The following is a 144,179-nucleotide window of genomic DNA, read 5'->3' as shown; positions in this document are numbered from 1 at the left end:
TTGCATTTTTAAAACCTTCAGTCTGTTAGACTTTGAAACAGCTCCCACTTACTATTGGATTTATCCCCCATCCCTAGCGGCCACTAACATTTTACTGATTGATCAGTGCTGAGTGTTTAATCATTTATGCAGTGCTCCGCGTGGTAATGCAAACTAAACACACGCATATGCAATAAATAATTAAAGATTAACTTTGATAGAACATTATAGTCCCACTCTGGAAAAGCATTTGTCAGCTGTGACACTCTTCTGCACAAGAGTTCAGCAGGTTTCACCAATCATGTTGACATATCTCTTCTCCATCTCTCCTCCTTTTCTATTCCTTATAAGTAAACAATGGTAGATGAGCTACATAAGACTACGTAATAGACCTGCACAACAATCAAAAGCAGGCTGGCCACGGAAGATTGCTCAGCATCACAGACACTTTCAGATTATGTGCTGGGCGAAACAAGTTTATGATCCTTGTCTCCTTCTCTTTCCGGAACTCCTATTACCTCCTCAATGTGATTTTGATTTAATGAGATTTACATTATCCCAGGGCTCTTGTTATGGGTCAAGATGAGGCCCTGATGTCCTGGTACTACCTGACCCATGATACACCTCATTATCATGGTCATCCACCAGTTACCGAACTACAGATCAGATAAGTCATTCGGTGATTGATTGCTTTGTGGTTAGCGCGAATGTGCTTTGGCCTGCTGATAGCTACTCTGTGTCACTGGTTAAGATGCACCTTTCTTTGAATCACTGTTATTACCAAGAGTTACATGTACTCAATCTCCATAAACTAAAAAGTCTCTTGATGAATGAATTTCAAGTGCAAGAATTCACTTTGACTGTTTGTACTATATGATATTGAAGTTATACCCATTCCCCTTGATGCTTTTATGACCTCAGTGTTCATTTGAGCAAATGAAACCGAGAGGTATTAATGGGGCCTTGGTTACGTGGAAAGAACTGAAAGAGCTCCATTGTGCTGCTGCCTAGAGAGTTGATGGTGGTTTTCATGGAAGCCCAGTGGTGTTCTCTGTTTTCTCTTTTGACCCATCTCACACTCTAATTAATATTGCATCTCTGTACAGAACACAGTTTACATACTTCAATATAAAAAACAATACTGTAAATTTTACAGCAAATTTGAACAGTAAACTGCTGCTCTGTTGCTATACATTACTCTATGGTAGTACACTGTGTGTTCTGGGAGATGCTGTAATTGTGGTTTTGTGCCTGCCAATACAACCCCCACCCCACCCCCACGCCAGATTTGTGTCCACTACATGTCATACGCAGCATAAACTAATATTTAACAAGAATGGTAGCATTTTTATAACCTTTTTCAATTTTTGGGATTATGATTTGACAAGTTCATTTTCCAAGTGTTACAGTTCTATTTGGGAGATAGCATCTTAAAGATATTTTTTTTGGAACCGACCCTGGACCCTAGAAGGGGGGGAAAGGAGAGTGAGAAGTATTTGTCCAATTACTGCCTCTGCCAAGCACCAAAAAATTGTCATCTTTTTTTAGGGGAGTCTTGCTTATTTGTTTCTCTTTCTAAGAAGAAGGATTCAGACCCACTGCAGTCAGTCCGTCCCTGTGGTCTTGATTTCACTCTTTCATGTGCTGCATGTTTTTGTGGTACTCCATCTCACAGACTGCTTTCACGGCGTGTGTTCTTCCTGTCACCCAACAAGCCTTTGCATCAAAGCAAACGAATAAAAACATGAGAAAAATCCATGCAAAAAGATTTCTTAAATATGCAAGTCAGTTTGAATTAGGATGACAATGCAGGAAAGAAATATGAAAACATGGCAGACAGATCTCAACAAAAGCAATGTAAATTGTAAGGATAGTCTTTTTTTTTAACTTTTTTTTTTGACTTCCTTTGATCCTAATTTGAATTTGAAATCTCCAATTCATTGAGCTGCAGTAAGCGTGCGTGGTACAACTCTTGGGTCAGTCTGCAAGGGTGAAGACTAGTGTGCACATTCTCCAAAATATCCAGTGCTTCTTTTTACCTATCCCGTTTACAAGCATCTCAACGGGAACATTTTCACTGCTACCCTTAGGTTCACTGGCAACTCTAAAGGGCCCCTTATCTATGCTGGGAGTCACTGAAGAGCAACAACAGTGAGATTACTCTACTCAGCTGACCCTTCTGGAACCGAATTCTGTCGTTGGAATACATTACTACATACATCATGGCTGGGATATTAGAATCCAAGCAATAGTATGCAGCATCGTAACCTGAACACTTGGGAAATGCTAATCATTTTAACTTTAATTGGAATTTGAATCATTTTAATTTGATTTTTAAACCTCTTCTCTTTCAATTTAGAACGGCAAAATCCCTGTACTATCCTAAATCTACACCATGACAAGGCTCGTGCACCAGCCTGGGAGGGTGAGGACTTATAAGTGTCCTTCAGGACATGTGGAATAAGGCATTGTTCCTTTTCATCAGAATGTAGCACATGTGGAGGCCCACTCAATTTCCCTGGGCTGAATTGTAACTATGCAGGGACCACATCAATGCTGGGAGTAGCTGAGGTGCAATGACCTTATCTGGTTGACCCTTCCAGAGCACAAGATCTGGGTTCTGTATTTATAGACCAGGGTTTTCTGTTAGTCAGTGATTACCGTTTTTTGCCCGGTAAAATTAATAAAAAAAAAAAGTTAAATTAAAAACTTGCCAGTCAGAATGTCTGGTAATAATGCTCATACAACGCATAGCTATAAAGAAGGCTATCCCTAAACAGGACACTGCAAACTGCAAAGACACATTGGACACGTTTGATTTCGAGTCGGCAGTAGAGCACTTTGTTGCAATGAGAAAAGGAGAAAGTAAAATGTTACCTCGTAGCCTATAGGCTACATTTGATGCCATGTAGGCTTAGCCCTTTTTTGAAACAGGCTACAGGTGTTACAGGTTACAAATGTTTTGTAATCGCCTACATTTTAGTGGCTAATGTTGAGGTTTTGATCAGTCGTTACCGTTCATTTTGCTTAATCGTTACTGTTCATAAAATAGTCAAACTGATTTGAGGTAGCTGTCATTTTTTCAGTGGGCTTTATGATCTTATATAAGTGTTCAGTCTACCAAAATCACCGTAAAAAGTAACTGTAGAGAAGCAGGTTCCTCTGCTATGGGTCCGTTGCTTCGGAGCTATGTTTGTGTAAGATAAAGGATATGTGTGTGTATCTGGGTTGGGGGATGGTACAACGGTTTATAGCACAATCTCCATTACGCAGCATTAGCTTAACCATTTTCTGTGTGTGTGTGCGTTTGTACATGTGTGTGCATGCCTGTGTGTGTCTGTGTGTGTGCACGTGTGATAAAAGCTTAGGCACAGCTTTCTTTAGGTACAGCTTCCTTTAACTTCCTTTTCCTTTAATCCTTTAATTACAGGAAGCAGGGCTTTCAATTTTCATTTCAGCCTTAACAACGATGAACACTCTCCTCTGTTGATGTTTTTGTGTATTTATTGTTCTTGCAGTTGTACCACTTGATATATGGCAATTTTTCATCCATTAAGACATTAAACCTTGAGAAATCTAAAAGAAAGATATTTTACAACATAGTACCAAAATTTATTTTGCTTTACTCCAAAATAGCAGTGGCAGTTAATTTCTACAAAACAAATGCAGATGTAATTCTGGAATAGCTAGACGAGATATACTGAGAGAAGGTGAAATATATTAAAGATACGATTCCCCTGACTCCAGTGAAGTTAGAGTGCTGCAGCAAAAGATCTTTGCTAAGATTCTGCAGTTCCTTGTGAAAAATTCAGCATATATTGACCTTTTTACTTCATAGAAACCATCTAATGGCAGAGCAGATGCATCCAGAGCAGTGAATCTAGTAAATGAGACTTCCATGTGCATAGTAAGTTGTCACACATTTTTAAAAGCAATACAAGAGATTAGCGGACCACTGCTGAGCTGGTTGGCCATTGTTTGGGTAATGAAAGAAAAAAAAAATCTCTAGGAATCTATGTACCCTTAAAAGGTTGTGCAATGACAATATTATAACATTTCTATGATTTTATTTGCAGACTCTCTTGAACAAAAGTCGTGTCTTGTATAGCTGTTGTAGCAAAGACAGCTTTTTAATAATTCAGTAGGTTGTTTGAAATTATGAGAACTGAGCATTCATACATACACACTATTTATGTGTGTGTGTATGTATGTATGTATGTACACTTTACAGTCTGATTTGTGAGCACTTAAGCATTAGATTTTGTCAGCAGACCATAATATTCAAATGGATATATAACAGGCCAGTTTCTGGCCAATGACATATTCAGTTGTTAAAACTACACATAAAACTAAACATCTAGACACCCTCTCACCTGCCACTTCTGTATTTGCACTTTTGCGACTGTTCCTCTGACTGAAGGGGGTGGGGGAGGGTGTGGTGGTGAGTTTGGGGGTGGGGGGTTGTCTTGGTTTGGTTAGGGGGCCTGAAGTGTGATGCAGCTGTGCTGGTCTACACAGACAGATTTACATGCCTCTCACATCTCTTGTGTCTATGCAGCAGCTTTAAGCCTGGGCTGTCCTCTCTGTCGTGCCAATGCGACTGAATAACACAGAAATAGCTTTTCTAAATAATTCAGCTTATCAAAATGTGCCCTATGTTTGACAGGTAAAGAAAGTAAAGCACACACACTGGATCAGATAGTCATTAACCCCGCAAGTGGAGATTTTTCCCAATACTTGCTTTGAGATTTATGTTCAACTGTGTTTGTTCTCCTAAGACACAGCTGGATTTTGATCCCTCTCTTGATTTTGTCTCTCTTCTTGAAGTATCCTATTTGAGATATAAAGCACCTTGATACCATATCCTCAAAGCTCTATACAACTGCTGTGCTGATGAGTGGTCAGGTGCTGAAACCATCATGCAGTAAAGAAATCCACTGCAGTTGCCTGGAAACTCTTCTCTTTTTTTTGCAATGAGCAAGCACAGGTTTTAGTCAGGTTTTAAAACCATCTCTTTGAAATTGAGAGTGTATTTTCTGTGAAGACAATGAAGACTCAACGATAACTGAGGCAAGAGTTCTTCAAATATAGGAAAAGCAAGAGCAAGAGTAGCCTCAAATATGTCTCTGTCTATCTATCTATCTATCTATCTATCTATCTATCTATCTATCTATCTATCTATCTATCTATCTATCTATCTATCTATCTATCTATCTATCTATTTCCTTAGTGTCCACGAGTTTAAAGTTTCTGCAAAAGAACTGAGCTAACTGAACTGAGAACTGATTTTTTTCCAATAATTTTAAGTGCATCCTAGGGGATCTTTTTTCTGTTGTTTGTCTTTTGCATGCTGCTAAGAATACAGTAATAATGAAAAGGAATAATAAAAAAAGCAGAGCTAGCACACTAGGTTCTTTTTCAGTTATGTGTAATTAAAAGTGAATAGGGTTACCTAATTTTCTACACAAAAATAAAAGAAGAAATTTCTTGTTATGAGCAAACTAAGGAGTTCATTAATAGCAGTGGACCTTCTTTAACCCCCCCATGTAATGTACATGAACTTGACATACCCCGGGGGAAGAATGATTCAAAGTAAACCAAGTTATACACTGCCACAAGCTGGCTTAATTCCATGTAAAGCTAATAGGAAGCAAGTTGTGGAGCCTTTGTTGATAAGAAGGAATTTCTCTCTGCAAAAAATTAAGATATACTGCAGGATTCTATTAATGTTTAATTAAACTTATTTCCTAACATGTGTCATATATCCTAGAAGAAGATGTACAGATCCAGAATACTTTATGAAAAAAAACTCATGTATTTCACAAAAAAGATATAAATTTCATGTTACTGTGTAATGGAAATGGGACAGATAGCGAAATGAGAGCATGAACAGTGCAGGCTGAGGTTCTAAACTGCTGATACCTTCATGTAAAAATAGAAAATTAAAAGCCCCCTGTGCCCATTTTTTGTACAGGCAAACAATATTATGGGATTCACGGATGCGTTGTGCATAGTTCTATGAGACACTGTGCCGTAGACCAACAGTGGTTGAGTTGAATCCTTATCTATTTAAACCTTTTGTATATGCTATGGCTATAGCACAGACCTGTGTATAGATCATGTGAGCAGCTCAAGGACACAATGAGTGAGGCCTATCAAGATTTATGACACTTATTTTCTCCATGTGACACTTTCCACTGAACAGTGACCTGTCACTACGTCAACACACCTCGACCTTTCCATGTGTGTTCATGGTTTCACTAACATTTCCCTTATCACATTAAGGATTAGCTGCCCAGTATATTTTGAACCCTGCTGTTTGCCTTTGCCTCTGATATTCAGTGACGCAGAGACACACTGCTGCGCTCCAGACAGACATGAGTGGCATGATAATTTGGAATGAATTTACATGGATTTTGTACAACTTTAGACATCATTTACTTAAACCTGGAGAAAAACGTTTTGGAAAAATGTTGATTTTGGTACTGGGATGCTTGAACGTATCTAGAAAACTCTAATGTTCAATAATTTAATTGCATTGCATTTGGTACCAAAGGATTGCCAAGGATTGTTCCACAAATAATTAACAATGTGCAGTTTAATTCAGCAGTTTTCACAGTTTTTAAATCTGTTTGATAAAATTCCTTTGAATTTTTTCTTTTCATCGCAAGTGAACTGCAGTCACAGTCATATCAAAATAAAAATAAGAAAGTAAAACTAAAAAGAAAAAAAAAGAAAAAAAAAACACAAAACAAAAAGTATTGCCTTAGGGCTTTAATTGCATTTCTGTCCAAAAATATCAATGTTTCATTTTCTGTGCTGTCAACAAGACAGCCGTACATTTAAAAAATTTTTTTTTTTTCTCTGGCTTTTGTCATTAAAACACTGTCAGTCGAACTGTGTCGCTGAGCTTTGGCCCGAGAGGCCCGGTATGGCAACAATAACTGGAAAACCAGGAACAGAGATTTCAGCCCAGTTCCAGCATATACTCTAGCTTTCATCAGTTTCAAGGTTAACACCTGTAAAAACCCGTCTAGTTTGAAAATGAGCCACAATATCATAAGGTAAGATGTGGTGATCCCATAAACATTAATTTTGTGGTATAATTTGTTTTAAATTACTGACTGATTAATTAATATCGCTATCCATTTAGTTATTGTATGTGCATTCCAAAAACAACAAACATAAATAATCGTCGTGGTTCTTTTTTTTCTAATGGTATTGAATGCAGTGGAAATACAAACTGCCACAAACTCCAGAGGCGGTTTTCACTGGTTAAACTTTTATTAGCTCTGAGGCCCACAGTCTTAGGTGCACACTGCATTAATTTTAACCTCTACTGAAAAATCTTACAGTAATTAATGGAGCATTTTACAGTCCCCCAGTCTTTAGAAACTTCCAGTTTGGCCCATAAGGCTCATTCATTCTCAAGTTTAACCCATTCAGCTCCAGTTTTTTTTCTACTTTACATCATCTTTGTATTCAGTAGTGTTGTATTTGCTTCATAGAAAGTTAGAGTAATGTTGCATACCTCTTTTTTTCTTTCTTTCTCAGATTGCCAGTGCTAAAACTGCTGACAATATCTAGACCATGACGACACCCTCAGGAGTAGATATAAACATTCAATTAATAATGAAAATGGAAAAAGCTGAAAAAAATGTGGTAGAATAGAAAAAAAGGAGGTTATTTATGGTTGCCTCAGTCAAGTCAAAACACAAGGAAAAGTTTTGTTGTCTTATGAAAACCCGAACTGTGATTATCAGAGTATATGAATTTACAGTGCAGTGTATTAATGCGTAAGCTTTGCCATTTTTGACCGTATGTTGGAAAATAGCTTCCACAAGGTAAATATCAACAACCAATTTTGCCCTTTTACTTGACAGGGAAATGCTTTGTGTGCCCTCTTAACTGTGTCCATGTGCCTGATTTCATGGTAGAAGATACACACTGGTCATGCCAAATAGCTCAGTGTTTTCAGTGTCTCTGGTGGAGAGGACCGGCCTCTTCCTCCTACAGTCGTCACAGTGAAGAGCATTCTAAGCCTCTGTAATTTCAGTTTACATTCTGCCTGATTATTATTACACACAGAACATGCACAACACTTTACCATTTCAACAATGATCAAAGGTTGCAAACACTGAGTGTTCATTTCCATTTCTTGACAAGTCTTTACATGCACTTACTTGATATGCCACTTATTATAATGATATAAACTTTGACAAAAATCTACATCATAACAAATAATTCTAAATGAATTAAAATTCAGTCTTGTTTTATGCCATAGTGGCATTTAAGAGTGAACATCTTCCAAATCCCTCAAAAAAGAGAACAGAAAATACAAACGCTCATCACTGGATTAATTACTCCACCTGAATCAACATTGACTTTCCTGGATTCAAATATGAATATTCTCTGTCTTTCATCTTATGTTTGCGTTTCCATTTTGTTCAAAGGTTAATTCGTGCATCTAATTTGTACGTAATTGTGTGCAATATTCTGCGTGTAGAGCCACACAAATGGTATCTTTAACACATCTATTTACAAGATGTAATACATTTATTAAGGTTTAGAAAAGTTTTGCATAAAGATGTGTGTCTTAAATTACAATTACAGCTAAAAAGTTCTGCTCTGTCTCCAACTGATAACATAGTTCTCATAGATTCTAATCCAGGTGAAAACAAACAAACAAATGCCCTAAGACGCTACATAGCATGCAGTAATGCAAGATGGAACATGAAGTATGTCAGTATGTGAGTCACAGGAGTTTTGGTCAAGAAAGTCAATTTTAGGCGATCTTCAATTGTAACTGATAACAAAAATGACATGGAAGATTAGCTGAAGTTAACTTTAGAGACGAGGTCCATTTTATTTTCCTGGATGAAAAAAGATTCAATTGCAACAGACAATTTGTAAGTTGCAAGCTTAAGTCAAGTTAAATAAATCTTTTTCTCTTTCTTTTTTGCTGAGCACCGTACAGATGCATTTCTGACTCCTGACAGAATACATTTCACTGATACCAACTCTTGAAAATGAGCAGAGCTACATATATTTTGTATCCCAACTAAAAAACAACATGAGGGCTAGGGGCTGGGGTTCACATATAGGTGCCATGTTCTTGGACAATAGTATTTCCTGTAAAACAATTACTCAGAGAACCACATATTTAATTTTAGTGTCATAATGTACTCTATGTTCTGCCCTTGCATCAGTCAGTATGTATGGTGTGGGTGGAATTTGAACTGTAAATCCCAGATGTAGGGTACACTGTTAGAGTGTGGACTGACCTAGTGTGATATTATATTGTATTTGTTATAGCACCTGACCCATATTGCTTGTGTTCTATGTCAGTTAGTTTATTATGGAGTACTTTGTATATCTTGACCTGTTACAAACAAAGTAAAAGCAATATCGGTTGTTTTTCTCTCTCGAAAAGTTGCTTGTTGTCAAGCTGTTCACTTGGGTGAAATATCTGCTATATAAAAAGAGCATTTTGGGCAGTGAGGTAGCACAATTCTGTGATTTGTATTCATGTCATTCTCTCTGAATTCATTACTGAATTCCTGTTCTCATAGTTTAACTCTATGGGCCAGATGTACTCTGCTTTTGCTGCTGCTGTAATGACACTTAATACTAAATTTTCTCTCCTCCAGTCTGCTGTTCCCAGTATTATAAGGTTTCTTTCAGTTTCTTCAAAAGTGCAGAAAACACAATTTCTGACAACAAAAAAACAGTCATCTATATTTTGCTACAAAGCCAGTGTAGAGGTACAACAATGTCATATTTGCAAACATTCAAATACTCATCTTACACATAGACACACACACACACACACACACACACACATGACCACACTGGGGGTAATATTACTTTTTGAACTGAGAGTGTAGCCAACAAATTGTTGGTGAAAGTGTAAAGTGAGCTGATGTACTAAAATGAATCCATCAGCTTCCTACTGTGTTTGTTTAATTATAGTTTCCATCGGTGTCATTTCCCTTTTCTATCTCAGTCTCTGTCTACATTTTATCTTAATCTGGTGTTTTCCATAATAGCTGATTATGATAATGAACCTCCCTTATAAAAGTGAAAAAATGATTGTTTTTGGCAAAGAACTTATGTTAAAAGAGACAGAGATGATTATTGGCAGAGGCAAAATAAGTCAATTTACAGATTAACAAAGCATCAATGCTCTAAAAAGTCAGTCTCTCCAGGCAAGGAAATTTGACTTCTTAGAAGTAGTCTCCCAAAGGGCAAACCAAAAGGACACCAAGCATTTTCAAATGGAATCTTGCAAAATGAGGATAAACACTGGTGATATTTTAAGCACCGCAGGATGCATTCAGATCGCTTTTATCAGTGTGGTATTTATCCACTCTCCCACATCATTTGTTAGAAAACAGGAATCAGGTTTCACATTACATGCTTTAATAGTTTATATCTATGACCAAATAACGTTATGATCTTTACTCAGGGAGCCGTATACTACCAATCATTGTTACAAAGGTATCTGATATCTATGATTCTAAATAACTTCAGTAACTTCGGCAATATTAATGCACAATTCCGACTTATGTCTCAGTCGAATGTGCTGGTACATTCTTTGTGTTGGAGAAGTCAAACTTATTTCAAGTCAAGTTCTCAGGTCAAAGTACTTTCTGAGCGCATTTTAAGATGATCTTGTCAGAATAAAAGGAACCACAGGCCTGGCATGCCTGTGAAGGGAGATGAAGAGCAGTTTGATGTGTCTGCTGATGTGGGACAGTGATTGATAATCTAAACCCCTGATACCTGATCCACTAGAATGGATTGTCTTGCCTTGGGATGAGAAAAGCAATTTATACTGCTTCTGTTGTGTTCAAAAGAACTCTCCAACTAAATTCCTCATCATTCTTGCATTGCTTGATACTAGACCCCTTTTGTACTTGGTAAACAGTCTTTTGTCCATGTTACAGCTAAGTGGCAAGAGTTGAGTTGTCACGTGTGATAGCTTGTATAGTTTGTGATAGTTTGTATAGGATGTCCAATTAAGGCAGTGAATTTTGCTTTTGAACAGAACAAAATTGCACATTGAATTATCTGCTCATGGCAAGCGAAGGAAGCCCACATCCTTAGCCAGTAGCTTCATTCTTCATTTGTGATCATGTCAGGTGTGTGTATGCGCGTGTGTGTGTGTGTGTGTGTGTGTGTGCGCGTGTGTTTGTGAGAAGAAACACTTATATGAATCACAATACATGTGTTGAGGCCTCTCTTAGGAGGGGTCTGCTGTACAACTCTCCCTCAAACCGTAGCCCTGTGTTCTGGCCAAAGGCTTGACCTTGAGGCTGCTAGGGTAAGACCAAGAATACTAATTGAAAATCATACACACACCAGTGGCTGCTTGGGGCTTTCCATTTGTTGGAGCATATCCAAAGCTGTAACAAAAAGGACACATAAGGAAAAGCTACATTTGTGACTGACACCAGGCAATCAATGGCACCCCTACGAACCTCTGGCATTTAATCTCATGCAAGATCTGTGTCAACAAGGGAAGCGTGGCCTTTAAGATCAATATCAACATTAACAACAAACATGGTCAGCATAAACACAAAGGCTTTTATTTTGCATCTGATCTGTGATTGCACACAGTTGGTCACAACCATTACATGAGGCTCTGACCCGAAGACTAGTCTGCATGAGATCAGAAGGGTCTTGCTAACACGTCGACATTCTCTACGCACAGTGGCCCAAGCAGCAGACAGAGCTCATGAAGCAGAGGATTGCTTGGACTGAGTGCTTGAAACTGCCCATCAGAGATTCATTAGAAGTGTTGAATGCAAATGCCCCCAAGAGAGGCTGTAGAAATGAGACAGATATACCTATGCTGACATACTTTATGTTTAATGTTCTTCTCTCTCCTTCTGTCCCCCTCTGGCTTTATCTCCCACTGTTTAAACATCTCTTTTTTCCCCTTTATCACACTATTAGTACTTTTCTCCTCTCTCTATGCTTTTTAAGAAAAGGCATCTTGCTGAAATGTTGGAATTAGTGAAGATAAGACCACTCTAAAATGAAAATGTTTCTTTTTAGTTTATCCAGGGTTGAAACTCACATTTTTCAGCTCTCTGCTTTTGAGCCCAGCATTTAGGCTTTTCTTGGTCTCCTTAAGAAACAATGTGAAAGTCTTATTACAAAATTTTTAATTTATAGTTTGCCTTCATATTAAATCATAACCTATCGTGATCCATTTTGCTCAATTTGTAGGCGTGCTTGGAGATTAATAATTTGGGGAGGGGGGGGAGAGACTTTTCGAAACATTATTTCTGAAGCAGTCAGCATTTTCAAACTGATTGTAAACATTTTTGAGTGCGACTTTATTGTTTCGGTCCCAGAGGTCAGGATTTCAGCAAAACTTTCCTCTTCAGTCAGATAGTAATAGCATGAAAACATTGAATAGACTGAGTTTGTATGCCGAAACTACCTCAGTACAACTTCTGAGAGGTAAATTTCTGCCAAACCATGGCTGGACTAACTGAAACAAAGTCTCATCCTACACAGAGTGAATGGAGTCGCCCTCTAGGAATCCTGTCTGTCCACAGGGATACTATCAAGGGAGACAATCTTGTGACTGTCAGATCTCATTTGTGTCTGCAGAGCTCTAACAATAAAAGACTGCGCCTTCACTTTTGCTCGCTTTAGAAGAGACACAGGCCATTCTCAATCCAGAGGATTGTCATTATTTTAAAAGAAATGTGTACATAGATTCAAATTCCAATAATGCAATATTATAAACTGACTAGATTATTAAAGGCAAATGAGAAATTATCCAGACTGTGAAATTACTACGAACTTTTAACATTGTTACTTTGCGCAAAGTTCACTGTTACATCAACATGAATTAGCAATTATTGCAGACTTTTGTTTTGGAAATTGAATAAACACGTTTACATATCTTTGAAATGTTTTGCTTTTTTTTTTCTTTTATTTATTTTTCCTTTTTTTTATTCATCACTAACTTTTATCTGTATTTCTTCTTTGCTCATGTTGAGGAAACGGTAGACTACTTTGCTGGTAAATTTCCATTTGAGCATCTCCTTGGTTTGCAATGGTCAGAGTTGTCACTTTAAGTGTACTTAGGGTTGGGGCTGTATTTACATGAGAAGTACTTTTGACTGGAAACTGCATTTACAGCTACACACTCATAGTACATGAATATTCTTCAGCATTAACACTGACTGATAGTGTAGATAAATGATAGCAAACAGGAAGATGTTCAGAGATACAGGATTAGCAATGAGCAAATGGTACATTTGGTGCAACAGAATTCCCTTTTCTATAATGTGCCAATCAGAGAGTGACTTGGGAAGCTACATTGCCTTAAACATACATTATGGTACCCGACATCAGCTGCTCGGTTGCGTCGGGATGAGAGAAGGTAGGAGTGCTGTTACTCAGGTTGTTTATCAGTTGAAAAGCCTTCACAGAGTGGAAAAAGGCTGGCTGATGAGGTTGGACCAGGACATCTGCCACGTCCCGTTACAAATAGTGGGAAACACACTAAAGGCCAAAGAGGCAATGCTATTCCCACTTAGAACTAGTCTCAGCTCTGCCTCTCAGTCTCGGCGCAAGAGAGCAGTCAGATCACTAAGGTGTGAGGGAAAGCAGACCCTCTCTCAGACTGGGTGGGCTATTGAAACAGACAGTCTGCAGGGGCTTTCTGTACATCTCGCCGAGCACAGCCATGCCTTTGGTGATGAGAAATTAATTCCCTCACCCTGGGAGCTAGAGTGCTTTCAAAAGGGGACAGAAACCCATCTCTCTACAAATAGTTGCTTTAGGGTGGTGCTTTTTCATCAGCAGAGATCTGATGATTTAAAAAGCAGTGTCAGTCAGGCTGCGGTCTCTATAACCACAAGCATATTATTTGCGCTTATGTGTTTTCTGCCTAATTCCTGTTTTTTATCCCCCTAAAAAAATGACCAGTTGGAGGCAGTTGATAAAAATGACTTGATAACTATCTGAATACTTTAAATCTCTCTCTCTCTCTCTCTCTCTCTCTCTCTCTCTCTTTCATACCAATTATAAATTACTTTTCATTAAACTATACCTGTAGATTTTGAATGTATAAGACATGGCAATATGTTACGTGCCACAGGCCTTGTCCCATTATATTACAGCTCCTCCTTTCTTAATCTTTGTTTTAACACAACATGAGAAAAACTGCATTGACTTACAGTGATGCTGTTTTTCACTGTTTAAGGAAACTCCTCAGTGGATTGAAGGTTTGACAGCCATATGAAACTCAAGTAAACATGTACTGTACATTTAGGTTTAACAAATAGAGGTGATGGTGGTGGTGGTTGGGGGGGGGGGGGGGGGGGGGGGGGCTAACAAGAACTACGTGGATAAAAATGATAAATAAATAATTGTGATACATACACGTTTTGATGTTTTTGAGTATCCAGTATCCACTCTTGGTGCGCTGATAAAACAAAAAGTTGAAGCTTCTGAGATGGATAGGAAACTTTGGCATAACTGAGCACAGCTGATTACTGCAATATGCTACCATGTAATCAGGACAGTTGCAGCAAAACAATTAAGTGTTGGAATTAACAAAGACTGATTTTTTAATTATATAGTGTTCAGAATATGCCAGAAACAAGATCACAATGCAGTTTGATTTTGTTGATTCAGTCTGTAAAAATTACAGCCTCTTAGAATTAGATAAAATTATAGCTTTGGCTAATTTTTCCATAATACATTTTCACACCAGCAATCCATATACCAGGTCTTTAGAGGCCTGTGTGTTAGCGCATTACTGAACCCAGCTGTTTCATTGCAGAGAATGACTTTCGCACTGATCGCAAATGTGCTGATACAACACATATTTCTCTACTGTCTGAAAAATAAAGCTTATTTTTGAGAAAGTAAATGTCTCAGTTTGAATAAATAGAACTCCAGAGTTGGTCAAGATGGGCACTAATGTTGGGCATGACTAAATGATTCAAAATATATTTTTTGGCAAGTTTAAAAAGCTGTCAAGTACCGAGCAGAAAGTAAAGTAATAGGGTAAACAACATCCTTAATTGAAACAGGACCTGGCTGCTTGTCAGAGCACATCAGAGACACGAGTGGAGTCTTTGGCACCGCCGGAGAGTGTAATCTATGATTTGCATGCATGTATCTACTCTCTGCTTTACCTGTCAAGCATGATCTAATCGAGATAACAGACAGGGGTTGGGTTTGCTTTCAAAAGACCTAGGAATTTGTAAAAGAAAGAAAAAAAAAATCAGCCAGAGGTATCCACACCAATCAAAAGCACTGGTGGAGCATACACTAAGCTTAAAGCACGTTCTAGCGTAGCTAACAATCAGACAACACTGTTGTACTTCACTGTGCATGTACAAAATGGTGAGCTGTGACACAGTTATTGATGAGTGTGTTGTCTGATCAATTTCTCTTTGAGGTCATGTATGCTTTTAGTAAGAAACTTCAGATATCTTGCAATATTTTAATGCAGGATTTTCCTTAATCCCTTAAATGTAAAATTTGTCATTCAGATATCAGCTGTAAGGACAGACCAAAGGATTATGAGTTATCTCCATGCTGTTTGAGATACAGACAGCTGAGGATATGACCAGAATGTGATAACGCTGTGTAATCCACAGCATTGTGTCAACACATTAACAAAAGAATCATTTAAAAAAAATTTGTAACAATTTCAGTAGCACATTTGATAATTTAGCTGATCTCATGTTTTCGTTTTGATTTCTGTTGGATATTAGAAGAAGTTGTTGGTTAGTCTATACACCTGTACTGGTGTGACTGAGGTTTTAAATAGAGCTAACACAAACAAACAACAAGTTTCAAATCAAGCATATGTATTTTACATGTGGAATTACACTAAGGAATTTATTTGCCAATACTTTGTAATGGGGTCTGTGTTTGACAGTGATGACTTTAAGAATATTTTAGTTAGACATCTCCTCCATACCCCCCAGCCAGGTTTGTCTCATGTTCAGATTTCCCAGGGCACTAGCTGACATATGGTGCTGCACATAACCTGATAATCAGTCACATTAATCACATTTTTAATACGACTCAGAGTTCAGAGAGAGGTTAAAATCTAAGCCTTAATGGAATTCTTATACGTGATTTAAATGCATTCCAATCAGACTTCTATAATTGCACAGTAATGCAGTTCACAACGTTATATGCATGCTGCATGCAAACATGTTCATTTAGATGAATCTCTGAGCCATACTGCTGTGGTGTTTCATGCACCTTAGATATTTGATGTTAGAGTATTGAGATCATGAGGGAATGGCAAAGCACTGTTGAGTTGAGTTTTGAAAAAAAAAGAAAGAAAAATTACCGCTTTTCTTGTGAGTGTTGCTGATGATGACAGTGCTATCTAGATTAGACAAATGCATGTTTTTTTTCACTACAATCCTGCAGAAAGAACCTGTACTGTAAGTGAATAGCTGGAGTTTCACCTCACACGAACCATGTGTGTCTGGATCCCAGCTACTGTAATTTCATCACAGGGGAACGAGTCATTAGTCATTATGACCAGAAAAAAAAAAATGAAACAAAACCACATCAGAGGGAAGTGACTTTAGTGTCATGCCAGTCATCGCTGCACTGGACCGTACAGTGCTGTGCATCCTCTCATTCCTCCCTCTGTGTTTCCCTATTGTAAAATCATGCTGTTTGGCATAAGAAACTGGCCTCTCCCTAAAGCAGACTTGGCGTGCAGATGCCAGGGAGAGTTTACATGGGGGAAATGTTGTGCTGGAGTCTTGGCTGGCATCCCTGGGCTCCTGAGCTCATTTCACAGGCAGTCTCTATGGAGATCAGAGCACACCTGACACAGCGTCAGTACTGGAATGGGAAGGGGAAAGAGGATACACCACACCTGGTTGTTTTCACAACTCCAGGTTTACATATAACAGTTCGTGCTATGAATCCTTTGTTTCAGGTACAGGTACACCTTTTATGAATAATAATAATAATAATAATAATAATAATAATAATAATAATAAAAACAAGTACAAGCCTTGACAAGAGAAGTAAGGAATTGCTGGATAACATTGGGAAAAAGAATTGATAGGCTGCTGCCCAAATCTCCTGAGGGTAATCCGACAATATTACACAACAAGTTATGGAATGTATTACACAATATGTTATGGTATGACTTACCATTAAGGGCAATGGCAGGACTGCAATGTTTTGTTTCTAATGTTAAAATATCTTAGTTCTCTGTCATGCGTAGTATATCCTCATCTTGGGGTTTGTTTCCATGCATTATGATTTTCTAAGTTGTTCTTACACTGACAGACCAGGTTAAAGCTAGGTACATCTTGCACTCATTGAGACACACACACGCACTCACACACACACACACACCTCCATACCTACTCACACCACACTCAGCTGCATTCAGTTTTTTTCCCTGTTTTCCTTTATGTCTACCCCCCTTCCTCTCTTCCCCGCTCCCTCTACTATGCTCTCTATCTCATTCGAACAGTACATTTAAATTATCCCATGTAAATGGAAAACATACAACTAATATGTGAACCCCTCTGGGCTATTATTTAGAGTCTTTATATCTTGTACCAGTGTACTGTTTGACAGGGGAATTAACAAAGAAAATAAGTTCTATTACTTTGCATGTTCTATTGTTTACTGAGTTATGTCTTATCTGTGCTGTACTTTAAACGTCTGAATGTGAGAACTAATGAAGATTTAACAAATTTATAGAAATTTTAAGGATTCAGTAAATGGTAATCTTTTGATCTCCAAAGGGATAATAAACTTCAAGCTAAATGAGGTTTGTGTTTTTTTGAAAGCTTCTTTTGTCCATCAGGTATTCAAAAATTCTGCAAACCACAGCAGTTTTTAAAAGTATGTAAGGTATCTGCTCTATTTTTCTCAGAGAGTAATGGCATACAAGCAAGTTTCACTTATTTTCACACATGTATTTCTAACTGAATGCTCCTCAGCTATCTGTTTATAATGCCAGTCCAGCTCTTAAGAGATTATGCTGGTCATATATTACTTTATCCTTCCGACACCAGCAGGTGATTTGTAGGGGGATGAAGGGGGATGCCACCACCCTTGTTAGCAAAATGACCAAAATGCATCCCCCTTGTTAATCTGCCATCCCCCTATATACTCTATAGAGTAGTGTCAGTGACCATTGTGCCATCCCCCCTGTTGGCCATTGGGCCATCACCCCTGTTAAAAAATAACAAATCACCCTATTGGTCATCATTATGCACAATTACAGTCAGTTTCTATAATAACTATAAGCAATTTAAACACGTTGAATGCCAAACGCAAGGCTTTGGAAGAAAGGCTCGGTTTTGAAAATCAGAAAGAAAATCACATCATGCTTGCAGATATTACATAAGCATATACTCATAAAAAATGGATGCTTTGCCATCACCATAAGTGCAGTGGACAGGGCTATGATGCATGTTGCAAAGTACTTACCCCTCTACTCTACTCTACTCAGTCTAAACTTTTACTCTCGAGGGAATGCTGACTTATAAAATATGATGTTATATTGTTTTCCGCCATGAAGCCACTCCTGTAGAGCTTAGTGTATTTTCATTTGACACTATAATTGAAATCCAATCCCTCCGACATGACATAGAGGTGCTAAATTCACTGATGGTCTCCTCACAGTCCTGTCACATAATGTCAGTTTCAATGATCATGTGCTTTCCACAGACAGCTGCTTATAGATTATGTCATGTAATAACTGATAAGTCCATGGCTTAGAGAAACTGTTAAGGACAACCTGAGAACATCCCGAAGTGTAAATACTGAGTGTAGATATCCACAAAGTCTCACAAAGAGACATGTTTGGCAAGTTGAAAGCTGATAAGATAAACAGGGAGACATCTTAATGATTCATAATGACTTAAAATCAGCATCAAGTGCACCTTCACATCCTCTCTGCGGAGGCACTCAAGCTTCTTAGACACAAATGCAAATATTGTCAAGAAACATTAGGATGTAATTACAAATATGGTGCTGGTAAAACACTTGCGAAGGTTTCTGTTGAAACCTATTTGCGCCAATGATCTGACCAGAAAAAAAAAAAGAATTTTCACTGATCTTCAGTTGATGTGGCACACACGGAGATATGAGCAGATACACTGCGATGTGATGAGATGCATAGTGGATGTGATACTTTGGTTACACTAATGGTTATGGCTGCCACACTGCTGCTTTAGAAATAACATTTATGCTTGATCCTGATGAAAAAAGTTATTTGTTTGCAATGTAGTCATTAAGTCTTATGAAATGAGCCATGTTGAAATACCCTTGTGTGGTGGCACCACACTACTTGTAATAAACCCATGAGTGACATGAAAGAAAAATCTAATAATGATCATTCTGATGGAGCAAATCGTATTGTCTTTAAAGCTTTTGCTACATGGAATGGTGAGATTTTATATTTCAGAAATGTTCCAATAAGAGAAATATGCATTTCTGCTAGTATGAGATGATATCTGTGTACAACAATTTTATTTAAATGCCACATTTGTTCGTTTCATTCAGCTGTTGTGTCTTGACACGACTTAAAGTCTTTTGAGCAATTGGAGGCAGAAACACACAAAGGCGCAGTAAGCGCTCTAGTTTTTTTTTTTGTTGGAGAAAATTGAGGCAATTTTGACAGAGCAAACAGAGCAAAAAAGCTGTTAGAGTCAAGAAAATGCAGGCTAATTCATGTCATGTCAGAGCAGACGGCATAGCAATAGCCATTGTTATATATAAGCTCATAAGAGACAACAATGGCTTTTCAACAGAGCAGAAACATCCAGGCAGCATTCTTGTGATTCTTCTCATCAGTTACATTAAAATGTTACATGCTGTAAGGTGCTTTGTAAGATATATAAAATTAGTTACATGACAAGTAATGCAATCATGTAGAAGATTCTGTATGATGTGGATTATGTTTAAAGAAAATAAAATACAGTTTAAATTTGATGGCATTGTGGGCATAAATAAGCTTGACTTTAGTCAGTTTATGACAGTTGAGAACCGGCTTAATGGCTTTTCTCACGTAAATAACAAAAAAGTCAATGCTGTCATAACAGCATAATGGGGAGAACAAAAGTGTTTCTGAGGGAAGAACCTGTTGCAATGACCATAATTTGTAAAATCAAGGATCCTGAGTGGGTGTTTGTGTGTGTGTGTGTGTGTGTGTGTGTGTGTGTGTGTGTGTGTGTGTGGATGTTTCTATGCAACTTCCATGCCATCTATCTCACAATTTCAGAATATATGTATATTTTGTCTGCCACAGGTGTGGCATTAAAAGCAGCAGTCATAAGCGGTTTAGGCTACATCAAAACTGAGCCCGACTACAAGAAAATAAATCTTATACTTCTTTCTTCCAAACATAAGAAAGAGAAAAAGATAATCATAGATGTCTAATTATGATGTTATGCATCACTGATTCTAATCAAGGACATCACTTGATGATGATGGCTGCCTGGGGCGTGATAATTTATCTTCATCTGCTTTATTATGGCAATATTCATCTTCATCACTAATGTTTGCTGAAAACATCATCCTAAGGGTTTCAGCGGAGGACAAAGGCACGTTTAAAATTTCACAGAATTGCACCCAGTTCATTCTTTAGGATTTTTGAATTCTCAAGGATTCATTAATTAAAACAAAATCTGTTGGTCTCCTTGGGAGGCTTAGTTACAAGACCAGAAAAACATTATTCACCACAACAGCGGGCTGGTATTATATACAGTAAACACAAAGGTGGAACAATTGCTTCTGTCCTTGATTACCTCAGACTCAGTTTTTGGCCTCCTCATCATTCAAGTCCCAGAATTTCTTGGCTCAAGCGACTATTGTACAGAAAATAAAGGTTTCTGAATTTTGTCTTTCAACAGAAGAAGCCATTGCTTTTTAGTGAATGCAAGAGGAGAGAAGTGAACTTAGTTTCTTAGAAAATAGTTTCTTAACTATGAAGAAACATACATCAGGACAACTAAGTGTCCCTCTATTTTTTGCTTTCGTTTTTTTTTTTTTTTTTAAATATGACCCCACAGTCAGCAATCAAAGTCTAATTAAATCAATACCATACCTCTGTAAAAAAAGCCATATGCGTGAAAGCTACAAAATAATGTTTAAAAGAGTGCCTGGCACTTGCACTTCAGCTTTAATCACAAGCCTCAAAAGAGAAGTGAATGAAAAATTAAAGCATTTGGAATTCAAAGTCTTATCCCAGGAATCTGTTAAGATCTCTCATTGGTTAGTTAAATCTTAAAAAAAAGAAATAAAGTCATTATACATGTACATTTCTCACTGAGGTTTTTTTTTTTTTTTTTAATTCCCTCAAGGCTCTTGTGGCAAGCACAGAGCGCAGTGGATTTCAGCAACACTGTTAATTTTGTCAAGTGCTTAAACAGCAATAACATGGTGTTCAGTAAGACAAAAGAACTATATTTAATACACTTAAATAAAATTTAATACACTCAAATAAGAGAATTTTCAAAAGCCTAAATCAAATTCAGTTTGACTACAGTAATTACAACAGTAGAACTGTAGACTACATTAACTTTCAATTTTAATTCAACAGTTATGATCTGCAAACAAATAGTTGAATGTCTGAGTTAGCAGCATTCCTATTTTGAAGGAACAGATGTTACTTGCATAGATTTCCTACAAAAGTTCAAATTATGATATATCAGTTTTTAGGCCATAGAGGAATCTCAGAACTGGAACACACTGAGATGAATGCTCTGCAATGGACTGGCGACCTGTCCAGAGTGTTTCCCCGCCTTTCGCCCAGTGAATGCTGGGATAGGCTCCAGCATCTCCCACGACCGTAATCAGGATAAGCAGCTTAGATGAGTGAGTGAATGAGTGAGTGAGTGAGTGAGTGAGTGAGATGAATCCTTCGAGAGTAACAAAGACACGAAAGAAACAGTGATACCGAATAAAAGAAGTGCTGACCAATTCTGCAGCTTGGTCCTCCGAATTGGCTTTTGAGATACAAAAACTATAATATTATGTGGAACTATTGATTTTGAAAATATGCTTTAGAATGTACCTTTTTTCAAGATTTTAGTTATATGTTCAACCTTGATGATTTATGTCAGAAGTTTCACTTATTTTTTTACTCTTCATCACCCTCGCATTGATGAAAAAAGAATAAATATGATGGTGTTGTCAGTGTTTTGATAACTTTCCCTCTCTCCATTTGTACCTCCTCTTCCTCCCTGGGAACTTTAGATAAAACAAATACAAATAAGTCAAATAAGTTTATAACTGAGTGTGGAAGCAAAGTACCGTCTCTCTCCGTAATGTGTCAAACAATCGCTCCTCAGAGCTTTAGCGAGTGCTCTCTTATGGTATCTGTAATTACTAGAGAACCAGTCAAGAATCAAGATCAATCAAGTAACTTCCTGACACTTTTCTCCACAAGTCGTGTATCATCAGACTCTGTTTTATCTTGTAGTCTTGATTCAACTCCATCTGCCAATCCATAAACACAGTTTCTCATGAGATCCTATTATAGAGAATTTATTATTCCCTGCAAAATTTGAATGAGTAATTGAAACAAACTTTAAGGTGAGGATGCAAAGATTCAAAGGAACTAACCCAACTCTTCTGAATCATTTGTAAACCAAGTCTCCCTGTTCATTCATAAAAAAATGATGTATAGCTTTAAGATGAAAAAGCCTGGAGAAATCAGTGACCATTTTGTTTCTGATCAGAAATCAGAGAGGGTCAGGGGAGACAGGGGCGAGAGGGGGCTAACTCATAAACCAGAGTCATTCAAGGCCATTCAAACTTGTGAACTGTACATTGATTTCCCATATGTGAAGCACTCTCTGTTGGCTGCAGGAATATGTTTGTTCTCTGTGACATGAAACAATGCCATTCTGTCAGATGAATTTTTCATGCACAATTCTTGTAGTCTATTTTAATAGAATGCTGTTTTGTGAAATCGTGGTGTACTCAGTTATCCTTTGTATATCTTATGTGCTTATTAAATGACCCAGTATTTATCTTATCATATGAATGCATGTGTCACTCTGTTCCACTGAAAATGGTGACATATTTAGTCAAGTGACCAAGAAGAAGTTGGCTGGTTAGATGAAATTCAGAAAAAGTGGTATTGCCTCCAATTTCCATTAACAAATACAAAGATGGATATGGAATTAATACATGCAAAACGTGTTGCCTGGGAGATGTTCAGAAATTGCTAAATGATGCCAGCGACAGGATGCAGAAACCATTGTCTTAATGGCAAAATTTATGAATAAAAAAAGAAATAACAAGGCATGAATGATCTATGCAGCAGGAATGAAAGAATCATGAAGTCTGGGTCTTGCAGAGGAGTGAGTTGGGCTGCTGATAATTAATGCCATCATTTGCATGATGGAGTGTGATCATCTCAAGGATACATCTCTGTGTGAGTCGGGCTCTGGACACCTTCTGTCAATGACCTTCCATGTTCAGTGTCACCCGTGGGTTGTTCCTGACTACCCCTTGTGGATCAATGTTAAAAATAGCTTAGACTTCAATCATATCCTGACCTTGTGTAGTTTTATATGACTTCAGTGACAAAATTCACCAAGGGAATTCCACCAATTTAGAACTAGCCATCCATTGCAAATTGATTCGTATATGTTGTAGGAGTTGATGTTATGGCAACGAAAGGGAGCATACACTGGCAGCGGTCTTTGTACCAAAACAAGAAAATGGAGTAGGAACAAGGCAGATATTTTTAAACATGAAAGTCAAGAGGAAATTGCTGTTGAAAATCTGGCTCCTCCATGACCAGTGAGTGAACATGCTGTATTAAGCAAAGTCTGCTAAAACATTACTAGCCATTCTCAGTGAGAAGCTTTGTACTTTGCCCAGTTTCTGATAGGAAACTGGATTGTTTTAAAGTGTGTCTTTCTTCAAAGAGCAGCTATTTAATAACTTTAATAACCAGAGGCACTCTAGGTTGACTTTTTATCAACCTGAAAGTCTAAACAAGACTAATTTAAGAGTCACAAACATCATTCATTTTGAGATATGCAAGTTCTTGCTTTTAAAATCCAACGTGATCAGATATTAGAGCGTCAGACTTTCAGGCAGTGGGGTCAGAGAAACTGTGAAGCAGTAATTAAAATATGATTTCAGGATACACATTGAGGACTCACATACTTTTCCTTTGGGTTTTTGTGGGGCCATAAACATCATCTGGTAGCTAAGAAGATTTTGCACTTCACTTGTTACCACAGACAGCACACAATAAATACAAATGTCAGAGTAATGAATTTTGCAGTAATTTGTACCCCTAGGGACAAAAAAGTCTAATTCATAGAGCACTGTGGTCAATTCACCATCTGTCTGTGTATTCTGGTTAGTCTCTCCTTTCAGAAGATTGTTATTCATTATTACAGTCAGGACGGGGAGTGGCTTCTAGTGTGTAGCACAACATAAATGCTAAAAAGAGAGAGATAAAGAAAGAAGAAAATCATACATAAGTATGAAATACGTACCTGAAAAAACTTGTGTTAAAAAACAGAAGAAATATAATTTGAGAAGAAAGGAAATATTACAGAATTGTTTGATTCATTTAATTCCAAGTTTCAATATTACTCTAGTGTTCCGTATTCTTTCGCAGTAGCATGTCATAACTTTCTTAAGAATAATAAGAACACGTTTTTGGTTCTGTGGTTGGGTCAAAATGACTTTAAATGTGAATTTTAGGAGGTAGGCGATAGCTATTCTTACTTGCAGCACAGAATAGCAAAATGAGTCACTGTGCATCCTGCCTGTTGCTAAGATGCAAGTGTGGCCTTTGTGCCTCTGTTCAAACTCTCTAATGTTAGCCGTTATTCCATCTTACTAGATCATGTTACACCTCCTTCAAAGGTGACTAAGGCCAAGAGCTGGCCTCGTCCAGGAGAGAGACCTTCACCATGCACCAATTATTTTGAGTTCTTAGAACAGTGAGAACATTCAGAAAAGTTCTTGTGAATCATGGACCATGAATACATTGGGAAGCTGCTCTCTAAAACAGCAACTGTCTGGATTTTTCTTTAAAATTCAAACCAGATCATATGACATTTGTTTTGAAGATGAATCATGTGTTACCATTCATCTGCAAAATGAAAAAAAAAAGCTCTGCTTATTGATCCTGATACACTTAAGGTGACAGTCCACTTAACAGGTGTTTGTTATTTTGGATGAAATTATGCTGTAAACATGAAAAGGAAATCTGTCACCATGAGACAACAGAACTATTGATCAGAGAGACCAAAATTCAGTTTCTTGGAACAAAGTGAATATGAACACTTATTGAAGCAATTTAAAATTAAATAGATGTAACCTTCTTTAAAATTGTCAAAATTCTGTGAAATATATTGATATTTACCTCTAGAATTCATCAGCTTAAATGCATTAACAAGAGACAAGGAATTTATTCATTATTTTATTTTCCATTATTTTCCTTTCAACTTGTAAGGTTTCAAATGAGCAAGGCAAAGGCTCATTTTTATACCTTATTTAGCTCATTGATAAAGAATGCCTTTGAGATCAGATTCTGTGTGTGTGTGTGTGTGTGTGTGTGTGTGTGTGTGTTGTAGTTGTTTTTGTTGTTGTTGTTGTGTGTCCCATTTGATCATGTTATAACGTGCATTGTGAAAGCTAAACATTCATGGGCCAGTATGTGGCTTGATAATGCAAATCCCCCTCAACAAACTCTGAGTGCGTTTTGTTTTTTCAGTACTAATAGTTCAAGTAGATAAGACGCGGATGAGATGCATAAAATTTGTTGTGTTACCACCGGAGGACAGTCCAATGACTGCTGTAATCTCATTCCATTCTCAGGGGATTCAGGTTTGCCTTTCTCTTTGAAAATCGTTTTCCAAGGAGAAGGAAATACTAAGGAAAGGACAAATGCGAGCTCAAAAGACACAAAGTTCAAACCAATTTTCCTTGGTTGGGAATTCTCAAAACATGCTACAGAGAGGTTTTGGCTTTATCTGCTGGAATCACAGATCATCTAAATCGCCAAACGACAGATAGACTGATGGACAGATAAAGAGAGAGAGAGAGAGAGAGAGAGAAAGAGAGAGAGAGAGAGATCAAACATGGTTCAGACAAAATGAGAAAGTACATGACTACTTGTAAAAGTATGCAAAACACTAAAATTATGTAACAAAATCGCAGCATATTAGGCTGTTTTAACACCAATTCCTGTGATGACTACTTGCAAAGCTTCAGTTTGTCCCAAATCACATAATTTTGATGTAACTCATTAGGATGCCTCCTTTTCAATCACCAGCCTTTGCTGACACTGACATGCAAATGGACTCCGTTAAAAAGAAGTTAAAACTAAATGGTCTCTTCATGGGTGGGAAAGGTGTATAAGCCTCCCTTTTTGTGCAATGGCAGTGTGTCAAAGCTTTATTGTCACCATGGCAATTATATGGTGTTTTGACTGATTTGGGCTCTAAATGGCTTGCTGTTTGGACTCCAGATGAAACTTCCTGCAACACGGAGCCAGAAGGACCCTTGGAAAAACTTACAATATTCTTGTTCAAATTGCACTTATTGGGTCTGTGGAATAAAATCTGTATCCACTGCCACCAGTGCATTTCAAGTGCATTTAGTATAGATTATAAAAAAAGACAAATGTATTGTCAAACCCTCACTGCCAACTCCCTCCCTCAAACACCTATCAGTGTTTGTCTTTGCCCAGTTGTTGATAATTAGATCACTGGACAGATTAACCAATCTGCACTCAAATTTGATTTGGTGCTCATTGTCTCTGTTGATTTAAACTGCATATTCACCACTCTGTCTTGGTGAGGTGTCCTATTTTCATATACTTTTTGAGTCATGTTATTTCTGGGCTTGTATGCTTTTTTGTGTTATAAGCCCTATTTATTTAACTCTGATTCTGCTTTGCCTATGTTACCACTGTTTGCCTTGGTTGCTTTTGTCTGCTTTTAGATTATGTCTTTGATTTGCCCTCTGTACTCTGTTCACCACTGTTTGACCCAAGCCTGTATGACCTGTGTTTGTTAGAATACACCACTGCTCTGCATGCACCCAGCTCCATGTTCTGTTTGTGAAATATATTAATAAAAAGTCACTATCTAACTATATAAAAATACATAAGCACACTCCCTTACTGAATTTATTATGAATATACAAATATGCATAAGTTATGGGACATCCTAGAGATCAGTTATATCAGGTAGGCATGTCCAGAGAGATGAATCACGTCTGCCTATAAAATCTCAGCCCTATTGATCAGTACAAGACACCACAGTTGCTGTGCAGCATTATAATTCACTCATTAGTTATGAAGGACACACAAATGTGACATTGTTCTCAAAACACTGGGGTGATGTAAGTCACCACCCAGATGAAGTCTTCGAATTTGTCTCCTTTCAATTTAAATTGGTTCTTCAATGAATTTTGGAGAGGTACAGTTTACATTTAAAAGGTATATTTAATCATTAAAATGAGAATAATTGACATTCATAATGAGACTGAAATCATTCCCCACAGCACCGCAGTTTTGGAATATTGCATTTTCTTATTTGCTGTACGGTGAAACCATAGCTACTTCATAATTATGTTTTCTTCCTATTCTCTTTCATGGATCTCTTGTTATATTGACATCTGTGTGATTTTTTGATGGTAAACATTGAATTTAGGAAGATGTTGTGAACCCAGCTGAATTATTCTTTGGAAGTAAACAATGATTTTTCTTCAATACAAATCTAGAAATACTGTGTATTAGGTCTCTGCATTTAAATCACTGAATAAGTTTTGGTCATTAAACATTACTTATTTTCTCTATTGTAAATTATTTTTTTCTGGTAATTTTAGTACCACTGTCAATTCAAGAACTTTTTATCTCAAATTCTTTCCTATTTTATTTCATATTTTCCCATTTCATCTCCAAGTTAATCATTTGAGCTAACCTGTCAATAAGATATGATAAACTTGAATTATAAATGTGAGTGGCAAGGTGAATGATGTTTTGTAACCTTGCAAAATATCAAATGCAATTGTCACAGACTGCAGAGGAGGCTGAATACATGTGCAATTCAAAAAGTTTATTGAAGACAGGGTACAAGAATGGTAACAACCTAAAAGGGACAAAGGATCAGGTACAAAATACAGAGATACACTGACAGGCACAGGTACATGGGCTTGCCCCTTCATGTACTAATTTCAAGAATTCAGGGATACAGAGCTTGGTCTTTTACCAAGACTGCAAAGGGTGCACTGAAATGGCAGCAGTATTTATACCAGGAGTGGGCAAATCTGGTCCTGGAGGGCCAGTGACCTGTCGGGTTTTTGTTTTCACCTCTTAGTTACCTGTTGATTTTCACCTTGCAAACAGGTGTGCACTCTCTTCAGCCAATCACAGATTGTATTTAGTTAGCTGACAAGAAAAACAGCAGGACCATGGCCCTCCAGGACCGGATTTGCCCACCCCTGATTTATACAAACAAAGGACCAGATTAAATTAGTGAAAAGCAGAGAAAACTAATAGAAACAGAACAGAAACAGGCACCATGCAGTAGGCCGGCGATGCTGAAAGCTGAATGGTGGGACCGGAGCGGAGAGGAGACAAGGTCGTTACAGCAATAAATGAGAACAAAGTCATGTCAGATAATGTCTATATTTTGCTTCCTTTCATTAAACTGGAACTCTGAAAAGATAGAATTTGTGTAAAGGTTTTAAATAGTAGTTACACTCAAACACCTGCAGAGAACCAAAGATGTGTCATTTACAAGTCACAGAAAAATTTGCAGAGTGGAATTCATGAAATTTCCATTTCAGGTACAGCAGTCTTATTAATGCAGTGTGAGCTGGCTCTGACTGGCTTCAATCTATAGCTGTTATGAATGTTTAGGAGAACTTAACCACTGGCTAAGTTGTGGTGAAGTTTGATCAACAGTCTCCCACTCTGTCCCCCCACCTTATTAAAACAATATCAAAAATGCGCTTAGTATGATTTTACAACTGTATAAAGAGGGAAGTGGTGAAGAGACAACTTGGTCCAAAGTCTAAATTGTAAAGCTGGTGAGCCATCAGCTGTCTGGAAAAATCAACAGTCTTTTTTCTCCTGACTGATAAATAATGCATGTTAACGCATCAGAAATTCAGGTTAGTGGTAGAATAGTGTGAACTGCCCTAATAGAGAGAAGTAGGTAGAGATTCATCATTGTTATTTTGATCTATCCAGGACAGGCCTGGCAATTATCTAGCTAAGTTAGCTAAAGTCTCTTTTTGGTCAGTAAATTAGACAGCAAGCTGGCTAACTGACTTCCTAAAAAGGTATGCAACTGGCTTGCTAAGAAAGATAGAAATGAGTTCAAACAGATCTCGCATTTTACAGTTGCTTACAGTAGAAGTACAGTGTAGTAAAGATGTCTTTTACAAGAATCCAAAACACAAGTTTGCCCTCCGTGTTTCCTGAATTTTCAACTATAGGATCCTGAGAAGCTTCATATCTGATTCAGAACATTACTAGGGAGGTTAATGGCCTTGTATTTGAAAGTATCTTACACTGCTGTAAGTGCCCTGAATTTGACTACAATACTGACCACAAAAATTTTTCCAGAGCTTCTCGAAAAATGCATGCTCATTTTGGGTGGTATATTCATGAAACTCAGACAAAACACTACCATCTGCTGCAGGAAGGAAAATTTGTGCTGGGGGTGGAGTTGACTGCTGAGTTCAGAGAATCTCAGCTTCATACTCATTATGTAGGTGCTGTGAGGGTAGTGTTAGGATAAGCTTCACTGTTTGGTATTCAACAAATAACATGAATTACTTTGGCTGAATTTTACTTCAGTGTAGCAGCCATAAACTCAGTATAAAACCAGCATGGGTGGATCATTTACAGCAATCTGTGATTTCATTTTTGAACAAAATGTACCTGTCCAATTTTTTTATTTTTTATTTTATTTATTAATATATATATTTTTTTAAACAAATTCTGTCTTGAAAATGTTATTATATGTTGCTGTTACTCTGGTGTTATTAGATTAATTAGAATTATGCAGCAATAATGACATGCATACCCTCTGTTCATATACAATCATATACATTATTTTTTCAAAGTTTTAACCTTACTTCACAACACAGAAAACGTTTTGGGTGCTGGTGCTAAAGATTTAAGTGATTCCAGATTTAGAAAAAGAAAAAGAAAAAAAGAATGAATGCATTGAGCGTGGGTACATCAGATGATGACTAAACATGAAGGTGTAGTGTTTTATTGCTGTTCATTGCAAAAGTTTGCAGCTTCCTTGAAACTTAGTTGACATGATGCAGTGTCAATGTGGATTATAGTTTGTGCTCAGTGATATCTTTGGTTTGGAGTCTGGCTGGGGGCAGCTTGATCTCAACAGAGTTAAGCTTAGAACCCTCTCCCCCCTGAATAAGATTGCTGAAATGATTGACTTGAAGATAAGGTAAGCAGTGATTAGAAGGTTTGGAGGTGTGATCTTCAAGGAGACCGTCTGGATAATCTCCCAAAAATTCTTATACAATTCTAAATGAAGGGAATCATGGAATGCAATGTTTAGAATTACTTAAGCAATATCACACGAGAGGGAGTGTTGTTATACTGTATATCAGCATGGCTGTCGTAGGCATGAGGCCACAGGCTGAGCACAACCTCAAGTGTGATATTGCTCTTACACAACAGTTCTACAAACAAAGCTATTTAATAAGTTGAGACAACAAACAATTTTTTTGTCATTAATTTGGCTCGGCCAACAAAAATAGCTCCTTTTCATTGACACGTGTTGTCAAACAACACACTCAGTTTCTTGGCTGCAGGTTAGTTAGCTAGCTAGCTAGCTACCTGCTTTTTATCATTGAAAAGGCTGGCTAGCTACTTTCTTTCATACCCAACAGCAGGCTCACCAGCTACTTTTTATCACACACATAAAGGCTAGCTAACTAACGGTAGGCAAGCAAGCCAGTTGTAATCATAGCCCACTACGGGCTAGCGAGCTACTTTTTAGCATACATGGATGGGCTAGATATACAGCAGGCTTGCTAGCTAGATATTGTTTATGATAACCAACTTCAGGCTGGCTAGGTCCTTTTTTATCATACACAGAAATGTATCCACATTTGCACTGTTGGTAAATGTGAATTAAGTTCGCATTGGTGTAATCAACGATTGCATCGGAACATTGTAAATTGAAGTGATACATAATAGTAAAACATCCCAGTGCTGTTATACTCTATATCAACACTCTTTTGAATGCTCTTGTCCAATCAAATTACTTGACTGGAACTAACTGTTGTGTAATAATATTTAAAGCTCTTGCAGAATTCCATTTCACATGCCATTTATATTATAAACATTGACTTAAAATATATCTTCATCAGTCTTGGTACTTGTAATGCTGATTTGCTTGTTGCTGTGTTGTGTTTTTATTAGATTAACTAATCTAAAACTGTCTGTCAATAAAGAATCCATGGTCTCTTGAAGCCACAGAACTGATACTTGGATTTTAGTGGGTGGTCTGTTGTTTTACACAAGATAAATCATATTTTAACTTCTGAATAAGGCAACGTTATTGTTTGTTGTTTCTTTTTTTTTTAACTTATTTTGGATGGAACATTCACAAAAGGAGAATTTCCAGACAGTACCTCAAAAATCCCCTGTGTATCAGTTCTCTACTATATAAAGCTGTCACTGCCCATGTTCATGTCAAACCACTTGCCCTGACCCCCAGGTGCTTTTGGCTGTTATATAAGTTTGAAATTTTGTTGTCCAATGATTTTGGGATTTTGGATTTCTAAACAATCAAGGTTCTTACATTCCCCTTCAGTCAAACTTCAACCCAGAGTCTATCACAGAACAGATTTACATATTGCTATTTGCAGTCACTAAAACTACAAACTTTTGGAGCTTGATTAACTGAAGCCCGGATTTACGGAGACTAAAGTCAGTCAGACAGTGGGAAAATCCATTTTAATATATTGTATGGATCATCTGCTTATATGTTAACATGTAAATTCATTAAGAAGGTGCAAGGGATGCCTTAGAGTTGTTGGCCACTGATAGCATTATGTAGTTAATAATTTTTGTTGAGAGCGTGTCACTGAATGACAGATTGTCAATGAAAATATTGGAAGTTCATACTTGATTTGAAAAACATGTCAAGCAACATGTGAAAGTTCTTTTTGACTTCAGAAAATGAATTAGTTGCGTTGGAGTAGTGCTGATAGCTTGACTGTAATTAAATGTTCCTGAATGAGATTAATGGACTATAGTGTCTGTCTCTGTATCAGCTACAGCAGCAGATGTTTAATTTAGAAGTCATTCATAAATCACACACTTTTTACTTTGGTAATGTTAGGTTTTATTTTTTATGTTTGTCTGTTGTTGGACAAGGACCAAAATGAAGAGAAGGTTTTTTTTTATGTAACGGACACATCCCTACAATTTTTCTGCTGTTCTTGTAGAAAGCATCTCTTTCTTTTCCATGTAACCTTTACAATGAGGAGTTTCCTGGACTGTACTCATAAGTGAGTGAGTTCAGGGGTAGCCAAGTAGTTGGACCTGCACATAGCTCTTCAGTATACATTAAATATGATGAAAGTGAATCTTTTCCAGGACTGACTGAGGAGTCATCCTCATTATTTTAATAGAGGGAACTAGGGCTACATTAGTTTTGAAGAAATGAAATTGTAATCACAAAATACTTTTACTTTTGAACTGATGTAATACCAGTATGAATCAGCAACATTTTTGCGAATCACATGCACCTCACCTCAGTCTTATGTAACATTGCAAAAGAGCAATTACAAGATAAAGCGTATTGCTCGATATTACAAATTATATATAAATAATATCATATTTCAGAAAAGTGTATCCAAAAGAATTTGAGCTCAAATACAACTTCAAACATTTGAGATGTTTTCAATTATTATGCTGATGAACAGTGTTAGATGAAAATCCTGCAATTACTTGTTCACATTGTTAAGTCAGTTGGTTCTGTTAAACATTTATGCCTGATTCAGAGTCTCAAATCATTCAAGGATTTAATTAAAGCATTGATATGCAAATAGAGCCCAATCATCTTTCCAATAAGGCTAGAAGCTATTTCTCTCTGCTCTGTTTCCTTCTTGTTTCTCCATATCATTTAACTACACAAGAGGGAACTTTAGAGTGTTCAGCTGTACAATGGGATTCAAGTATGTTGTGTGTTACTGAAACTATCCATGGGCACCAGTGACCATCTGCTCTGTCTAATGCAGTTACAGTACACACAGCTGCTGAGACTAAACCAGAGAAGTTATGGTGTTATGAGCCCACAGATCTTTCCAACTCAGCTTTTTATTTAATGTAGCAGCAGTGAGAGCCTTTACCTTTTGTATTGCCATGGTACCTCAGATAATGAAGGGCATGTAGCTATTGTTAAGCTGCGTTTTAACGTGAAATTTTCGCGTTATGCACGAAAAGTTAATCGTGGCGAAACTGTGAGCTACACGAAATGGGCGCATGAGCATTCGCTTGAATTAAAAAATGTCCAAGTCGAGCGAAAATTCCACATAAAGTATGTTGTTTGTCTTGTATGCTCTGTGTGGATTATGAAATGTAGGCTACATCACAGTTTCTATATTTTCTTTGCTTCAAAGAACTTCATATAGAGAAACCATATTCCTTTCTGCCAAAATGATTACCTTCACAAATCTAAGCTGTTTTCTGTTTGAGAAAAGTTTCATTTTATGGATGGTTGTTATTCAAGCAATAATGATCAACTTAAGTAATATCAATGGAGAATTCCTGTGTAAGCATTACATCTTTCAGAGTATTGATTTATAATTGGCAAAACGAACAACAGTGCAGTAATGCTGGGGAATTCCAAGCCTCATCTTTCAAAGCGCTGTCATCCATTTAAATTCAAATGCAGTGAGGCTTGACTAAGTGAATCTACAAACTGTATTTCACCTTTGACATAGAAAACAAACTCAACTGCTTTTTTTTCCTCTTACACAGTCCCAGATGAACATAGCTGAATGCCCTCCATTGATTCAGAAGTTAATTTACAAAGAGACTCCTGTCTGTCCATTATTAGTAAGTCTAATGCTACAATTAAGGTAGAGATTTTAACAAGCAGTACATAAAAATATGCTGCTATTGATCTATAGATAGATATACATACTTTTAACAGGTTACTCTTGAAAAAGTGGTTATCTTGGTAATTTCTCTCTCTCTCTCTTTTTTTTTTTTATACATTTTTAACTTACCCGCCCAAAAAAAAGTTATTGTATAAAATGTGTAAACATTCTTCAGGTATATCTGGATTATATATTATTATATTATGTCACAATTATATCCGGATTTTTAACTTGTTTTCTCTGCATGATACGAGCCTCATAGCATGTCACAGCTTGGGAGGTGTAGCGAAACAATTCATTGATTTTCTGACACCAAACTATCAGCACATGCATTGAAAATTCTTAAAATTTCACCCCAGGTAAGAGTCACTGTAACCTTGCAAGATTACCTTGAAGTTTGTGCCACTGATCCCCTGTGTTTATGTATAACTCAAAGGTGAGGATCACAAATATGGGAATCAAGGCTTCATGTGCCTGGCGTGGTGATTTTCTTGTAGTGTGGGATTTTGATATCTGTTGCAAAAACTGCTGCAGTATTTTTCTGAATGTATGGATGTACTGTGATTGTTTTGCTAGATAACATGAAAATATGAAATGGCAATACCTCATATTTCCTATTCATGTGGTAAAGTTGTGTTGTGGCATCAGTTAGCTATTTCTTGATGTCTTCTTCTTCTTAAAGGGTTAAGCTTGTAAATACTTGTATCACAGACATAATTTTCTTGATGACTGCACATTTTTGGATGTATTATTTATTTGTGACTAACCACTTACCTGCACTTTTCATATAATGCCTATGTTCTCAGCTCATCATAACTCCTAAAGACATAGTATTGCCATACCGCTGATACGCTGTATTTTTTTGGCACAGTGTCACACTCCCAAACTTAAAATTATCAAACGTCCTCATTTTCACTGAATTCTCTCCTTGACTCCCTTTTAAAATTCTTAAGCTTTGACTGATCCTAATTAGTCAGCATCTGCCATGCAAAGAGTGGATGCCCTATCAGGCAGTTCTGTCTGTTCAATAGTGGGATGCCTTTCATCTTACTTTTCATATTAATATATTGCTTGTAAAAACAGGTATATAAAAAGTATCGCAGTACATATCACAGTACTTGGATAGCAGTTTTAGAGTGAGAGCGATAAAATGTCGGTCCTACTGTTACATGATCCAGATTGGTCCTGCAGTTCTAAACTGTCATGCTGCAGTATGAAATCAAACATTATGTTTTATTTTGGACATCCAACACAAGCAATTTACAGAGAGAACACTTCTTCTTAACATACACTATTATATTTTCCCAAGTATAACTGACATTTTATGTATTGGCATAACATTCTCTTGTTTTTTGCTGTTCAGTTATGACTTATGCAAACTTGTCAAGGAAAAATGATCCCCAGCCTTATTAGGAATATACCTTGAAAGGAACCAGGTTTTGTAAAGGAGAGCACATTGGTGTTGCAATGGGTTGTTAATGTATAGGGGTTGAAGGCTTAGTCTGTTTTAGGAAATGACGGGACAGAGAGAAGTGCAAAATATGAAACACATATTTGAACATTTGTTGGTGAAGTGCAGAGACTGGGAAGACTGTAGTTTATCAGGGGATATTTCAGTCAGAGAAGAATAGCTTGTCATCACAAAGTGTTGGGTTAAGGGGTGGGGGGAGTGGGGGGTAGCCCACGTGTCAGGCAGTTAGTGAGGGAGACAAGCAGGTACCCAGGGTCAAAATGGTGCTTTCAGGCCTTAAGTCAATAATCACGTTCATAGATAGCTGTATGTGTGGAGTCTGGCAGGTCACTTATCCTTTATGTGTGAATGGATCTTGGGGCAAGTGCCTTGGCTCCTTTTAAAAAATTACTCCAGCCTTCAGAGTGAGTTTTTGAGGCTTCGATGAGAGCTGGATAAAAGGAGTAAGATTGTTGATTTTGGGGTTGAGCGGGCATTTGAGTTCGGTGTTGGCTTAAGGCTCATGGTCCTAAGACTAGGTGTTTGTGTGTGTGTGTGGCAGTGGGGGGGATATGTGTGTGGGTGCTTGTGCATGTTTGTGTGGGTGTGTGTATGGATGTGTGAGGGTGGGCATGTTGATATGTGCGTGGGTACGTGTGTGGGCGCATGTGTGGGCGAATGAGCGAGTAATTATACTTATGATACTACAATAAGAGTGTAAATGTAGTTTTAACAAATACAGATGTTATTGCTGCAGTGCTCTCACGTCACAAGACAAGAGCAGTGATCTGAAATCAGCTTAGTGTTATGAGTTTGGCTGTCTGAAACAACTATGTGATTCATCATAGTCCATAGGAAAGGTCATAGACAGATTTATTGGGCTGAAATAGAATCATACATGCCTATGTGAACACTACAAATGACTGGTGAAGCACCTGCAGGCTGATATAAGTGTGACAAAGAGATTTACAAGTTAAAGGAATACAGGATGTGTCAGCTGAGGATGATGGGTCATTCAGTGCACAGCTTGGAGCCTCCACTCATCTCACAAATGGCCAGTGTTTATATCTCGCCAAAAGTACTTCAATCCACTGAACTATATGACAAGCATGTTTGACAAGGCCAGAAGTGAAGTCATCATCACTCTTTTTCCTCCAGTGCTATTTGTCCAGCAAGTACAGAAAACTGTGAGTTTATATACAGTCAGAAAATAAGAAGCAATTTTTATGAGTCTGAGCAATGTGACTAATTATTGTCATAAGCTGTGCTGTTGGTCTAAAATTTATCATGCATTTCGTTTCCCTTTTTGTATATTCCCTTGTGCTATTCGTTGTTTTTGTTGTTTTGTACACTAGATATTTTCTTATACAAATCTTTTTTTTTTCTGTTTATATGGAGACAAAAGATGGTATGATTGTGCCTCTGCCTGTGCTTTACCACAACAAAATTTTCCCTCTGTCGGGATGCTGTGTTTTTAAAGAAGTTCTTTGGTATGTCGTTTAGTATTCTTTGCACTGTATCACAAAGTGGTATCACAACCCTGTCACAACCCTGACGCTTTTCAAATTTGATAAATCCGATATGCCTCTAACTCCTGGTTGAATATTTCACACAGTAGTCTTTATTTTATTTCATCTCCGCAGTTGAAATCTTTTGAATCATAACACACGAGCATTCCAAGATATTGAAGGACCTCTTTTAGAATTCAGGTGTGATTTTTGGTGCTGAATACGTATTATTTATTTTTTTTCAGGTTATTTCATTAACAATTTATCAAGATATTTGAAATTTGTCGGTCACAGAAAACTCTTATATTCTCTCTGTGTATCTTCATCTCAGGCATTTCTTGTCAGAGCGATGCAAAATCTCTGGTCATTAGTGCATATGATGCCATGTAGATGGGTGACTAACTGTGGCCCAGTGTTACGTGGGTGGAAATCGCCAGAGAGGCACCAGACAGGGGGAGCAGCGGTGTAACAGAAAAGATGTCAAAATGAAGTGCCTCCAAATGGACCAAAATAAACAGGAATATAGTCAATGTTTATTGAAAAATGACGGATTAGGAGCTGTCTCTCCGTCGGCAGCCCAACGATCCATCCGCAAAGTCCAGGGAAGCTACCTTTTAATGTTTGTGCCCGTGAGGTTCCCAACAGTCTGAACCCCCCCTGAGAGTTATTTTAAAGAATTCTGAACATGTGTGTGATTCTGTCTAGTAAGACAACAAATGTAGCTTTCTGTTTGCTAACAGTATAGAACAGTGTTATAAGAGTGATAGATAGGCATTTTCAGTCAGAAATCACCTGTAAAATAAATTGCTATCAACTGGCATCATAATATCTTAGTTTGATGCCATATTTTGCCATCAGATGGTGATGTTGATGGTGATGGTAATGATGATGGTGATGGTAATAGTGGTGGGGGTGGATGGGTAGGGGGCAGATGGTATTAAAACTAAAAGAGATATTTTTTGGTTAAATGTAGCACATTTTATGCATATCATGAATATCCGTGTTTTTTCTTTCATATTCATATTTCTATTGTAACCTTATTTTGTATCACCGTGAATAGAATATTTTATTTAAAGCATTTTACTTCAGAATCTTTAAAAAAAAAAAAAACATGTTGAAATTTGGACTTGTCCTCGGGGTCATCATTATTATGAGTGGCTTCCATGCAACGCATTTTAAAGATTCCATTTCAGAAGAAACTGAGCAGCATGCATGAGAATCAGTTGATGACTCATGACCCCTCTGAATGAAGGCATGTCACTCCACACTTGTTTTTTCCTGCAATGATGGAGTACTTTGAATCTCAGACAGTATTTGAAATACAGTGAGTTAGAAACTCTGAGAATTTTATTTTTTTTTTTTCTAGAGTTTCATATTTGTAGGCACTTGTACCTTCACACAACCTCTTAGCACAAAACTCTGCAAGTTAGGTTCTGAGACTTTATAAAATAGAAGTGACTGCCAAAATGATGGAAACACCAACCGAAAGTATCTGGCGTGTTAGGGTGTTGGGCCACCACAGGGCATGTGGCTGCCATAAACCACCAGAACGACTTCAGTACTTCTGTGTGTCAATCATACAAGTGTCCAGCACTTTATTTGATGGATGTGGCTTTTTCCTTCAACAATAAATGTCATCAATTGGTGTTGTGTTGATAGTGGTGGAAAATTTTGTCTGAAACTCTACGTCAGAATCAATCTCTCGTAAGTGTTTATCTGGATTGAGGTGGCATATGGTCTGTATTGTTTTCATGCTCATCAAACCATTTGGTCACTTTTTGTGTATTGCCCTCATCAAAGAGACCACTCCCATCTGAATAGCAGTGCTCCACCATAGGTTGCAGGGGATCACTCAGGATAGCTTTTTAGTTATTGGCATTTGCCTTGTCCTCTAAAGGAGTGACTACGCCTAAAGCATGTTGGGAAAAGGTCACCCATACCATCATACAGCCACCGGTACCAAGTAAGAAACTGACATGCTCTTGCATGTTGAGAGTAGAAAGGGAGAAGTCATAAGAAGTCAAAAGAATCATGTAACTCTTTTCCACAGTTCTGCAGACCAGTGCCTCTGGTATTACCATGACTTTTTGTAGAGGCAACTAAATGTTTTAGGTATGACAAAGGGATTCTGTGTCACGAATAACTCAGAGAGGCAGAATGCATGTGCTGACCTGAAGGTTTTAATTTAGGCTCTGTCATCCAAAAATCATCATAATCAAAACAAGCAGGCTTCAATGCGCAAGCCATAGACATTCAGAGAGAAGTCAAAGACAGCAACAAGGATCAGGCAGAGGTCAGTACACAGATAAACTGGGATGAACAATGACAAGAAAGCTTTGTACAATCAGGGAGTTAAAAAACTTGGCAAAGAACTAGGAAAAGTCAAGGATTATATATACTAAAGTCTAATGAGTCCATGAACACTGAACAGATGTGCACGTTGGTTAAATAATGAACTGTTTGACCTAGTGGTTAGCAAGCCGGCAAAGCCAAGCACTGATGCGCTGAACCAGATAGAGATGACAACAGGGGTGTGATATTATGCACGGCATCCTGACCAGAGTTTTCCCCTCTGCGAAGTTATCAATGGACTCTTCTTGATGACACTGCCTGCCCATGCCCTAGATTGATGCTAGCTGTCAGCTGATACAGAATTGTTTGTTTGTTTTACCTTTACAATAAAAAGCAGCTGGCTGACAACACATTCAAGGATTATATCCTTTTGACCACAGTTGACCCTGGTTGATGATGTCTTTTTCCCTCAGGTATCCACGTGGACATCACCCGTAGCAACTGTTTGTCTTGAATGAGACAAGAAGCAGTTGTAAAGACATTAACTACTTCATTTACTTACAAGCCAGACTTGTACAGAAACACCTGCTATGTATTATTCAGTTATGCAGGTGTTTCCTTTATTTGGGCAGTTATCTGCTGAGGAATATCAGATAGTCTTCCATCAAATTTTACACAATGGATACATGTATTCTGTGAGTGAAATTCTTGCACCGAAGATATTTTGCTCTCAACTTTTGATCTCATTCTTTTGTCCTCAGCGGAATGTGAAGAGAAGCGATGCTGCCGTGACCATGAATCTGAATACTTTAGATAATATGTGTGATTGACAGATGGCTGCCTGTTCGGGACTGAAAATGCTGAAATTTCTTATTAGTAAACAGAAAATATCTAAGTTCTGGATATGTATTCAAGCTATAATGTCATGTCTATTTTGTAAACAAGGCACTTTGCATTTTTTCCCCCCTTTTTTCTCCTCTGTTTGTGTCAAGTTGTATTTGAGGGGAACTAGGCGCTGAAGTCTAGAACTGGGCCTCTTCTTCAGGTGTCTGGTTTCAAAATTGGATCACCACTTAGCATGAGCAGGTACCTTTCAATCAGTCGAAGCTTTTCACACCCATCGGACTGACAGTTATGCAAACACTGTGTAATTGTTTTATTAATCAAATATCCCAGAGGACAAGCGCACTCCCATGAGGCCATTTTTATTTACGGACAGAAAAGTTCCAGCATCTTCTCCCTTTGATCTCTGAATTGCTGGCAACGCTTGATCTCTCCTGAATGAGAGCCAGTCTGCAGCGCTGTTTCTATCCAATACGGTGACTCTGTGAAGTCCAATGTAAGAACACGAATTTCAGCCTTAAGAAACCAAGTTATAAGCCCCCCAAAATGTAATAGGTTTTTGCAGTTCCTTTTCAACCCAAAATAAGAAGGGTATTTTCATGTTAGACCTGTTATTTATTTTTGAGGCTAGTGTGGAAATGGAGTTGGTGAGACACAAAGTTTCCTATTGTGCTGCTACAGTAGTTGCCAATACTTCAATACTGTACTTTTTCTTTTTTAACAAAAATTGAAGAAATACTGTTAGTATCATTAGTTTTGTTATGATCAAACAATCCTATTGAGTTTATTGGTTTTACTGTACAGACCATTCATAATGAACTTGAGTTGTTATCTTTGCATATGTCTACAACTGAAATGCTGGTTTGAGTAAACTTCTAGTCTCCACCAAAACAGTGATAACCATTCTTACCTGATCATTATCCCTCACAATTTCTTCCACTACAGTAGAAAACAACGGAAACAAAAGAAAAAAAAATCCTCTCATATCCCTGAAAAAAAAGAAAACTAATAAAACTTTCTCTAAAATATGCTGTTGTATTGTCATAGTATGAGTCATTGTAGGGGTAGCTAGCATAGACCGAAGGGCTCAAGGGACATTAAATGAATGCATGCTCTTCCCTGGAGACAGTGGAAAATTGATTTTGTCTCGTTGAAGTTGGATGCAGTTGCACGCTTAGCTCAAATGTGTTGACATTTGCAATATGATATTCAAGGACAGAGTCACAGTGCCGACCATTCTGAGATTTCTAAAATATATTTTTGATGAACGTTATTTCATTATTGCCATAATCACAGGTTAAAAAAATGAATGATTCAGCCGCCATTGTGTTCTGAAATAATTACAAAATATTGATTATGGTATGTATGAACCAGTGTAGCATTCATTCTAACGTGGTTATAGTGTATTTGCAGTACCATTCATATAATATGCTATGGATTTAACATAATACCCGACATGCATGAAACCTGTCATGTTCAAACATAATACAACACCTAAATCCCATTCTGACATATTTGATGGACCATTTTAAATTATTTCAAGTACTTTATCCTTTACTACTTTATATTATTTTTGTTGTTGTAGTGATGGCACAAGCTTCACAATATCGATAATGAAGAGAAAGGATTATTGATATGAGGCATTATGTGGTGTTAATAATACTAGTGGTGGCTTAATAGGATTGCATAATTCAGCATAAGGCCCACAGCTGGACCGGTAATGGAACTAGATTTTTTATTTTCTTTTTTATTCTTTGTTCTGACAAAGTGCCTTGAGTTAACTTGAGTTATAATGTATTGTGCAAGCATCCATTTCTTTGTCGAGCAAAAGGACCCAGGGTGAAAGGATGAATACAGGAATGCTGAATTTAAATTGATTTTGTAGCTGTTTGCAAAAGCAAATGCTGTTCAGTCAAGTTTAACCTAGAGAAACCCAAACGCTGCTGCTATTGTTCAAGGAATTGTCCTGTGTCTGCTTTTATGCTTTTGTGCGTTTTGGTCCATGTAAAAATGTAGTCTGGTACGTGACTATTTATGTGTGTGTGTGTGTGTGTGTGTGTACAGAAACTGTGGTTAAAATAAATCTTCAAATTACACCAAGATTTATTTAGCTCAGTATTTCCAGATACTAGTATTTTAAGTTCAGTAGACAGACAGGGGTATCATAAAGTGCACGTAATATTCCACCTGGTCAGGCAAATTATGGGGCAATTTATCTGACATGGATTTATTGAACAGTCTGTGGTGGGACCTTCTATGTGATGACCACTGAGACCTTTTTGTTACATTTGTGTAAATTACCTGAAAATATCACTAATAAAAAGCGTAATATATGAACAACAGTGGCCCAGAAGGAGGAAATAATGTTCTTGCACTTTTGGATGATACATGTCTTACAGAATGTAATTTTCCATTCACAAATGTTGCTATTACAGATTTTTTAAGTCAGGATGCTGGACTGTGTAGGTTATATTTATATTTAATTAGGACTAGGTATTATTTGACATTTTCAAAAAGAAATACTGCATTTTGCAACAGTGGGTCTCTGAGGATTAAGTTCTTGTAGTTCCTCCAGTGCCTTCAGACTAAGAGTCTAAATGCAAACAGATCGATAGGATTATCTACCACCAATAAAGCTAAAAGGGTTTAACCTTTCAATTGATCATTGAATCTGCCTGCTGTATTTGAATACTTATTAGGACTTTGTGTTTCCTTATTTCTAAATCATACAGCACATCCACAAATGTCACCGCTAAATCATTCTGAGTTAAAAGCAATGTGTTAGAATGTTCTCTTATGTAGCTAGGCGAGTATTAGTTTCTGTCACCGAACACTAAATCTCATGGAATTCATTGTGTGGGATTCAATTTGTCTTGAACTAAATTTTGAAGGTCCAGGTTAGAAATGATTCATTCAATAAAAATTCCTTGAAAGTCCTTGAAATAAACTAACCCACTGATTGATTATTTGTAAATACATAATCTGATATTTGTATATCTAAATTGTATAACTTGAATTGACTTTGATATGGGATGAGTGTGAAATGCACCTTTTTCTTGCAAAGAACCCAAAATAAGCAGAGACCTTGAAAGTGCTTACACTAGTGCCTTTATTGCTGGAGCTAGTCAGAGTGTAGGAGGCCAAGACAGTCTTGAGATTTGAGCAGGACAGATTTTTTCCCTTTATACGCTCCTTGACTACAGCCATAGCAAAGCAAATATTTAGATGTACATGCTCAGCTATTAAGGCCAGTGAAGCATGTCAAGTTTTTAAGGTAATAAAGCATTCAAAACCATGAAACATTTGTGAACATTAAGTTCATAAAGGCAACATAAAGGCAAAAGTCTTCAAAAAGAGTTGTCTTCTTTGGCAAAGACAAAACACTTCTAACTCTATCACATAGTATTCTAGTGAAGAGTGCTAGCATGGGTTGCTGTTATCAACTGACACCGCAGCTGAGATGTCAACCATTCTTCCTGGTTTAAAAAAAAAAAAAAAAAACTCCTCTGATGACCTCATCGTCAGTGAATTTCTTTGTTAGCAGTGCAAGAAACAGAGTCTCACCAGCCTTGCTGAATGTCCTTTATGTCTCGAAGGGAATGAGCTATCTAATTGTGATTGGTAAAACTTTATTTTTTTTTTTTAATTGACTTGATTTTAAAGTGGACATTTTTGGGACGGAACGATAGTTTTCTCAGTACCACAAAAACATACAATGTGCTTTCCTCTGGGTGTTCCCACTACAGTCTAAAGTTACTGTCAGATACGTAATAAAAAGGAAATATGCTTTGTTGTTAATATCTGGATGACCCAGCCAAATAGTCTCATGGTAAAATGCTCTGCAGATCAATGACATTTATTATGCTTACAGCTGCCAAGAACTGACAGGTAATTAAAAATAAGGCAAACACAGGCTTCAGGTCCATATAACCAATAATTCTTCATTATCTCTCCAATGCAGACATAAGCTCTGACAGATAGGAGGATTTGTTGCCAATGGCCACCAGCTGATTTCATGCTCATTTCAAAAAGCATAAAAAATATATGTATCTGTCTTTAACAATGTGATAATTTGACCTTTTCAGAAACCAGACGAAACTGAAATAGTTCATCACATCATCAAAAATTGCATCTCAGTATTGAAAAATATGACAACATACAGCATTTAAGACCGAAACATGAATGCAGTGAATTGGGGCATCTTGTTAACGCCAAATGCGACGTAACCAGAAGCTCAAAATTTACCTCCACCTCCTAAGTGAATTTTTAGGGTACCAATGAGCAGTTGAAATTGAAAAGAACAACCTATTAGTATAAAAACTTAATTACATATCAGCGGTCTTCATGAGTTTACTTTATCCCAGCCTTAAAGTGGTTGATGAAGGCATTGAGAAAATTGAGAGAAGACTCTGGTTATAACAAGTAAAGCCTGACCTGGTGGCATTGCGATAAAAGCAGTCATGTGTGTATGATTGGGAAACCATTGTTCAGTGCACCGATTAATGAGGCAAAGCGCAAAAGAAAGTCTAATCATGATGAATACATCATGGAGCAACCAGACCAAAATGTATTAATTTTTAAGAAGCTCCATAACACATTTCTCTCTCAGAGGTTATGTAAGTTTCATTTCTGTTTTCTCCTCACTCTTCAAAACTGCACAGTTGAATGGTATCATTCACTAAGTGGATAGGTCGAATATTTTTAAAAAATACCATACATACATGGTTTTCGAACTCATTATGTATGTCTCTCTCAGTTATTAACTGTGCTGGAATTAAAATAACTGGGTTTTTTTGTATCATACATGCTAAAGCTTGGATGCTATCAGCACTATTACTTTTAAAGATGTCTGAATTATTTTAAATTAACAAGTATCATAACTCCATTAACAAGCACATGCAGTACCTATCAGTAGAGCATCTGAATTATGTAAACACAACCCACGATTAAGAAGCCATCAACAACACCCTCTCTAACAACAAATGTTATACCACACTTTCAGTAAACATAACTTAGAGAAAAGTTATGATTAGAGTAAGGGTTTTGTCACCAGTTTCTAAGGACAACTAGCCATAAGCATAGACACAGGACGGCAAGCAAACAAGAAATAGATTTCAAAAGGACTGTGGGGTCAGCTTCCAATGTGAGAATTTTGAGTGGTCACAGAATATTTCTTAGCTTGCTGTTGAATTTGCCATTTCCATCTGACTACTCCTCTACAAGGCATCGTCTGCCCACGACTGAAAAAAAAAAGTTAAATCTGTTGAGATCTGCAATCAGGCACCATGGTCATCAAAAAAAGGTTGATTGCCTTTTTTAAATTAATTTATTTATTTTGCGTGCACTACATGATGTGGAAATTTTAAAAGAATATTTAAATAGTCAGTATCATAAGACATTCTGTAGACAGAGACACAAAACATGATGTCTTCAAGTTTTAGTGTGTACATTTAATCTTATTTTATTTAAATGGTTGCATATTTCAGTTGCTTACTCCTCATGCTTTAATATGCACTGCTCTCCACTGAACATGACCCTGAAGAAGAAGAGATTGAGAAAAAAAAAAACTGTGCAAATCAAGCAAATATCCACATCTAAAACAAACATCAAACACCGCTAAGGCTCTACATAATTTTCACCATGGACTCAGTGGGTGTGTAAAATGTCACACTGAGAACTCTCTTTGCCTCTGTTCTCTAACTTCAATTAATATTCAGAATGATTTTATGGGATAAATCAATTCAGTCTAGGGGCCAACAGAGCTGTTGGAATAAGTAGGTTGTAAATACACTTACGTAAACCCCCTACAAAGTCCGTCTGCAGTCTTTATGGTAGGCCTTTATAACAGAAGACCTTGCAGCGTCCTTCTACTTCTCTCGTAATTAGCTTCATTAGTGCAAGTTCACTGCAGTGGGCACCCTGTCTCTCAGGTGCTATTGACTGCAAGTACAGGCAGGTGGAAGTAATCTGTGGTAATCACCTTCTTGTGGCTTCTCAAAGTTTCTACAAGCTAAGCTAGGAAACACTTTGTGAACTTTCATTCTTTCCAATATCTTCAAGTTGCTATTTTGATTCCTAAATAATGTTCAGATCTTTGGAACCTAAGGTTTTGTAGTTGCGGGCTATATTTTTAAGTATTGGTTTAAAAATACTGTTACATTTCTAATGACGCCCCTCAAGGGAAAGGTCATGAATGGCTTTTGCAAACTAAGAGAGAAAGCAGGGGGTTTTTTTTCATGGTGTATTGTGATTGCCACCATTCTGAACAAATGATTCATACTGGAGACTGCTGCAGGACACATGCTGTTGCATAAGGTTCCCATAGTTGAGGATGCTGCTGTCTGATCTCTTTGAAAAAGTTTGTTTTGTTACTTTACTAATATTTGTCGAACAAACTGCCACCCACATACATACATATGTATAGTTTATAGTTAATCCATTTCTATTCAAATCAATATTGTGACTCTACATACTTTCACTTACTTAATTCAGAAGTATTCCTTTTGAATGTTATATGAGTTTACATTCGCCATAGACACTCAACGCAATTGTTAAAGTTGTCTACACTTAAATGTCAGAAGCTAAATACAGAGAGGTGAAACCCTCACTGTAAGGTATAAGGTGTTTACTTATTATGGGAGTTAATTTATTTTCATAATTTTACTGAGATCTAAATGATGAAAGGATATGCTAAGTTTTAGCAAAAACAAATAACTTTTAAGTTATACATGCCTTTTCCATACACAGATATAAATAGCTTTGTCAAATGTGTTATGAAACTGGAGGCAAAATTTCCCTTTAAACAGCAGACGTGTGTTGACAGTGAAGACCGATGCAATAACTCAGACTTCACATTTAATAGTGGCTTTGACATTTTAAAGCGGTTTGTCTGTGTGTTCAGCCAGCTATCACACTGCTTGCCACAGGCCCCTACTCTGCCATCAGAGGAAGCACAATTAGCTCCCTGATAATGGTCTGCACTGCTACCTTTAAATTCTCTAGATGTGTCATCCTGCAGACCTCACAACATTCATGTGCATCAGTAGACTTCATATGGACTGAAAACTCTTAGACAGGAAGTAACTACTAAACATTTAAATGCAAACTCTAACACACAAACTTTTTTTTTTTTTTAAGTTGCTGAGCAGGAATATACAAATTATTCAAGCCGGAACATGTTGAAAAGGACACAAAGTGTTTACTATTACAATGCACAGTACAATATGATGTACAGTGTCATAAGTTAATTTAGTTACCACAACTGGAATAGCGGATGATCCTATTTTAGCTGGTTTACTTAATATAATATTCAGCTGCTTGTTTATTCTGTTAGGTAGTGTATTTAAAGTGAAATCTACAGTCAGGGGTTGCCCTGAGACAGTGAACTGCTAAAGTGATTACCTAAGCTTGCTCTCTCTCTCTCTCTCTCTCTCTCTCTGTGTCCCTCCCTCTCTCTCTCTCTCTCTCTCTCTCTCTCTCAGCATGTGGAGAGAGGGTATGCATCCATTTATCTACAATGTCCTTTAGAAATGGTTTGATGTGGAGCCCTACACAAACATGGAAACAGTGTCCAGAAAATAGGACCCAGGGGGGTAATTCATTGTGGCCTTTTCTTTATAGGATAGTTGTTTAACAATTCCACAAAAATTGACTTCAAAATTCTGATGACACTGTGTGATTCTCTGCAAAGGGTCATCTTGCTCACATGCAGCAAAACTAGATCAATGTTTTATTGTGGCCATACTGTTAGATATTTAAAACGTAAATGGAAAAACTATAAGGAGTGTACTTTTCTACAGGGAAAACTACATAGATTTGTGGTTGAATTTAGAGTAGCCTTATCACAAAGGATTTGTACTGTTGATTAATATGGTTACTTTACTGATAGGACATATGAGAAACTGAATGTGTTACAACGCTTAAGAGAAGAGAGGGCTATTGGAGCTGTGTGGATATTGCCTGGGTGAACATTTTTCAAAAATGTCTCACACTAAAGGTGGATAACAATGGAAAAAAAATGGAGCACTGAAATATTGCATTAATGTAAACAATATAACAACAACAACAAAAGGTAATCAAGAGATTTGTAGTTTTGGAAAACCTAGTCCATTTCTTTTTAAAATGTGTTGAAACTCCAACCAGAATACATGAGACATCTTAATTACTAAATATGTGAAAAACAAAGAAATTATAATGCATAGTCTAAGACATTGTTCTTCTGATATGACACATCCGTTTAAAGGAGCATCATTTTGAACAAACTGAAGTCACTGAAATCAAGGTGTTAATATCAAACAATGCTTTAGATACATTTTACAAAGCAAAATGCCATGGTGTACTCAGTTAGCATCCACTGTGCACAAACCATCATACTAATCATGATGGTTGTTATAGTAAAAGAAATAAATAGGATCTTTTACTTGTTTTTGTAAGATTTTTTTAAAATAGTTTTTCTTTTAAAAATGTAGGTCTTTTTTGTCTCTACTTCATCTAAGAGAAAAGAGACTGGTTGATTCATTTTCTGTCAGCGTTTTCCCATTACCATCATAACTGCTTAGGCACGATAATAAACCCGTAATAAAGTAATAACCTAAGATATTGTTACTCTGGTCCTTGAAAACCCTCTCCTATTCTTTTCTTTTCATTAATGCTTAACTGAACAATCACAACCAGTTTCTAGCCACAGTGTCTCCATAACAGACACCTGGATAATCTGCAGTATCCAGCCCTCCAGAACAACCCTCATTCAGTTACAACATATATAAATAGGTATGTTACAGTGTCATTATTATAAGTACAAATTCCATCATAATGTCATCTGCAGAGCAGGCATTTTGAACAAACCCAACTACATATGTACTTTCTGGTTGTTGTCGCAAATTGTTGATAAAGCAGTGTGTTTTAAAGTGAACCTGTTTTTGTCCTGCTGATTGCTTGACTCATCTTCAATATACACCCTCCTGTTGATTCACATGTGTGGCTATTTATATCCCCTACTCTACCTTTTTTCCTCTAGCGTGTTAACATACACAGACATATTTGATTACAATTAATGCATGTTCATTTTCTCTGAGAGATGACATTTATGGGCTTTCAAAGCTCTTATCTCTTCATGGTTTTTTTTTTTTTTTTTAAACACTGAATTAAATATGGTGAAACAGAGAGATAAGGTCTTTGTCATATGGGTAATGAAAGATTAGCTCCAATTGCTTATGTCAAACAATATCTAAAATTACTGTTTCCTCCAGAGGATACAAATAAATGATTTCTAGGCTGCACTGACGTAATCCAGTATTATTTCTTATTTCCTTGCTGTAGCTCTCATTTACAGTTTTGAGTATTGATCTATTAATGAGACTTATGGCTGCTAATTGGGCTTATTGCCTCAAGTGCTAACAATAGGCTTTTGCAATCTGGCCGTCTGGCCGCATACGCTTTGTGTTAAACACAATAAGAAAGCAGTGCAAAGGGGAACTTATGGACTGATTCAAAAATGTACCTTATTGCAGGTCTTACTATCCAAACAATGCAGTCAATTGTGTTTGAATGCCATATGGACCAGGGAAATTGGGGAAGTTATTTGGTTCTGTATAGTCTGAATAAGACTTAGAAAAGACTATATTATCTTTTTGTGGACCAGTATGTCAAAGTCTGATAAGCTGTCGGTGCTTAGGGTTAATTTTTTTTTCTCCCAAGAGGAAATTCAGATAGAGAGTGCCTTGTTGGTTAGGACCGAACTATGATGTTATGAGAACTCAACAAAGAGCTCTAGCAGATAGAAATGAGATGTACAGTATGTAAAAACAGCTATGTTTCACACCATGTGTTTTTTAAGAACTGTAAGGCTGTGTGTAAAACTGGTCCTTGGCTGTTAAATTCAGTTTTCTGATCAATGGTTTAGCTAGGGATGTTGACTAGAAGTGTCCCCCAAAGATTCCTATTTGTAGAAGTGCTGAGCAGATCTGTGTTCATGTGACCATGACATACTCTGATACTCATGAATAGCTTCTATAGTGCTTGAGCACCTGAGGTTGTACAGTTACCAAATATAATTGCAGTGTCATATTTTAATGAATAATTTCTACAATGAACAGATGTGTCCAATAAATCATTTAACATGTATAATTAAACAATTGTTCTCTGTCTATGCAAGAGTAGAGCATCTGCTCTTCATGATGTTATGTCTGAGCAAGAATTCAGTCATTTTAACTTATCATTAGATACACTGAAGACAGCAATCTCACTGCCTACTGTACAATATCCTCATACCTGAGTGTTCTTTGAATAAATCCTTGCTTGAGGGGTAGATGAAACCAGCATGGATGTGAAAACCCCTGATGTATTAATAAATTTTTTCCCCCTTTTTTTTTTTTTTTTTTTTTTACTGTGTTTATAGATATTGTGATTTTACAACGTGTGTTAAGATATCAGCACACAAGTGAAAACCACTTTCACAGAGGCAGACCTCTGCTTATTTGATGGTCCTTTACTGGTTGGTTTTCTGAATACTGGAGCTCAACGGGGTTTAATGTAATCCCACTCAGGGAACAGATGGACTGATAGCATTCCCTGTCCTAATACAGAGCAGCGTTTAAAACCGGTGTGCTATATTTGTTCTTCAGTGGAACCCCTCCCTGCCTTTTCACTGTCTTATGAGATCTGGAGCGTATCTGGATATTTAGCATTCCAAAGTATTCCATTACTGCGATTAAACGGGTGTTTTAGCTCACCTGTGATGAACTGTTGCAATTCTGGAGCGCGCTTTGGAAGAAGTTTGCTATTTCTTTTTGTCAAATGATTCTCAAATTTCGTCAGGGGTTTTCACAGGCAAGCGCATCGCGTTTTTCTACGCCACGGCGTAGGTGAATCGGAGCACACGGGATATGCCGCTGCTCTCTCTACACACACACACGCTGCTGGCTAATACGATTACTCCCACGTAAGGTATAGCCTATATACGCGGATTTAAGGGTCATTCGCTTTCTGAAAATCGATGTCTGCTGTGGAGACAGACTGGACTTTAAGATCACCTTAAGACTACATATGACTTTTCTACCAGGGAACTTAAATTATGCGTTGCTCCTCTTCATAAGTAAGAGCGTGTCTTTTCTGAGACCCCGTTTTAAAGGTGTAAATTAAAGACAGAGGGCAGCAGTGTTCCTGGTGAATGGAGATTCCTGGGGATGCATTTTGTACTAAGAAGCAGTTTCTGATTTACCCCTTCTGAGGAGGATTTACATGGCTTCAGACCGAATATGGTAAGACTTTTCCCCCTGTATATAGATATTTGTATATGAAACTCGATTATGAAAAGTTGTCTAGAATTCCGGGACGAGGGAACTTGAAGTAAAACTGACAGACTGAATTGTGTGTTATCCCGGTGACAGGTTGACACAATTTTCCTGTTTGGTAGAGGGGTAATCAGGCGACTGTTTCAGTAGCGGTGTTTAAGGAATCTTCTTACTTTGGGAAATTGATGCGCTTTTCAGTTTGTCCACTGTGTAGAGGGACGTTGCATTTAAATGAGCACGAGAAAACCTTACTGAAAATTTACAAATGATAGGCTACTGGAAAACCAGAAATGATGCACTACTGTCGTATGCTGTGCTAAATGAAAACCGTCTCGTAAAACTGCATTTGATCAAAATCTGGTTTTAAACTCAATTTAATCGCCGATGAGAGGCACATTTTTGAATAAGGGCTGGACGATTACTGGGGGATTCATGCAATTACACCCGTACATTCGCAACAATCTGTTGCCTCAAAAGTTCAACCAATTTAATCAAAGTGCCCACTGAGAGTGAAACCAACAAATCATATATAAAAGCCGCTTGTTCTATGCTAAACTGTTGTGGCTATTCTGAGTATTCTGAGGTCACGCTTGGATTGGAAGACAAAAAAATCCTAATTTCATTACAAGTGCCTGACCCTGGATTTAATCGTTGAGAACAAATGAGATTGTGCCTGTCCGCTTTCGGCTGGAGTCCAACATTTCAGCCGACCAAGAAATGAATAGAAATTAACTTTCTTATAGTTTTACATTGTTGAATGTTTCTTAACACACAAAACGCAAAGACTTTCGTATTTTAATCTCCGAGGCGTATTGGTTTTCCTTGACCTTCCGAAGAAACCACGTCTATCAAGACTGATTTCACCTGTTTGCCACGGAATCAGCTGAACACCTCGAGTTCATTGCTGGTGCAAAGAGATTAATATAATATGTATGGATATTTATATGGTAATGAAGATCATATATATTGTTATGTGTACTGCATTTTAATCAAACACACGATTGATTGATCGTAAATTTAGATGTATATGTGTTAATTAACACTTTACATTTTGTTTGAGGTATTTACAGTCTAAAGGATTCCATCCAAATGATTTTGACTGAATAGTACTAATGAAGAGGCAGTTTAATTTGTTACTGCATGCTCTAGCTATGAGGCAGTTCTATACTTCACCTAACTATATGAGAAAAAAATACTGGACACTTCCCTTTCTAGCCTCATTCATTATTGACACATGCTCCATTGTTCCTATAAGTCGTCTGCTGTTGCTTGTGGTGGTATCTGTTTCCAAACATTAAATGAGACAACAAACAAGTCACTCCTAGTTTGTAGTCAAGACACCATGAGAACAGAGTAATATATTTACAAAAATAAACACATGCTCTGTATGGAACAGATAATTGAAAGACCAGTCCTCAACAGAGGGCCTGTTTTAGCAACATATAGCCTGCTATAAAGGAGCACAGCTTTATAACTGCACTGGATCACTAGATCCAGATATCTATGGACTGACCTGACATCTTATAGAAGAGCATCAGGCAAGGGACAAAGCTTGTTGAATACCTTCACTCAGCTTCTGCTAATATTGCTAGTTCAGTAACCCTTGTTTAGATTTTGATAGTTGCAGTGGAATAGCCTACAAAATTTACTCTGTGTGTGTGTGTGTGTGTATGTGTGTGTGTGTGTGTGTGTGTGTGTGTGTGTGTGTGCACGCACACATGCATGTTCCTATGTGCATTCACACATACATGGATGCCTATGCATGTTTCCCAGTTTCTGTCCATATTCACCCAAAGCCTGTTGAGTCATGACTCCACTGGCCATCATTGTTTTGCTGTCTCTGCCTGTCTCATTAAAGACTGTGAGTAATTGGATTTATCCTGCACTCAGGCAATGATAGTAAATGCTCATTTAGCTGGAGCACACTCATCAAACAAAGCTTCTTAAATCAGCTGCTTAGAGATGTTAGTCTGTCTAATTCATCCAAGTCACCTGGACAAAACACTGACCAGAGGCATTCAGAGCACCTGCAGAATGAAATAAGCTTGTAATTTGGAACAACCAAACAAACAACAAATCAGCATTTGCCATACCTGAACAATCTGCACTCATAAACTGAGCAAGGTCCATTTCTTTTCACCCTTTTGGTGAAGGTCAAACACTAGACCTTCACACAGAACACTCCTTGAAGATTACTGTGATGTGTGTAGAGTTGTTCCCATCTATGCAAACTAAATGCACGGATTCAGAAGGCACTGCACTGTGTTTTGGCACTGTCTAACAAGCCAAATGAGACTCCAATCTTCATTTGTATGTATGATCGATATATAGCCATGTCAAAAAACAAAGGGGGAAAAACCCCACCAACATCTGATTTATCATTTCTGGAACTTTAGATATTAATTCATATTTCATCAAGTGCCAAATTTCTATGTGCTTATAGTAAATATGTGGTTTGTTGAAAATAGTTTAAGTCTTTGCACCTCTCTTTTGTACCTGCTCTCAGTGCAGACTAATCATACTTGATCACACAACATATAACTCAGTTGGTGACAGAGTTGATTGTGATTAATCATGGATACAGGTCATAGACATGCATACACAAATTTGTTTGCATTTTTAGCATAATTTCAATATGGAATCAGTAAAACCAAAATACTCAAAACGGTTTGTCATTTTTTGAATAAATGAATAATGTGAAAGACAGTTAGGTATTATTTTACATATCTATGAGATTTATGGTCTATTTTGTTTGAGAGGTTGGGCTTTTACCCCATGTTCTGAGTATCTAGCAGATCCTGTATTATGCAAAAATACATACGTTTGCCAGTAACAAATTAGCCATTTTCATAATTTTTTCCATTTCCTTGATGATTTTCCATAGATTTAGCTTGCTGAGGAGAAACAACTCACAGAATAAGTCAGAGGATGTTTCCAAGAGAAAAGGAGTCAGACAGGATTCAGCTGAAGTTTTGTTTTAGAATAATATGTGGCCCACATGCCCAGTTTACTTTGCATTGTCAGTTCCCTTCATTATGATAAACACTAAAGCACTGCAATGTAGACATTCATTTGTGGCAATCTGGATGATAAAGCATGTAATTATATTAATTTGTTCCCCTTATTCTGATCATTCATCTTCACAAAAGTACATGTCAGTTAATCATTACTTTTGCATTTTATGAATCAAAGGGCTTACTAACGAATTTGGATTGACCCCAATTAGATTTTTTTTCCCTTCCACTCCTCATTTTAATTCATTTTAATGTGAGGTTGATATTGGCAATGACGTTGCACTGCCTCTTGCGGGGTAAACAGAAGAAGATGGTTCTGGTCACTCAGAAACTCCACAGTGCCTGATAACCTCATACTGTAGACTGGCATTTCTCACTATTAGTCCTGGAGTCTCTCTTCACAGCAGCTTTCTGCCACATCATGGCAGTCACATGCCTGACTGAACCCTACAAATTCACGTGTTTGTGGGGTGTTGGAGTTAAACTGTACTGTATACTCAGTCTCCGTAACTGAGACTTATTAACATTTCTGCAGATTATGGATGTTCAATTTCACCCACTCATCTAATGTACCTGGAAACAGCAGCGTGGTTGCATGTAGTCTAACAAGAATGAATTAATATGATTTTGCCACTTTCTGGTGAAACTCCTGTTGTAACATGGTAGATTCTCATTGTTGCTTTACAAAACACCAGAACCTCATACTGTTGATCATCTTACGTTGTTGTTATGATATTGTATGGGAACTCATTCCTGTACAGTAGCATCTATGAAAATGATGAATGGTTTATAGAAGCAGAGAAGTAGTGGTGGTTTATTTTGCAGCAAGTTAATTGCCTATGAGAGCAATCAATCAGTGCTACATTCAGTTCCGTGTATTGCATTTCTCATCTGCCTCATTATTCTCCGAGTATTGTTTTCTCTCCACTGAATGGCAGGGCTAATGGTGTACGTCACCACAGCCAGTGGGACATGGGTGACTGTAATGGATAATGGTTGTTACTGGGTTCATTGTGGCCCATTACCTTACTGATCTCTGTCAGATTTTGTACCCACTCAGGTTAGAACTGGGCCTTCATATCCCACATTTCTCCTGTGATGGATCTTTTAGTCTCATGTATGTTTCATTTGTAGAGAGGAAAAAAAAAGTCATCCTAAATAATACAACCTTGTGCTTTTTCATTGTCTGTTTGTGATACTGTGATATTATTACTCAGTTTTCCTTTCATCTTACTGTGCTTGCCTTGTGTTTTGGTTGGGGTTTTTTTTCGGCTCTCTCTCTCTCTCTCTCTCTCTCTCTCTCTCTCTCATACGTTTCCATTTTTTCCCCAGGTTTAGCTATACAACAATCAATTGTTTTGGGGAACAGAACCCTCTTTGTAAAATTGTTCCTCTTGGAGGCAGAGGCAATCATGCAATACACCAGGTGTTGTCTCTGTTACTGTGTGGGATTAAAGTGGAAAGTAGTGTCTTGGGCCATTAGCTTATTGGACACCAACAACATACTGGGGCACAGGCTACAATATTGCGCATAGGACGTTGTTGTCTGTTTGTGTGTGGATTCCAGTAATAGGCCTTAGAGCCAAGTAACATGATACACTTCCTCCCTTTCAATACTTTGACATATTTTGCTCGTCATTAATCCGTTGAATCCTTGAGATCCTCAAGAGGATATGCTGAAGTGTCTCTTGTTGGATTTTCAGAGGATCTTTGAATAGACGCACAAAAGGAAAAGATATGCATTCGTTCTGACAATAGACAGGGTGAAATTACATTTGTCTCTCAAAAGACTATCTTGGTCGCGAAGAACAAAGACTGCTCATAATGATCAGTCGGCTAGCATGACAGAGGCTTGAATGGCTCCGAATGAGAGAGGTTTTGATGTGGTATTCTTGACAACACATGTTACTCTCTCTTTCACAGATTTTTTTTCCCTCTGTCCTTTCCTAAAACTTTCAATGAAAATGAAAATGATTAAAAAGAAACCACGGTTTTGTGATTACTGTTAATGCTGGTGCAATCAATGCTTTTAAACAGCTTGTAAGTAGTATTCTCCAAGTGTTCTTGTACTACTGACTGTTCTCTGTTTCTTTGGATATACGCAGGACTTTTTTGTGCAGTTTAGGTGGCTGAAATATATGTATTAACGTAAAAATATATAAATGTTTAATTTTCCACAAACACTGTTTTCCATTTGTGAAAGTAATCAGCATTTATTACTAATCTCTAATAGGATATTTCCAAATACAGTTAACTGTGGTGTACTTACCTTTTTTGAGAAATGCTTTGTAAGGGTAAGCTGTTGGTAGGGAGTGTAGAGAGAACACTGTCTCTTAGACTCCAAAGCTAGACAACATAATAGCATTGATTTGCTTGCTCTGTTTTTAGTAGCCTACTGTTCCCATTCAGAATATGCACTTCAGTTTCCAAGTGCCATACAATTTCAAGTTAAAGGTGAACACAGTTTTTTTTTTTCTTTTTTGGTTATAAGTAACCAGTGATTTGACCTTGTATTTCATTTTAGTGCAATTCTGCTCACCATCCCAGCCCTGTCAAAAGATATTGGGCTTTGAGCCTATTTCAGGAAGGGAATCATTGACCCTTCAGACATGTAGCAAACTTCAAAGATGTACTTTGCTATGGGTTGTAACATATCTCATATGGACAGAACTATCAGTCTCCCTGCTGACTTCAAAGGAAAAGGTTATATGTGCAGCAAATGCTGTTCCTTCCTTGTGCTATTAAAAGTGAACATGAGATTGATGCAATATTTCCAAAGGTACACCTAATCCATAATGTCCATGAAGTAAAAGAAGGTTATAACATCATAATGGAGACAGTTATAGCAACCTACATTGTCTTACTAATTGCGAACATAATTTGGGTTTTGTAATATTAAATACTAAATAGATGAAGTAAAATTCTTTCTGTGTTAGAAGCCTAGTAGTTCTAGAAAACTGAAAACACCATTAAAGGATCAGAATTGCGTTTTACTGTCGACTGCAAGATTGCTTTGCACCATACCAAATACTGCACTATGTGATATAGCTTATGTTTTTATTTTGCTCTTTGAAATGATGCTGATCTCTAAGCTAACCTTGACTAAAATATTTTATGATATATCCAAGGAAAACCAATTTTTTTTCTTTCCTCTCTTCAGGTAGGCAAGCAGTAACGTATGAGGAAAATGCGCCAGCATTCGTGGCTCTTCAAATGGTTGAGTATAGGCATAGGACTCCTTCTATTCAGTGCCTCCAGCTTGTCTCAAGACTCAGAAGGTAAGCTTTTCACATTGACTTTTTGAAGCCCAGAATAGTGATTGTCTTGGTCTTGGGTTTGCTTGTTTCTGAGTTTGAAAAGCATTTCTTAAATGTCACCATCAATACACATCCGCAGTTGCAGGAGTTATGAAATACAATTTTTAAGAATGTTCATCAGCATCAGGTCAGCTATTCACTAGCAAGACAGTGAAGCATTCTGAAGCGTATTCACTGTGAGACAAACCACTGTTGATAACACAGAGAGACTGAGAGACAGGGAGTTGTACCAAAACCGGCTGTTCAGCAGTTCAAGTGCAGAAGAACACTATGGATTTTAGTGCCACAGAAATTGTACAGGCAATTACACAAATTAGAATCCTTAACACATTTCCCAATGCAGTTTTAACATATAGCTTTCTCATTCTCAGCAAGAATAGCACTTGAAAACATATGTTTACATAAGACTCTTTAAGAATACTTTGTCATTAATAGTTTGCAGAAGCAGGTAACTGATTTTGTGATTGCACAAGGCATTTGTGAAGTTGTCAGTATCACCATGTGGAGGGATAATACAATGATGCTGACTGCAGGGCTTCTGGTTTTGTTTGTCAGGTGTTCTTAGATTTTTACCAAGCATATCACCCACTAGAGCAGAACTAATTGTGTCTCCCTCTATCTACACCCCTCTTGAACCTTCTCTTGTTGTGTAACAGTTCAGTCCACAGTATTTTATTAATGAATGTGTTGACTGATGCAGTCTCGTCAAAGAACAAACTTTTTGTAGGCCTACTGACTCTGGGTCCACTTGAAAAGAGTTTAAACCACCTGCTGACTGTAGCACTGAAATTCAATATAGTGCTTTCTTTCATATTTTTCCTTCTTTCTGCACTTATAGTCTCTTTTTCATTCTTATGATTTCAAACTGAGACACTCATTTAAGTTTATATGAGCCAGTTAACTCACTGAGGCATATGTTTCTACAAGTTAGTGAAGGCAAGGATGCAAATGCCTTTGCTTTTGACCTTAAGCTTAATGAAGTTAAATATTCTTAGATGTAGTATTGATTTATTGGTGCTCTTTTCTAGTGCTGAAGGGTTTCTAAAGGAGTCTTCAAATGATAAAAGGAAAATTCTAAGATGCCCACCCACCCCCTCACCCTCTCTCTCTCTGTCCCCTTAGTGATTGCCACTGGCATAGCTTCATACAATATAGTATAATCATATGATATCATATGATATCATATCATATCATCCAAATTACCCTTGTTTTGAGGATTCACTCTGCATCCTTAAAACTTCTATTCATGTTTTCTGTCTTTCAATCAACCTACCATGAGTTACCATGCAGGTTCATTTTCTACATAACTGGATAGAATGAGGTTCCAGTATGTTACGTCATAAATGATACACAGGTAGGGTGGAGGAGTGGGGGAGTGGGGGGGGGGCAGATCCAGGGGACTGGAAATGAAGCCTCTTGCACTCTCCTCTGAATTAATAGGGCTGAGAATTTCACCTCAGTAACCTCTCAGGGGGTGCAGTCATGTGTGTTCCCTCTCTGGCTGAATGGTGCCTTGTTACCACCAGAACCCTCAGCCACCTTTCTTCTTTTTGATTCCTGAAAATACAAATAGGAACCTTCTATTAAGGGACATGCGGAAAGGCAGAGTAGGTCAACCAGTCAGTCCAGTGCATTATATCAGAGGGAAGAGGCTTAGGGAGAAAAAAGCTCATCATTTTTCATCATGCAGCCTGAATTCCACATCAAAATCTGTTTTATTTCCACACATTTTGGCAAATATGACAAATGCATTAATATGTGTCTGTTTACTTAGAACTCCTTAAAGCAGGCTCAGTAGAGTGCTCTGGTGAGAGTGAACACAAAGGCAATAAGATGTTTCTATTGCTAATTGCTAACAATATAAAATATGTATGCATGTGTGAACAGAGCTCATCAAAGCTGACTCTGACAACACACTGCTCAGATCTTTGTCATAATTCATCGCCTATCCAGAATCGCTCTACAGTGTTGTCTCCAGACGTTTGTTTTTACATCTTAGCTTGTTTCATGATGTCCTGTCTTTCTCTTAATTCACATCAATTCTGAACATAGGCTGTGACAGAAGCAGTCAGCAGATTATTTAAAATGGCCCCTTGTGGACACATTCATCCCACTTTGAGCCAACTGTGGAAATCTCTGACCTTCACTTTGATTGATGTTACTCTAGTGGAAAGCCAGTGATCACCTGCAGTGTTTGTTGACGTGGACATTATCTCAGCATTGTGCATTTGTCAGTTATATTGGAGGAGTACATTGTCAAATAATTGGAAAATGAAACAAGCATTACCTATATGTGTCAGACATTCTTCAGAGGTTCACATCCTAAGCATAGAATGGCTTAGCTTTAAGAACTGGTGCATAGGAGTTCAAATTTACCGTGCAAATTTTTTTGACAGTTTGCTTAAAGGAGGAGCATTTAAAGAATAAGACCTTTGCTGGTTAACATAACACAGAGTTAATTAAACCAGATGTAATTATAATGTCACGCCGAGTTCCTGGAGGTGTTTGAAGTTCGATGTTTGACATTCTTCAAACGTTTTCCTCTGCCTTTATCCAGCTCATTAGAGATTATGTTCAATAGAGATTATGATTTGTGGTGTTAATGATTGGTCAGAATCAGCTGCCTGTTGTGCTAGAACCTGAAATCCATAGAAAGCTCACAGCTCAACGTGTATTATCAGAATCGTAGCTTAGACACACTGCTGCATAAATTGTTAATGTCATATGAAGATGTTCAGTTATTTAAGACTCATACATGCATATTTTTATCTTAATACAAAAATGAATTGGCAAAAACAGAGTGAGGCATTATGCGTTTCCTATGCATGTTTGAGTTTCTAAATGGTTAAGTGTTAAATATTGTGTTGTTCAAGCATTAAATGTCAGTTTTGTCAAATTTGTAGTACAAATACATCTGATAGAAAAGTATGAGAGATGATTTATAGAAGAATATGTGCTACCACAGGACGACACGTACAATACATGATCTTAGTGAATAAAATAATTAAAACACAAAAATGCATTTTGTTTCCAAAGGAAAATTCATTTTAGTTCTGTGTTATTATAAACCATAAGGAAGAGAAAAAGGAGCCTATCATTCCAATAATAATACTTTCTCTGTTTAAGGTAAGCATTAGCTTAGGTTCTGTGCTGTGTTTTGGCTCATTGCTTGTGGGTTGCTCACTATTGATTTTTCTTCTCCACAGCATCACTCTAATTTTACACAGAAAGTGTCCTAAGCTGGTTATCAAAGTCTCTGGGACATGTAGAAGGTCTCAGGGCTTAGCTGATACCAGTGACTTTCAGACCTTTGGGCAGCTTTAGTTGCAGTGGTCTGGTGTGACATGGCAGGGCCCAAGAGAGCGTATGCTCACTCACACAGCTTTGCTGTGTAAGACATCCCATACAACACACGTTGAAACATTTTTTCATCTTCTCATCTTGTCACATCAAATTTGATATTAATACAAGATCCCTTTCATGTTACATAAAAAAAAAAAGAGAGAGAGAGAGAGAGAGAGAGAGAGAGAATGAAATAAGATATTTATGTGTTTACATATGTCCTGCCAATGTGCAGTTTTACTAATGATGTACTGTGGGGGATTCTTCCCGTGAAGTTGAAGTTTTGGTCACTTTCATCTGTAGTAGCCATGGGATTTCGTTGTATAAGAATTCTCTGCCATTCTTTGTGATATACGGTATAGGGACACAGACTGACATGAATCATTAATAGGAAAACGATCTGTATGTGATGCGGTCATAGCAAATAAGGGCCGCGTTGCTAAGAAGGCCCAACCTGACATGGTTTTGTGTGTCAGCACTTCTTATGTGAAGTAACACTACACAGACGTTGCTGATCATTAATTAATGAGCAGCAGACCAAGGAGGACCAAAACACATGAGCTTTGCAGATACATTCACCCTTTTGTCTCACACGAATACATTAACCAGACAAAACAAAAAGTTTCAGTTGACGCTTAGCCCTGACTGAGTAAGACATATTTTTCTGCTATCAAATTTTAAGTGTCATATGTGGCTGAGGCATTGGTATTGAGCGCTTAATTTTTTTTTTTTTTTCCTTTTTCTTTTTTTTTTTTTTCATTATTAATGCCAACTCTTCACTATTCCAGAGAAAGCCATTTTCTCCATAATGGCAGATCAGTGTTGCAGCAGAATTCATGGTGTCGATTTTGTGTGATTTATACGCTGCTGTCTTTCCTCTCATAACTAGCCATTAATTTTCCATAAAGGTGTGTGTGTGAGAGAGCCACAGAACGAAACTCACTGGGCCGAAACTGAATCCGCCCCAGTAACAAATGTAGCCTCATGCTGCCATAGATCTCCTCTGACCTGCCATGAAGGTGCATGTTAATCAAATCATTCACTCACACGGCCTTATTTCAGGCCTGCACTGTAGCACTGTCTTATGGCATTGTACTGTAAATTTAACATGGAGTTACTAAGCTCCTGGAGTGTCATCAAGAGGCTTCAGTGAGATCGGAATTTTAAACGAAATAATTTTTTTGTGTGTGTGTGCTTTTTGAATTTGTAACTTGGCAGATGAAAGTTCGCTGGCTTTAGCATAATTTATTTTCAGTTAAATCAGTTTCTAGAAGTTTCAGTTTTAGTTTTAAGAACTTTATTGCATTGTTTGGTCTTCTTTTTGTAGGTTCAGCTCATATGTGTAGGCACACAATCTAGCTGCCTTACTCATATAATTAGTAAAACAATTTTACAACTGCTTTACCTCATCTGAGTGGTACTTAAAGATTATCAGACAATTATGAAGCCTTAACCTTAATTCGGTCGCACAGATGGGCCTGATATTGAGTTGGCATCTCCTTGCTGAATTGTATTTGAATCAAGATTGAAAAAAAATGGAGCAAGCACACTCTCAAATGAAATCACCAATAGCTTATGGGTCTCAAGGTCTGGGCGAATACTCCCTGTACTGTCCTCTTTGTTGTGTCTTCTGTCTTCTGCAATCTTTCAAACATCTGAAGGAAATTTTATTTCACGCTCCTCTTTTCTCCCATTACTCTCTCCTGCTCTCTGTTGATGACACTATCCCTGACTCCAGACTGGCAGTATGAGGGTAAGACGATGAATCTTTTCTCCTTCAGTCCTTTACATTTCTTCATGTTGTCTGTGTGGAGCACTCCATTAATCCATATCTGTCTTTCAGGAACAACTTTTGCAGTACAAATAATGAAAGCATTCAGTATAAATGCCTTGACTAATGCTCCTTTGCTCCCTGCAGTGATAGACACAGGAGGCATTTAATATAAGATCTTGTTTTAAAGTTGTGGTCATGCCTTTTGTCATAATTTAGTTTGTTATGAATTGAAATCCATCATTTTTTACCTCCTTTTTTGTCCTTTCAGAATGCAAGCTGTCCAGAACGGGACCACCTGCCACAATTGTAGCGATAGATGAAGAAAGTCCAAATGGTATGTGTTTATTAGCATGACTTTTATCATGAAGTTGCTGCCCATTTGTTAAGAGCAAATCCTATGCTACACCTGAATGCTAATCCTTTTCATGTAATAAGGTTTTATTAAATAAAGTAGAATGGTGCACTGTTAATGCATTGTATTTTTGCAAAATAGAAGCAATGTCAAAATTGCTGAAAATACAGATACACACCTACAAACAAGAAGTTGTTTTAAAAGCAGACAGGAATTTCACAAAGTGTGTGCCTTGATTTGCTTTCAAAATATTTTTCTCTGCAATATTAATCAGAAGTAATTAAGAAACTTGACTTAAAGCTGGTCCCCTAAGGACCAGTAAGTGAACTGAAGGATGCAGGCAACATATCCATAGCATTAATGACAGTTTCCTGGTGTGGCAGATATGTCATTTGTTCCCTCTTTTAGCCTTCCCCCCATGGTGCACCATGCTGGGTTGGGCCACCACATCACAGATGGCATTCAGCATATTGCTACAGACAGGGGTCTCTTTATGCGAAAAATCTCTTTTTTCTGTCTTCTGTTATCTCAAACGTTGGAAGGCTCTGAGATGGGCCTGTGTTTGGACCGGCTCTGTAACCGGCTTAGAACATTAGTGATACATCTGACAGGTGCGACGGGATGTCAGCCCTGTGTGGTTTCGCCAGCTGCAAATGAGCCATTGAGTTTTTCCACAATTCAGCCCACTGGCACATCCCATACAAGGACACTTCAGGAGTTGTTTCTGTTGTTGTTTCTTTTCCCCCTCTGATGTGGTTCTCGTGGATTACCTCTTGTTATTAAGGAAATCTTCCTGCAAATGAACTTTTTGTCATGCCGTGCAATGACTCATTGAAGAATTTGTATGGTTAAGATACAGTTTAACAAAGTACTCTGAATTCTTTGTTTTCAAAAGTTTGGTTGATGGGATTTCATAATTTAACTACCCTTTTATCTTCTGACAGGTTGTTCATTTTTACATTTTATTCATTGTTTGCATTTAATTCCATATCAGTATTGAGCTAGTTTATTCAAGGTTTTATATTACTGGTTCAACTTGGAAAGCTCTTTGCACAGACAAATGTAAAAATGTCTTATCTTCAGCACACTAGCACATTCCTCTAAATTTGAAAGGTTTCAAGTACCGTTTCCTTATGAAGCAAACATTGATACTAGTTTCTCCCCTCTCTTTCTAGGGTGTCTTTAAAATCCCATTAGACGGATGAAGCATTGTGTCTTTGGCTTACAAAAGTGCAGAAGGCTGTTATCGCTTTTAATGTACCCTATGAAGAGCTACCATCATATACAAATTACAAATATTGTGCTGTTCTTACCCTTCTCTCCTTTTATCGTTCTCAGTATTATATTACCTCGGATGCACATTATCCTCAAGGTTATGTTTTCCTAGATGAAAAATCATAGCTCTCTCCGAGGGTGATACTTTTTTTTCCAATACTGAAATGTATTGATTTAACAATCAAGTTGATATGGAGCACTATGAACACTATGACATTTGCTCTAGGGTTGACTGCTCAGTACAGCCCTGTGAATAATTTCAAAATAGGCACCTGAACTTTGATTTTGGAGAGGAGACAACTTTTGTTTATGGAGCTGTGCTTGCTGGGCTACTGAAGCTGCCTCAGCAAAAAATCCTAAGGGCACAAAGGAGCATTCTCATTTGGATGTTGCATAAATTGTTTCAGGATGAAGAGGTTTTTTTTAATATACATATACAGATACTTACTTTCTACGTTTGAGTGGGAAACAACTGCCCATTATGACAGAGAGGTTGCTTTCCACCCATCACTGCCTGACAAATGATAAGATAGCACCTAATGTTTTTTCTTTCCTGACAGCTAAGACATCCATTTACCTAATGTGAACCCCTATGACTCTACATATGACACATGACATCCATTGTCTCACCCATATTCGTTGACGGACGCTATTTTTGGGATTTTCTAAGCATCGTTCTGCTTTTGGAATCCTGATATAGATACGGTCTGTAAATGCTAGTTAAGGAGACTCCCACATCGATTAATTTTTCTTTGATTTAATTTTTCATTGACTGTTTTTTACTGTTTTTATAACAACAGATTATTACAAGGTCCCCCCCCCCCCCCCCACAAAGTGGTGGTCAGAAAAATCACAGAACATCTACATTACTTTATTTAATTTGAGTAAACTGACCACTACGTGGCTATGTCCTGCAAACTTCCATATTTCATGTGGTACATGTTTGTAATATCTGTGTGACTGAATTTTTCCATCAAAGTTATCTTATTTAAAGGAGTGAGTAATTTCGTGGATACTGTAGACTGAACAAACTGGTTTTGTGGTGTGCAAAACAAATCATATGGTGAACTCTTTTTTGCTTATGGTGTTTAGCTTGTCTCAGCAAATTCATGATTTGTTTCAATTTTGGTTCTTTTCATTTGGGCAGCAGTAAATTTGCTTCCATGGAAACGATTACAGCTGTGGTACTGAAAAGCTTTTATTAAAGAGGAACAATTTTATGTCAATTGCTAAGACGCATGAGGTGTCACTCGAGGACAAGGCCCCATAAAAGACTCTGAAATCAAATCTCATTTCTTTCTTGCTCACTGTTTTTAGTGCAGTGCAGTGGAGAGCATGACACACTGATTATTATTGTATCAGCACCTCATTATATTTCCCTCTCTTCTTAAACTCTTTTGTGTCTAAGCATGCGTGGTACAATAAGTGTCAGGTGTGGAAGATGGAATAGCTGGTGTTGATTGAGGGGAGACTAGAGGTCACAGGACAAGGTAGGAATAGATTAACTGTCTGGCCACTGAAAGGTATCCCCTTCTAGGATTTTGGAGAGGCTCGCCGATCAGTCAGGCAGACGAGGTTAATGTGAAGGTCTCCTTAGATATCCACAATAAAAGAAGAGACCAAGAGTGACCAACAGTGAACGGTGGTGCTAGTGTGGATAATTAGCGCTATAACTCTGAATGACAATCAATTGTGACATCACGATGGAAGGACATCAACTATTGATCTTTGGAATTAGAGTGAAGATTGTGAAATGTAGGTTCTAAACCAAGCTGAAGGTCAGTGGAGCCTTTTAAGGGCTTTTCAGAATGAACTGAGCTGTGTTCAGAAGGGCATAGGGCAGAGATGCAAGCCAACCCTAGTTTATTGCTTGACACATTGGCTTGACGGTCTTTCCCCTCATTTAATCCTGATCTGATTTAGCCTCATTTAATAGCTTGGCCACTTCTCAGCAAGTTGCCTGTGTGTCCATGACTACTTGCTAAAACCAGAGGCAAAGGTAATCCAGGAAACACGTGACACATTTTTGAAGAACATTTGATCAATTAAAAGATGTTTTTTGGAGTGGGATTCCTTGTGGCAGTCTGGCGTTATCACTGCGCAGGAGTCTGTTCAGGCAGATTATTTTGAAATGGACTAAAGGAGTTTGACCTAGCTTGTTCCTGGACCCGGTAGCTGCGGGCTGAAAACCAGCTGTGTTTATTACAAGACCTGATCTAGCACCCTGGTAGATATGTAGCTTTTTGTGTCTCTACATGGGTGGTAGTACCCGGCCCTGCCAGTCATCTGTGAGAGTTTCAGAATGGTTCAGGTTTAGTGCTCTAATCAGGAGTGCCGCCCTGCAGCACAGTGCTGGTGAACAAGAACTTGTGTTCCTGCCTAGCTGGCACAGTGTTGAGCTTCTGGGCTTGGAGCCAGACCTGTCTCTCAGCCCCTGTCCACTGACAAGCAGGACTTTTACAGGCCTGTCAAACCCAGCTTAGTTCAGAACAGGAAGATCCCCATGAAAAGAACCGCATCAGGGAAAAAAAAAAACAAAAAACCTAGGAAGCTGGTACCAATAGCTCCTCTGCTATACTCTCATTGGTGGTATAGTAAATCACACTTTTAAAGACACCCAGGATATGCTCTTATATGGTTAGCTATGTTAAACTTATCCATGAAGATGACCGACTTGCGGTTGCGTAATATTATGGCTTAAAAAAATGACCAAAGTTGTTATATAAGACCTTGTGATTTCATCCTCAGGGGATGTTTGGTTGAAGTGATGTGAGATCCTGTAAACAACTCAGTTCCAGGACACATTTGAGCATGCAGTCTGTCTCAACAAGGGTCAGAGAGGATATACAGACATTGACTATCTCTAGGGAGTAAGTGCTTCCTCTGAATACAGAGAGAAAATAGTGTCATCGTTAACACTACTTAAAAAAAATCTCTTAAATGCAGGGACAACACGCCCAGGCATCTGAAAATACATTATCACATGTTTAATAACATATTTTAAAGATGCCTTGAGATGTCTTATGGTGCCCTAAGATGTCCTAAAAAACTTCTGTCTCAGGACACCTTTAGATATTTTATGTCTGTAGGTTTTTGTCAGAATTAAGATAATGCAAGATGCTCCGAAATCGACAACAAAGTACGCCATATCAAAGCAGTTCAGTATTCATGATTATTTCATGAGACGTCTCATATCAAATGCAGTTCAATAAAAAAAAAAAGATTAAAGAGCAAAACAATGTTCAGCACGAAATTGTACATGTAGATCAATGCTTTTTAAAGTGATTGCTAATGCTTTTTGGGTTAGGTCCAGATCAATTTTTTACTCCACAAATCAACAAACACAAAAGGGCAAGATTACTAAGAAGTGAGCTCCAGAGATAATTTGTTCAGACACTGAAATTAGATTTGGTAGCCCCTCCCCCCTAAATCTTGCAAATCTTAAAAAAAGAAGAAAGAAAAAGTATTGTGTCTGTAGTTGTGGCAACTTGGAGTGGGACACCATGACTTATAAGTCTTTTAAATTCTGGGAATTTTGGGCGTAATGTCTGTTGAGAGCCTCAAAGATTTTTTACTTAAAATATAACCTTTGAGCCCACTGAAAAAGAGAGATGTCGCTGCAGACAGTTTAAGTCTGAGACATAAGGCTCTTTGAAAACCGTGCATTTTTTTCATTAATTTGTTATGTCTTGCCTGTTTTGTGTCAGCGATGCTTCATTATCTTTACATATATATATATATGTGTGTGTGTGTGTGTGTGTGTGTGTGTGTGTATAGTATATATAAGGGCATCTAACTTCCGTCTAACTTCTCAACTTCCAACTTACTACCGGAGCACTTATTTTTTGTTAGGCATGGCCATAATCTTGGAGACCACATGCAAGTAACCACACCTAGGCAACAATCATCTTGACTATAAATTCCCATAGACCTACTGGTGGTGTACTTATTTCTGCCGGGCTTTTATTCCAAAGACTCTGCAATCACCAATCACTATGAGGGCAGGAACATCAATTTGTTTTTTGTATGTCTGCCAGCTCACAATGTCCCCAACTACCGGCTTCCACAAATGTTTTCTGCCTCATGACTGCACTGCAGTGTTAAACAGTTTTAGTATTTCAGATATTCAGCATAATATTTGATATTCAGGCCCACATATGCACTATGCTCCCAAGGAGACACTTGACAGGTAAAAAGAGGTGATGGTTGACATTACATGTATTAGAGGACATATGTACTAACTGTCATCCACTCAGATTGACAAGGGGTTGTGTCATGGGGGCAATTCTGAAAGCAAAAGGGATTGGCAATTCCAAGATGGGTAAAAAGGGTTTAAAAATATACTTGAATGTTTTCAGACTAAGTTGTGATGCAAAATTGTCACAGGTGAAGTAAGCCAACATGACACCCTTACTTAGAGACAAACATGACAATGAAATGTACTACAGAAATAAACTTCAAAATGAGACTTTTGGTACATCTTGTGACTTCTCAACATGTCCCATGACATAGATGAAACCTGGTTTGGAAGTTAGCTTTTACATTAACTCGAAAAAAGCTGATATAATGCGAAAGCACAAGATGCATTAAAATAGGACCGCTTCTCTCTGTGCATTTAGTGTTTCTTATTTATGTCTTTGATTCAGATTATTTCAGACATGCCTTGGATACTGAAATATTAAAGGTGGTTAGAGTGCTGTATAACTCATTGATTACTGTGTACATTTGTTGTCTTCTCTTGTTCACTGTGCAAACCGGAACAAGTTATTTCTTCTCAAACTGACATTCTGAGAGCAGCCATTTATGCGATTCAATGAGTAATTTAAGGTAATATTAAACATCTACAGTCTTTCATTAGGGTCAAGATTATTTAGTGACTTCAGCAGTCTCAGCAGACAAAGGAGGTTCCTTTGTTTATGCATTCCAAACGGACAGAGATGTGTGGGTAAACAGCCCTTGCAGTGACATATGAATTATGGGTTTGTAAATCATGATTTTGCCACAAGTACGGATTTCAAAGACAGTGTATTGTGTTAGACTTTGTTAGTAGGAGCAACCTTGCAGATATGCTGACAGGTCCTTGATACTGACACTTATGACAGATATGGGCTTAGACAAATTGTAAGGGTAAATCAGGTTTGTTTTTTTTTTTGTAAGAATGTTTTTTTTTGTTTGTCCCTTGACATTCTAAATAAATACCACTGACCATGCAAACTGTAGCGCTTGTGTACAGAAGCTGTAAATATTGGTTCTCGCTCTGAGTCTCAGCCTGATATATCGGTGAACTGACACCCTGAAGATTAGGACAGAGACCGTGAGATGCAAATGGAAAGCAGACGCAGCGTCTGACTAGAAATAAGGTCGGCCCAACGGAGAGATCACCTGACTTCTGTAATCTTTTAACCAGGAAGTAAAAAAAATATATATAAAAAATAAATAAATAAAAAATAAATAAATAAAAAGAAAGCTAGGGAGATAAATTCTGTAAGCCTTGTTTGTTTTGCAGTCGAAATATTGGAGTTACATAAAATGCATTAACACTAACATACATGAAGGCTGAAAATCAAAACAGCTTTGAATGTCTGTTTTTCTTACATGTTTCCTGATGGCAGACCTTGTATTTACGGAGGTCATTATTTATTTACTGTACATATTTACTCGTCCCGCAGCTGTACTCAAAATTAATTTTCTGTAGTAAATATCGGCATGAAACGCACTTTGAACGTTTCTCTGTGAAGCAAAGGACCTCTGAACGGAAAAATACGACTCTGCGGGCACTACTGCTGTTTTTTACACTTAAGAGAGACGTCTTATTTGGATGGTTTCTGAGTTACTTGTCAAAGCCCTTGAACAGGGATCTAATTTTGTCACAAGGTTATCTCATACTGTAATGTGGCAACACCTTTTGATTTGCTGTAGTCATCCCAGAACCCCTCCCCACTGATTCACGTGTGTGAATTGTAGGGCTCAGCTGGTGTAAGCCGTAAGCCTTTTTCTGATGCTTTTATGTGCAGGACAGAAAGCTAAGCCCCTCAGGCAAGTTGTCTGAGCCACCACACTGGTGCAAGGAAGCAACTAATACAGAGACAATTGATTTCTACACCACTGGGTGCCAGTGCAATCTGGCAACTAGATTACAGGCAAAAAAAAAAAAAAAAAAAAGTTTTTCCGGAACAAATCATTACATCCATATTTTGTTGAGGCTCACTCAGAAACCTGAGCACAGGGCACCCTGTAAAACACTGTCAGGATGGTCTCCATGCAGGCCGGTGAACACAGACCCGGGCTTAGGGTGGTGACCTCTCCGTGGACAGTGATTGAAGACAGCTTGCGGTTTTTGTGAACAGCGATGACTCGACACCGCGAGCCAAATCTTATCCCGCCCATCACAGGTGCACTGCCAGCTTGCCTGGGCACGGCGCGGCACGAGCCAGCTGTGAGGGGACCTCTGCGACTCGGCTCAGCGCCGGCTCAACGCGAGTGCCCAGCTGTAGGAGAAAGCCGAGAGGGAGAGCGTCTCACCGCTCGCCGTGTCTCCGAGAGCGCTCGCCAAAAAAAAAAAAAAAAAAAACGAAAAAAAAAAAAAACCCTGCGCTCGTCAAGCAACAGCACGACATAGAAAACCATCTGGCCTTGCGCGGGGAACATGACTGAAATGAAAAAAAAGGGAGGAGACACAAATATGAGCAGACTGCAGAGTGTGAAAGAGGTGCAGATTTTTTTTTTTTTTTTTCAGAGCAGAGCAAACTAAAATACACCTTAGGGACGGGAGAGCCAGAAACGAGACTCACAACATAATTTGTGGAGTTGATAAATTGCAATCTTTCAGTACATCAGCGACAGAGCCTTTGTCAGTTCTGCTAACGTGTTATTTACTACCTATGGAGGGCTGTCTGGAGAAATCTAAATCTTTTTAACCTTTGACTTTTTCTTTTGCTTCAGTTGGATCCCCAGGAAATGCTGAAAGCTTATATTCCCATAAAAGGAAAGGGAAATCGTTTAGAGCGCATATGTGAAGAACGTGAACAGGATACATAATATTAACATCGTGAAGAAATCACGCGAGAATTTGTCACATGAATGAGGATGAAATCCATGATACATAGTGATTGCTGAAGTGGGTAGTATATTTTTTCGGCATTTACAGCAGTGGGGGCAATGTGCCAATGCATTAGACACATTGTACTGTATAGAATGTTTTGTTTTACTATGCTTTCTCATGAGAAAGAAAAAAATATGGCAAAATGTGCTTAAAAGCGTTGACAGAAGGTGATGGGAGGTTGAAAAACTGCTCAGAATCCAAACACAGATTCAGGGCATACACCCACACACAAAAATACTTAAAGGTTCAATGTTTCACAGTCTTTCTAAACTTCAAGAATGTCTTCTGAGAAGGGTTACTGCGGTTTTCAAAAGGATATTTTATTATTCATCACATTTTTGAATATATATGTGGTGAACTACTGTACAGCGCATTTACAGTTTTCAGTGCAAGCAAAGTACCATTGCACCAAACTGTTCTCAGCAGGTTATACCATTTTTTTTTTTTTCATCTGTCTATTTATTTATTTATTTAGTTAGTTGGTACGGCACTTGAAATTACACAGCAAAGCTTCAGTTAAGATAACATGCAGTAATCCATCTAAGCCAACGCCCTTTTTGTTGGTGCGGAATAGCATTTATTGTGTGGAAAGGAAAGCTGCTTTCTGTGAGGTTCACATAATGCTGTCTGATCCTGTCAGCAGCCTGAGGTTACCTGGTCCTGTGGCCCACGTTCAACCTTTCCCTGAGCATTAGTGCCAAACGAATCATGTCAGGCGGACATACTCTGACCCCGCTGGTTACAACACTGTCTTTGCGAGTGTGAGCGTTCATTTGGTACTTCATTAAAAGTGCTCGAGCAAACTGGATGGACAAGACCTTAAAGCCTTGCAGCCATCAAATGTTTTATGTGTGTTTGTACGTAGGGTTCAAGTGCCAGGAATTTTTGGTCTATGACCATTAATTCAATGTTGTTTTAATAGTATAGGTTTGGTATTCATTGGGAATGTAAATTACTGAAATTAGCTCAAATATTTGTGCTGAATAACCTTTTTTTTTCCTTGTGGAACTGCTGGTTACTGAATTAGTTTTAATCTGACAAAGATAATTAATACCTTCCTCTTGATGTTGAATTTAAAAAAACAAAAAGAAAAGAAAAAAAAGCTCAGAACAACTACCGTGTAAATAACACCGAGTAGCTTTGGCGGCAACTGTTTTCACGGGTTCATAGACCTTTCCAACTACCGTGTATAAAGTGAATGTCATTTTACAGGCACAGTGCTGGTGGAGAATATGCAAATAAATGGAAGGGCAGAAGACCCAGATAGAACCATCTCTTTATCCCTTCGAGACAACTACAATCACTGGGTAATCCTAGATCCAGTCAAGCAACGGCTATACCTCAACAGCACGGGAAGAGTCCTGGATCGAGATGTAAGTGTTTAAGGCTTTTTTTTTCTTCATTATATCAGTTAGCAGCACAAGAAATTACAAGAATAATTGTAAGTAACAGTTATAAGACTTCGGTAGACTCGTTAACGGCTTGCAGGGCACGGATGCGAATCAAGACTTTCCCAACAGCGAATCAGCAACACTCTCAACGCCGACTACCTTTTTATCTTTCAGCCGCCTTCTTACATCCATTCCATCGTGGTGCAGGTCCAGTGTACAAATGAACTGGTCGGCACAGTGATTTTGCATGAGGTCCGCATAGTCGTGAGGGATCGGAATGACAACATCCCTCGCTTCCAGCATCCTCGCTACTATGTAGCAGTCAATGAGGTGAGCCTCCCTGTAGCTATTACACAGAGAACTTTCCAAAGCACTTACGAGCTCTCAGGCCACTGGCTTGCTATTCGGTTTTATTTATTTATACTGCTGGAATATTAAGGTATGAAAAGTAACTGAAGTACTGTATAAGAAAAAGTAAAAAGCTTATACATTGTGTGACATTGCTCTAAAACTGCTGTAGAGGCCAGCCAACCGCTGTGAAGGTTAAGTGGTATCTAACCACATCTGAGCAGTCTGGGGTTGTGTCTTGAGTCAGCTCTCTCAACGAATTTTCTTTTTTTTCCTTGTTAGACTTTTTTCGCATAAACCTCCCATTACTTTATTCACATGCACTCCACTCTTTCACAAATGGACATCTCTCTTTAGCCGGCTGTGTCTGTGGTCATTTTGATCGAGTGGGGAAATTCTATAGCTGGCTTTTGGCTTTTGGCCTTGGGCAGTTACGTTTTGCTCTCACTGTGGAGAAATGGATACATGAGCTGTCAGCGCAGTTTCCCTTCATTAGGAGGTTGCCTCGCAGAGTAACGGACGTGCTCCTGTGAAAGCGTGATCATATGAGACTGTGAATCTCTCACTCTATCGCTCACTATCGATTTCATGAACAGTTTGAAATGTTCCCTTGACACGTATATAAGGAAGCCAACAGAACGTTGTCCATCAGTGAACAACAGCTTGAATCTGCAGTATTTTAAGGTCACTGACGTGGATAGAGAGAATGGGAAGAAAGTTGGATACGAAGATAAAAAAAAAAAAAACATCTAATAGCAGGAAAGTGTTGACTTTGTTGTGGAAGCACATAAAAAGGGGAGAAAGCTACCGAATGGGTGCGTAGATATACCCTGGTCTGACCTTGAGGGCAAGAAACAGAGCAAGGCAGAAAAACGGAAAATATTCTCCTTCCTGAATTCCTACATCCACTGCCAGAGAAGAGCTAGAAAAGATCATGTCAGTCATCGGCAGACTTCTCTGTTGTTCTCTGATGAAGCCTCAGTTTAAGAATCTTATTTCTCCTCGCTTCTTATTTATTGGTCATGAAAAAAGAAAAGTGTGTAGATATCATATGATGTATTGTTTTGGGGTTTTTTTTTTTCGGTGCGGCTAACAGCGGCACGCCTCACTGTGCTGTTCATTCATACCATCCAGACTGTGTACAAGATTGGATTAGGCTGGCATGCATGCAGTCAGGCAGTGGGACAATGTTTATGATGAAGCGCTGATGTGAATAAGCACTGGGGCTGATAGGACAGGATGCCTTGTTGTCTGGCAGTTGAAGCCAGGGGGACCGTAGCATGACAATGAGAAAAGACAAAACAATTCATCATCTTACAGGGCTCATGAGTGTCTCATGCTGATCTCTTTCGTCATCCAGCCTCATGTTTTAGTTTTATGTGTCATACTTGCGGATCAGTTCAGCATACAAGGGATGCTTATGTTCAAGTCCAATCACATTTCATAGATTCACCGTGTCTTAACTGTAAACCAAGGCATTTAATGTATGATAAAAATCAATACATCTGTGCATTACATTAATTTTTATTGCGGTGTCCTGAAAATGGAAGTCCTGCCGACATTCAAGATATTGTTCTAATTGTGATGGATAGACTTCAGATCATTCTGCTCGAAAGGTGAATACAGGGATTTATCCGGAAGCCTCTCTTCGTTCTGCTTCTCTGACATTCTCTTTGTGTATCTGGTATTTTTTTTTTTTTTTTTTTTACTAAATGTCTTGTCAGAGTGGAGTAGCAGCACAAGAGCTAACACCTGAGCTCCCAGCTGATGCCTGACTTCCCCACCAGGCTCATAGCTATTACCTGCTCTTTTTCACTTCTGAGAGCGAGCTTTCAGGTGTCCATCATTCTTTTCCTCGGAGGAGGAATGCTGTTTAACACAGCGGTCAAGATGCTTAAAGGCATGGAGAAGCATACTGTCTCGCAACCTGCAGAAAAAAAAAAAGAGAAGAAAAAGAAAGAAAACCGCATCTGAATGATGCAATGATAGGAACGTAGCCTAACAGGCAATGAGATTGTTTTGTAAGGACGTCTTATATGAGCTTTGTTTGAAACATGTAACAGATTCGAAATATTTTCTCAAATTTTTTCCCCTCTCTTTTTTAGCTGACTCCTGTTGGCACCACCATCTTCTCTGGCTTTACAGGAAATAATGGTGCCATTGACATTGATGATGGCCCCAATGGACAAATTGAATACACCATTCAGTACAACCCTAATGATCCGGTATGTCATTAAACCACGGTCAGTGCATTCAAATTTGTGTTGTTGTTGTTCTGCTACAGGAAATAGCAGTGCCAAAGAAGGTTTTAAAACCTGGCACCCGTTTTGTGTCACTAAAAAGGGTTAGAAGGTTATAAGAAGTCAAGCTGAGGCTGCAGTTCAATCAGCTTTCTGTACTCGATGAACTCAGTAGACAATGAATTTCTCATGAATCTGAGTGCTTCTCACTGAGAGGAGTACACCCCTGACCCAGTCCTCTCTTTCTCTCCCTCCTTCTCTCTCTGTCCCTCTCTCTCTTTTTTTCTCTCTCTCTCCCGCTTTCCCTCTCCACAGACAACAAACAGAACGTTCGACATCCCTCTGACCCTGTCTGGCTCCGTTGTGCTAAGAGAGAGGCTGAATTATGAGGAGATCACACGTTACCTGGTCATCATTCAGGCAAATGTGAGTCTGAAAGGAGGGGAGGGGCAGTGGGACTTAAAAGAGAGAGAGAGAGAGAGAGATAAAGAGAGAGCACAAGGTGTTGGCACTACTGCTACTTGTTCTGGTAATGTAAATGATGGCCAATACTGTAATGAATTCTGCTATTAATATTCCTTTTCCCCATTTAAATCCTCTTTCATTCTGCCTGTGATCAAAATGAATCATATATCAGATATAACTGATTTTGTGTTAATGTTAAGTAAGCTTCTTACCATAGTTGTTGGCCTAGGTCCTTGAAACATCACCTGCTATACTATGCTCTTTGTTTTGACTGGTAAGGATTCAGTGGTTCTGCGTTAGACAAAATAAAATTAGCCCACTGTGATAACAGAACTAAAGTTGTGGTGATTATTACGACATTTTGTTGAGGCTGAACTTGAGACATTTGCCCTCCAGGATCGAGCGCCCAATCCAAGCGATCGTCTGACAGCCAGCACTACCCTGACAGTGGACGTGCTTGACGGTGATGATCTGGGGCCCATGTTCCTACCCTGCACTCTGGTCGATAACACACGTGACTGCAAACCCCTCACCTACCGAGCAGTCATCCTGGAGCTCACAGACCCAGTAAGTGAGCCTGTTTACATCGAGGCCTCTCGTAGGGTCTCTATCACACCAAGCATTCATACCTTGTAGTGTAATGAGACAGCTTTAACTGTAAGCTAGACATTGTAGCTCTGTGTATTTCTCTGAACAAAACCTCTCAAATGGACCTTGTTGCTAGCAGGGATGTCAAAAGAACTGAACAATACATAGTGGAATTAAATTGAATTTGCTGTAGATCAATGGGTAACAACACTGAGGAAATAACCTCTTATTTTTTCAAAGAAACAACCCTAGCCTCCAGATTGAAAAGACTGAAAGCACAAACTTCAGGAAGGCAGTCTATAGCTGCTTGTGTATAAGACATTTTCACATTGTAACCTCCACACACAAGAGATCCTTCATCTTTTGTGGCGCGTTATGTGACTCATAACCCTGTTTTTCATGGTTTAAAAATCAGATGATTAAATTATGAACAGAGAACTTGTTAAGCCCTTTACGCAACAATGTTACTTTATGCTTGTTCACCACCGAGAACCTGAGGTGTATGGTTTCACATTATTATCTTAAGATGAGAATCCAAGTAATGTCTTACTGTTGATTGTGTGGACTTTGACGTATAGAGTTGTCCGTTAGAAATTGTGTGTTCTGTGGAGAGTCTTGTCACCAAGGCAAGGAAAGCAAGGCAAGGATGGATGTTTTAGAGATACAGAACAAATCATTCACAGGTAATTAGTTTTACGCTTTCTAATCCTGTGTGTGTAGCTATAGCATTGATTCACTCAAAGTGTTACTAATGCAAAGATAAAATTGATAGTCATGCTGTAATAAAATCTTGAATTTCAGCAGAATGATTTTTAAGCCTTTGTGGTTGTTTCTTTTTTGTCTTATCCTTAACACTCAGAAACCTTTGAGTTTTATATTGAACATGACATATCCTTTATTCTCTGTTTGTTTGTTTATTACCCTAAATTCTTCAAGGACCTGTGAACAAGTTGAAATAGCTATTTTCTCTGCTTGTTAGCTGTCACACACGCTCTCAGTGGCCATCTACCAGCCGTAGCAAAGACACATTAACTCAATGGCATTGGGAGGGTGTTAGTGCAATGGAGATTTTTGCTTAAATTGAACCCTGTATGCTCATTTCTGTGCCTAACTCAGCGATGCAGGAAAAGCTGCCTTAAATTATGTTTACTCTAAGGTTTAGGGCAATTTGACTTTGGGCCAGCAAACAAGTTCAGGGACACATTTTATGACTGCTGTCAGAAGAGATACTACTCAGAGAGGCAGTGATTAGGTATTCTGAAGCTTAGTCAACTTTGGCACTTATCAGCTCTTAAAGAGAGTACAAGTGTGTCCTGGGTACCATCACTCAGGTCCTGTCCACTACACATCTAAAAAGACAAATCCTCTGTCGCTCTGGTTATTTAGATGCTCTGTTCTTTCTATCTCCCTTCCTATTGCTCCTCAAGACATCCACTATTCTTCCCTTGTTCTCTCTTTTTCCCTCAGAGCCCTAGTACATAGTGTACTCTCACCACAATGTGTCATTTATGTCAGTGCCTGTTCCACAGAATGCATTTCACATGCAGCATTTATTTAATTATCTTATCTTTGCTATCGATAGGAGGTAAAAAAAAAGAAAAAAAAAATTACACGTCTAAAAGAAAAAATACCAAAAAAAAATTAGGGACATAAAGAAGAAACCTGGATAGTTGAAGTATTATGAGGTTCTATGTCTCTGTTACCGTCTTGAGCTTGCTATCTCCTTGTTCCCTCTCACCAGATATTTCCATTGAATGAACAAAATCTTTTTGTGGTTGATTTTTCTTTGAAAGACAGTATGTTTTTTTTTTCAGAAAATCCGTAGAGAAAGAGAAAGGCGTAATAGGAGCAGAAATGTTCCCATCCAGAGGAGTTAAGATGCTTTTGCTGGGACTAACTAATCTTGTCTGACGGGTGTTTTAGTCTCCCTATAGCTAACAGGCTAAGTGCCTCTCCTCAGCTATCATAATATGAAAGGTCAGGCTAAGTATTTCTGAGGAGGGGGCTTCCTGTGATTTTTTTTCGACCCTTTTGGGTCTCCACACACACAAGCTGCCATGGGAATGTAATACTGAAGTCAGAAAATCCACCATGTTCTTAGAGTGAAAATATCAGCGAGCGTGTAACTGGAATCTGGGAAATTATTGGCACTGTCAGGGTGTACAACCTATTCTGTCTGAGCTATGGGTGCCATTTTCAAACTTCTCTCCTACCAATGCCGCTCACAGATGATATTGAAAATTCTGGGCATAGCCACTGCCACAAAAGGATAGAGCAAAATACAGGACAAAAAAAAGAGAAAAACTGAAAGAAAAAACGTGATGTTTTAACGCTGACTTCCCAATCCAAAGATGGCCAAACAAATTTGCATATTTTATTGTCCCAGGCAATTTTAATTTGATTGCCTGCAAAGGTTATATTGTTTACACATGATGAATATGGATGGGTTTTTTATAAATAAATTAAAAAATACATTTCAAAGCACACTTAAGACATTTCACATGTTCTGCTCAAACAATTAGTTTATCCATCTCTCCAGTTTTGGCAAATGAATTGAAAGCACCGACGATTTAGGCAATCGGTATCCTTTTCCTTGAGGTACTGTTGTCTTTTTTCTGTGCAGCTCTACAGATGAAAACAATGGTGGAGAGGAAAGCTCTCTTTAGCTGGAGTGTTGGGACTGAATAGATTTGTTCAGTGGAAGAGAGCTATGTTTGTCTCAGGTTCATGTAGCTCAGGTTCAGCCCATAGGCAGTTGTGTAGCTGGCGGTTCAGGACTGAGACAGGAGCAGCAGTACCTCATCTGACTCTACTGCTTTGTTTATTTGATTTTTGCCTTTACAGCCACAGCCAAATACCTCTGTTTTTAGTCTGTGATACCAAACTATGCACATGCTAGCAGATTAGCAATCCTGTGTGTGTGTGTGTGTGTGTGTATGTGTGCGTAGAGAAAGAGGCAGGGGGGAGAATTCATAGGTGAAATGCAAGTTTCCTTGCAGACATTCTACAGTTCAGGTTAATTTTAGGCCTTACTGGTGATCTGTACTTGGGTATGAATTCTCCTCACACTGTTTAAGCCGTGGTATTGCATTTCTTTTTTTGTGTGTGTGTGTCATTTTACCTGTCTGCCTTGTGCTTTAGTCCGTACTGATGTGTTTCTCACACACACTTCAGCACGTACAGAGAGCTGCCACAGAGGAACGTGCCCTTGTCCTGACCCACTTACTCCACGCATACCCAAACTCCACCTCCAGCAGAAGTTCCTGCAAACCTGACTTAACACTACAGCAGTTCCAACGGCTTTCACTGACTTGATATAAACTGACTTAATAAACAGCTCTGTCCTTTTTTTTTTTTCCCCTCCATTACAAAATATCACTTTAGAGAGCTGCATATGGTCTTTCAATTAGAGAGGAATAGTGCTTGAGGTCATCTGAGCAGAAGAGATTCTTGACATGTCCTGTTGAGCTGAGAAGGGGTCTGAGGATTTGGCATCCATTACGCCAGGCTCCGCCTTCAGGGAAACCATCGTCATTAATTACTGTAATAAAAACTCTGGCTCAATGGCTCTTTCAGACCTTGTCCATTCCACTGCTTCAGTCATTCACACAGTCATTACACCCACATTTAAATGAGAGATTATTTGAAAGAGTGACATCGAAGACCTTTTTTTTTTCTTTCTTTCTTTCTGGTTGCAAAGTTAGCAATACGTTTTGGCTTAAGGTTTATTAATGCTTTTCAATTTCAGAATTAGTTAATGAGGTGGAATTACGTGTGCCTGGATTAATCTGAACAACTGAGAAATGTGATTTAATTTTTTTTTTGCTGAAAATGAAATTGGAAAAGTCCAAAGTAAAGCATTTTTCCCCTAATTACTCACTGTTTTTTTTTTTTTTTAATTAATATTATTACTTACACCGTTTGCTAAAGCAGACAAATATTGCTTTTATTGCCAGAGTCGCATAAACACAAACAAATAAATTAGTTTTATGTAAACAGTCTCTAAGTACACATATTGTTCCATTAAGGATTACTGGTTATTAAGATATATCACTCTATTCTCTGATGAGTATGCTGGCATAATATCCAAGCAAATAATGACTGATTGAAAAGGTATCACAGCCAATCTTTTCAGTGAGAGCTCGGCTGGGTGTTTGATTTACAGCAGTCATAGGCATTGTAATTGCAGGGGATGAGGATTACTGTGCAACCCAAGGAGATAAATCTTGACCCAGCCCAGCTTCAGATACTGCTTATTAGGCCTGCAGACAAGCTTAGAAGAGAGAAGCCATGTTAGTCTCTCTCGCTTTCTTTTCATATCTCCATTAATGAGTATAATACAGTTGAGCTGGAGAGTCTAAAGAGGATTTTCTGGTTTGCACTTACATTTTTATTTCAACAGTGTTCAATAAAGAGATTATGAGATTATTTAATGTGTTTACCTGTTTTCCAAACCAACAGTTCCCTCTTATAAACTCAAACTTTTACACATCAGACTCAGTTAAAAGTTTGTGATGTATTTTAATGCTGCTATTCCAAAAAGCGTGTTCTCTGTATTAACCAATATTTATCCATATCAGTGAACAGTGAGAGCAGTTTTGTGAAAAAGGAAATTACATTAACACCAATCATATTAACGAAGAATCTTTCCAGGAAATGAAATATATCATTATAAAGATACATCCCGTTTCTCCAACTCTTAATCAAATTTCGTTAACTTTTGGACAATCTGGCATGCCAAAAAAACAATGATGAAAGGATTTTATGATCCAAAACCATGTATTACACAAATGAAAAATTTCATTGCTTTGTCCATACTCCCTGTTCAACTATGTTAAAATTCAGGCTTGCCACAGCCATGCTGTTAGTGTCTGTCACTAAGTCCTGTCTCTCACACATAGACATACGTGGTCTTACTGAATGATTAGTGGACAGCTGTCTTTAACAGCACTTAGGTTTGATGATTAGAAACTCTGAATTCTCAAACTGATCTTTGCTGACTTGCAGAGTAGATTCTCTAAGGTTCATTTTCACCCATCCAATCTCTTCCTTTGCCCCCCATCCTCACTTTTAACAGTGTCATTTTCCCTTTCCATGGGCAGGCTGAATTATAGATGAGTTGCTTATTTACTGGCTCTGAGATTATGCCTGGCCCAGTATTTGTAATTCTGCACATCCATGCAGAAGAGCCAACAGAGAGAGGAAGATTTACTCTTCCCTCAGGCTGAGGAGATGTGGGGCCAAGCATAGGACCAGCCTCTGGAGCGCATAAATGACAATGCAAAATGTGGCCTCTGTCCACACAGTCATCTTCAGCTTGCATCTTTAAGTGAGATGAAGTGTTGATCCAACCCTGCGCGTATTAGTACTTTTTTTTTTTCTAAGCTATTCATGCAAATGAACATGACAGAGACATTGTTGAGCCGTCACTTCCTAAAAACGTACATGAATATTGCATGTGTTTACTGTAGCACTGTAGAAAAAAATGACATTGGTACCAAAAAATTTTGCTGCTGTTGTTAAAATCAAAGGTATGAAATATGCTGAAGACTTACAAAAAAAAAAGACATTAATGGCTTGTGACTCCCTGCTCCTGCCTTTCATCTCTGCAAGCAGAATGAATGCTCTGTGAAGCTCATTTCATGGCTAAATAATGTAAAATCTCTCTCTCTCTCTCTCTCTCTCTCTCTCTCTCTCTCTCTCTCTCTCGCAGAGCCGTGTGAATCCAGTCAATGTCACTCCACCCATCCAAGCTGTGGATCAGGACCGAAACATTCAGCCTCCATCAGAGCGCCCAGGGATTCTCTACTCTATCCTCATTGGTAGGTCCATGACAGCCTTGCTGCTGTCTATATTCTCTCACGGCTGGCAGCCTAGGCACAGCGTACACCGGCACTGATTTCCAGAGAATGGACCAGCAGAAAACAGGTCTCACTTGGCCAGGACAGATTATATTTAGCCTCCAGACAAGGTGGCCCACCCATATGGCTCTAAGATGAGCCTGAGAAATGGAGCATCTACTTCAGAAACAATATTACTCCAGCCCTCAGCTTGGAGTCGGTAATACAATAGAGATGGAGTTAATGTTAGAAACTAGTTCATCTTCTCGCCAAATCAGCACCAACTGACAGCAGTCATATATTTGAACAACCTCCAAAAATTCAGCATTGACTGACTGCTTTTTTTTGAGGGTACTTTATAACTCGGTATTTTTTCACTCTTTTTCGGAAAAAAGAATGACTAAACTGCTAAGTGTAATTTATTACAAAATATGTTCACTAAACGTGTTTTAATTAGCTTTGTATCATCGCTTTATTATTTTAAGTTACAAACACATATGATGAAAGCCTCAGACTTTATTGATTCCTCTTTTCCCTCTACTCCCCCCCCCCCCCCCCCCCCCCCCCCAGGGAAACCTGAGTCATACACGGAGTACTTCTCACTGAACCACACCACTGCAGAGCTGAGACTCCTTAAGCCCATCAGCAGAGACTTGTACCACCGATTCGACTTAGTAATAAAGGTAATAAGATAGAAAATGTGCAAGGGGTACAACTGGATCGTGATAAATCACGGGAAAGGCGTGAAGGGGTTTAGATAAGACTAGCCCATACAGTGGGTGCCGCAGTTGTAAAACTATATTAGGGAGAGAAGAGCATGCACCGGAGAGGAGCATCGCGTTGGGCCAAGCTGGGTGATGATCCGTAAAGAACATTCAGCGTGCCACCAGGATCCACGCACTCGGAGCCAGAGAGGACAGGGGCTTATGTTGATGAAACACCCTGCTCCCACTGGGCGAACTCTCTGTCGCTCTCGCAAGATCAAAGACTAAGAGCGAAGTGCCGCTGGGGTGTATATACGTATATATTTATAGATGGGCTACATGGCATTCTGTGTTAGCGCAGTGTATTGTGGGCACTGGTTATGGAAACGGATACCATGTATGTGTTTTGTCATACTCTTGCCGATGCACTTATGACTGGAGTGGTGGCTATATCGACCCAGCGCTGCATGAGTGATTTTCTCCTTCAGCAACGGGGGCCGAGGAGGGGGGAGTTGGGGGGGGGGGTCTCTAACCCTGTTCATTTGGAGCCTGACTACCCCCCTTGGGTGGCACATATTGGATAGGTCCCTCACAGATGACAGGCAACAAAAGATGTGGAATGAGGAATGACGGCTGAGAGAGAAGCCATTTTCCACTGCCTGTTCTAGCCTCATTAAACCAATTTGCCAGTCTTTTCCCACAGATAGATGTACATGCAGTGCTAATTCTGTTCTAGGAATCAGCTTAAGCTCCTTCTTTGTTTGAGCAGAAATAATCAATCATCAATAAACCAATAACTGTTCTCTTATTCGGTAAAAAAAAAAAAAATGTTAGGGAGATTCAACTGGCTGGATATACTTCGAACATATTTCATAGGTTGTGGGTAAGACTATCTGTACTTTTGTTCTGACAAGACAAATTTGTCAACTTTTATTTCATTTTCCTGTGAAAAGAAACATTTTCAGGAATTTGTCATATGGACTGCTTTATTTTTGCCACGACTCTTTGATTACAAATTGTCAGTGGTTTCTTATTGATTTAAAAATGCATATTTACATGGTGAGCCAGTGAACAGTGATCTGTGACAAGCCTATAATCAGTATAACACAGCAGAGAATCTACAGCAGGTGCACCTCTGAGGAGTCTATGGGAATTCTGCAGTCTCTTCACAGTATCAGGTTACTACACAAGAGGGATGAGCTCAGTTCCATTGTGAACAACTCTATGTCAGATTGTCAGTCAAGTCTAAAGAGCAGAGGGGAGAAGACAAGTCAACCCCGGACTTTGTTTTAGCCCTTCAGAACTCTCTTGCCTTGCTTGAGCAGTTTCTCTTAACCTGGACTTCTAAAGACATTTGGAAACCATCAACTGACATCTGTGTCTTTTGAATTTTTGAGTGAATCGAATAGGACTTGACAAAAGAAAAAAAAAAAAAGGCCAAAACTTAACAGCAAAGCCCATGTTTTCATGATGAGGAGACAAAGACAAGCATTTTCAAAAGATTTCTCGGATTGATCCGTCCTATAGGACTGGTGCTGTGTCACATTGTAATGTATTGTCAGTCTGGCTCTACATTGGTTTTGCTTTTATTTATGATGGTTTCGAATTTTCTCCTTATAACATGTTATGTTTGAAGTTTAAGAGTAAAGAATAGCCTCCTGTGAAATACAATTAAAAAGAAATCTCTGCAGAGGTTTTTTCTTCTTTCCTGGGCTCTTTTTATTTGTTTATGTCTGGCTTTTAAAGAGATGCCTGCCAGGTTTTCAATTTAACCATGAATGGTAATCTTGGGGGTACAGTACACTAGATATTCCCCACCTGTGGAAATAAGTGAAGGGTTTTTGTTTTTTTTTTTCTTTTGTCAGATTAGATGTTGCTGCTCATATTTAGACTTCTGTCAAGTTCCAAAATCTCTCATGAAAAACAACCTGTCAGTAACTTAAAGGCCTCAGTGCTGAGTCATCGAGGGACCAAGACAAGAACAGTTTTATATAATACTGCACTGCTCCAGAACGAAACCAAGCTTGATGATAGTAGATGAGCTGTGTTGTGCAACTTATTGTACTGTTGCTTTTTCTCTTGCCTCATAATGTGAAGTGTGCTGAATGTATTGGCCCTTTGATCAGATCACTGTGGGAACACAGAACCTAGATGGCACTGACGTCAGCCTAAATTATCTTCTCAAAAGAGCATCAGAGAACATTGAAATGAACAAGCAAAAAACTTAACAAAAGTTAGCAGGCACAAGGTGTCATGTGCTTTGTGTCTCCCAGTAACTAGACACAGGCACTAGAATGAGTGAGAAAAGGTCTAAAACATTTATATTTATGTTTGAAACCACTCACAATATCCTTTTTTAAATATATGTTTCATAAGCCATTTATGCACTATTTGCCATTCTCTTCAGGAATAAGCTGAAAGAAACAATTACCTCAGTGTAAGGCATCCTCACATTTAATTAGATGACATATTTTGCTTTTATTCAAATGGTAATATAAAGTTTTGTTAGTCAATTCAACAAGCATGCCTAGGCATCTTGTTGGTTGCTATTTTGTGATTCACTTTGAAGCACTGTCTAATTAGCATCCCTATGTTCTTTTCTAGTCTGGGATAATGAAAGCTATAGTTTAGTTGGGCCATGTCCTTTAAAAGCAGCTGTGGATGAAGAAGAGACTCATAAATCAATTCCACCTTTGACCACAGACCTTTAATGATGTAGCCACCATTTGATTTTATAAATGAATTTGTTTATTGAGATGTTTGTCTTTTGCATGGAGATCAAAAAGAAGATCGGTCTTTGTTCTGATCAGTAGTTACTGTCTTTCCTTTAGTGTTGTGTAAAAACTATCAACATTTATGTGTTGCATGCTCTTGGATTTATGCTAATGATGGAGGATGTGATGTTAAAAAGCTGCAGCTTTTTTATCTTATTGTGAGGTTGATGATTAAACGCAAGCCTCAAACCCATGCAGTAATAACCTTCAGAACAGTTTCCAATGAATTAATCTCAGATGAATTAATGGCTAAGCACCAGTTCTTATCTTCAAATGTTATTTTACCTACCATCTGTTCCAGAATGTGTTCTCAGACAGTTGTTTTTTGATATTTCCTCAGGCAGAACAGGACAACGGACACCCCCTTCCAGCGTTTGCAAATCTGCACGTTGAAGTTCTTGATGAGAACAATCAGGCTCCATACTTCCAGGCAAACACGTATCATGGCTTCATCATTGAATCTGCTCCAGTGGGCACAACAATCTCCGCCAACGCCAATCTCACAAGTCCACTGGCCATTATTGCTCTGGACAATGATATTGAGGAGGTAAGTTTTTTTTTTTCCATTTGTTTAATGTGTTTACCATGTAAATCCAGAAACTTTGAGATATTCTGCACTTTATCTGCTCTATTTTTCTCTCCTAAAGTGCTCAGTGTCGTAAATTGTAATGATTTTATTGACAGCAAAGCACAGATAAGGGTTCAAAACCTATCGTTGTGACAAGCATCCTTTAATGTAATTACTAAAGTCTTCCGAACAAAAGCTTCTCAACTCATGTAATATGTTTTTTCTCCTGCCTGAAGCTCACCGTCAGCGCTGTACCTGTAGGTATTAGTAAAGGTAGCACTGGTGTGTGACTAGTGTGAACTGCTCATTCACTTCTTTTTTTTTTCTTCACTCTGCTATTATTCTTGTTCTGTTCCATTTTGCTTAATGCTCTGCATGATTATTGACTTGTTTCTACTATGAATATATTTCTTTAATAGTTATAGCCTGTTGTCTAAGTCCTTGAAGTGTTTTGTTTATTGTAGTATTTTTCAAGCTTAAACAAGCACAGTTTAATGAGATAAGGCTCCTTTGCATTACGAATAAATCCTTTTTCTGAGCCTCAACTCTTCTGATGTTTTCTATATGCAGGCTAAAGACATGAAAGAGGTGTGTTAGTCTACTGAGTGAGCAGGAATAGAATCCATGTGTTTAATGTGTAATTTTAAGATTTATAGGGTAACTTGGTTTTTGATAATGAGGATGCTGGTAGTGTTAAAACAAAAGCTTTGTGAAGTTAAATGTCCTCTGATCAGGGTTATACGAATAAACCTCCATAATCATCCTTATTTGAATTGTACAAATGCTCTATATTTGTATCCATCTGTAGATCAAGTCCATTCAATTCAAAGGAAGCATGAACAGTAAACATAATGTTTAGAAACATTTAGAGGCTAATGAAAGTTGTCAGAAGCATGAAAAGGCCTTTCTGGTTATGCTGCTGCTTTCAATATGCATTCAGTTTGGAGGCAGGGGGCAGTTTATCACAGTGCTGTAGAACCACACAGTGACATGCCATGCCATGCTGTGTTGCTTTCTTGAGCTCAGAACACACTTAGAGAGGAAAATTGCACTTGGAAACGTAGTCTTACTCTTGGACCAAAAGACAGTTATGGCAAATAAACATTGTCAAACAGTGCATGTTGTAGCTTGTATTTCTCTCACAGTACACACAGTAGCTTCTTAAATATGATTTGTGAAGGCCTGGAACGGTGAAAGCAAGGATACAACCTAGTAAAGTTTATTCTATGACGCTTTTTTTCTTCTCCGTCTTCAAAGTGTTAGAATACGCAAAGCCAAAACACAATACAAATGAGCCCGTACTTATTTTGAAAACCAGTCCCAAAAGCGGTCTCAATTTTTTTTTTTTTTATATATATATACCTTTAGTTGGTTGAAATTGTATTTTACATGTGTAAACCTGCTCTGTGAAGTTGAGGTAGCAATCTGGTTGGTTAAATTTATCAGTATGTTGAGCACATAAAGCCTTGGACTACAGCTTAAGCTTAAAGCTTATTTTAGTTCATAAGAGAGTTATGTTTCTTATTTTAGATTTATACTTCTAATTTACCTGCAATCTTGAGAAAGCCCCATGCATGAGCATTCCAAGTGTGAATAAGTTCTGACTGCTTCTCTTTTAATATATTTTTTAGCAGTTTACTTCACTCTTGGAAATTCTTCTGTTTCGAAAGTTTGCTTTTTGACTTCCTCCCATTTATGGTTTGTTTCTTGCCAGCCTTGATGACACAGATGGTCTTGATTCTAGAGTCATGGATGTTTTCAACGATTAACTCTTTATTTCGTCAGCATGTTGAGACTTTGTGCATTCTGACAGTTTTGTGTATTTTGATTTATCTGAATACTTGATTTATTTTTCTTCAAGACTAAAGATCCTATGCTGCAGATCTCCCTGGACAACTACAACAGCATCTTCAGCATAACACCCCGAGGAATAACGCGCTACCTGACGCTGCTAAAGCCGGTGGACCGTGAAGAGCAGCAGAGCTACACCTTCACGGTAAGGACTGGCTTACCACCTCCCCAAGCCTGCTTAACCCTGCCACTGTTGCTCAGGTCGGTGGCCTTCCACTCAAGCACTTTTTTTTTTAATATCGCATACTTTCTCTAAAGAGTTTTGGCCTGTACTGTATCGTCATTTTACAATATCATGATGTAAGTCTGGAGCAGATGTGTTTACACCGCTGTGTAGCTGTGTCATAAATTCATGCCTCAGTCGCTAAAAAATGTACCAAGTACATAAGAAATAGGAAAGATTCTGCTGCCACTTTTGTTAGCATTAAACAAATTTCCCACTGAGATACTGATTACTCCACAGCCCTTCTGAAAGTGCCATACTGACTGAAGTTTGGCTCAACAAAGTAATATTTTTCTGTATCTTATCTTTTTTGTGTTTTGTTATGAAGTATGTCATTTTGACGTATGTCCTTTATGTCATAATGACTGAGTGGATTGAGTAGCAGTCTTTGATTTCATTCCCTGTGTAGAATAGTGGTTTTGCCATTTATGAATAGTATCATTTTGTCATACACAAAAAAAATCCATTTTCTCCTGGGCTTATCCTTTGTTAGGACGTGTGTTTGCTATATTTGCTACAGGTGTGCATATGTGTTAAAGCTGTGTCTGTATGTGTGCCTGCAGGTGCATGCGTTTGTTTTTGAGTTTGTGTGTTTTGCTGCATATACAGCAATATGTAAGTAAAAAGTGAAATGCTGGGGTTTTGTATTGATTTGTGCATAGGAGAAAGTAATCAGAGTAAGAGCACTCATTGAAAAATTAAATTGTGGAAAAAAGATAAATGGTACATCCATAATGTAATGCAGCATAGTTGCCGTTCTCATTAACTGTTCCTGCTGTCTCCTGTGCCAGGCACCTATCAGTAGCTATTAAGTACTCAGCTTTCCACTCCTTTTGGTAGAAGATATGTGGAAGAAATTATAGCATTAGTAATTCTGACATTAATGATTCATCTGACCCTGACTGGAAGAGCATGTCCTCGTAGGACAGAGAGAAGCAATGGTATTGACATATCAGAACAACACCGTGGAGAAGAGATGTCTCAGTGTTGCAGACACAGGGGTGTTTAGATCTTAACTCTTCACCTTTGATTGTCAGTGTTCTGCTATCGTCTCTAAAGCTGATGTCAGTACTCTGAAATGTATTACTCTGTACTCTCCTATTCAAAGTGTTTAATGTATTTAGTATTTATAGTATTTATTTCATTTGTTGTTCAGTTTCTTAAAGAAAAATAACCATGTCAGATGAGGAAATTGAACATACAAAGAACCTGTACATTTCTAATAATTTCATTGTTGCTGGTCCTAGTTTGTAATTTTTCATTTTCATGAGGTGATGCAGAAATGTCGAGAAATGCCTCAAACGTGTTCATTGCTTAACTTGAGGAGTGGTCTCTTGTCAGGCTCCAAACTGAGCAGTGCAAGCACTGTATGCAGGGGGAGCTGGATTTCATCCAAGATGAACTTATTGATAGTTTTCCATTTATCTTATGCCCTCCTACAGCCTCCACACACTGAAAGCAAGAAAGCTTCATCACATAAGTAGTGTGAAAAGGTTTGTTCAAAAATGCTGTTGCTTGCAATGCGTCAATGTAAAATTTGTGCACCAGTAAATCAAACTTGCCCCATTCAGATTCATCACTGAGATTACCTGCACAGATTTTATCAGCACATAAGGCTGTGACATTATTCAAGTGTTGTGATGTATCTATACATTCATGTCACTATGCTTTGTACTAGTGCTGACTGTTAAAATACTGTTTCCTGTCCTGTTGGAATACAAGATTATGCCATGAGGCAGCCAGGGAGTTGCAGATGTTTTGTGAATGCAGATGTAGATGTGCTTTCTGTGATGGTGGCCCTGGGGACATAGACTGCTGGTGTTAGCATTCACAGCTTTCTGCAACATGCTTGCCATTTACTGATTTATTCAAACCTCTGTGACCATCCACTCTACACTTCACTGTGAAAGCCTTAAGACTTAATTCTCAATTAAGGTGTTCATGAATACAGTGTTAAACCGAGGGCTGAAATTTGGTTAGCGTTAGAATGAATCAGTCATCCATAGCACCACAACCATAGATAATCATAGCTTTTACTTTACCATACTTACTTTACCAGCTATACTTAATTTACTTTATCAACACTCTATATTTTTGCACTGCACTTCTACCAATCCAAAGACAGGGAGTTTCTTTTACCATTATTAGTAAAACACGCCAACACCCATGTTCACTAAACTTATACGTGAAATATGTTATATATCACAACCAACCAGCATTCATATGTTAATTCTGACTGGCTTTATTTATTAATACTTCAAAGATTAATTTATTTAAAATATTCAATATTTATGTTTGCAAATGGCTAAGCTTTACAAGTAAGCTATGTGAGCTTAGAGTCAAGGCTAACTTTTAACAATGTAAAACTATGTCCAAGTGTTGTATCCATATCATGAACATAAACCACACATTACTTGATTTTCACATGTTGAATTTTATGGTTTATTTTATGGTCTCAAAGGTCTTAACTATCTCACTGATAAGCATTTTTTCTAGTGGCTTTAATAAAAAGTAAAGAGATCTCATTAGCGAAGAATGTGGTGTGCACTCTACTGGTTTACAGAAGTTAATACTTCCTTTAAATAAAAGATGACTCAGTCTTGTTGCCCAACATTATGTGTGGATCACAGTACAATGTAGAACAGTTGGTGCCTGAGGAATTTGGAGAGGGAATGTGCTCGTGTGCATAAAAATGAAACTCATGAGCATAAAATGAGTTTGTAACTCATCTGCATAGAAATAAAAAGCACCTTCACCAACTTTTTTGTTTTAACTCTAGGCAAATTTGACAGGGCTGGACTTGACGATATTAAGCAACACCTCTGACATTCAGACATAATGCTAGGGAATTACAAGCATGTAATAAGATACATAACAAAACATGAAAATTAATGTAGTTCATTTAAGGCACAGATGATTTCACCCACTGCAAACATATGTACAGAGACAACAGCAGTGGCCCAAGACTGGACCCCTGTGGCACTCCACAGGCAATATCGTGCTTCTTAGAAACTTACTTACCAAGGCTGATAAAACATTGTGGTGTATCACACCAGTGAAAGGCAGTGAATTAGTATGTCATGATCTGTTGTGTCCAATGCTGTGCTTAGATCCTCAATTAAGAAAATGACTTTAACTTGAGTCACCACTCTTCCTAAGGTTGCTTACTACATGTTGTCCATGCTTAACATAAATTCTACTGATCTGAACATTAACTTTTGAAATTCAATTTTTTACTGTAGACTTTTTTTTAAATTATTTTTTGCCATATGTCTATCATTTCATTCAAATATCTCTGCCTATATAAAGGACGAGATACACTTTTATCCCACTTCACACGGCCCTGGCCTCTCTGTGATCCTGAAATTAGTCTGGCTATAACCCAGCAGAGAACTGAATAGTATGGGGTCTTAGTTTGAATTCATCCCCTTTGGCAAGTACTACTGTCTTAAGATTATTAATTAAGCAATTCTCATTGTATGAGGACATGCACTTGAGCTAATGGAAAAAGCACTAGGCTGATTATAGAACAATTCTGTCTCTTGTGCCTCTCTATTTTAACAGGGCATGATTAGCCAGTGTGTAATTAGTAGTTTTGAGACTCTTAGTCTTGGTTTTGCTCAGAGCAAAGTTCTTTGTTTTAACTTTTGGTTACTAATATAAAATGAATCATCAATCAAGTATATCCCACATGGGATTCACAAATTGACCTACGTGTTGCTATTTCTTTTTATTAAACTTCACTTTGGCACTCTTCTACCACTGTTTTACTCCTCCAACAATACTAATGAAGATAACAACACATTTTCAGAATTATGCAGACTGCCACACTGATAAATTGTTGATAGCGTCATACTACAGCACATCTTCATTTCCTCTTTCTGAAACTTCTTACAGATGATCGCCTCAGATGGAGTGCAAGAAAGCACTCCAGTGACCATTAATATCACCGTGATCGATGCCAACGACAATACGCCAGCCTTCCCCAATGTCTCCTACAGTGTCAATGTTTACACAGACATGCGGCCTGGGGAAACAGTATTACTGGTAATCAATAGCTACTCACTGTTTTAGCAAACAATCCACTTACCCAGAGTAACAGCATTAGAAGCCTCATTTATGAATGGCTTATAGCGCAGGACCCTGTTTGGTTTAAGTCTTAGTTTGTTGCTGTGTCAGCGTGAATGAGAGCCCAGAGGTAATAAGGTATTTAACAGTCCCAACATGACCAGAGTTAGTAACTCTGACATACTGAGACAGATGACTGGACTGGAAGGTCAAGAATAATCAGTTTTAAATCAGTAAGTCCTCTGTTATTGGTGTCATTAGTTAGGATTAAATAACGTGTTCATTCCCTAATAAGGTTATCGTGATTGGCCGGTAATTGATCAATTACAGTAAAGTGGTCTCTACGTGTTTTAGATGTTAGTATTATAGCTAAATAAATGAGCTGGTCATACTACCAAACCATGCTACTATGCTAAATTTCCAGGCCCTTTTTACACAGCCTAAAGAAACCCTGAGGTGACCATATGAAGTTCACTTGTTGTCAGTTAGTTAGCTGCTTAAATGGATTTGCATTTTTTAAACATGATACTTCAACACTATGCAAGGTACATTGCATTAAAGCTACCTGTTTTAATAAGCCATGGTACCCTATAACTTAACAGTGCTTAAAAGGGGCCACCTTGTAGTTCATCCAGACAAAAAAAGAAGTCTGTAATATAGTTCTGGAGCTCTGATGCGTTTGCATCGCAAATTTATATCAGATGGCTGCTGTTCAAAAGCAGGCTTAGAAAATGTACTCAGACTTTACCTATACAATCAGTCAAATCATTTCTTGTTTGAATAAAGGAAAGCAATTCACTTTAATAGTTGAAATATGAATGGGCATCATGGAAATGTTCTGGAAAAAATACTAAAACTTATTTGCTTTCAGCTGACAGCTGATGATGCTGATGAAGGACCCAATGGCTTGGTAAGCTATCAGATCCTGGCTGGAGATCAAGGAGACTTCACCATCAATAACCATACTGGACTGATCACTGTCAAGCCTGGTGTCAGTCTGCTGGTTGGGCGCTCCTATGCACTCACCGTGAGGGCCACAGACAATGGCCCCCCAACTCAGAGGAGGTAAATCAATTCGGAGGAACGGGAAGGCTGCGAGGGACAGGGAGCCTGGCACAAACAGTCTCTTTCCATTGTACTCAGAGTCTCATATTAAGCATTGCTGTGGTTCTGCCTAAGCTGCCCCCCCCCCACCCCCCCATCCCTCCACCCTTTTAAATCGATACCAGGCCCCTGGGTGACAGATTTTGCTTTGGAAATATCCCTATGAACACTGTGCCGATATTGTCCCCTAGACTTGTCCATCTGGCACTTTGAAAAACGGAAATGAGAGGCTTTTTTACAGTAATTGCGGCTGCCTTCCCCTCCCGTCCAATTCACTTCGGTTTCTTTGTTGCCCTCTGTAATGCTTGGTGGCCGGAAAATCAATATTAAACCACCATGCAGAAATAGAAACAAATATAGCGTGATTCTGGAAATCTGTTATTTCAAATTACTGCAAATTTGTCAGAGAAAATGGTCATACGTGAGAGCTGGTGCTTTGATATTCCACATGTAATTCAAAATAATACTATAAAAATAATGTGTATATATATTTTACATATACCTTTACCCATATAGTACAAATGTGTGTCTAAAGAGTGGTAAAATCAAATCTGAAGCTGGTAGCCCACCTTACAAGGTTGGTGCAAAAAAAAGAAAAGAAAAGAAAAGAAAAGAAAAGAAAAGAAAAGAAAAGAAAAAAAAGAGACCTCGACTTAGGTGAAAGGCAGCAGGTGGTTTATTATTTGTGTGGCCCAGATGGTGCTTTAACATGATAGAATGCGTGGGGCTTTTTTGTCAATCCTGTTGTTATTAGAGAGAGCTTAGCCTACCTGCAATTTTACTGTTTTTCAACAGAGTCTACCCAAATTTAATACAGTTTCTGTCCAATAAAGTTGCCAGAAACATTTAAAAAGAACATGCTGACAACTGTCTCAATTCAGATCATCTTAAAAGATACACGATGCTTTCAAGTGATCTTCTGAAAGAAAACACAGAACCTCAGGAATGGGCTTGTTTTTTCCATTATGTTTCCATAGAAAAAAAAAAAACCAGGCAGCGTCTGGCTATAAAGCAATTTTAGAAATGGATGCTGCGTCAGTGTTCCTGCACTAGGCTACACACCTCAATAATCTTGAAAGAGTTTGGATGTTTAGCATTCAAAACAGTGTGAAAATGTTGATATATTTTATGAGTGTGTTGACACTGTAGTTGTTAATGTAAGTGGATCTATGTCTGTCTACTCTTTCAGGAGCTCTATTACCACAGTATACATCGATATTGTCCCACCCAACAACCAGAGCCCACCGCGCTTCCCACAATTCCTATACAACTTGGAGGTGAGCGAGGCTATGAGAACAGGAGCCACAGTGCTCAACCTGCAGGTAAGATACCTTTACCCATCTCTCCGAGACTTGCAAACCCCCAGTGTAGTATCTCCTTCACAGTGCGTGTCATTTCCAGTACAAGATTTGAGCTCAATTTTATGTAATTATCAGATTCTGATTTTCTCTGTATGTATTGCATCTTCTTGACCTGTCTGGGAGTAGAAAAGTATCTCAAGGCTATTTTCCTCAACAAAGATTAAGAGTACACCTAAACTGTGTTTTGAATGAAGCAACTCTGTTCAGAAGATATTTTAGAGCAGAGGTCTGGAGTTAATCATTGGCTGATAAACAATCCGGTTATTTCATAAACAGAATTGAGAATTACCTTATGAATGGCAAGACTGCATGACTCCTTCCTGCAGTTGAGATTTTTTTTTTTCAGTAGAGCAGAACCACTTTGTATCTTGGAGAGAGTAATTGAAGAAATGCAACATAAAAGACATGTCTGTCTTCACAGGCATCAGACCGCGAAAGAGATCCCATTACATACTCCATCCAGAGTGGCGATTCTCACAACATCTTTGAAATCTTACAAGAGTAAGTTTATCAAGAAACTTTTGAAACTACCAAATCAGTCACTTTTAATGGGAATATTGGGGTGATCTGAGTAAGGGAGTAAGTAATAAGTGTTATACAGTCATATAATTTTAGATATTTGCAGCATTTTGTGAAGACAGAGAGCTGCATAAGGTACTTTCATTGTTTTATTTTTTTTTCCCACGTAAATTATATTGCAGATTGCTTTCACGTTCACATTAGTAGATCTGAAACGTTCAAATGTGTTTGTAAATTTTCTCTTGCTTTTTTCTGTAGTTCATTTGCCTGTTTTACTACAACCTGATTTCTCATATCAAAGTCTTAGATTCACATTTTTTACCAAAAAAAAAAAAAAATCAAGCTTGACTTATTTTTAGCGTAATAGTACCTCACATAGAGCACTTAGTTTGCATTATTTTATCTTTGTAATGAAATGCAATGTTTATGCAACTATACAAGTGGAAACAGTCATCCTTGTCTTAGTATGAATCTGTGAATCAGCCCAGAACTAGCGCTTCTGGCTTTGCTGGGCATCCATACAAACACAGTTACTGGTGTTTGGGGGTGGGAAACCATCAGGGATTGTTTCAGCGTCACTTCAGTAGTGACTCCCATTGGTCAGTTGGGACACCAGCTTCGTGATGGGCAGATAGGAGGAGCATAGCATAAAACTCTGCATGCAGTTGGCAGAAAAAGTCCTCTGTCTTCTGGTGAAAATTAGACGTTGGCAACCTCACATGGAGGATGCCTAGGGTAGTGCACGCCCTCCCCAGCTGGCATGAGGATTGTGCATGCAACAGGGAACAAAAATTCAAGGGAATTGGCCACCTCTAAATTGGGGTAAAAAGGAGATAAAATGCCAAAAAAAAAAACCAAAAAACAAATTCTGCATAAATGTCATGTTTTTCTCTATAGTCCTCTTCATAGTTTTTAGCTCTCATTGTGAAGGAAAAATAGAGCAATTTTGTGTAAAGTACAAAAAGTAGATATGTTCATTTTATTTATTTTGATGCTAGTTGAAAAAAAAAGTCTGGAATTTTTTGTTCAATGTTTTTCAATGTATTAGTTGAGTCTCTCTTTCTCTCTCTCTCTCTCTCTCTCTCTCTCTCTCTCTCTCTCTCTCTCTCTCCCTCTCTCTCTTTCTGTCTCTCTCTTTCTCTCTGTTCATATACGGGTCACTACCGAGCATGCTATTGGTAACACTGAGCACTTCAATCACTGTCCAAAGTCTCAGCTTGTGATCAGACTGTCTCGCTCCAGACTGTCAAAGCAAGGAAATTGCAAACACTATAAAATTTTAATAAGCCTTTGCCGTTACTGTCCCCTCAATAAACAGCCAAATGAAGAATAGGAGGAGCATGACAGAGGCATCTGTGTGGGGAATGAGCAGACGGTCCCGCATAGACAGTTTTCCATTGATACCTCTCTGTTCCCGATGCCCGGGCTTCCTTTTCTTTTTCTTTTTTTGGGTATAAGTGAAAATACTGTCGCTAAAAGAATCTTGCGCAAACTGTCTATGTAGTCATAAATTAAGGAAATTGTTTTGAAAGAAAAGGAAGGGTGTCCTTTGGCTGTCTCTCAAAATATGTTTCCATAAATCAAGCCTTGCTGAATTTATCAGCTGTAAGCAGCTGAGTCTTGAGCTGTTTAAAAAACTGAGGAAAAAGGCATGCTAGTCGCAGATGCTTGTGTCAGATCATTTGACAGTAGCATGTCAAATCATCTGAAATCATTTGAATGTCCAGTGCACCATTCAGCCTCAGATGCACAGGTTGCTTTTTTCAGTACTATCTGAGACATTTAGTGTTTCAGTAGAAGGATATCTTTTATGTTTTTCCCTCGACTTATCTACTCATGCTGCTACTACTACTACTACTACTACACACCATAATGTCTTGTAATGGAGGAGATATTTGGTTCTTGGCGTGTGTGTCTGTGTGTTTGTGTGCAGACAATGGTCCTTATTAATGGGTAATAAAAATACATTAGGCTGTTGGAGGCCTTGTGGGTGCCGCCTTGCATTTATTTACTTTGATTAGACATTGGACACCACTTTAAAATACTCTTCACATCTCTTTCCAACTGTCAGTGTCTCCCAGGCGTTTGCTTGAAAGCATTTGGAATGGCAGAAGGGTTGTTTCTGTACTCTTGGTTTCCCTCTGCACTGTTGCCAAAAATCTGAAGCAGTCAATTGTAATAAAGTATTTATATCATATGCTGAGTGCAATTACTTTTAAGTATGATGACAAAAAAAGGAAACTTCAGTCTTTCATTCACTGTAAACAGACACATTAAAATGGGGAGCTACCATACTTGAGCTGCAAACAAAGCTCTATGTAAGATCCCATTGTAGTAATCTAAATGAAATTACTGAGCATTGTCATTTTGATACTACATGTCAGACTGCCCAGGTATTCTGTACTCTGACAGTGGCAAACTGGGATCTGAAAAGTGTTTCTCCTCTCTGAATAGTTGTAGGGCAACTATTTGCATTTATTCTCCCTGACACAGACAGAGAGTGTCTGACTATTATTCATGATACGGCCTTTAAAACAAAGCTTATTAAGGATTTGTGAATGATGAACACTTTACAATGAATAGTTGAAATTACATTCATGACCAGCTGAGTAAGTCAGTTGTGTATTTGATAATCCAATTTTTTCCCCTCTCTGAAAAGATGTGCTGAGTTTGAATTGAGGCAAGAGTAATTTTTTATTCGACATTTCACATTTCACGTGAACATGTGTATGTTCATTCCAACATGACATTTATATAGGTTGATTTTAAGAGCAGCTAACATATTTCAACCTATTTGCATGAGTGAAATACAGATGCTTAGCAACTTGGGAACACTAGGTTTGTTTTGTTAGATGTGTCCAGGTATGTTTTGTCTTTATTTAAATTCTTCATATTATCTCTGTTTACAGGACCGGAGTGCTGGTCCTACGGAAAATGCTGGACAGGGAGATTGTTGATCGTTACACCCTCACTATCACTGCCTCTGACGGGAAACATGAAGAGGTAAGGCTGAACCAGTCAGTCAAAGAAAGTCAAAGTCAGCAAGACACATCCAAACAAAAATAACAGACCTGCTGCCATAACAAACCTTGTCTGAGCTGGAGGAAGGACAGATAGTCAAAGAGTGATAAAGGGCATATTGGAGCCCTTTTATGAGGGACTCGGAATACCAAAATAAAATTTAAAAATAATTAGATCAAAACATAAATAAATGGAGTAAATGAAGGAAAGAAAATTAAACAAATCAATAAAGAAATTACCCCGATAAATAAGGCCAAAACTTTAGTATGGATGTCTTCGTGTGATTACTGAACTGGGAGTAGTTCATCTTGTAAAAACTCATAACATTTTCATTAACTGCTCATATGGAACCTATTCCATTCATGGAAATAAAAAGTTTTTAAAGGTTTCCTGCTAGATAGATAAGTATACAGGTATGTAGGTAAGCCTGAATGTCATAATCCAAAAGGTATCCCTAAACAGGTATTGAAGTCTGAAAGGGGCAGACAGATAGGGACAGATAGTGGAAAATCTACTCAAAGTCTACATCAAGTGTAAAACTGGGAGATTTTCTTTCTTTTTTTTTTCTTTTTTTCTTTTCAACTTTTCTACTATTCTTGCTAATAACATGTTATTACACCTCTCATGCTTGAGGCATGCAGAATATGGCATACCTCAGACTTGAGTGATTACATGTAGGTGAAGATAAATGGTTTGTGATGAGGCTTGGTAGTTCGCTTTACTTTTTCTCTGAGCTGTCATTACTGACATGCAACCAAATGAAACTGGCCACCAGGTTAAAATATTCAGACATTATGTTGAGGAAATGAGCAAATGGTCTGTGGATTCAAAGGTACCTCCTGGGACACGTCTCATCTACTAAGTTATTAAATCAACGCTATTTCCAGACCTCCTGTAGAAAGGGAAAATTCTTGGTAAGTGAAGTCAGAACATGTCTTTTCACCCACAGCTATTCCAGACAAGTGTCTGAGACGTATTATTGTCCAATTACAATTGGAGATACCATTGTTTTGAGGCACTGACATAGGAGCACTGTGACTTTTTATGGAAAATAAATACAAAGTCCCCTCTGCTGCCAAGACCCGAGAAGTGAATAAGCCCATTAGATTTAATCAGTAGCCACCTTAGTTGTCAGAATCCTCTGAGGTTGCTTCCCTGACTATTCCTCTTAAGAGGGAAACCATGATTAATTGTCTCATGAAAGTAAAATGTAAAAAATGTAGGAGTAACTCTCCCTGCCCTTTCTGACCTTAATACTTCTATGTCTTTGAAGACCACTGAATAAAGTTTAGAAAAGAGAGAGAAAAAAGTGTGGAATGTGTGTGTGCGTGCGTGTGTGTGTGTGTGTGTGTGTTTGTGTGTCTGCACGCGCGCGCGCATTTGTGCATGTGTACTTAGTAAAGGTCTTTAAAATACAATGACCTTTCTAAAAGCAGCTGGTCATTAGCCAATTTAATAAACAGGCCTTCCAGAGAGTTCAGGTAAGGAATAGCGTAAATTAAATGTGTCCCTGAGCCGCTGTGCACTGCTGAGCTGCTTGACCTCTATCCCTGATGTGCTTCCCTGTGCCAGAGCTCTCTCACTGGTGGGGGATAAAGAGAAATCTGAGGCCTCACCTGTTCCAGAACTTCACAAATAGCTAACAGCTAAACCCATGGAGACAGAACTCTCAGCTCCCCAAGAAAGCAAACTGTCTGTTACAGCTAGATAAATTCACTTTGGCTTGACTGCTTTTCTGGGCTCGTTTTCGATTAGGTTCTAATACATATGACTATTTTTATCGTATTCTCAGAACTGATCTGTACATTTCCTAACTAAACAGTAGATAGCATTAATTCAAGGTAAACTAAATTAGCTTTTTTAAGTGATATAAAACCAACAATTTTAGCAATACTTATCCACATTTGAAGCTTTTTCTGCATGCCGTTTTGAATTATTATGACAATACACATCGTGCCCGTGGACAGATGAGGCTACATCAGTCAATGGAGCATCGCTGCTCTGTCAATTACAGCATATTCAGAACAGAACAGAGAGCTGTCTCCATGTTTGTCCTGGTGTGCCCTGTTGTCTTACTCAAATACAAGGCATGCTTTCAGTCTCAACATCAAAGGTCCAGAGACGTATTCTGTAAAAAATGTCTTGCCATTAAACGTTAACAAATATCCGTAAACAGCAACGAGCAAAACTTTAGCTGATTATCTCCATTTTTCTGCTGCCTCTTCTCTATCCGCACGTTAAGCATTAGGAAGTGATGCGATCTGTCGTGGCTTAGTGCAAATGGCTGCAAAGAGAAGGGATTGGGAACGATCAAACGTATGCTGAAGGCAGCCAAGGGAACCTGCTGTGAAGGGAGAAATGCACAGCACGCAGACTGAGCTCTGCAGGATGCTAATAGGGCTTTAGGCTTGTCTGATGGTTGAGGTTCTGATCTCAGTTTGAACTGAATCTCCAGCATGGCTGTTCAGTTTAGCTGTTGTTGAAAATGTTTTGTTTCTTCACTCGTATCTTAAAACAAGTTACAAATATCCGTATGAAATCTATTGTGTTATCTTTGTTTTCCACTCATTTTACTCATGCGTTTACGACACTTCGTCAGACATTATCGGTGCTATTTTTTTCTTTTGATCTGACAACATTTAAGTTGAATTTAATAATGAAGCCTAATAATATATTGATGGGAGGAGATCATGAAGTGGCTCTTATTCATGATCAACTGCACCATCTCATTAATCTCAATCACTCTGATGGCCATGAACGTAATGAAATATTCGGCTTTTATAACAGCAGGCAGAGAAGAGAGACTCTAATTGGCTTTGTTGGAGGACAATCCATCATATTTGTGAAATGTTTCAAGCATACTCACTTAAACCTTGACCATCAACCCTGTCAAAGCCAGTACAAATCAGAGTCACACATTTTTTGAAAAATGTATGATTCTCACAAAATGTCTGTTCCCTGGCAGAGCACTGTAAAAAATGTCTGTAAAAATCACAGTAAATTACTGGCAGCAGGGTGGCCAGCCACTTAATATAACTACAACTATAATATCCATCTGTGAATTCCAGTGATGGACCCAAGAGCCTTTAAGCCAGTCCACCAACAGACAAACAGAGAAGGGTACATTAGAGTAAGCAAACAATACGACATGAGAGCTTGATCAATGTAGGTGGTTAACTTATGGCTAATCATTCATCCCTATAATCCCTATACTATTTGTGTGAATGAAAATGACTGTTTAAGCACTAGATTTACAATGATTTACTGTTGTTGAACAGTTGCATTTTAAATGCTTTTGTGATCTTTGCACAAATATGCTCTACTTTCATAGGATGAGACAATATTAAATCAGTCGCGTTCAAAAATGTTCAATATATTTTACGGGAATTTGGCACAAATACCAAAATACCAATGGATTCTCCAGTAATGTATTATTGAAAAACATCTTCATAATGCAAACTATTGTTCAATTTCAGGTATTTTCACTGTGCTGAGAAGTGTGCATCAGATAATTTTGCTCTTTATGGCACAGAAGACTTAGCAGGTCTTAGAAGATGGCATTATGCCATCACATGCACCCAAAAATCTCACATGGGACTCACATGAAACTCTCACTTTTCAGGGGAATGCATAACAGACCTATGTAGCAAACAGGGATTAGTAAGCTTTTACTGGTCATAAATAATGTGTACATATACAATTCCATGCTACAATAATTATTTTGAATATGAATTAATTGCAAATGGCACTCAGTTCCCCAAATCCCTCAGTAATTAGTCCTTGTAATAAAGGTGAATTTATTCAGAATGAATGGTAGCAGTAAAACACTGGAAGTTTACTCCAAGTTAAACGAGTGTGCTGGCGTGTGAATTTAGAAGCTGGTTCTTTTGTTACCTCTGTTATTAGTAACTCGTAGGTTTAATCACATCCAGTTTGACTTACGGGTAAAGTTTGTTCCCAAAACAAGTAATATTCAGGCCAATCACATGCTTAATCTTCAGAAATGATTTCAGGTTGTTGCTTAAAAGTAATGGCAATCTTACAGCAGTGAACATGCCCCCGAAGTCCCACATTTGCAGGAAATTTTGCGCCTCTTTTATTAACTGAGTTGCAGATCCTCTAATTTGTTTCCTTCATGTCTTATTTGTGTTCCTTCAAATACATGTCCAGCACTTATTATAGGTTATTGTATATCATATGGGCAATTTGTGTGTATTACAAATGTGCCAGAGGTTTTTTTCATTATTACTATTTGTTATTTATTTATTTATTACTCACTTGTAGCGTGTGAGAACATATCTGTAAGCAATGTCTGTGTTTTTCATATTACGTGTGAAAGTTTAGCAGTGTTAAAGGGTGAATTGACTAAAACATCCTCCAGCCAGATTTAATTTGGTTTCTCTTGGTTCAGCAACCATATCAAACTCAAAATGTTGGTTCACCAACAGCTGTGAATTCTTTTGATTAGACTCCATTCAAAGCTTGTTGGTGAATGCAAATATGTTATAAATTATGCAAGATGTATGTAAATTAATCAGTTGAAAAGAATATTTTTTTATGAAATTAAACACTGTCCCTTTGAACCAAGATGCAATGTGTGTAATGTTCAGTTGTGAATGGATTTGATTGCACATGTAGAGCTGGTATGGACAGCCAGTTTCACACATGTTAACTTTGTCTACTGCTACTTTTTGCTGTTTAACATTTCTCTATAGATCTTGTTTTCTTCTTGAACTTGTTTTCAGACCTCCACAGCCACAGTGAATATTGTGGTCACAGATGTCAACGATAATGACCCCATTTTTGATCCCGTTTTGCCCCAAAATCTCACGGTTCGAGAGGAAGAGACGAATGCTTTTGTGGGTCAAGTAAAGGTGAGTGATGAACACCACCACCTCCCTTCCCCCAACACACAGATACACACACACACACACACACACACACAAAACCCCATCCCTCTCATCCTAGGGAGCAAAGATAGATAAAATTCCACAGACCAAGACATTTGAAAATCTGCTCAAACAACTTTCCTTGTGAATAATGTGAATTATACTTTTAGTGCTGAAATGTGTTATTGGTTTATTTTTGCTTTGGCCTAAGTGAATGAATCTCACGTTACAGTGTAGCATAGATTCACCTTCTGCTCATACAACCATAAGTCATAAGTTTTCATTCATCAGGTGGACTAGGAAAAATCATGGAACAACAGTCCCCAAATTAATTTGATGGCTTATGTTATCGGGCATTGTGAAGGTTATGGAGTTGGGTAAAAATTACACCTAGTATCTCATTACTACTTTTTAGATAATGCATAATTTTGAGATTGTACCTGAATCACAGTTCTGGCATTCGTGAAAATTCAATATACAGGCTATGGCACCATAGACTGTCTTTGCTCCATTGTATAATATGTTTGTATGTTCATAATGAGGTGAATAATTTTGCTCATATAGAGTAGGAACGTATTGATTTTACGTAGGCCTAGCTTAAAGGGGTTAATTGATTATGAATAAATATACGTGTAATTTAATACTGCATCAACATGTTAATTAAAAGCATGAGAGTATTGGATTTTGCGCCTTCACGAGAAGCAAGAAATAAGCCATTGACGGTCCTTTAAATATGCTGAAACAGTACTTGAAAAGTGCCTGAAAGACAGCCTCTGAAAGTTTTCTTTCAGTAAAAGCTGCGGTACGTGCCAGTGACTCGTATGCACACCCACTGTTTATGTTCTCAGCAGGAGGCAGTGCACCACCTCTGCAGGTTTCTCAGATACATCTCTCTATTTCCATTTTTCAGTCCCATTTGGCCGCTATTAATGAATGACCACAGGAAAATGGGCACAGTGCCAGGGGCTTTGGCCGACTAGAACCCTCCCTTTGCCACTTACACGGGAAGATAGCCCACCTGGCAAGGTCTCTCAGATTTCTAAGCATGCAGGCTTACTTTGCTGTTCATGATCCTCCAATTAAAGAAATGTAATTTAAATAACTTGTCACCTTTGAGGACATCCCATAATGACTTGCTTTGTTTGATTCTGTTAAGATGTGAGGAATTGTAATTAGTGCTCTAGATTAACAGAGCTGTGTTTTGTCAGGGGTATAATCATGGAATAATACTTCTTGGGGGGGCTAGTTGGAGTCTGTGTTGTCTTTGGAGATGCCTGTGCTTTAGAGAGGGAAATGATAGTGCGTCTAGATGACATTTGTTGTGGAGTCTTTGGATGGACTAATTCATTTTGTCATCGGTTGATTGGCAGTTGCACCCGCGTGTGACGAGGTTACCCTATCCACTCTTCTGACGCTCATTTCAAGCCCCTCACACGTTCTCAAGTGAGGAGTCTTGGACACGGTACAAAATGTAACGCTTACTAAACGTCGCCTACAGCTAACCTGAAGCAGGATAGTTTCTCCATCAGAGGTGCAGGAGCCCCTGCGGTGTGCTATCACTGCTATCACAGCATTGGCAACATTGCACCAGATATTACACCAACTCCCATGTTGTAGGGCAAAGCAGAACCTGACTGATGATGGATGTAAGCTACTGTACCGCAGGATAGACACCGTTTTGCTTGATTTCAGTCTTTTCAGGCTGTCTAGTTTGTTCACCTTAGGTGTAATGAAGAGCGAGTTGTTTTATTAGCTATCCAGCGTAACATATGGTAAGGCAATGAAGATGATGACATGTGCGGGATAATTTGAAATGGAGCTTCGCAGATCTCCATCAGGCCAGCGTTATATTATATGCTAAATCTATGCATTGGCAAGCTAGTTATGACTTGTGTGTTATACTGATGGATACAAATGCATTTATGTCTAATCAGGACATTCACTAATGTACCCCTCTACATCTCGTCACAATGACTGTGATGATGAGATGCCAAGCTACAGGTGCAAAACAAATTAGTCCATCATGTCAAATAGGGTGACTAAAAAAAAACTGTCTAAACATGTTTTGCTAATTGGAAAAGATGGTGAGTACATATCTGGTTTGCCTCTATTATCTCCACGATAATGCAATCAACCTATCTTTCCTTGGCACGATATGTGCTGAGCAGCATTTTGGTCTGTTTATCAAGCGAGAAAGACCCATTATCGCATTTTACAAGATGAACAGCAAGACAAGCGCATGAGAAATCACTGTTCTCTGCTTGAGTCCGCGTGCCCTTCGTTAGCCAGATAATTACACTAGCCCAAACTCAAATGCTTACCATTGTTGTTGTGATGCATGGTGCAAACATATCTATGGTGCTTGTATATAGAGCTTTAATTAACTTTTAATTGATCTCAGAGAAGATAAATGATTTCATTATAGGGCTCTGCTTACTGTAGTATGTGATAAAAATGCCCAGAAGTCCTGCCATCTCAACATTCTAATCTTTTTTTTTTGTTTTTTTGTTTTTTTAAACAGAATTACAGACATACCGAGTAAGGACATAAGTCCTTCTCTCTACAATTACTGTGCCGTTCAGGTTTTATTCACAACAGAATCTCTCTCACTCACTCTTTTTTTTCCTCCTAGGGCAAAATTTATAGAGCCTTTTGTGAAATACATAAAGCATCCTGTCATCATGAACTCTTATAACTGTGTAGGAGAGCTACCATTCATGTCACCGCTACACATTTTTTTGAAGCTTTTTATGTCCTAATTATATAGGGAATAATCACAATGTTAAAATAGCATAATACTGATTTTTCTTTTTTTTTTATCTTGACTGTAATAAATGTTGACTTAACCCTTTTGTGTTGGCTTTTTTAAGAGATTGATTCTCCATTATTTTAAATACGGAGGGGATCTTTTCTTTCAAACCTCTACTATCAATCAAATGTTCAAGACATCGCACTGCCATATCGTTCCACTTTTAGTTTGCACTTTTATTTGGTACTGTGTGGGAGTCTTGAGTTAAGCTTTAGAGAATGCATTCCTTTCTGTCTTTCCATCTCTCTAATTCAAGAGAAATAGCACTCTGACAATTCCTCTCAGAATTGCTTATCAGGACAGAGCACAAGCACTTTGTCTGGATGTCAAAGAGCCGCCTTTTGATACACACACTGACTTCATAAGAGTGGATAACACTGTCAGGCTATTATAAAATCCCAGCAAATGCTTCAGATATCGCTGCAATGAAAATGGAAGTACAGAGGGTTTTGCTCTGTGCTTTGAGGTGTATGGAAGTTTCTTTGTCTTTAATCCTTCAATGTATATAACATTGACTTTGGACTGGATTTTCGATTTGAACTCTCATTCACAGTTTGTTTATAGAGGAAAACACAAACCATTTAACTATATGGAGGAATCAACACTGTGTACCTGTCTGGTTCACTGGAGATAGTCTGCGATCACATTACTGTTGTTGTTTATCATCCTGCTGGTGAAACAGGTGTCGCTTTGTTTGTACAAGTGTTTGTGTGTGTGACTATGTGAGGGTGTGTGTGTGTGTGTGTGCGTGCGTGTGTGTGCGTGTATAAGCATGCCTGCCATATGGCTAATCTATCTCTTATCTGTCCCCAGGCCAGTGATCCAGACATGAGTGTGAACGGGCAGGTTCATTATCGGTTGGTCAACCACGCTGAGCTCTTCAGGATTAATACCAACGGCACCATCTTTACTGCTGTACCTCTGGACCGGGAGTTGAGAGGTCACTATGACCTGGAGGTGGAGGCATCAGATGGGGCAGTGGACCCCCGTCGGGCCACCATCACACTCAGTGTTACTGTGCTTGATGTGGACGACAACAGCCCAGTGTTTTCTCAGCCTTCCTACAGCATCAACCTTCCTGAGAACAGCCCTGTAGGAACAGTTATCTTACAGCTCAGTGTGAGTTTCTTATGGGAGTGATGAGGGCAGTTGGAATAATGACCCAAAGTACTTTGAGTTAACCCACATGTTTCATGTTTACTCCATTTAAACTTTTGTAATGTAGTCCCCTCATTTGTTTTGTCAGCTAACATTGAGGTTTCCCGTTTTTGGAGTTATTTTGCTAAATGATTTACTGTAGTGTGTAAGGTTATTTCCAGGGAAGAATCTTCAGGCTATTAGTATGCTGTTAACCGTACTCATATGGAGTAGACCTACATTATGGAAATAAATGACATCAAAGTCTGAGTGGCCTAAATGTAGCATTAGATCAAAGAACTCAAGGTCAGACAGGAGCAGGACACCTGAGACTATTTGATAGAGATAGCAAACCTCAAACTGCAAGCAAACTGAACATTACACAGGTATAGGATGAGTCCATATAAGAAGAAAACTAAAGAAGTATGGTATATTGAGTCCTCATCAAATCCGTAATTTAATGTCTAGATACATCCCAACATGTAATTCGTGTTTTGCAATTTGGATTTAAAACATTTCTTGCAAACAGTGTTTCTTTCTTAAACTTGGAGAATACATAATGAATTCAGGTCTAAAAAATATGCATTACCACTGTGTGAAAGGCTCATGCCCCTAGACTCTTTCTGTCTGTACTGAAAAGCGTATGTGTATATTGCTGGTATAGCTGCCAGAATACCTGAGTGGGATGAGTAATTGTGTAGACCTTCAGGTCCTTAGTCCTGCAAAACTATCAAAGTTATCTTTCCATCAGTGATCACTGTTACATGGGCAGGATAGCCTTGTCAATAAGCTGATATCGCTCAGATTGATTTATGGTCTGGGCTATCAGAGGCGACCTCTGAGACAGGTTCATCGGCGTGCAGTCACCCATGCACTTTGCAACTTGTCTGTAATTTCAAATTCCAAAGTGTGTGAATGGTTGTTATACTGGGTAGAGTATCTCTGTTTATTTATGTGTCTCGTTTTATTTATTTATTTATTTATTTATTTCTCTTTGTCCACTGAAGGCCCGTGATGCAGACCTGGACACTAACGTCACATACCGTATACGAACGGTGGAGGCCAGGCAATTATTTGCCGTTAACCCAGTGACAGGAGAGCTGAGGGTCCTACAGGCCCTGGACTTTGAGAAGCTTTCTCCTTCGGATGCCACGTACAGCTTTGTGGTTGAGGCAATGGACAGCAATGGAAGTATGCCCCCTGGCTTGGCCACTGTCACAGTCACTGTCTTGGTAAGATCATGAAACAGCCCAGACTGATATTACTCTACCATGTTCCTCAGCTCCTATGTTTCCCAGATTGAACCATGTGAAAATACAGAGCTATGTTTCTCCAAAATTACTCGAAAAACATTCTCGTTTCACCTCAACGCTATGTGTGGCTTTTCTGATACCACAAACAATCTTCTGTGGAGAACGAAAAGATGAATTGTCCTGCTACACTTCCTCATTTTTTTCATTGACAAAAGACAGACTGACAGATTAATACTGTATTACAGCTACGTTTTATGTACCAGTGGTCATTAAGTTTGCAAGGGTTCTATTTTGTCACTATTGTGGCTGTTTGATTTATAGGTTCTCAGAAGATTAAGCACCAGACATGAGCTGAATGACAATTAGCCTTGAATTGGGGGCAGCTGCTTGTTGAGTGGTGGGCACTGAAAGAGAACTCTGTCGTGATATTATTGCTGCACAATAGTGACACTCTTTCTATGTGACAAAATTACTTTTTTGATATCCTCTGCTCCTGATGGATAGTTCTGTGATGGTACAACATGTATTGTGCAGTCTTCATTTCATTTCACGACTGGAGAAAATGTGACCACTGCCTGTATTCTTAATGTGCTTGAAAAAGCCTGCTTTACGATGAGAAAGCTTAAAGATTTAGCTGTATATCTTTGACATGATTGTTTTTCAGCAAGAAACGAGTAGGCTAATTTATAATTACAATACCCTTGGGGGTCCTTTAACAGCCTTGTATCTAACAATGCTACCTGTTGCCTTGTCTAGATTCCAGAAGAAAATCTGGTGTAATTGTCAATAATGATACATTTATGTTATTTATTATTTTCCTGCTTGGCGTATCTAATTGATAATTAGTTGTGGTACAAAAGAAAAAGCACTGGCCAGGGTAGATATAAATGTGCTACCTGATGCATGAAGACTTTGTAATATTGGAGTGATTAAGCTGTGATAGGACCCACAGGGGACAAGTCAGCTGATGAAGAAAACATTATTGGAAGACAACGGTTTCCTCAACCCATTTCTTAACACTTTGCTCTTTGCTGATTATTTTTTTCTCTGTAAGGCTCTTTCTTTCATCTTTAGCTGAAGATGACAGCCATAGATGTGTGTGTGTGTGTGTGTGTGTGTGTGTTATATATATTTAAAAAAAACAGTAACAAAAATAGTAATTCTATTCTGAAGTGCTTGCTTCAGTACCCCTTTATGTTTTATGTGTGAGCAACCACCAATTTTTATTAGTCAATCTGAAGAACCTCAAGGACATCCTTGAAAAAACTTTTCTTGCTGGAGAGGCAATGGGAGGGTATGTAATTTGGGCACCTGAACTGTTCTGGCCTCTCCTTGGACTTGCGAACTGTGTTCTATTGAATATATGAGGATGTGCTAGTGTCTTATGAGATGAGCAGTCAGCGGAGAGACGAGAGGCGAAAGGCGCATTAGTATTCCACCCAGCTGTGAGCCTTTGCCTCAGCCTCGTCACAGAGTCTTTCAAAAAGAAAACTTCATAGTAAAAAGTCATGTCCTCTACTATTTTTTCTTCTTGGCATAGGTTCTTAAGAGCCATTGCTTCCTCCACACGCAGGCTATAATTATCTCTCCCTAAAGATAAAAAAAAAAAAAAAAGAAAAGAAAAAAAAAAAAAAACCCTGTCCCATGGCAAACAGCTCCATGCCACATCCTCGATGCTCCTCATGATCTGTTATTGAATAAATGCCATTTTTGTTTAGTGCTCTTCCAAAGTGCTAATGGGATCTAGCCTAGTGGAGGCTGACAGTTGCAAATGGACTCTGCTGAAAGGAAAGCAGGCATAGAGAGGTGTGTGTCAAGACTCTGCAGTTGTACAAATGTGTCACTAATCTGAGTTTAGCTCCTCTGACCATAATTTTATTTCGACAGGATATGAACGACTTCTCACCAGTATTCTCTCAGGCAGTCTACAGGGGAATGGTGGCACCCAGTGCTCCGAAGGGGACAGTCATCACAACTGTGCAGGCTGAAGACTCTGACCCCCCGGTGAGTGGCTTTGACAGGTCTGAGTGTACGTGTGATAGTTCAAACAAGTCTAACATGCAACTGCCCTTCTTTCAACAAGTCTGTTTCTTTACAATCTCTAGAGCTATGGGGCCCCTGAGAGGAGAAAATGTTTTGTTTTGTTTTTTTAATTTATTTCCAGTGATTAACATTGTTTTATTTGAGCAGCACACAACCTGTAAGTGAACCACTTCAGTAATTTCACTGACGCATGGTTGCTCAGCCACTATGTATTTATGCAGTGAGTTTGTCCAGTATATTTATATATTGAAATCATTTCAGTTATGAGATTACTGATACAGATTCGGTATAATTGCATTTTTTTTGGTCCTTTCATGCCTGGGAAGGCCATGTGGGCACAAAGCTATTTGCTCACTGGATTCACGGGGATCCATTTCAGGGTCACTGTGCTGTCATTGTGCTGTGTCCTGGCCTGAGTACATAATGAAGGCTCTATCTGGCTCTGTTTATGTCACGCACCATGAAAAATCAGCAGCGAATTTTCCACAAGCTCCTGTGGGTGCTTCATAATGACATTTACTTGGCGTAAATGGACGATTGCACGACCACACTTATCTCTACAGGGCATGTAGGTAAATGTCTTCTAATGTCTGCTTTCTTTCACAAATCAGGTGGCACTTTTTGCTATTCAGAGCAAGCCTTTGTCATTTTGAGTGCAGGGATGGTTGTGTTTTGAATAAACGCTGAAGGCGCAGTGCTCTCCAGTGTTCTCCACTGTCAGAAAAATCATTATGAGGACAAATACAGAGAGCATCTGATAACAGTTTGTAACATCACACTGCTGTTAGATGCATATAATAGTATGGCATTCAGCACTGGACGTAAAAATCGTGAGTTATAATTCATATGTTCATATTTTCTCTTAATTTAAAATATGATGTTGTTGTTGTTCTTGTTCTTTTGAGGTGTTTATTAAGAGGTCTGGTAACTGCTTCAGGGCTAAAGCTAAGCAGTGGAGAGAGTTTGTGTTAATGTAGGAGCAGATCAGGGCTATCTCTGCTGAATGTGGTCTTTGCTTGTGTGTGTGATATTCCTCTGTGGGAGGAATATAAGTGGGAGGCACTGGCTGCCCTCTCCTGCTCTGATATATGTAAAGCAGGTCTAGAATGACAGGAGGGGCAAGTCCTCCATCCTACCTAGCCATGATGAATCACAGTCAGACACTCCAACTGCCTGGCACTGTTCCAAACCACCCGAGCAACACAGCTCCATACCCCATACCCAGAGTTTCAGATATACGCAGCCGAGCAAACACACACACAAACACAGTCTCTCTCTCTCTCTCTCTCTCTCTCTCTCTCTCTCTCTTTCTCGTTTTCTTTCTTCTTTTACATATTCCTCAAAACACACAGCATTTATAAGTCTTTGGTCTAACGGTGGAGCTCTGCGTGTCGTTTTTTTTGCATAGAAACAATGTCACCACAGCTTCACTTTTCTGTCAGCGTTGTGAGGACAATCTGCAGGCTGTGAGATTTGTAGAGCGATGCTCCGGAGCATAACTCAGCACATGTCAAGGCTGGCAAGAGGCCAATGCAACTAGCTTCAGCTGTGGAGGGCAAGCAAATTTGGTTTTTGTCAGTCATGTTCACGTTCCAACGCGTGAAGCACACACTGCTCTGCATAGCTGAACGGGCTCTACCTTGAACCATTGCTCCCGACTAATTTCAATGATTAGTCAAGTTAAATCAACTGATACCTTTATCAAATGAATGGTGTTTATTAAATGGTTTTAATGAACCTCCCCATGCCAGAAAATACACAGCAGGAACATCAGTCAAAGCCATGAACAGATGGGAAATGTCATGTCATGAATTTTTACTGAATTTTTAGTCATTTGGCGACCACTTTTTTCCCTCTGGGTTGCCACCGGGCAAATAATCATATATCTTTTGATAAATGCTCTCTAACCGCCAGTGGGGCATTTAAAAAGTATATTTTGGCAGAAAATCTGAACCTGTGAATGCCACAACATACCTGAGATTTGAATTTTACTGTTTTCTCAACATTTTTCAGTAACTGTCAGCAGTCAACAAAATGTGTCAACCGATTGTTGAAAGATTATACTTTGAGCAATAAAGTGCATTACCTTTCTGTAATAGAGCTAGAGTTTTACCATTTTAATTATGAAGGTGGCACACGTTGTATGTGTTCAACATGTAAGCTCCCTTAGCTCATTACGTACGTTGGTGTGAAGTGAATAAATGCTTACATGTAAATGTAAATGTATGGCAGTAACGCTTCAATTTTGTCATTAAATATAGAGAGGAAGTGTCACACATCAGTGCAACAGGTTATGGTCGTCGTTTTTGCCTGAAAGGTTCTCTTAAAAGAAACATAATCTGTTCTGCTACCATACAGATTTTCAGTTAAATGTTTCATTTTAACGACTTACCCAGTGAATAAGTTTCAGAAATATGGCTGCAAGCTGTGGCACCTGCTTGTGAGTTTTATGATACCATGATGTCAGCCTAATTATGCAGCTTTAACAATAATTTATTGTAAGGAAGATGTGCTTATTTGATAGGAAGGTGTTTTATTAATGCTCCAGCTGTTGTTTTCTTTTTCCTCTGACATTTGAATTTGAATTTTAGATACTGGTAAGAGCTGTTTGTTTCACAGCATCCATGGAAGTAATATATTCAAAATCTAATAGATATTTGATACTAAGAGTGCTTTCAGTGTTTTATGCAGATTACAACATCATAATAATAACGACAATCTTTCATGAAATGATATATTCATGATGGAGAATCTCTCTCTCTCTCTCTATATATATATCTATATCTATATCTATATGTGTGTGTGTGTGTATATATATATATATATATATATATATATATATATATATAAAGGGTGTGTGTGTGTGTGTGTGTGTGTGTGTGTGTGTGTGTGCGTGTGCACCCAGGTGCAAGTGCAAATATGGCTGAGTGAATGTGACCCTTGTCCTTTAGCTCTGCTGCAGCAGATGGCAGAGCAGTCAGGCTCTCCTGTTTTGAGTTGTTTGTTCCGTCTCTTACCAGTCATCCCAAACTGCGCTGCCCTGTCTGCATACCAGTCAACACCCCTCACAACAGAACTGCTCATCGCACAGCTTTGAGCACTTACCACAACCAAAGACCTGGAAAACCAAATTGTTACCTGTCATAGGGATTTGTCAAAGAGAGCTTTGTCTTTTCGTTTCGCTAGATTTTCATGAGAGTTTGGAACCACGTACATTTAAGGAAGCTGCTGCGTGGTTATATTTCTTCAGGAATTGGGTTTTTTGGTGTCAGATTAGCCTACTAAGATTGTCAGTTCAAGAATTAGGTTTGGACCTGACAAGACTTGACAGGGTTTGTTTTTCACAAAGTGCACTTGAATGGAAAATCTGTGGCTTGTGATTAATATTTTCATTAGCATAAATATCCTCTAAAATTTTAAATATTTGCTTCTTGAACACATACAGTTTTAGGTGTTAAATATGCATGATTTTTTTGGGTTAGGGGGCCTATTTTGACCAAATGTTATTTTTTATTCATGAATTATCTTTTTTCTATCTCCTCTAGTGGGAATCAAAATTAAATCCAGCAACTCTTTGCCATATGAATAGCATGAGAATAGCGTCAAGTATCAACAGCAATGAATCCTCTAAATTTGTGCCCCTCTAGCTTTATGTATTTATTTATCTATCTATTTGTCTATTTATTTATTTATTGGATATTCTGCAGTACTTAGGAAATTTTGCATGCAAGGAGATATGTGTTGATGTGTGTGTATACGAACATTTAGTAATACATCATTTGAGCAGACTTATGTTATAGTCTGTGTTGTGAATGGTTAAAACAACTTCAACCTGAATATTCGTCATCATCACATTCACCATGTTAGCAGTGCAGGCACGTGAAAGTTAATGACTCAAAATAACAAAAAATTCCATCATAATGATATACATAGACGCCAGTCACTTCACCCTCATGAGTATCTTTCAAAGCAATCATTTTATTGAACTAAAAAAAGGAAATGTTATTGACAGCGTATCTGAGCTGTCATTGTTATATAGTCTAGCAGTGTTATTGCAGCTTACAGCACCCTTCTACCAGTCTCAAAGCATCTGTCAGCTTGCTCCTGATATTGGCATCAGATATCTCCTGATGCTTATAAAGTTCTGTTTTATTCATGAGCAGTCTTTTACCATTCTAGTGGCAATCCAATTTAAATCCAATGCCAAGCACATAACACTTTGTCAAAGAAATGAAACAGATACTTAATAAAAGTGCAAAAGAACGCAGTCAGTTAGAGGCAAAAGAAGGTTTACTGAAGTCAACACGGATCTGTGTGTATTATTTTGATACATTGCTTTTGTCTTCAAGTCAGATTCGGTGTAATGTTAATGCTCCAGTCATAAATCAGAGAGTCGTTTGTGGTCTGACATGACACCAAAACCCACATGAAGCTGGCATCACGCGCTGTGACATTTCTGCCTGTTGGCTGATGAATCGGTTTGAGTCGATGCCCCCAGGGACGTCCTCCCTCTAGGCTTTATTTTTCAGTCTGCTTCACCCTTCAGATCTAAAGCCCAGCAGGGTCAAAACCTTCAGCCTTTTGTCTGCCAGCCAGACACAACATCATCTCTCAAAGACCTCCCTTGCAATAGACTGGCGTGTTCATGATAGGAACACAAATAAAGCATCGTGTACACACCTAGGGAATTCTTTGAACAACAACTGAAATCATACCTCTTTCACCCAACCGGCTTAGTGAACATTCACTTTTATCTTTACCTCCTCGTACTGTATGAAATTTAAGACATTATGCAATGAAAATGTGGTAAAACCCAACACAGATGTGTTGTTATGAAGTCTGTGTAAGACTCTCTCATAGGCAGGACTTACTAGTGTAACAGATGTCATGTTGTAACGGGAGTGAGTGAATTTAATCCATTTTTGTCTTTGGCTTTGTCTTACAGGATACTCCAGCCAGTCGAGTCCACTATAAAGTGGACATAGAGCAGTTTCCCTATAGTGCCAGCATCTTTGATGTGGATGAGGAGACTGGCAGTGTCTTCACCAAAGTTAACCTCAATGAGGAGCCTAACACAAAATTCACTGTAAGTACAACTTCTCCCTGAGCATCCAGAAACCTTTTTTTTTTTTTCACAATACCTCACAATTCTCACTCGAAGTTTTGTATCTCAAATCTGTAATGTATATGAGATTTTTAGATTTTTTGAAATGGATATAGTTTTTTTGTTTTGTTTTGTTTTTTAATTTTCTTAACTGTGCATTTTTAAACATCTCTAGTTAGATTCACCACTGAAGAAAAAAAAAAAAGAAAGAAAACTTTGACAGTGATTAATGGAAAATATTTGCTGAAATGTCTGGGTCAGTCAAGGAATTAATGAAGGAAGTGTGAGATACGGTTCCAGGTTTTCTTGCGATCACAGATCGCAACTTTATTTTCGATTACATCACTGTTTCAAACGACTATACGCTTGTCTCTCTTTTTTTTTTTTTTTTTTACATTTTGGCACCTCTACAATTTTCTCCTAAATCGATTTTTCGATTTGTTATGCAGCTAGCTGTTATGGCTTATGATGACGGGGAGCCGGTGAAGTTCAATAAGAGCCTTGTGGAAATCACTGTCCTTCAGCCCTCTGTGATTCCAGTCTTCACTCAAGAGGAATACAGGTCAGGGAACACTTCTGAAAACACATGTTCCACTGACTAATTAGATTTTTTTTTTTTTTTGGTAGAACAGTCTTTATTTCCTCCTAAAAAGTGTCACTCCTTAGTGATACTTTTGTGTCAGTATCATCTTTTTTGAACAAAGTTTCACATGTACCTTTGGATTTGTGAGAGATATAGGATGTGTTAATTCAATACTGTCTAATATTTCTATGGAGACAATCAATTTTACGGGGACAAAGGGGATAGTATACATTTTGGTTAGGCAACACGCAGTATGACACCAATAGCACAGTAGTGTGATAGCTGTTAGTGTGATAGATATCAGCAGATATGTCCTAAAAATGGACTGTATCTCACAATATTGTTTTCTCGAAGGGCAGGATGAACTCGCTCAGAATGCATCAAGGCTCGTTCATTAAATGAAATGTTTGATACAGCTGACATGAAGGGTAATCAATTCAGTACTCTGATATTTTAGAGCAAATAACAGCCTTGTTCTGACTTGCTAAAGAGCATTTATTGATTTAAAGAAAAGAAAAATGTAATCCATTTCATTTACATGTTCTTTGCCTAGTAACCTTGCATTTATCTTTGCACTGAACCAATGAAGAAATTATAGGATCAATATGCCTGAGGAGGCGGACATATTGGGAATTGTTATAAACAGTATCGCAGCTGTATAAATTTACACGTTTTTGTGAAAAAGTCTTAATCACAGATACACCTCAATGTTATGTTTCATTGTAAATGTGCAGACTAATATCTCCTTAGGTTTATAGCTGTAAACAGGCACTTTACGTAGAGCTCCTTATCTATTGATTGATCTGTACTCCACTTTCACGGACATGGGACATGAAAAACCTTGGCCAAGGGTCTGAATTAATGCTATGTCCTACACTGTCTCAGAAGGTCGCAGCAAATAGCAGCTGTACGGAAGGGCAGGAATAGCATTTTCTCCCTGCGTATCAGCTGTTAATTATAACCCGTGGACACATTAGCCAGGTGTTTGTTGCCCCTAAACAGAGTGCAAAGGGCCTGTAAGGATCTTTCTGCCCTGTCTCTTCACCAGAGGATGGGAACGCTACCCTCGCTAATGATGCTCAGACATTAGTCAGCTGTCAGCCCTCACATGCACTCTCTGAGCAATCTGTCTCTTAACCAATGTGCTTTGGTAATTATCCATGCACTGCACGTCAATATGTAAACATTTTTACTTCCGAGCTGGAACTGCTCTGCTTACTTCCCATACAAAACAGAAGTTTCCTGAGAAACTATTAATTAGAAGGTGGTGTAATAACTGTCATTTCTGAAATCTGTGAAAATGTGTGAAATGGAAGTCCTCCATGCATGAGTCATTTTGAATCTGCTCCAACATCTACACCAGGCAGCAGTGTTTGCTTTCAGGGATACCACTCAGTGTATTGCCAATTAGTTTTTCAATCCTCTTTTTTTTTTTTTTTCGTACTTTCTCATTTCGCATGGGGCAACTTTATTATCTCTTCTTTCACAACAAATTGTAACTAGCCTATAGATTTGGCCATTGCCTGTTTTGACATTTACCCATTCGATATGATTGGATGCATAGCAACGGTAGCTATGAAGGCACAGTTCCATGAAAAGGTCATTTCCTACTACAGAAAGACATAACAAAGCTCTTGTGTTTGATATATATATATATATATAGAACAGATGAGTAATCAAGTGTACACAATCTGTGGCAAATTAATGTGAAAGGGGAAGGGGTTATAACAAATTGAGAAATGGTGATGATTATATGCAATGGTCAGTGATGGCAGTAGAATTTAGTGAATGAGGGAAGTGCTTGCAAGTGGCAGTTCTGGGAATTCCAATCACAAGCACTCTGTGATGTTGGCCCTTCTAACCTGCAACATGGGCAATTTCTATGTGCTTTATCCCATAAAAAACATTAAATGAGGCTTCAGCAGGTCTCAGTAAATCACCCGCATTGCACCTTTCCACTTCAGAGTTTGTCAGTTTGACGATCACAGCAATCACTGTCTCATTTTTTGCTTACTCACTGTGGATATTTGTTTTTTTTTTTTGTTTTTTTTTTTACATCACCCCTTCCTGGTACATGAATAAACATAAAGAGGACTTATCTTTCCAGACATGATGGAGTGAATTCAAGTGCCTCAGCTTTGCAAACAAGGCTGGTTGATACTTGCTGTATACAGATGACATATATTTTTTTGTACACTGGTTTTAACAGTCTGTTGCACCATGGAAATTCTATATAAACCTACAACATTTATAAACTAACAACATTTTGATTGAACTGTAAATATTTAGATGAAGATATTGTAGTGTACGGATGCCACAGAACAGCACAACGAGATCAAATTCATAAATATGTAACTATGATGCTCTGTTGTGTAGTACAGAGCTGTAACTGTCAGTTTTGATACACACACAGATACACACACACATGTACACACACACACATATGTGCGCGCACACATACACGCACAAACACACACACACACTCACAAAGACAGAGAGAGAGAAAAAGAGAGAGAAAGAGTAGAGAGGAAATAAAGAAAAACTTTTATTTTAAAGGCCAGTAATTTAGATGATTTAGGTTGTGTGATGTTGTTATCACCACAGTGACTCCTTTGTGTGCCACTGTGATGCTACAGTATGTTACTGCTTCACTGTTAGTGTTTCCTTGACTGGTTTTAGAAAAGTTAAAGAGTTTTAATTATGAAATATGACTGTGACTGCTTTTTCATTCCTGATCACGCTTTTCCTTGTTCCCTGTGTTGCGACGGCTTTTACTCTTATTTGTTTTGGTCTAAGCTTTATTTTGCTATCTTGTTGCACATCTCAGATCCATGATTAGTTTCTCTTTGTGAAATCATGGACACGGTATAGGAATTGGCCAGGATTCAAACTTGACAGATAAAAACAACTTTGATGTTCTTTTTTTGCGAGGATCTATTTTGAGATTCTGGGATGTTGTTATGCCACTCCACTCTTCACAGCAGTTCAGAAGTATGAAACAACCAGTCAAAGTGCTGAAAACATTGCAGTCAGAGTCTGACTATGATATCAGCTAGAAGCAATCCCTTCATTGTGAGCGTTAAGACAACAATAATAATGTTGCCTTGTTGTACAATGCAATGCTTTCATGTGAGGTGAGACGCCAACATAGGTTAAACATCATCTACTATGGATTTGTGCATCTCGGACAGTCAGGTTCCAATTAACCACTCAGTGTAGTCCTACAGTTTGTTAGGCCTCCTGTCCACCCCTGTGCAGCTGGATACTGTAATTAAGGAAAATCTTTTTCTGTTAAGGAGAGTACTTAGCATATTAGCAAGCAGCTGGTGTTAGCCTTTCAGTAAACTGTCAGAACAGGGTCAGACAGACAAATAAACACCATTAGTATAATTTTGCTTATCAAAATGTACAAACTCTTCTATCTATGCAAGCTACATGCTATCAAAACAAGCTTGCCAGTAACGGCCCTATTAATGGGACTCATCAAAAGCTGGGAGTAAAAAGTAAAGATGTTACCTAGATATGCTGTAATTGTGTGCCTCCATTGTTAGCTCTGTTGGAATTCTTACAGCCATGAAAATACTGATGAATTTAATTTTAGCCTTTGATTGGTAGCAAGCTAAACTAAATGGTATGCTGTGTGTGTGTGAAGGTGCCAGTGAATTATGGAGTAATTCATGTTTTCACCTGTGAAACTATCTTGAGCTTTAAGTTGATAAATCTCATACTATGAGTGATTGAAGTAATATAAGAGTGAACAAACGGGTTTTTTGATGTTTCCGAGCCCAGAGATGATCCAGTCCTTACCTTAGATACTGTTATATGAAATGATTTGAAGTTGTGGCTTTTTGCAACATGCAGGACCGCGTATGGCGTATGCTGTATGGTGACAGACGGTCATGATCCTTGCCTCGTCTTTACAGAACATCAAAGAACCACAACCTCCTTGAGCTGCCCAGTTATTTCAGTCACACTCAGTGTAACAGTTTACAACGTTTTCTAAGTATATCATTCCTCTGCATCAGAGACAATCACAGTGACTCATCGAAGGCCTAAAATATTAACGGCATTATATAGTGAGTCATAAAAAGGAGAAAAGCCCAATTTTCCCTTTAAAAAATGCACTTTCAAGGCCAGGACTCAGAGCGTATTATATCAAACTGCATGAAACTTTCAACAATGTTTTATGTGTTCAGAGGTTATTGTCTCCATTAGGATATTGGATATTGTCTGAGAAGACTAATAGATATTTAGAACTATTTAATATACCCATTATTCACAGTGATGATATTAAATAGTCTGGTTAAGCCTCATAGTCTCTCATTGTTTATGCAAACATCACTAATTATGTATCACTCTTTCCCTCAGTAAGGAGGCTGATTAGGAACAGTGCGCTTTTATTGTGTCTTTCATTGGTTGCTTTGAGGAACAGCGTCCATGTGATGGCCTTGAGAGAATAAAAGAATATCGGGGCTATGTTGTTGAGCAATTATCTAAGTGGGCTTTGTTACTGTAATCCAAAAATGCTTCAATCAAACAAAGGTTCTTATCTCCAAATTCTTTTGGAAGCGGCTCGTACAAGAGTGAAGCATTGCATATTCATGCTACTTCAGACATTTCAGTGCTCATATGTGCTTACTTTGTTTTAGGACATTCATGAGTGCAATCGTCATGCATCTAAAAACTGTGCTGCTTTTTGTGAATCTTGCAAATACCTCAAACAGCAAAAAGAAAAAGGGTGTTTGTATCTACTTGCCCTTTCAAATGTAGCTATCTTTCTCCTGTGTATATTTTTAGTACTTTATGTTATTTGCTCACCATATAATCATTTGAACGTCCAAGCTGAATCACCTCTCAGGTCATTGCTTGACAGTTTGCCCATTGACTGGGCTGACCTACAAACTAGATAATACGATTGTATGCTTGAGTGGAAAGGTGTTAAAATGGCTTTCATGAAGTACTAAATCTCAGAAAAACTAAGCTCTAAGCTGTTATTTGTAAACTGACTCCTTTTCATTACACCCATTTGTATACACAACATACATAATGCAACACATGCTTTATATTTATATATTCTGACTGAATGGAGATGGTTTTTTGAATGGCTGAAGATGTTTCCACCAATTGCACGAAGATGAAGCTTGACCTTTACCTCTTGTTTGGAAAGGACAGACACGGTATGCCATCCAGTTGCCAACAGTACTGATCCAAAATAGTTTGAAAAGGTCAACACCTAATCCTCAAATGAACCTTTAAAACTTTAAGAACGCGCTCTTTTTTTCCTGAAAGAGACCAGTGTAGTTTTGCTGGAAGACTAATATGGGCTTGCTTTTTTGCTGTGGCGAACACTAATGCTACTCTCTGTATATGGTGCGATGACACTGCTGAGTTGGACCACTGGATAAGGGATTCCCACAGCACAGTGGTCCACTGATGTGCAGTGGAGGTGAGTCAGAGAGCTTGGATTTGGGCAGGTGTGCTGGATGTACTCTGCACTCATGATCTCAACATGAAGCAGCACAGTGTAACCTCTGACCAACCATAGTTCGGATCAATAGCTTCTGTATCTGGAGGAACACACAGAAGATTTAAACACAAGCATAACAAACTCTTTGTTTAGATTTATTATAGAAGACAGTGTAGTTTTCCAGAACATTATTTGGTTCTAATTCAAGAAATCAATGAACAGTGGAGTACCGAAGGGAATTTTACCTTGTTAAGCCCACCCTGAATGTGATATATACATCACTGGTTTATTGTTTAGAGATTTCATTTGAATCTGATGGTGTAAAAAGAACTTCTGATGAAAAAAACTTCCTCTACTCCCAATGCTTACCAGTTTTTCTCTGTTTGGATAAGGCAGAGATTTTAAAACAATGTTGGTTTTCTTTAGAAGATTTTTTTGTCAAGTTAATTTATGCTCAAGTGAAATGTCATGAGTATTTTGAAGAACATTCAAGATATTTTACCAAAAAGCTTGCATTTAATATTTTCTGATAAGTACTGAATGTTGCTGTTGAAGGCTTGTATTTTTATCTAAATTTTACAAAGGCCAAGATGAAAGGATATAGTGTTTCCATTTTTTAAAATCATTAGAGATTTTTATTCTTCAAGGGGGCAGAAACATTTTAAGTATTATTTCTGAAATACATTCTTGGTCATCTCCCTAGGAGTTCTAGATTTGTCATCTGATTCTCAAATGTAACATCAAACAAACACAATGGAGAAAGAATAAAGAAGAGCTCTGTGAACCCTCATGGAGGATAGTGGAGGATTAATATCCCTACTGTTAGTGTGGAGCGCCGTAGCCAGGGCTGCAGATTAATACAGCCATGGAGCAAATAATGGCATTGAAAGGGGTAGCTGTGATGCTGTTGAAGCTCTGTGGACCTCATTAGACTCTCCCACTTAAGCGTCTGCTTGTCTGGAGCAGCCATTAGAGCGGTGTCAGAGCAGAAGAAGGGATAAGGGTTTTCTGTGTTATCTGGGCAAACATAGTACACCATAATACTGGCAGGAGGGCCTGATTGGGCAACAGAGGGAGTGTATTACACAAGGTGAAGAAGCTACTCAGAGCTTCTGTCATTTCATGGTCTTGCATAACACAAACTCCAGTGTGTCTCACACAATGCCACCCCTGGCATGAAACAATAAGCTTCTGTTCTACGGATAGCGTGTTTCATAGGGTCTTTTTTTTTTTTTTTTTGTCACGAAAGAGAGTGTTTCAGTGGGTGCTAAAGAAGTGTAAAGCTAAGATTGTGAACATCCTTCTGTAAACAATTTTGCACCGCCGTTTAAACTGTCACTGTGTTTCCTCGTTCTTGGTTTTTCTCTCTCTTTTTTATTTCTCTTTCGAAATTCTGAATATGTTGTGTGAGCTTCTAAAGGTTTTATGTGGCTTTAACCTTGGCATGTGTGGACAATATGTTTATCTTTAAGTAAAACCTTGCCAAATACCCTGAGCCCCACACAGAACGGCACAATGCTTAGAAACAGTCTGCGGGGAGATATTTCCATTTTTTTCCTCTCTCTTTCTTTCTCTCTTTCTGTCTCCTTCTCAGAGAGAGAGACAGAAAAAGAGCTGTCTGAAAATATGTCCTTGGTGAAAATCCGTCTCTGATAATCTCGTATTAATTCTGATTCTACAACACCATACAAACACTTCTCCATCCTTTCTTGTCTTAACACCCTCGTGTCTTTCTGCATCCTTTCCAGCCTGTAGTATCGCCGTTCAGAGCTCCCTTCTCTAATCACAACCAAATTCTCTTGAGTGTCCCCTCTGACCTGTCCCTGTGGTTAAAAAACAACAACATCCGTCTCCATCAGGCATTCATACATCACAGCAGCTGTTTCATCTCTGCTCAGGGCCTGTTCACCGCAGTCTGTTTTTTAACTTTCAATCAAAGCACCTCAAGAGATTCCTATAGGCCTAACTATCGTATTTGATAGTGTACTCATGTTTTAAAAGTGCAGCCAAGACCAATTGAAGTCCAGATGAATAGAGTTTATTTCAGAAAATGAAACTGACCATAACTAACAGCCTTGGTGCCCAATGTGAAATAATCAGGCTCTTTGGCATAGCTGCCAGTGATTCCCTGACCAAGATTTAAGCGACTCTTTTATTGTAGCGGTGTCAGGTTAAATGAAGCAAATTTATAACTATAGGCAAGTGGCCTTAATCTGACCCAACTGTTTGTATAAAGGCATTCCCTCATGCATGGAGTACTGGCAGGGTGATTTGTGCTGCGCTGCTCTTTGCTTTCCACACCATTTACAGAATGTACAGATATGTACACCAGTGAAGGCTCCTTGATGAGAAAAAATGAAAACGATATGTTCTGTTTATTCTTCTGTAATGTTACAAAACTGTTGTTTGTCCTTCAGTGATGTCCTGAGACATTCTGTATTTGGATAAAAAAAAAATTTATTTCTTGTCACTTACTAATAAACACAAATATTATTTTCCCCTGTAATATATTGTTTTTTGTTTTTCTTTTTCCTTCTATAGGTTTCCTCCCATCAGTGAAAATGCTCCAATAGGCAGAGTAGTAGGAATCATTCTGGCCTCAGCCATAAACCAGAGTATTATATACTCCATCATAGAAGGAAATGAAGGAGGTGAGTAGACATTTATACTGCATTTAGTAATTAATACTGTAGCCCCTCACTCACACAGATGTACCTCTTACTCCTTTCCTAAGACAGTTCTTTCTCCCTATGATGTTTTTGCATATGTTTTCTGATGACAAAGCGTTAGACGGATATTACTCTAGAGTAATTTGCATAGCTGTATCGGGTGAATGACTGCACTACCCCATTAAGAACAGTGTTAAAGTAGGATTTGTTTGAGTCACTGTTCCGTTTTGCTGACAGTGTCACTGACAAAGACTTGGTGCACGGGCGCATCATCGCCATGCTTAAAAGCTGTTCTTGAGTCTCATTGAATGTATTCAGTCCAGATTACCTGCTATTTTTAAAGTCACATTAGAATAGGCTATTTTGAAATGAGGAGAATTTATCTTGGCTTTTTTTTTTCTGTCATTGAATTGAGACAGGTAGTCGCTTAATTAAAGCGCAGTTCTTAATAAGCTAAATTTTTAAAGGCGCTATAAAGTTTTAAGGTAATCACTATGTCCTTCATGGTGTTTCCCAGTTCAAGCTACTTAGCTAATAAACCAGTGATACAGAAATGAATACTTGTCAGGAATACTGGCCTACATGTGTCAAAATGGGTGTGAAGTATTTGAGTGATAAGGCAGTGTCCCAGTACTCTTCCATGTCACTGTTTCCTAATGTCCTTTCCTAGCTCCTGAAGGTGCTGAAGCAATACCTGATAAGCATAATGGAAGTGCTCCACTAAGACTTTATCATGGTTTTAATTATCCAGTGTCTCAAGATTAGCAGTCAAGAGAGCAAAGGACACTCAGGAGAAACCCTTCAAATGTGGCAAATACATATTGGTCCCAGTTCTGGTAACTGCTGGAGTAGAATGGTACGATTGGTTCACAGGTCATTATAAACGCTGTGACTGAAATGAGTCGCTTTATTTCTTTCTTCAGGTGAATTTGCACTGAACAACAACACAGGTGTCATCACTACAACCAAGATGCTTGATTACGAGAGCAACAGCAGCTACGTGCTTCGTGTGGAGGCTGACTCCATGAGGGTGGTCTCCTCTAATCTTCGTGCCCCCTCCAAAAGTGAGTTGTCACTCCAGACTAAAAGCCTCTCTTAATGTTCTCCATAATGGCCCCAAAGCTGTCCTTTTTTTATTTTATCATTGTTTCATGTGGAGTAAATGATGGCCAAGAGCATTTTATGTTTCTAATTTCACAGGGGAGTGACTAAAATACTTTTTTGGCAGATACTGCGTCTTTTCTCGCGTAATTTTTAATACTGCAAAGTTTAATTGCCTTTGACTTTCTGTCATCACTATTCAGTGAAAATGAAGAACATTACACAGACCTTTGCTCTGTAGTAGCTGTTATGAGAAATGTGTTTTGAAGTGGAGTGTTTTTGATTGAGTAGAATCAGACTGCTTGAGGCATGAACTTATTTGCTCTGTTTACATGTATATGTTACACATTTGTAAAAGACCTCTTAATGTCTGTGACTGATGTCTATGTGAGTTGGTGCAGGGAGATCAAAATGAAATCAAATTTAAAATGAGGAATCTCCGTTGCATTGGGGGAAAAGACTGGGATGGTGCATGCATGATTCAGTGATGGCAGGATGAGGGCATACTCGCAGTTTAATCATTTGACTGTGGGAGGATACGTGTTAATATAGTGCGTGGATGGAAATCTTCCCTGCTGCTCGCTCATATGTAGGTGGTACCTGTTTACTCCTGTCAGGAAAACATTTTCTTTCTCTGAGGAGCTTTTATGTTAGTGATTGAAGACTGTGTGTTAAGAGCGGAGCAGGTGCCCCCTGCTTAGAGGTAGCTCCAGTTCAATGGGCCAAATGGCACATTAGCTCCTATGGTCTCTCATTGTTTTCATACCACAGCATAGTGTACTGATTTGACATTAAATGCTGGGATAAGACACAGTGAAGAAATCTTGTTACAGTGCTTTGAATTGTAGAGAAACATATGCAATTTCAATTCAAGTGGAACAGCAGAACACTGAACAGGCAGAAATGTCATCTCCGTGAGGTCTTACTGATGCTTACAAAAATCTGTAAATATTTCCTTTGGAGTATTTCTATCGCATGCTATTCAGGTTTGACATTCTAAAGGATTACATTGTTGTGCTTGCAGGCAATACTGCTAAGGTGTTTATTGAGGTACAAGATGAAAATGATCATCCTCCGGTTTTCACGCAACCTCTTTATCTCGCGGGTGTTTCTGAGGACGCCAAGACATTCACGTCTGTTCTGCAAGTCCAGGTAAAACCGTTCACTTAAAATGAATTTTAATAGAATTTCCTCCATTACAAGACGATATAGCACAGGGTAGCACAATTATATAGATAAAGACAACAAGTTTGGTGACGGTGCTTAGCGAAGGATATTACACTTACTTAGCAGTCTGGATCTAGACAAAACAACGCTTATATTTGATTGAGTACGTGTGTATTATAGTTGTTTTGTTGTTGTTGTTGTTGCTGCTGTAGTTTTAAAATTTTACCCTCTAAGGGTAATAGAGCTGTTCTTTTCACCTCGGTCTGCTGTGTACCAGAGGGTTTTTGCTTCAGTGTTAAAGTCTGAACAGCTGATGTCTGAAAGATTGAATCCTTTCAGCGTCCAGTGGCAGCCCATAAAATACCACAGCCACTCAGGCTCCCTGATACACATCTCAACACAACTGTCAATGGGGTGAACAAGTCTACCTCATACCATGAAAAGAATATGAATCAAAGACACTCATACATTAGTGAGTTTTTTCTGGGGGTGGGGGGACGGGGTGTTTGCCATATGTAGATTGTGTTGTTCTCTCTCCCGTCCTCACAGTTAGCTTGCTTCTCGTGGGGAATTTGCTGGGCGTTTGCAAGGCGGTCTGAATGTAACAGAGCTATACCTGCACAAGGTCACTCCCAATAATAAACCTAATGACTGACAAGTGTTAAATCAGTGGCACTCAGTCAGAGCACTGTTAGCCTGCACTGTTAGCCTGCAGACAAGACCACTCCGTCACTCACTCTCCCACATGTGGATTGATGAAATATGGAGTCTGTATGTTCTCAGAAAGATGATGTAATGTAATTCTGTTCTGAAAGCCTGTGCGCTATGCCTGTATTTATAAACCTTATTTGACTAGACCCATTCTTGTGATAATCTTTAGACCATGAGGTAGAAGACTTGAGAAAAGTGCTGGTCTCATTTCTAATGTCAATGTAACCAGTGTTCAAGTTTGTTGTTTTTCAGAGTGGTATGAGTAGTTAGAGGTCAGTATGATTCACTTTCACATACGTACTCACCCTATCTTAGGTTTCCACGCTAATGGAGAATGCAGACAAGATCCTTCTATGGATTTTTGTAAAAGCAGCTCAGCATCCAATAGATTAGACTAATCTACTTTCAAATCCCTCTTTAAATAGTTTTAGGAGGGAAAGAGGGGAGAAGTGAAACTGTTGTGCGGTGTGTCAGCTCGGGAGAAATGGGCTGAGATAAGAAGAGATACTTGTACCTCTACCACAAAAACAATTGCAACATAGATCAAACACCTCTGTTGTCCTACAACCGTGTTGTAGCCTGATCTGATAATTAGTTTATGTGATCTATCTCTTCTTGGAGAAAACTGTTGATTGTGTCTTGATAGCTTTTTTTTTTTTCTTCTTTTTTTTTTTTTGCTCTGTGCTAAACCTTGTGTAGGGATGATAAACAAAGGTGTTTCTTTGTGAGAAACAATTCAATTTCACAGGCGCTTGGCACTGGCTCTGCTTTGCAGGGGCATTTAAAAGTTCTTGCCTTGAATAATTGCTCAGAGACCTTCCCTTGTTAGGCTGGCATGATCAGTCACAATCACAGAGCTACATTTAGCGGCACCCTGACAAGGACGGCAATTAAAGGTTGAAGTATAAACCTTTGCTCGCTTGGACCTTTCCTATATGACATGGGTGACAATATTTAGTAAAGTGGGTCTCCAAGCGTATTTAAAATATCTCATTTGTGCTAATGATTCAGATGAGGAGAGGGCGCACAGCTATCTTTGCTGCTTTAGGTCTCCCAGATGTAAAAAGGCATTATAAATCAATGTCACTGCAGAGAAGTACCAAGAGTGTTCAGCTGAGCTGTGCATAGTGGTAGTGCTGTCCACTGCATACCCTCATAGATCATAGCTCAAATCCTCCCCCCAATGGCAAGCAGAGGAACTGCAGGAAACCCGCACAGATTGGGAGGGGGTGGGGGGTCCGATAAGTATCTTCTTGTTGTTTCTTGTGCCTTTGGTAGTTGATCCTCTCTCTTGTGTCACAGGCTCTGGACAAGGACACGGGGAATTACAGCGCCATGCAGTACAGACTGATAATTCCTCCGACGGCCGACGGCAAGGATGGCTTTGTGATTGAGCCTTACACGGGTGTCATTAAAACCGCCATTATGTATAGGAACATGCGCCGATCTTACTTCAAATTTGAAGTCATAGCCACAGACAACTATGGGCAGGGACTAAGCAGCAGTGCACAGGTGGTGGTGAGTAGAAGCCCTACCCCTTAAAAACCATACAAATGCATATTTTATTGTGATGTTTTTTTAGAGACACAAGCTCATTGCTGAAGGGCAGTGCTGCTCCCTTTTCTTAGTCTTCTTACCCTGTCTGTTTTATTATCTGGTTCAATATTTTAGCACTTACTTAGGTTTGCACAACTCGTAAAAAAAAAAAGTCATTAAAGGGCAGTTCAAACTCATGACTGGCCGTATATCATGAGAGAATGTGGAAGGTTAGTTTCAGTTATCCTGCTCTGCTGGATAAGAGATAAGGCTTTGTGAGGCTGTCCTGAGCAATATATATTGCTAAATAGGGATTAACCATGAATTTGTTAGCTATAGGTCAAAATGCTGTTAATGCTATTTGTATATCCATAAATCAATCTTGGCACTAAATTTCCCATGCCAATTACAGTGTAAAGTTTAAATGAATGTGTATTTCTTAGCTATCCCTCCTGCTCTGAGGCTGATGCCAGTTGGACAGCCTCTAGACAGATGTGGACAGCTGATTAAGCACCACAAGACCTGTTCCACTAACTGGATCTTAATGAAACAAAATGAAATAAAATGGCTGGGAAAGCATGCCGCTAGTAGAGCAGACTCAATTTGTTTAAGTTTTTACTAATTCCTCGGGGAAGGCTTATTTCATGGACACTGCACTGCACACCACTGCAGAAATTTCCCTTGTGGCTCTTGCCTTTGGAATTAGACCCCCATTAAAAGGAGGGAGGTGAGAAACAGCATTGATTAAGTCTTCTACAAGGGGGAGTTTTAAACAGTAGGCTTTTCACTTGTGTTTTGTTCTCCAGGTTTCAGTGGTCAACCAGCTAGATATGCAGGTGGTCGTGTCCAATGCGCCGCCCACTATGGTGGAACAGAACAAAGATCAGCTGATTGGGTAATGTATGCAGAGATAGCTGACTGCATTAGTGAAAAAAATGGCAACGAACACACAACGATCATTTCTCGGCAAAATGGTCCAGTGAACCACAAACAGCTTAAGTTGATATGTAAATGAAACACTCAAGCGCACTTAACTCGCGCTGTCGAAGGGCTGTGCAGATGTTTGCGGTGTGGATACATCAGTGGGCCATTTGATTCCGTTGGCTGCTGTCTACGACATGATTGAGGATCCCTACTGTGCGATGTCTGCTCGAATAAAAGCATCAAGAACAGCTCTTAAATTCAAAGAGAACAATTAAGGAGTGTTCTGTCCCTTTAACAACCGCTGACAAGTGCTCAGTATCCGTCTTTTTTTTTGTAGCTGTCAGGTGGCAGTAACGATGATTACTGGATTTCTCCTTACAGGTTATTGGGACAGACAGCATGAGTGGCTTATATGTCACGGGACTCACAGAAACCAGTCCAGAAGGTTCACCCTGACAAATGCTGTCACCCTTAAGCCTTTGATTCTATGTGACTGTGGAGCAGTTACTGGTCTGCTCCTCAACCCTCCTCATTCCATTCCTCATCTCCCAAGAGGAGGCCCATCAATATAAGCTCAACTCCACCCCCCCACCCCCCCTTTTTCTTTTTTTTTTTTACTTACTGTGGTCTGCCATAAGAGGGGAATCCAGAGTGCAAGAGGCGATTGGCTGAAGATGGCTACCTGTTCTAAAATGAGAGCTTGAGATTCTCAGACACCCACTGAGAGACAAGGACATTTCCTTTGAAACAACATCATCTGAAACACTTGAGCTGATGTCTTTCAGCTTCGTTTCTGCTTGATTGCTATTCAGAGCATTCTCCTTAGTATAAATGGATTTTACTAATATATTTTTGGCATTTTAGGTTGCACAGGCATATAGCAGCAATTTCTTTACATGATAAAATAACTGTTTCTCTCGTGCATTTATGTGGGTAGCTGTGTGCTTGTGTGTGTAATTAGTGATAAAATGATTTTTGCTTTCATGTTCAGAAGTACAGGTAGATTTTACTTGTTATTTATTTTCACTTTATTTGTATTTTATTTTCTTTTTTTTTTGCGTCTTTTCAGTACAATCCTGTATTTTTTTCCCCGTGAATTCAATTGTCTTTTATCCAGGAATGAACTGAATTTCTGACGATAGTGTCTGACACCAGTGAAAAGTGATGTGAAAGCAGCTTTGCAGTCAGATCTGGAGAAAATTGCTAAGATTACTACGCCGCGGTACTTTCGTTGAGACCTGCCAATGTCTTTACCTTAAATTTCCCTGAAGTATCTGATGATTAAATCTCTCTCTATATGTGTGCAGAATTTTAGAGCGCTATGTGCAGGACCAGATCCCAGGGGCCAAAGTGGTTGTTGAGTCCATAGGACCACGGCGCTTTGGAGATGGATATGAACAGGAGGACTACTCCAAATCTGACCTAATGGTGTATGCCATCGACCCACTGACTAACAGAGCCCTCTCTCGACAAGAGCTGTTTAAGTAAGTGTCGTCTATTCTTTGACCAACTTGGCTTTGACCCATCTTTATCCTCGTGCTTTGGTTGACCTTCCCCTTGACCTCTCCTTCAGTCTGGAGCTGGTCTGTGTCTGGAGACTCTCTTCAGAGAGCTTATTATCATATAAGCTCCATTTGGAGTCAGATTCTCAGTGCAGTAATCTCAGCTTTACTTTCTCACAATAGAAGCCCCAGTAAAGTGGCCAATGTTTTTCTTTCTGGAAGGTGCTTTGCTTCTTCTTCCAGCTCTCTCCACTTTTTCTGAAAGCTAAGTTTTCCTGTTACCGCTGTCGCCTGTCCCTTTAATGCATATTTTTTATAGAAAAAAATTGCTTCCATAAATTTCAGGGCATTTAAGATCTGTTAAAAGCTCTGTGAAACATACATCAGTAAGAAAGGGTGGGTGTGTATAAGCACATTCATCTATGCATGGTACTCCTTTTCACTCCTTCTCACACCTTTTCAAGGACTGAAATTCAGCCGCAACACCAGCTTGTGATGATGTTACTGAGACAATTTATTATTTTACTATGGTTTGTAAATTGTTTTTCATCCTAGGGCTTTGAGAAAAGGTGACATATGAGAAATGTTTGAGAAATGTGTTTGTTCTGTCTTAGTAATTGATAGAACTTTCTGTTACTGAACAGTTACTGGAACTGCAACTGAATTTTACCACTCAGAGTCATATTGTCTTAGAAGTCCTTAGATGACCTAGATGTCTTTAGAACTCTTTGAATGCGCCACAGAAAAGAATTTCTTCTCCCTGAGGTCGTTATATTAGCAATCACTTCCCCTCTAAACCGCTGTTCATAAATTATTATTTTAAAATACATGCTCTTTGTTAATTATTTCTAATTTCCTTGTTTCTACCCAATTTAATATTTGTTGTATTCACTATATCTCATTGAAACAACTGGGAACGGTCGATTTTTTTTTTTAAGATTCCAGACGGAAGATGAGCGAGATGTTGCCGAACTATATCTGTTGTGTTCCAGATTTCTGGATGGAAAACTGCTGGACATTAATAAAGAGTTTCAGCCTTACCTTGGCCGGGGTGGCCGCATCCTGGAGATCAGAACACCTGACGTGGTGGAAAGCGTCAAGAAAGCCGTCCAGTCGGTGGGATACACAGAAGGGGCACTCTTGGCTTTGGCCATAATCATCATCCTTTGCTGCATTCCAGCAATCCTCATCGTCATTATCACCTACAAACAGTGAGCGTCTGCCAATTATTGCTCATCTCAGCTACCAGACTAACTAATGGCTATTGACTTGTGTCACTTTTAACGTTAGAGATATTTTGTGAATCTTATTAGGGGGATATCTGCATTCAGAACTCCAGAGGGATGCATTATACAAGACATGTAGGGCCATTTGTCTCTAATTCACCATGGAAACACCTTTGAGATCTGCGGTAATCTCCTGTTTCCACACCATGAAAGGAGATTAATTAATGGCAAAACAGACACATATTCTAGACTGATTGTTGCAGTTAGGGGCAGGTTTTCGCATTTTGTGCTCGCAAGCACCGTGGCATATGGCAGAGCCGAGAATGTTAATGTCCAGGGCAGTGTAAGTGGGGGGATATGTTAGAAGGTGACGGAAAGAAGGATTTAAACAGATGGGAATCAATGAATCTTCTAATGGAATTATCCTCAGCATGCTCTGCACACTCAATGTAAATAAAGCAAAGTTAGAGCCCAATGCCTGTAAGCTACGCCATTTGTGAAGTCTTTATGTGTCTTTGATCATCATACTGACGTCAGTAAGCCCTATAATGCCATGTTGTCATTTATGATGTTGTTGAGATAAGTCCTCACCAATTTTTTATTCTGTCCTTCGCAATGCTGCAATCTGCAGGTTCAAAGAGTAAGTGCCCATCAACTTATTATGATGCTATGCACATTATTTCACTTGTAGCTGTGATTTTTTTTTTTTTTTTATGGAATAAGTGCATTTGGTTGTTTAAATGAACAGCTGTGGTACACCAGGAGCCTTTTGAACTCTGATGATAATAAACATTGTTGGTCATCCACAGGCGACAGGCGGAATGTGCCAAAACCGCCAGGATCCAAATGGCTCTGCCAGCTGGCAAACCTGGAGGAGCTACTACCAGCAATCTTTACGAGGAACTGGGCGACAGTACCATGTAAGTGTGTCTCTCATATGTTTTTTATTAATTGTCAGTTTCTTCTGCTTAGCCGAGAAAAAATTGCTATGTAGCACATTAAACTCTGCTTTTTTTTTTTTTTATGTAACAGACAATTGGGTTTTCGTGCTTAAACGCCCTCCCAAGAGATGTGCACATTAGTTTTGTGTAAATACATGCAATACATTCAATATAATGTACTAATTCCTAGTGCTCAGGGGTTTTTTATCTTAAGAAATGAAGAAGTCATTAATAAAAATTGTAAGAATTATATGTGAAAGATTGTAGGACGCCTCCTTTCAGTGCAGTTCTACAGTATACTGGACTGGAGGATCTATCCCTCTGTGGCTCAGTATACCCCCCACAGACCAGTGCTGGCATAATGGTATTTCAACAGCAAAAAAAAAAAAAGAGAGAGAGAGAGAGAGAGAGAGAGGGAGAAAGAAACCCTGTAAAATTAAAAATGCAATGTCAGTGTATAAGATTGAGTACTATTTTCACAAGACTCATCGGCATTTACTCCAGAACCAAGAGGTGACATTAATGTCAGCTGAAGTTAATTGAAATTCAAATTGAAAATAGTTGTGATGAAAAATATAACTAATTGTTTCTGGAAGAGGCTGAGTGGCTCTGGTACATTATGGCTTCTGCTCTAATTAAGTATGTTAATAAGTAGATATGACTAAGAATAAACAGCTCTGACTTTAGCTGCGTGAGTGCTAAGGGCAGTCTGGGGTTTCTCCAGATGAATAATAGACCTCAGGTTTTGCCTCAATGCATCAAGTCTGTTCCTTTTGCTGGAATCTTATTGCCCGTAATATTGCTGTGATATGGACTGTAGTCAAAGTGGCTACATATGTTCAAAACAGTAAAATACCTCCATGTGAAATTATTTCAGGGAAAGTGTAGCATTTTAATCATCACCACAACACCTGCGGTTTCAATTATTTGTTTGTCGGGTTGGATTGTCGGTCCTCTTCCTCTACCAACCGCCGATTTTACAATATTGACATTGTCATGATTCTGCTCATTTCATGATCTTATTGCATTTGATTTGTTCTATTTCATCTATTCTCTCAACTTTACTCCATTATTTCCATTATTTCCTGTCTTGGACTTCAGACCTAAGTAAGTGGTCATCTCGATGCTGTTTTTGTCAGTTTGTTCATTTATTGTGATGGCCTCTCCATGTAGTTTTGGCTTTGGTTGCTTTCTTTCAACACATCCGAGCATTAGTATTTAATCCCTTGTTCCAGTAGAAGCATTTCACCGTTTAATTGTATTTTTAACTGCAAATTAGTTGTGCTGTTGGAGAAGGAGCAGACTGTTGTATGTACACATGGCGACTAGTTTGAAGCAGCTTCAGCTTTGTGATTCGGTATAGTCTATTGCAGAGGGGATGGTGTAATTACACTGTAAAAAAAATGGTCAAAAGCATGGCTGCTGACCAAAAACCATAAAATCACGATAAAATGCCGTAGATTCAATTAACATACCAAACCAAACAATGACAGTAGTTTAACAAGAAAGAGAGTTACACAGATGGTTAATGAACAGAAAACCTCTTTTTCTAAAGATGAAAATCTGTTAAAAAAAAAACATGTTTGTAAGACATTACAGACCTATATACATTTTAAGAGTAGTTGTATAGCTGTGTTATCACAATTAATTTGATTAATATTTTATGTTGTTTGTCCATAACTGCAGTGAATGGCTCCCCAAGTTCATAAATGGCTCTAGTTTGTGCTGGTAGGATTTAGTTGCAAATTTAGCAGGCTTTACCTCCCCTTCCCCTATAAATCCTCACCCTCCGTCAGCTACCTGTATTAATCTCCGCTTTTCTCTGTCTGCCATTCTCATGAAAGCAGAACTAAGAGATGTGTGCTAGAGGAGGGTGATCGACAGAGACTCATTAGTAAGTTCGCCTCACGTGCCATTGCCGCTCACAAGCAGTCCAGCGCGAATGGTATACTGCTCAACAATTTGCCCAAGTCCGAGAGCAACATCACGTTCCTCTCTGACGAGAACCCAATTACTACCACCAACCCCCTGTATGATGAGGGCACGCTCAGCAGCCCGGATCACTTTGGGAGATCCTCCAGGAGACAGGGCCTGCTGGGCTCGCACCCCACTCTAAGACGGGGTCTGAAGGATTCCATCCTGGGTCACTCGTGGACGCTGCCCTCCAGACTGCACAAGAGGGACATGTATGATGCTCTGCGCAGACAGGTGGTGATGGACCCGGTCCAGTGGGAACTGCAGCTGCTGAAGACGGAGATGAAGGACAGTAAGGAGCAGTTGGACGGGCTGGACGGGCTTGAGGACCTGGGCAGTGAGACTGTGGAGCCCAAGCTGACGGTGAAGGAACAGGCCAGACAGTTTGAGCAGCAGGCACTGCAAGAGATGAGACAGAGGCAGAGTCGTGATTCGAGGGGCTCGCTCTCTCCTGACTACCTGCTCTCCCTGTTTGAGCCTCCCCAGCCGTCCGGATCTTCCATGTCTAGAGACGGACCCCCCGCCATCATCATCACCCAGAGTGACGGCACTCCCCCACCCAGCCACAAGCCCACTCCGCCGGTACTGCGCAAGTTCAACAGCAGCTTGTCCAACTATTTGGATGCTGAGTCCTATGAAATCAACCTGGAGATCATCCCAGACCCCCCTGACGTGCCCGCTCCTCCTCCTCCTCCGCCGCCTTCCCCCCCTCCACCTCCCCCTTCCTCCACTCCACCCCTTTCTCCCACTCCACCTCCGCATCCTCCCCCTCCACCCCCACCTCCACTACCCCCCTCCGCCTCTCCAGTGTCCCCACGCCCGCATACTGCCTCTCCATTCGTCCTCCCCCCTTTACCTTCGGTATCAACCCTCCGTCCAGTGTCCTTACGTCCAACCCCACCACCCCCACCAGCGGAGCCAGAGGCTCCGAGGAAGGAACTGAAAGGGATACTTAAGAATATCCAGAACATAGCAGACATAGAGAAATCTGTTGCCAATATGTACAGTCAAATAGACAAAAAGCAGAGGCTACCGAAGATCGTCCCTAACCCACAAGTGTCTGTGGAATCAGAGAGCAGTGAGACAGGGCCAGCTGAACCCGTGACAGAGACAATACAGCAGCCCAACCAAAATATGAGTTCTATTGTAGAGGAACTGGAGAAGCGCTTCCCCTCTCAGTCCACTATTTTGTGATTTTCTCTCTCTCTCTCTCTCTCTCTCTCTCTCTCTCTCTCTTCCCCTCTCTCTGTTTTTTTTTTCTCTCTGTGTTCTCTCTCTTTCCATATGCCTCTGTTTCTTCCCCGTCAATCTCTTTCTGTTTCCCTTTTTTCTCGTTCAGTGACTATCATTGCATCTCTTTGTTGTTTTTTTTTTTTGTTTCTTTTTGTTCATTTGTGTCATTGTCCTATTTATTTTTTGTCTTTCATCAGTGTGCTCTCACTTTGTTGTCAAATCTGTGTTCTTCAAAAAATGTTGTTTGTGTTTTTTTGGGGTTTTTTTGTAAAGGATTCATTTTTAAAGTCAATGGGATGAGTGAAGCTGTACTCCCATGTAATCATATTTTATTTATGTGGTCAGAAATGCGTGAGTGTGCATGAGATGAATGGATGATGAACTGTATTTTTTTTTTTCTCCGTAATTCATAAAATGCATGTTCATTGTATGTTAGACGCTCTTGTTATTTTCCTCCATGAAAACAGTCATTTTGTCTCTTTTGTCTGAACGTATGTGTTCCATAAAACTTTCCATCAAATACCTCTATCTCTACCTCTTTTTTCTCTCCTCTGCCTTTCCCAGTCAGAGGATAGTTAGTGGGGAAGTTGAGCTCTTATGTAAAGGGCTTTCGGGAGTATATCGCTTCAACGTAGACTGAGAAAACATATAGTTCTCTCTGCCCTTAATTACTGCAGTGCCTACTTTCAACATTTGAAATACTGCATAACATCAATTTGAAATGAATTTCGCATGGTAGCGCTTGCACCTCTATAAGTGGGCCTATAACAGAGCGCGGTGTTTTATTTAACGTAAGGAACCATCGTGGCATTTCTGTGTAGTGAGAGGACAAATGAAGCAGACCCATCAATGTGATCTGAGCTCTTCTTCATGACTCGGCACAACTTATCAGTTTGAGGAGGAACTGGGTTGTCAAGTTTAGAAGCAGATGCTTTTAATTACCTCCCCAATCAATCCTGTGTCTGCCTGACCTCCCAACCACTCTCCTCTCTCTCTCGAGCAGCCGCGTTCCGCATTCAATTCAGCAAACGTCTCACTAATCCCAGCTTTAATTACAAAGCCGCTAATAGATGTGTCTTGCGTCATTACGTGTGATTATTGCGGTATTCCATCAATACGCGGCCGTTGTCCCCATTACTGAGTCTTCTCCGCTAGATTGAGTGGGATCACAGAGTTTTCAAGTACAATGCAATGTTTCAAAAACTGACAGAAAAGGAAAAAAAAAAAATACAATTGGGAATTTTTGTGTCATCATACGTTTTTTTTGTGGTTGTTTTTTTCTCTCTCTCTCTCTCTCTCTCTCTCTCTCTCGCCATTATCTTTCAAGTTTCTGTTGCTGTTGTTGCTCTTCTGTCATCCCCTTTGAAAACACATGCACACACCAGCCTCTGTCTCATGTCTTACCACACTCTCATGAATTCTTTAAGAACTCTGTCACGCTATGTTGACTAGGTCGGCACCACCAAAAACGGTGACTAATTTTTCACCCAATGTAAAATAAGACATTGGTGTATCTTTATATAAAACTTGTGTATCATGAAACAAGCAATATATATATATATATATATATATATCAGATTATACCACCACACAGAAAGTTCACCCATTAATACAAATCTAGTGATATACAGCCAGTCACTTTATAATGGGGATGAATGTCAAAGGAATGATTGAAGGGTTCTTTTGTTTACGGTGAAATAAATCATTTTTTTCAGTGTGTTATTTTGAACTGCACTTGGCTCTTTGTCCATTCCACCTCTCCAAGACCTCTGAGGAAATCCTTGCAAACTGCATTGAAATGCTGCATTGATAAATGATAGCTATTCAGTGACCACTGCACTACCAACATGCCAACCAATCAGTGAATGTCCCCATGGTGTCATTCAGGTTTGGGCCAATCACTGCACCTCTACAGAGGCTTCATTTAATGGCTGCGCATTGCATGCAATTGCTGACTTCTTAGAGGTGGGCTTCACAGACGCCATCCATCTTGTGTTTTGCAGATTGCTCCTTGGGACCTAATAGTGTCCATTATTTATCCTACTATCCATCCAAGGAGGTCTGGACTACAACACACACACATAGGGCATTTCTTTGTGAGATCTGTGGCAAGTACGATAGAACCATCACACAACTTAACACACACATATATACACACAGAGATTCACGCAGAATCACCAGAGGGTGAACTCTAAAAGTCTCCTGAAAGTCACAAATTATTGTTTAGTGATAAATCTTCATTTGAATTCCTCATTACTTTCACATCAGTGAACAATTGCAGTAATTTGCTCCTGGTGATCAGCCGCCTGAAGAGAATTTTAATTTGGAACGGTTTAAGCAAAGTGGCCTTGCAGATTGAGAGAGATACTGTTCTGTGTCTTCCCTCTCTCTCTCCCTCTCTTTCTTTTCTTGAAATCTGATGATTTCTCAAGTTCCGTGTCTTTGACTGCCAAGACGGTGCCAAAGTGCTTTCAGTGAGGTCATGGAACTGCATAGTCATCAAACTGCCTCAAGACACTGTGAATTTTTTTTATTTTTTTTTTTTTAAATGCAGACAAACACAGACAGAATACACACCCTGCTGATTTACTGTTAAGCAGTTGTCTCTGCCAGCTCCACTGGTTTTGATTTTCACATGGCTTTCATATGGACTCAGAGCTGTTTAACACAAAACTCCATATGACCTGAAACCTGCAAACTAAGCATTCCTATTCACCTCATGTCATGTCCACTTTGTAAAGCTGAAAAACTAGTTATGTGTGTGGTCATGCAATCCCACTCCAGTTTGATAACTTTCTTTTCTTCTCTCCTTTTTTTTTGTCGCCGTTTCATCTGGTTCCTTTTTGTCTTTTTTTCTTATTCTTTTCTTTTCATCTCGCTCACACATACACACATTTTAGCTCCGCTTCTATTATTCAGCAGGGTTTTGAAAGAAAAAGATCTTTAAAAAAAAGAAAAAAAAAAAAGATTCATACAGTTGGTAGTGAATTTCAGCAGCGATTCCACAAGATGTTTTCTGAAACTGTTCTCATGAATAGTGAAGTGCATGCTGATGACTGCTTTTTGATTTAAGCATCCAATTTTAGATATGGTTTGTGAAAGCAGTTTTCTGATATTAAAACTAAAGAAAGGTTTATCACGATAACCTCACTGACTGTCTTTTCACAATATTGTCTCCTCACAGGCGAGGGTATGGGCATCAGGAGGTATGTAGTTTTGTTCCATTGAATTACATTAAATATAAATGGTGTTCTTTCCTCGGTCGACCTTACGTCGTTTTTATCAGTCGTTTCCATCTGATGAAAATAATGATTTCAGAGGGAGACGCAGACTTTATGAGCTCTGCGCTGTTATATTAGATTTCATCTTTAAAAATGCTGATGGCTAAGTCTGTTGCTCTCTGTTCTGACAGATATCCATTTTAAGAGAGAATGACTCACTGTTTATCTTACCAGGGGAAGACATAAGGTCAACATAAGTAGCATACCCTAACACCTGATTAATGGATTCTGTATTTTAAAACTTTGAATGGCGTAATAGCGTTGGCATGACATGACTTTTTGCATAATGACACTTCTTTCCCCTTAACTTTTATATGTATCTACGACCACTGTAAATAAATAAATCAGTAAATATATTTACAATTTAAAATTTAGTAAACTTTGAAGTAGAGATGCCTGAAAAGTTTACAATGAAGTTGCCTGCTTTTGTTTTTTTTTTCTTCTTTTTTTTTTCCTTTGTTTTGTTTGTCTTTGCTACCCTGCAGAATGAGTCTGGTCTCTCTTTTATCTCTGTGTGCTTTATAAAACAGCCTTTAGCACATGCCTCCTTTTTCACACTTGTTTTTCACTTGTTTTCTTCCAAAAGAAAAAAAAAACATAATACTCTTCTTTTTCTCTTACCTGTACCCTCTATTACAACTCTGATCTCTGGCAGCAACAGCAGTTGCTTCGACCCTCCCTGTTAAGACCAGAGGTACAGCATCTCTTCAGTTCTCCTTTCATTCTCTTCACAAACTGGCCACGAGTATGAGCGTACGGTATTGCAGGCTCAGAATCACCGCCGTAAAAATGTTGTAAGACATTACGAAAACAAGTTGTTTGGCTTTTCAGGACTATCCGTGCTGATGTTTTCTTGCTGTTATGTATTGCTGTTACGTATTATTCGTTTCTCCTGGTCTGTTTGGCTTTTGAAAAGCTGCAGCAGGCTCTTTGAAGTAGAATTTATCTGCATACACTCCTCTCGGGATGAAAGTGCATTGTGCTGGCCACCTTTCTCGATCTGTCAGAGATGCTGTACTCTTTGAGTAATGACTCTGCTCTGACCACAGGAACTCTCCATGGAGTCTGGCATTGACCCAGGGCAAGACTATTATACACAAGATTACTATAATTATGACCACGGGTGAGTGTGTGTTCATCATGGCCAGGCGTCGCTGCCATCCTGCCCCACGCCCAGGGACCCTCCCTTCTGGGAACTCATTTTTCATCCCATGCTTGAGTACACTTACGGGGGCACAGCCCCTGTACCACACAGTATTTGAATTTAAATGAGCTTGTAGGTGAAGTCTCATGGGAGGTGGGTGGGGGGTATTGTCTGTCATATTAATTGAAATCATTGATGAGAACATTTTGTTTTAAGCACAGCTATGAATTACTGTCGTTTTTTTGGGGGGTTTTTTTTGGCATAAAGTGTTGTTGATATTTTCTCAGAACACAGTGGCAAAGCTAATTATTCACCGAGCTGTGTGCGTTCAGAACTTGCCGTATGGCATCTCACTGAAAGGAAAAATAGCAAAGCGTAGCGATGAAGGCTGAATCATGTGTGCTTTGATTTAAGGGATGAAAATGTCCTGGCAAACTCCCTGAGGTACACAGGACTTTACAACACTACACTTCACGAAACCAGATACGAAATGCTGATATGCTTGCCTATCACGCATCTCCGTCACTGCTTTTCATTAAAATGTCCAAAATATCCATCGACTGGGACTTATTCACTTCCGTCATAACCTCTCTCAAAATGCTAATGCTTTAAGCCACTGTGAGTGAAGTCAATTTTCACATCTCGTGCACACGCATAGCATATGACAAAACGTCTCTCTGGAGACTAAACAAACAGCTCATTTATTTTTACTGCCCTGAGTGATGTCAGTGTTGTTCTAGTAATCTCAGACCATCTTAAAGTAGCCGGCTTCCCTTCGGTAGCACTTAAAGCTCTTAATTTGAGCCACTGGTGAGCTCAGTCAATGTAAGTGGTGTGTTTACTATCATTGTGTTACTATACTAAGCCTCTGGGACCAGACAGAATGAGAGACAATGCTGCATACATGAAATGCCACACGGAGACTTTAGACCGAATAGACACAAACCCCACAGTAACTGACCCTCATTCAGACTATCATTCTCTAGAGGAACGAGTGTTCCACAGCCTTTAGCTGTTTATTCTTTCTGTTATATCTTTGCAAATTAGTAGCATAAATGTCAATGGCCCTGGGAGAGGAAAAACACAACTTCATATCGTCTGTGTGCAAGCCTGCAGCCATGTTTGTATTGCGTTTATGTGTGTGTGTGTGTGTGTATGTGTGTGTGTTTGTGTGTGTTGTTTTAAGCCTCTTTGTGTCATTTTCAGGTATGATTTGCCTCAGTATGGGAGTCGGCGGAAGCTGATTTCTCCCAGTGGACTATATGATGAATATGGGGAGGTGATTATGGAAGACGATGGCAGCTACTATTACAGTCCCCATGAATCAGATGGAGAGGTATGGCCCGTCCTCATATTCGTTTACGCATTACTACAGTCACAAAAACTGTGGAGAAACGTGTGGAAATCCAGCCAGTGTTGGCCTGTCCTCTATATGAGATTATATCAGAAATGTATATGAAATGAAGCAAGGGTAAAAATGCAAGCCAAAGTAAATGAATTACGATGAGACAGGAAAATTACGGCATGTTTTTTTTCACTCTGCAGAAGATTTGAAAGTTGACTGCGCTAAGTAATCAAGTTGTCAGCATTTGTCATGATTAAAATTGCAAACTGTAATGGCAAGTGGGCTGATGTCATGATAACAGGTTGACAGGCGAGGTAGAAGGCCAATTCAGGGCAGGGATCCACCTCAAATGCCTCCCCCAAGGCTGGCTTTCAGAGACCTCCCTGCAAGACCACAACAGAACCCGCCTGTTCCACCAGAGGGCGGTGTAGACTCTCATGACTCAAAAGCTAGGGACAAGCTGAAAGCAGTCTTTAACCTCGGTAAACTACTGGCAACAAACAAAAGCACAGGCCTTCCACCAACATATCATGCACCATGGAACAAGGCCAGAATATTCCCAATGGGTTTTCCTAATGAGAGGCAAGAGAGCCCAGACGAACCCAAGCTGACCTCAGCGCACCGATCTGACAGCATTGACAGTGGGATGGTCATTGAGGGCAGTTACTTCCAGACCACAGAGGAGAAACACTCCGCGAAGACACGTTTGGGCAAAGCATTGAGCAGCATAAACGTTTCCAAAATGCTACAGCTTGGCAGTAAGTCTCAGAGCGGTGTGAGTAAGAGTGTGCATAATGTAAGTGAAAGAAGGTCATCTCTCCCCCAGGCAACCAGTACATTAGAGAGGGAGCAAAAGGAGTCTCACTATTTCCCCAGTGGAACTGGGAAGATGGAAAGTGAGGGCAGAGGTTTAGAAGCTGGAAGTGTTAGTGAGGAACTCTCCAGGGATTCCTACTCAAACACAAGCGGTGCCGTATCATCCTCTTACAACTATGCAGACAAACTTAGCCAAGGATTCCACATGGAAGCGTTCAATTCCGAAGATGAGCAGGAGCAAAGCCCCACGGGCTCCGAAAATGGACAGCCATTCAAATGCTGACTCTGACTCTGAGTCAAAGACAGAGAAAGAGTCAAACTCAGACAAAGATTCAGAGCAGGAGAGAGAATCAGGGTCAGAGAGGGAGTCAGAGACGGAGAGAGAGTCTGATACAGAGAGAGACTCGGACAGTGAGAAAGATTCAGAAACAGAGAGGACGGAGACAGGTTCAGAGACCGAGGCAGACTCTGACACAGAGATGGAGACAGAAACCACACGGGACTCGTGTTCAGAGACAGAGGGAGAGAGTGACAGAGAGGAAAGCGTCACATCAGAAGATGCAGAAGAGTTGTCCAACACACTTTCATC

At 38.7% G+C, this 144,179-nt stretch overlaps 1 protein-coding gene across 1 annotated transcript; it reads left to right on the top strand.

Moving 5' to 3' along the window:
* Positions 1–57,695: 57,695 nt before the first annotated feature.
* pcdh15b (protocadherin-related 15b) lies at positions 57,696–136,965 on the top strand. The gene is made up of 34 exons (XM_030773742.1): positions 57,696–57,786; positions 62,906–62,920; positions 63,210–63,275; positions 72,883–73,043; positions 73,236–73,391; positions 75,515–75,634; positions 75,965–76,075; positions 76,511–76,681; positions 82,416–82,524; positions 83,113–83,225; positions 86,361–86,567; positions 88,450–88,584; positions 92,560–92,709; positions 93,602–93,795; positions 95,024–95,156; positions 95,617–95,696; positions 98,624–98,717; positions 103,481–103,609; positions 107,247–107,552; positions 108,578–108,802; positions 110,711–110,827; positions 115,812–115,952; positions 116,420–116,532; positions 124,562–124,671; positions 125,613–125,753; positions 126,815–126,942; positions 128,971–129,186; positions 130,011–130,099; positions 131,436–131,612; positions 132,623–132,841; positions 133,488–133,496; positions 133,666–133,776; positions 134,899–134,904; positions 135,645–136,965. Exons 1-34 carry the CDS (start codon positions 57,696–57,698, stop codon positions 136,963–136,965), a joined length of 5,664 nt encoding a protein of 1,887 aa, XP_030629602.1.
* The last annotated feature ends 7,214 nt before the right edge of the window (positions 136,966–144,179 follow it).

Source organism: Chanos chanos, chromosome 5, assembly GCF_902362185.1.
Source record: "Chanos chanos chromosome 5, fChaCha1.1, whole genome shotgun sequence".
Classification (NCBI taxonomy): Eukaryota; Metazoa; Chordata; class Actinopteri; order Gonorynchiformes; family Chanidae; genus Chanos; species Chanos chanos.
Note: the sequence above shows the minus strand (reverse complement) of the source record. Positions and strands in the feature narration are given on the sequence as shown.

Excerpts from the sequence above, each read along its gene's own strand:
- pcdh15b (XM_030773742.1), top strand. The coding sequence starts at position 57,696 with ATGCGCCAGCATTCGTGGCTCTTCAAATGGTTGAGTATAGGCATAGGA. Across the intron at positions 103,610-107,246 it reads CTTTTGTGGGTCAAGTAAAG|GCCAGTGATCCAGACATGAG; the intron begins GTGAGTGATGAA and ends ATCTGTCCCCAG. Across the intron at positions 130,100-131,435 it reads AACAAAGATCAGCTGATTGG|AATTTTAGAGCGCTATGTGC; the intron begins GTAATGTATGCA and ends ATATGTGTGCAG.